Source organism: Seriola dumerili, unplaced genomic scaffold, assembly GCF_002260705.1.
Source record: "Seriola dumerili isolate Sdu_G_001 unplaced genomic scaffold, Sdu_1.0 BDQW01000169.1, whole genome shotgun sequence".
Classification (NCBI taxonomy): Eukaryota; Metazoa; Chordata; class Actinopteri; order Carangiformes; family Carangidae; genus Seriola; species Seriola dumerili.
In genome coordinates, this window is record NW_019174424.1 from 5,552,609 (window position 1) to 5,674,225 (window position 121,617).

Consider the following 121,617-nt stretch of genomic DNA (forward strand, 5'->3'; position numbering starts at 1 on the left):
AACAACTGTGCTGATCTCAGGAGATCAACCTTACATAACCGTTTGCTATTTATCTTTGATATGAACTTACATAAACCTGTTTGATGAACTAGAGCAGATTAAACAAATTGCCCTTCCCCAAAAAATCCAGATCCTTTGCATTGTAAATCAAGTACTGTACCAAGCATTTGAAGAACTATAGAGCTGTTAAAGGGCCTTTTAAATCCAAAATGTCAGTAATTCTGATTTCCTTCCAGAGATATAATAATAACAAATTCTATCACTCCGGTCAGAATGATTCATCAAACACAAGTTAACAAAGACCAAAAACAAAACTAGCCTCTCATCACCAAATAGTGGGACAGCTATTTTCTTCTAAAGGAATAAAAACAGGCTGATGCATACATTTCAGACAAAAAAATGGTGCATGGCAATTTTTGTCATTGCCCAGTGATTTATGGAAGAGGGCCCCTAAAACATGTATTTCTCCTTTACAAATAGCAGCTAATCTGGGACGTTCTAGCCACTTTCCTCTTTGTTGCCAAATAGTTGATAGGTTGAGAGGTTTATGTTTGAGCTTGGATATATGTGTATTTCATACTCAATTAGCCTATTTTTCAAAAGGTCATTTTAAATAGAACAACATGAAGAAATCTATGAAACAGTTGAATTTTTGAATGTTATACTTTTCTTATACTTGTTTTGTTTGCAGCTGTTGCAATTTTTTTTTTTTACCTTTTCGCCCTATGGATGCACTGGAGTAATGGGAATTTGCTTAATGGTAATTATGAAAAAATTTCAACTAGGACACAATGAACTCAAGTAAATGACAAAAACTGACTTAAAAAATTGAAGAAACTCAGACACTCAAAAGAACAGCCACAGTCTTACTAGGACAAGTATATACTATATATAAGTATAACTTGCTTGCCTGTCTATGGAAACAGCTCTCATGTAAGGATCAGTACATAACCTATAATAGATGTACAGATTAGGATGTCTCTTAGGGAAATGCTGGAGCCATGCTGTTGCAGATCGGTAGATGTGTAAAGAGCAAGCCCAGTGACTGAAATGATAGAGATGCAAGAAGAAAGAAAATGAAATGCATCATCATAGATGTGTGTTTCCACTGAAAAGCTTGGTTAAAAAGTATTCGTTAGCAATAATATAGCCTATATCATGTGTTTCCTTCATCTGTGTTTCTGCAAAGCATACACATGAAAGATTTTCCATCAATATTTGAAGAAAACAGTTACTGCTCTGTAAGTAAAACTGAAACATCTTGTATAATAACAACAATATATGATAATGGAAGTTTTAAGTATTCAACAACTATAGCTTCTATAATACTCTTTGCCTTTGCACCTTGTTTGGTTTGCGGTCGTTTTTTCTTGTTATAATCGTACTACATTTCCCATAGTGCTTAGTTCAATTGAGGGGTTTGGTTTGTTGGGCGCGCGCTGTGAAGAAAACTATTTGAAAGAAAAAATGGCGGAAAAACATTTGGAGGCTGAAAAAGACGGGTTTGTATCATTTTTTTTTTAAAACCATTGTAACCGTTGAGTTATTTCATATGTAAAGTTTGCGCTATCTTGATATAAGTGAAGTATTTTCAGCCAGAAAGTTCACTCCGTCTGAGTTTTGCCCAGAGAAAATTATTGTTGTCTGCAGCGCTTACTAACGTAAACGTGTCAGCGAAACACCGTGCTAACTTTCTCAATGTATTTTATTGATGTTCTGCACAATTAACGTTAGCTTGTAAATTCACATGTTCTTGCAGTTGTGGAATTGTCACTGTTGCTGAAAACCAGGATGAGGTAAGGGATTTTTTACTGACATTTCAGGTAGCTAGCTAGCTAACGAACAGCCTACACTAATTCTATGGTCATGAGCTAATCATGCTACAGAGAATCATTGCTATTTTGTTCTTAATTCAGTCTCTGTGTACCAAGGACAACTCAGTGACACAGACATCGAAAAGATACTCCTCCACACACCCCGGCACAGCTCCCCCACTCAAATCTCCCCGCACCGACCCCCTCTCACCCACCATACAGACGCCAGATGCAAGAGAAGGACATTCAGAGACAGACAAACAAGAAATGCAGACAGAAAACATAGAGGTACCTCCAAGTTCCTCTGTCAGCCCCACTGCACGGAGGAAATCCTGGAGAAGAGCTACCATAACCCGACGCTCTCTCCCTGCTCTCCCCAACCCTTATCAGGGTGAGATTTCTGTCTGCCTCTCCCCTTGTAATGAGTAAAGAATAGTCGCAGGGTATTTCTGTTTTTGCGATATATATATGTATATATATTTGTGTTTACTCTAGTTTTGTGCAGGAGCATAAGTAAATCCTTGTCACAGCAAGAGAGGTTGGAGAAATTGATGGAGGCTTCAATGAGGGTGAGTGTGGAAAGTTAATAAGTATAATAGTAAATTAATTTCGACAAACTTAACTGAAAATGTGAAAAAGGGAGGTACAGTAGGTTACTTTTCACCTCACAGGTATTGGATTAATAAAAGGAACAACGTTGGTGTTTAACAAATAAATGGGCATGGACTCTGGCACTGAAACATTAAAAGGGCCCACAGTTATTGAATTGCAAGTAATAGAGATTGTGCATCGTTGTGATCTTATAAGAACAAAGTAGGACGTTTACTGAAATTTAAATTCAGAACATTAGAGACCTCAAATATCATGGTTTTATGGTTTTTACCTGCTGTACATAAGATTTCCTAATGAAGTACTCATGAGGAGAATGCTTTAGCCATAATGAGTGGACTGTAAGGGTTAGAGGTGCACATACAATTCATTTTGATTAGACATAACTGAATCTCCTAATGGTTTAATCACTGTGTTTTGTCTTTAGCTGGCAATTGAACGAACTCAAAATTCGCTCCAGTCAGTGCCGAACTCCTCACTGGACTGTTTTCAAAAACAAGGTTAGTGCTTGCCCTGCTTCATTTTTTATGTCACATATTTAATGGAAGTTTTCATAGAAATATTCAGTTTACATTTTTCTATTGTCTGTGATCTGTGTCTTCCATGGTACAGTTAAACACATGCAGAAAGAGTGGAGTTATCTGGCCAAAAGCATACAAAACGAACCACATAATCAACTTGCTGATAGTGCTGCCAGGTATTGTAGCTGTATTTTATTTATTGACCACTCTTTTCACTCTTATATTGATTTGTGTTTGTTTTGCCAACAGTGCCTTTATGCCTCTGTTATTTGCTTTTAGTTCTTGTGATCCTGCAGTGCAGAGAGCAATGGAAAAAGTCCAGAAAGCCATCAACAGGCATGTTGTTCAATAGCACACACAAAGTATTCATACAAACCATACATTCAGTCTTAAAAAAAAACACAGATGGTGTGACTTATCGCATGCGGTTGTGTTTCTCTTACTGATGTGTTTTAGGCTCCAGGCTGAAAGTGAATCTTGGGAGGCACTGTTGAAGAAACATCGGAGTAAAGCAGAGGAACTGGAAAGGTGAGCGTGTGTACTATCACTGAGGAAAACTAGCTATGCTGTGTTAGTGTGTCAAAATTGTCTTGTCAGTATTGTGTCACTAATGCATTCTCTATTTCTTTCAGAAAAATGGAGCGGGGCCAGGAGAGAGGCTTATCCTTAGACACTGCATGTGTGGCCCAGTCCACCCAGTACCTTGTCATACAGAACAAACCCGACTACCATGGTCTCCTCTGTAGACAACAGCCGATCCTTCACACTATAGCAATGATTGTACGTTTGAAATTTAATTTTACGTCACTACTAAAAAATAGATAAATATAGCTATACGAGGAATGGTTAATTATTGTAGGAAAAGCTTTGAAGATTTGAATTGAATTTATTTTGATCTGCTTTATCGTGTCACGCAAAAGTTATTCCTTTTTCTTTTTTTAAATCTGTAGATGGACACACAATGTAAGATGGTTGGAGAGCTTCTGTCCATCAAGGAGCAGTCACAGTTATTGGTGAAAGAGACCAGTGGTCGATTGGGTAATGATTTTATTTGTCTTTCATCTTTTCTGTAGAATAATTTTGGTACTTTCATTGATGATCATGCAGTTTAGCATTTAATCTGGTTATTTTTTCCTACCTATCCCCTAGCGGCCGAGGCAGGATTCCAGGATCTTTCACCTGACCCAATCAGGAACCTTATGGCAGTACCTTTATCCTCTGCAACCACATAGTCACTTTGGCAGGAGGCAAGCACAAGCTGTCAATCCTCTGTCAGACAATATTTTTTTATGACTTGTATATGATCTTAGATGTGTACTCTCTGGTAATTTTACTGTTAAATGAACATAATTTCTTTGCCCTGTCTTTGCTGTCTTCTTTATAAACATAAACTAAACAAACTAATTTTATGTTTTCTGTGTCAAATTAAAACCATTTCAGTCATTGGCAGGACTGGCAATAGAGCTAGTTCAGTTAGTCCATGTGCTTGACCAGCAGGTGGCAGTGGTTGGCTTTCCAAAATTGTGACAAGCTTGGTGAATGGCTAGAGCAGATTCTTCTGTAAAGCCTGAATTAAGTGCATGCTCACCTGTAAAACCTGAAATTTTTCAAACTAGACTGCCAGCTGTTATAAATTAAGGAATGGCCAAATGCCTGAGAAAACTTTGGCAACTTCCAGCAAAACAAGATTATTGGTTGTTTGTCAACAAATAAATACTGAAAAATTCCCCACCTCTTAGAACTAAAACCTGTTCAATTAAAATAAATATTCAAATATGATGACTGTATCAGAAACCAAAACTGATTTTGTCAATGAAATGGACTTGAAATTTTTAAAATGTGGGGTGCATTTGAAGTGACATTTTTAAGCAGTTTGATTACTACTATTTTTAAAATGTGATCAAAAGTGATTGTGCAAAGAGTATACTTTGTGTTGTTTTCAAAGTTTTATTAAACCTATTAAAAAAAACGGCAATTTTTCCCCTGGAAGTCACGTGTACATCAGGAAAACATCAACTATAAAGATTATGAAGCTGTGAGCAAAACAAGATAGTTTGAATACATAAGGATTCTACTGTGTAGTTTGCATACAGTCTTTATGTGCAGGCCTTTTTACATGCTCATTCCCGGTCACATTTACTCTCTTTTTGTTGCTGCATCTATTTCACTTCATCTGTGTCCCCTGACCATTCAGGAGGAGGCCCCTCCCCCACAGTGACTCACCCCCATCTCTTGCGTTTGGCTGGGTCACTGATGCAGAACGAAGCTTTGACATTGTACCAGTCAGTCAAAGCTTTGTTCACTATCACTTATCTCCTGGACCAATTCACTCATTAATGTTCATACTTAATTTGTTTTTCTGATGACTGCAGTAGAAAGGAAATCCTCTTTCCCTGTGGCTAACAATAAATAAGAGAGAATGGCTTTCCCGTTCTGCAGTTATGATCTTCAACATGGAGTGTGGTAAATTTTCCTTGTATTCAAGGGAGTGACTAGAGAGCACAGGGACAAGCAAAGAGAAGACAAGCGGGGTTGTGGCCGTGAGAGTTGTGAGTAAGGGAGGATGGTGCACAGCAGGAGAGATCGATTCTTATTTAGATGAAAATGAGGCTTGATGCTTGTGGGGTGAGAGGAGGGCAGCTTTAGCATCCAAATGAATAGAGGTTTCACAGAAATGATCCTTAAATGAATCACCAACAATAAAATGAAGAAGTTTACAAAGCCACTGACATAGTCTTTCTACTTTCAAGGAAGGTCTCCTGACAGTGACAGAATTTGGGGTTAGATAGTAACCCCTGCAGCTACTCACTTAAAATTGCATCATAAAGTGTTTAAACAACCTCAATGACCCTAGTCAATGGTGTATTAGAAGTTATTCCATTTAAGTGTTTAATCTGAATGCAACGCATATTTGTGCTTGGGTGTGACCAGGTTCTCTGGGTTCCTTGTTTGTAGATTAGTATTAGAAAGACAGAAAGAGAGGGTTGTTTTTTCCATATAATTTATGTGTGTGTAAATATTTTCTTTTTCTATTTCAACCCTAATGTTTAGGTTTGGTTGTGATGGAGACAACTTTTTAAAAATCCACTGCTTGGTATAACAAGCAAGATACCTGAATTGTGACTTGTACTATATGCACATGCAAAGAACAATTACTGTTTAGGTTTACTGTATTCTCTATTCTTGTTGTCTCTAACTTTAGATTGATTAGCTACAGATTGTAGTAGATGGATGTGTGGAGAGTCAGCATAAACCACTGCCAGTTTGGTCCTACTCCCTCATGCACACCCATCATCTCTTCTCAGTACAGCAAGGCTTGCTGCAGCTCTCCTCCACATCCATTCAGCCAGCCATTCGTCTTGGAAAGCTGTCTCTCTGATCTGAGTGATAAACTACAGCAGAATTGCCCAGTTTGCAAAAAACAAGGACACTTGTTTTCAATCTGTGCTGTCAACATTTTCATACTGAAAACTGATGGGATGTTTCATTCATCAGGGGTTTAGGACAGAATGATTCTCTTAGGTTGGACTGTTCTGCTTTGAGATTGACTATTGCTCTTTATATTGCCACAATGTGCCAACATTGATGGAGATTAGCTCTTTTACTTCAAGGTACAACTTATGAAATACTAAACTAGCAGAGACCAAATTGGTTTAAATACTCTTTTTCTGTTCAACACACTTAGTCATGAGCAGGGACAGGTTGTTGTGGCTTTTTAGAGTTAAGAAGCTTACTGTTTCTAATGTACAACTCAAATAGCTCACCATCCCAGTCCTGTGTGTACTATGTGTACAAACATTCAGTTCAAAGTTTTGTTTATAAAAGCAATCAGGTTAAGCACGTGATCCCACCTTATATTAATGACAATAATAGCTTCACCCAATTATAATAGGACAAGCAATGCTGATGACGTAAGAGGCTATCCATTTGTAAAGGCCATACACGAGGAAAATCTTATCACCTGGAGGAGTGATACAGTTAGTGCTTTGAACAGTGTTTAAGAAAATAATACCTCATACATTGTTTTCACCATTACGCCAGCTAACATGGAAATGTATCTCCATTAGTAGCTGTGTTTTCTATAGGACTGATCAACCCACCCGCAAGCTCGCGCTCTGTGGTGCTATGAGTTCAATGGTCAACGCGACGCACACCGCTCGCGCAGCCCAGAACATCCCACATACTCGCGCGACATCAACAACAATGGCAAACCACCGTAGTCTGTTTTGGTAGGAGATTTCTGATTGGGAGCTAGACGGTCCGAAAGCTTCGTCGCTGTATTCACGTCTTATTTCTTTTTTTGTTAGAATTGGTGAATTTTATTTTAAGATAAGAGTGCTCGTCTGCTGTTATATTTTTCGTTTTTACATTTTTTTTTTCGAAAATGTGCGAGGCGCTGTTGGCAAGCTCACACAGTCTGTGCATGTGTGTCCCTGCTGCTTTTCTGCTGGGCTACAGCTACTAACCTAGCTGCTTTTCACACGGTGGTTAGCTAACGTTAGCCTGGCCGCGTTTATTGACTTGAGGGGGAAAAACACAAGCAAATGTAAAGAGTGTTCGTGCGATTTGTTTTATGACAATAACCCTTAACTATTTGCCAATCGTCGCTGTCGGGCTCGGTAAGAAGTGTTGTATGATTTGTCGTAGAAAATACTTTGCTGGCTAGCTAACAGGCTAGCTATTTGTGTGTATTCTTCGACTGAGGAAAACGGCGAGTTTTCTTTGAAAGTATGGATGACCAGACCAGGATGATGACGGGTCTCACCGGACTCGGTGGACTACCACAAGCCGATGTCGACCCAGACTCGGTCAGGAAACAGCAGTCCCTCGGTCAGCCTCAACAAGACATAGGGGATATTCTACAGCAAATAATGGCCATCACCGACGAAAGCCTGGACGAAGCACAGGCCAGGTAAGACAGGCGAAGAGCCATTTTCCACACATGATAGCTAAGCTAAAGTGCGCTGTATGTGTCTTACTTTTGCTTTAGGGCTCAAGCGTTTCTTTGAAACCTTCACGTAAGGTAATGCGTAATTACAACATTAATGCAACTTCACGTTACGTTGTAATTCGCTGCTAAGCCAATAACGTTACATTTAGTTATAGAATAACTTGAACACCCACATTACAGTGCTGGTGTACTTTGGAGGGAGGTTCTTTGTTAATTCAAACCGTGCTCCATTGTAAACTGTAATTGCAAACATGTTCACTTGGTTGAAATACTACGATAACGTAAATCTTAATTGGTTTATCAATGAGGTGTCATATTAAAAAGTTTAAACTCCCTATTGAGTCTGTGGCAATGGGAGCCGTGTGAAATGCACATAACCACTTTCCCAACACTATAGCGGTAGCTGCTTTTGATTTGACAAAACAGTTTCATTAGCCCCTGCTTTAAGGAAAGAGATCTTATATATTTCAAGACAGTTTTTGATATTTTCTCATTGGACCATAGGACAATATAAAGTTAGGGACTCCATTTTCCCGTTTACACCAATTATTAAGACTATCAAGATGTATGTCAAGAAAATGCAAAATAATCTCTAAAATAGTGCATGTTTTGCAAGTTGCTAGTCACTTAGTTAAATTAGGTTTTCTGGTCATGTTGCCAAACCTTTCACATATTACTAATTAGACTATGCCAAATTAGATTTGCCTAATTATAACAACATGTATCTGATATGCCCCTTTACATCAAACGAGTGTCGGTAACAGTAGTCATTGAAATGTAAATGAGTGGATAAATTAAGGTAAGGGTTAGGATTACTCAATTGTCCCACGTATCAGCCCAGCGCTGTATGTGACGACAACAGTCGTTCATTCATATCACTCATCACTTAATGTTTGTGTTGAGGTGTTTTTACGAATCATTGTTGTAGGTTGTATGCATTACACTGAGCGACTGACTCGCACTCATTTGCCATGTGGCTCAAGGAGCATAAGGTCAGTTTCAGATGAAGCGTCAGTATTTCAACAATAGACAACCGTCCACTGCAAGACTGTGGCCACAGTGTGATGTGTCATTAGCTAGTGATTTTCCACCCAACATTTGACCACCTGGTTCTCTTAATTAATTCACTCCTCTTTCACTCCCTCCCTCCCTGGTGTTCATCCTTTTCATTGTGTGCTGGGTGCAATCAATTCTCCTATAATGTGTACGCGAGTGCAGCTGTCCGCAAATCGAGTTTCTATTAATGAGATGGTGGTGAGGGGGAGGGATGATGCTATACCAGCAGCCTATGAACACTGGGATATTACATTTTCTTCAGTACAAGTTTGAGGACTTAATCAGGACTTAATGGACAAATGCAAATATTTTTGCTTTGGAATATTTCTTGTAGTCCATTATTTATTTTTTTTTCCAGTCTTGTTTTCTTTACCATATGATTTTTGCTGACCATTTACACAATGTTGTACTATTGTTAAATCAAATAATATTAATTACAATTATTTGGATTTAAAGGGCCAATTATAATGCAGGAAGTTGTGTAGCAGTCCTATTATTAGATGATTATTCTGAAAAACTAATTAAAGGTGTGGCTGCTTCGGAAGTGCCAAAGGTGTCCTTGCTGTATGCTTGTATTGATCTAAACTCCCATCTCAGAGCATATCCTCTTCATGCTATATGTGTGCTGGATTAATACTAAAAAGAATGCACCATACTAGATCAGTGGGCTTCATACAAATTGTGTGGCATGCACAGCTTAAGTGCCTGATGCTGTCATGTGCATAATATGTATATAGTCAATAAAAGCAATTTTGATGACAATATTAATTTTCTGAACAGTATGTATTTATCATTAGCTGACAGACTATCTTGCACTACGTGTGCAATTACATGGCTGTTGGCTAATTTGTTTCTCAGGTTTACTTCAGGTAAAAGGCCAAAACGTAACCAGATTCATGACAACATGCAGCCTGTTGTTATAAATAGGTGTGCAACTGTATACAGCTGGTATGACTTAAAATGTACAATCTTTTATCAACATCATACTTAACTCTGATCAGGTATGTCACCCACACATCAATCTTTCTCTCGGTCATGATCTACAAATTAATGTGTGAGGTGGCTCACACGTGAGCATGACGCCCTTGTCGTGCAGGGTGGCAGTGTGTTGGGATGGGGAGTGGTCAGGGCAGCGCAAGAACTCGGTGTTGCAGAGTACACTTCCTGCGCACCATCCGCCCTCATCCTCTCACCCTGTCGCCATATGTTCAGATGCTGGCCAGAGGAATCGCCGGCGCATTGGGGTGGATCAGACGACCCCACAGAGGGAGGGAGAGCAGGGGGGGGCATGGCAGGGGGTGGCCTGCCACTCAACTTCCAGCACAGGTCAGTACAGGACCGCATGAGCACCTCCTTCTCCCCCTCCTGCTCATACCCTCCATGCTGAAGGCAGCCCTCCCCCCAACTCAAATCCAGCAGTGACAGAATTGGTGGACAAAATGACATATTTAATGCTAGACACATAACTCTTTACATCATACTGCCTCAATAATCTCACAGAAAGGCAGTCGTTCGTGGCATATGCAGTAGGTGCCCAATTTGCTAGTTCACCTCAGTCCCCTCATTAATACTGCAATGGACATTCACAACTGGAATTGGTGTTGAGGTCAGGTGTAGCCAAATCATATTCATCTGTGGTTGTTTTTAATGTGTTGTCGGTGATGTTATTTGGAAAAGAAATGATTTAAATCAGGAAGATCTTTGGGTTTTCTTGTTTCATCTTTTCCGATTCATGCTCATCAGAAATGGAGGCATCATGCTGGTTTTGTTTTTGTTTTTCACCTAAACTTTATCTGTGTTGCACTTTTACATATAAAAGTTGTTGCTACTGAAACACGCTTATGTTATAAATGATGTCTGTTGTTGATTTGTAAAAGTATCAATAGAACACACCCAAATGCTTGTTTTTGCTCTATCTGTAGGACTAGTCATTGAAAATAATCTTTTAATTCCAATAATTTTGGACAGTGGGTGAACAAAATTACAGAAACAGATTTACAAGATAATGCAATATTACAACAGCACTGAAAACTATAGCCACACTCTATACTCTAATACTCTAGAGTTTAACAACTCGTCTCTGACGACCTCAACAATAATGGAACATCATGAGCTACAAGGGGTAGTCCAATGTATTGCATGCGTAGTTACACATTTTGTGTGTCTGTCACATTTTGTATGTTGAATGCAAAAAAATACTTTGAAATACCTTATAATGTAGTTCCATATGTGACCAGCTACTAATACACTCCCCTCTCTGATGTAATTAGTGTGTATTGTGTCAAGTCATTTAGGGTCGTATTAGGGTTGGGATTTTGCTACAGTATTACAGTCTTACAAGTTTTAATAAGCTGTAAGTTGTATGGGTGTGTGTGGGTGCATGAATGTGTATTAGCAGGAAATTTTGTTGCCTAGGTGTTCTGATTTGATTATAGTGAATGGTAGAAGTTTTGCCTTTTCTCCTTTAATTGCTATTAGCCTGTTTGGCAATAAAGAGAATGTCTCTGATTAAATTAAAATTGCAACTTAATCCTAATCCTCTCTATCAACTTACCATCTACTTTCATGGAAGGAGTCTTTCTGTAAGAGGTAGAAATTAGATTACTGTGTATTAACTCTGGAATCTGGTGCTCAGTAATGATGACCTTGAGGTTTGGCATCATTACCTGTCCCACAGCGCAAAGCATCCAAATGACAACATTACTCTTGCTGGTTCAGATTGACGCATCAGGGATATTTATGCACTGACAAAGGCATTTGGCTATTGAAAATGCCTTTAAACAACATGGCTCTGTTCTGCTGTGTTGCACTACACTCTTGAAATGCTGTATGCATAATACATACAGCTCCACTACCTGTTTATGGGAGAGGACATGGAATGACTTGAGATGGAGGTCTGTTTATCGTAATCCTCCTCGCTCTCTCCCTCTCTTATTCCCTCTTCTCTCTTACAGGAAGCATGCCCTGAACTGTCACAGAATGAAGCCAGCCCTCTTCAGCGTTCTCTGTGAGATCAAAGAGAAGACGGGTGAGTTTCTACTTCACTCTTTCCCTTTGTGTTCTCCAGTGTGCACAGGTTGTAACCTACTGTTGAGGTATAGTGTGCCTTTGCTCCAGTTTCCCTGGCACCAAGTTACTTTTTTATTGGTCTCTCAGAGAACCCTATTGATAATATTTGTTGTAGAACAGATTTAGCCTTATGTAATGTGTATGATTTGGTTAAAGATTATTCTAAATATGCATTAGCGTTAGTTCTTTTTGCCTAGTAATTATAGAAATTTTACACATTTTTGGCCACTGTCCAGACTTCACACTGACCAGCTGAAACTAATCTTAGTGGAGCGGTGCCTTTGAAACGTGAGTCAGACAGTAGAACTTGCTGTAGAACATCGTGACAACTCTTCACATGAGTTGAGTTCACATCCTTATTTATCAGATTTCGTTTTCCATTTTGACCTGGAGTGCCTGAATGGAGAAATATACTATGTTTTGACATTTTAATTCTTGCCAGTTTTCATCTCAAATGATCAACACTAATGTGACATTGTGTGAATGGTGCAACCAACAGGCTCTTACAGTTGGTTAAATTTTACAGAAATATTTACTATATTAATGCAGGGAAATAAAAGATTAGCTTAAACAATTAAACGTGATCCCGACCAAAAGGCCATGCACAGCTAGTTTACAGTAGGCAGATATGAAAAACTCCACAGGGCTTTACAGTCAAACTGTTATGCTTTTTCTGTAAAAAGAGAGATTCTTCCTTCACTACTGTTAAAACAGCTACACCACATACTTAGCCTATAGGGTAATTGTGCATTGAGAATACATTTCTATGCATATCAACTACCTTCATCCAAACACAACACACAAAGCAACAAGAAACTATTCTGACACTGTTAACAAATAACACTGAATTTCGGGTGCACATGATCTTATAAAAATTATAATTGAGTATGTAAATATCTTCGATGGGCTATTATTCATAAAATTATTCAAAGTAAACACGCTGCTTATTCTCATCTTGTTAGCTATTCGAGTCAGCTATCTGACAGATTCTAGTGGGGTTCAAAGTAGGAAGCCTGGGATGGATGGCAGATTGATGGTTATGGTTGTGTGAATGGGGTGGGTTTTTGAATTCTCTCCCTCTGCCAGTCTCTCTCTCTGTTCTTGTCTTTCTGTGTGATTTTCTTCTTTCATTTTCCTTGTGTATCTTCTAACAGCAAACCTCTCTTGTTCAAATACAATTTGAAAATGCTGCACTGCTGCCTGTTGTGGCCCTCTGTCAATAATGTATTATTGCTCTCCAGTGATGGGAGAAAAGTAAAGGCTAGGCTTGAGTGAGTGGGGCAGGGTACACTGTTTCCCAGGCAACCAGTGGTCTTATTTACCCTAATGCCATTCACTTTGATTTTCACATTTAGTCTCCCAGCAAACTAGAGAGAGGGTACTACTGAGTACTTGTACAGTAAGCTGAGCAGAAAAACAGACAAGCCATGGAGATAGGTTAACAACAGATTTGCAGTTGAAGAGAATATGCCAACCATGAGATATAGAGATGTTTGGCTTTTTCTGTACTCTGCCAGCCATCTGCCACATAGTGCCCTCCTAACTGCACTGTGTACCTGCTTCGGCATTTCTGTGCTACTCCATCAGACCCCCTGCAGGCCCCATTATGTGCCTCTGGAATGTGAATTGACTTCTCTTCAGTGCAGCGTGTGGAAGATCCAATCAGTAGTCCCCTAGTATCTCCACAGATTTTCTGCAGTATTCTTTCACTAACAAACATGCACTTGTGTCGGCACACCCACATGCACACTCTGTCTCTCTTGCACGAATACACACACACCAAACAGGGATAAAAGCAAACTCGGTCTTGGGTCTACTCCTGCTGCCTCGGTCTTGTCCTCTCCCCCTCCCTCCCTATGCCTCGCTCCCATTCTTGAAAGAGAAGTCTTGCTCTGAACTCAGGGCTTTGATATGGTAATGTAATGGTGGTGGTGGAGGAGGGGGGGTGGGTGTGGGGGATGGGAGGTGAATTCCTCTGAGTGCTGCAGTTGGTTAGATTGTTTTCATTGTAAAGGAAAGGTTCTGCGCAAATGCCAGTACCCCTGCTCCCACCACCCCAAAACACCCCCCATTTTACAACAGTACATGCGTTGTCCTGAGCACTCACATTACACATGACCTCCGTCTGTGTGAAATTTGATTCTTATTAATACTTTATTAAAGATACACTCCAAAAAAGAAATTAAAGCACTTGGAGAGGGATGGGGAACGATCAAAGTTGAGAGCCAGTGGCTTTGCTTCAACTCAGTTCTGTTCTCCCTCACTCTCATGGGTATTTGCTGTAAAAATAGCTCTTGGTGCAATGGGACAGCTTATGCCAAAATCTCTCACAAGCCACTGCAGTTACTCTCAGAAGTTTTTCATTTAGTTTGGGCATGTTCGAGGCATTTCTCTTTACTTTTATGCATTCCTTGTGCTTTACACATGACAGTGAATCTGTCACTCACTCTGTTCTGTCACCCTGCTCACATCCCTCTTTTTCAAGCCTGAACATTCCCAGTTGTTTATTTTTGGACGAGTTTTAAATGGAAATAAAAATAGTTTTTCAATTGGAATTAAAGCAACTATATATATATTTTTAGCTTAGAGACAGCAGAGTTTATTAGGAGTCTCTCCCTCCTCTCCCTCACTTGGGCAAGTCCACACCCCAACACTTGCCACTCATCTTGATTAGCTGTCTGATAAACAAGTCTGTGGGATAATGCTGCTAGTTGGCTGTGTAGAAATAGTGCCAAACTGGCTAGCATCCTATCTAAGACTGAATGGCTGGCTCTGTGTCACCTCATATTATTAAAAGTCAATGTGCCAAGCACTGTTCCTATGATATGGATGTGTCTGCACACAAGCATTCATATGGCACATATATCCCATGCAGCAACAGTGAGGGTTTAACAACAAGCACATCCTGATGGCCTGTAGCCAGTGTGATGTTAACATGAGCCAGATGATTTCTATGTTAGGTGCCCAGTTATGCCAGTGTCCTAACAATGTGTCTGGGGCACTGGTTATTTGCCGTCTGCCTTGGCCACAGCCCACTCTCTTCTCTCTCTGCATCTTTTTTATAGAGCTGATGCATTGCCTCATTCTCCAAATCATGAGTTAATTATTTGGTTGAAAATTAAAATCAGTCTTGTAATGTTTGTTTAATTTGACTGCGATATTTACCTATGTAGGAGGCAGGTTGCTTATTTTTCTATCCACGTACAAGCACCAAAATCTCACAGTTGATGCCCGCCAGCAGAGCCAGCAGCACTTACCTAGTATACTGCAAAACTAGCTGACAACCCATCATCACATCCTATTAATCTTTTGACATGATGAATGAATGGTAAGATTTAGTAATCTCAATGAACTCCCTCTTTGGTTTGTTTTTTTCCCCCAGTGCTACTTCTGGCTACATTTGATAAAAATAAACTTATTCCATTTAGTCATGATGACATATCAATGCATACAAAAGGACCAGTTTAGACTGATATTAACATAATTTATTAAATTCATATATATTAAGATTAACATTTTCTTTGTTCTTCAGTGGAATTGTTGATGAATATTTTACATTTTGCCAAAATTAATTATTATGAATGTGACTGTTGTGTTGAATTCCCAGAGTTGTACAATCCTACTTCAAAGGAGAGTAAACCAACATGCAGTATCTTGGCATTTAATAAGCCTTCAAACTGCTTCATATTTTATCAATCTCCGAAGCTGTAGCAACACATCCACACCAGTGCAGACCTTAGTGTTTCATTGTAGAATAACATATATCTGAATGAATCCTCATATTATTATCTGTTAGTCTGTTTGCTCTTTAAGACACTAACCAAACTACTAAACAATGTATGTAAAATCAGCTTATTGGGGTTGTAATGTTTTTTGCAGACCATGCAGGTCCCTTAATCAAATTATTTCCTTACCTCTATTCACACCACTCAAGTTATCTGTATGCATTACAATAACATTTCAGCAACCAAATGGCCCCAATTTCATGTTAATTGAATTACAGCATGATTGTAGTCGTAAAAAAACTAAAACAAAGCAACACTGCTAAAAGTCACACAGTTGCCATGTGTTTATTCATAGCCAGAAAAAACACTTGACTTTTTTTTTTAGTCTTTAGAAAGGTCATTTTAATTTGTATACTTTCTTTATTTGAGAGGTCTTGCATGAAAGTTAACAGCAAAACATCATACACCAGAGGTTATTAGTTGGTGGCATGCAATATTTGTTAGGAAACCCCCTTTCAGCATCACATGATTAATTTAGATGTTTGTTTTCCACCAACTTTGACAAGAGTACAGTACATGAAGTCTAGTGAATCACATGCCTCATTTAAGCAACTTAATTATTATTAGTTTTCAAAGAGCCCAATTTGGAACAGCCATAAAATTTTATGAGTTGTTAGGAACCTGTGGGAAGTCTTTTATTATTTTTTATGAGGGAAAGCATACAGTGCATTTCAAACCAAAAGCAGTAACAAAACGAAAATATTTTTTGGCATAAATGCGACCTGTGTGAAGCTACCAAACATCCATTTTCAGTTTTACTATCACTAGGGTCTAAAATGAGAATATACCATCCACTTGGTTTTATATTTTAAAGGGTCTGTTATATATTTACACTCCCAATGCACTAGTGTGGGATTATCTCATTGGCTTTTCAGAAATCTCTGTTGTGTTTTGTGGTGTCCTGCCACTCAATCGGTTTTTTTCTCTTCCTTGCTCCTTTGCAGAACAGAATGAAAAAAGATAGTGTGTGTTTGGGGGTGGGGGTGGGGGGTCGCAGGAGCAATACAGGGAGATTGATGAGGCAGTAAGAGCAGGAGTAATTACTCGGTGTCCATTCCCCAAGCCAGATTGGCAGACGGCTAATATCACACAGACCCCTGGCCCTGACAGACACCACCCCCCCACCCCCCAACTCAAACTGGGGAGGCAGAGCACCCCAACCTTCAGCCTAGGTCTAATGGTGTGTGGGCCAACTGATTTCCCCATGTGGGATTATTCCTGTAGGAACTGGGTTTCTGTATATTGACAAAGGGAACTGCTGTCTGGAGTGTGCCGTAGGAATGGAAAAGCTCAGTGGAATTCTTCACCTTTAAGACTGCAGCAATATGATTTTGGCCAAGATTCACCAAGGGCAGTGATTTGACTGTGCTGTCACTCAGTATTTCAGGAAGATCAGAGTGGCAGGAAATGTTCAACTGGATATGAGTTTTTACTAGTTGACAAGCATTAACAGCATGGATTGAGTTACTGTATTGCATGGTTAGATTAGAACAAGCGCCCACTCTAGGATTTTTTTTTGTCTGATCCAATTTGGCAGGCGCAGTTTACACTTTTGACGCCAAACCAGTAGATTTAGTGGAAGAGGAGCTGAGAACATGGGATGAAACATTACCAGATGAGGTTTATGTGCACATATGATTCTAAATTGTTTTGTTCTGGTTCAGGTATGATCCCTCTCTCTCTCACACACCTGACGTATTGATCTAGCATTTATGTAATTGCTTCATAGTCGAAACTGGTGCTGGGAGTTTAAGCAAAACTGAAACTAAAAAGAAAATGAAATGAATTTGCAACGCATTTCACTGGATGTACTTAGTAAATTAAAGGGCAGCAAATAAAATTCACAACACTGAGTAAGTGGGCACACGCATACTGGTGACAGACACTATTGAAATTTAATTAGCCAGAGTGACATGATAGGCAAGGCACCATGTTTTGTGTGTTTGGGACTTTACTTCGGATCCCTAAATTCCCAGCCCATGAAAAAGTAACAAGGAAAATAGTGAATGACCCATCGGTATTGGTCGAGGATCACCCACAGGACGGACTCCTATCTTTTAACCCCCCACTCCCCCCTCTCAGCATGTATGCCTCTCACACTGCTTTTAGGCTTTGCTCTTAAAGGAAACTGGCGTCTCTTTAATTAAAGATATGTAAATGTGGTCTCAGCTGGATTGCATTAGTTTGGTGGTGGTGGGGTGGGAGTGTGTCGGAGCCTAGCTCCTAATCCTGACTAATTAAGGATTAATTACAATTGATGGGAGCCTTCCACCCCTCCGCAGTATTGCACATTGCTGTCCTAGACAGTATGTTTGTATATTTCACACCATGTCATAAATGCAGGGGAGAGATAGAAACATGAGGGCTGGTGGAAGGAGGGGGGAATACTACCCACCCTAAGATTAGCCATATGCATTGGGTTATTATAGATACTGGGAAGCCCATGCTCCTTATAAGCTTGTGGTGCTTTTCATCAGTCTAGATCGATGGACTGATGTACCAATACTGTTTACTAATTTAGATCAGTGCCATATTTTGGGAGGTTGCTTGGTTTTTGTTTCATTATCAGTTTTTAACATGTGCAGTCATTTATGTGTGTACATGTTAGCAGAGTCAGTTAAGGATATCCTCCTGTAAAACCACTGGTAAATTGTTATCCTGGCCAACCATACATGTTATAGGCACAGTGATTTTTATTCCTCACTAAACTGGTACATCGGACCTATGCAGACTAACCATGTAGCCTCAGCTCTCTCTGGCACCATCTGACTGTGTCATAATGCTTGTTCACTTGTTATAAATGGGCACTGCTCTTCTGATCTATCGCTTAATTGCCACCTAATTTGCATAACAGTGCAAATTAACGACCTCTCAAATGAGCGTTCATTTTTCACAAAGTCTTTAGGAGCTCCTTAAGAGTCTGTGCTAATGAGCACAGGAGGCAGCTGGCCTGATGAGAGTTGACTGGGGGAAGATCCTAGCAGTGCTATAACAAGCCTCCTGCTTAGGTGCTCTTCATCATCCTCCTCTTCCTCCTGTGACATTTCAAATTCTTTCTTCCATGTCTCTCTCTGTCTTTCTCTGTATGCAGAACTGTACTGGACTAGGGATACCATGTTAGAGATTTAGTCACATGAGCTCAGCAGTGCTTACTGTATGCTTTTAAATGCTTTTATCACTTATCCCTTATTGACACTAAAATATATATTTTTTTAAAGATCTCATGTTGCTCAGTTACTTAAAATGAAATATCTCTGTGGTGTCTGTTACTAGTTAGGCTGGCAGTATACTAGGTTTTCTCAGATGAGCTGTGAGCAAATATGTGTACACTCACTGCATTCAAGGTCTGTTTGTTTAATTCTGTCCATGCTATCTGGATGAGCTTGCACGTCAAAGTGGGGGCCGAGTTAATGTATGAATTCCTCAAAACATGAGAAAAGTAAATAAAAGACATACTATGTTGACATTATGGTAGTAACAAGGCTGATTGAAATTTCAACCACCTCAGCTGGTCAGACTGACCACAGTTGAGCAACTGAAACTAAATATTTCACTTCTTTTTGGTCATCAGCCCAATGTTTTACCCATGCAAAGACCCAAAGTATGACTTTGTTTTGAGTAAACTGTCAGTCTTATTTTTAGGGGATTTTCATTTTGATATGATTAGAGTGACTTGGTTCACACATGATTCCTATTTTCATACTTTATGGGCCCTATCACTGTTTTTTTCTCATTTGTGAAGTATATGAACCTGGAAAATATTCCCTGAGTGTGGCTGTTGGGTCAACTTTTAAAATGTGTTTTGTAGCATGTGCACCCATTTACTCTGTGTGAAGGTAGCCATCCTGTGGTTTTATTTTAATTCTGATACTTTTATTGTAGTGAACTATTTCATGTTTTCCATTTTAGTGTTGTCAGTATTTTTTAAGAGATATAGCTTTGATTCACTGATTGAATCTATTTTCTTTCTTTCTTTACTTTTGACTTGTAAAAAATTATTGAAATGGCGATCAAGGAAATTGGTTTAATAATTTGCAAAATAGTTCATATAAATAATAGGCATAGGGAAAATAAATTGCAGATCCTTTATTTGCCTCTATTTGTGCAGATTATGTGACAACACAAATTGATCTGTCCCTCATTAGTGCCTGTGTGTGTTCTTGTGTGTGTGACAGTGTGTTTGTGTGTGACCATTCAAGGAGGGTACACGTAGTCATCGCTCGAGTGTCCAAGCCTCTCTCTTTAGTTAATTAAGGGCTGATTGATGATGTGTTGGACTGAAGTGTTGTGTTTGCCCAAGGTGTGAGTTCTCCAATTCACACCTTAATCAGACCACACTGTGTTTACTCTTACCTGTGTGTGTGTGTGTGTGTGTGTGTGTGTGTGTGTGTGTGTGTGAGTCAGAGTGGGGGGCTGCGTGCAACAGGACTGTGGTGAACTACCCAAACAGATGCTGATTAGCGTGAGCTGCTTAAAGTAGGAAAGGACATATGGATTGGGCTCATTAAGTTGACTGTACTCCNGGGGGAGGCAACAGTTGCTCGCAGATGTGTGTGTGTGTGTGTGTGTGTGTGTGTGTGTGTGTGTGTGAGTCAGAGTGGGGGGCTGCGTGCAACAGGACTGTGGTGAACTACCCAAACAGATGCTGATTAGCGTGAGCTGCTTAAAGTAGGAAAGGACATATGGATTGGGCTCATTAAGTTGACTGTACTCCACAAAACACACCCTTTAAGAAGAATGAGGTACACTGTTTTTATGTTGCATTTGCAGTAGAAATACACCTTTCCCAATATCCATTTGGCAAAAAGCCCATCAGGGATATTATTCATTTTTAATGCTGGTTCTTCAGTTTTAATGCCATATTCTACAGCTCGCCCAAGGCAACATTTTATTCACCCAAGCACCTTTTGGAGCAACCCATATTCGACCAAAATGACATGGTACTTCAAAATCCTATATTCTCAGAGGAACCCGTTTGTGAAAGTTGATATTAATCAGTTGTTACAAAACATGATTTTGCAAAGAAGGTGCCATTGGCATCAAGGCTCTCACTGAGATTGCTTAAGACCGCTAATCATAATATGGGGATGTGCCTTTGCATTTACAGACTTTAACCGGACATAAAGAAGGTGAAGTTTGTATTTCACTGCATGAATTTAAAGGTCAAGGACTTCAACAAAACTCCTCTGTTCTCTCACGCCACTCATCTCTGTTTCCTGCACAGTGCAAGTCAAACTGATCTGACACAAGAAAATTAGATAAAATGATGGTCAGATTTGGGTTTTCTCAAACTTCTGCATAAGATATATTTTTGTCTAAAATTTGTCTGGCTAGAGCCATTGTTCATGAAAACTGGAAGCCAAAATCAACCTGATGGGTTTTCAGCAACCATTTTCAGTGTAGTACATGGATCAGGAAGAGGTTTGTTTGTCATTTATTATTCAAAGCTTTACTTGTTTTTAAGGGTGAAAATGTCTCAGATAAAATAGTGAAGAGTAGTTTAATATAGGTATTCTGGCCCCAGTTATTATTTTTCCAAGCTGCATTTGTGTTGCCCGGATGCTATTTTATATTTTGCAGTTTTAGTTCTTATACACAGGTTTACCTATCATATCTCCAGAGCTGCAGTTGAGATTTATTTTTGCAGTTTTTGTGAGGTAAATTTGCATATTCATGTAGCATATTTTCATTGTGAAAACCATCCTTCTATGGCCCATTCTCTTTATCTGAATTCTCTGTCTGTAATGAAAGGAAAAACTGATGTTTTCACAGTCTTATCTTTTCTCTCTTTCTGGCTCGCTCGCTCTCTGGCACGTCTGTACTCTGGATTGTGTATATTCCTGTAGCCTCTCTCCCTCTCTCTCTCTTTCTCTCTCTCTCTCTCTGTCTCTTTCGCACACATATCTTCTCCTGTGACTCCTTTTTTCAATTCTCCTTGGTTCTCCTTCTACCCTCTCTCTCTCCCTCTCCCTCTCCTTACCTTTTTTTCCCCCTTTTTTCGTTCTCTATCCTTCTCTCTCTCTCCCAGTGAAAGGCTGAGAATACCCAAGGGAGCTGATGCAATTAAAATGCTAATCCTGTCTGTCTACAGAGAGAGGGAGAGGGGGGGGCTGACAGCATGAGGGATTGCGGCTCATCATGGAGAACTCGACTGAAATGGAGAACAGAGGGAGGGGAGGGGGGGGGCACTGGGGAGGTGGGTGGGGGTTGTGCTGAAAGGGAGAGGGGGGAGGGGATGTGTGTTGGGGGGAGACAGAGGGAAAAGGGGGATGCTAGTGAGGGAAAAGACAGACAAGGATAAAGCTTGTGCTGTGAGCTGAGCAATGATATACTGACTGCGTTTAAGTCTTATCTATTTCTATGTGTGGAAGGCATTACAGTTAATGTACAGCACTACACTAGTGGTTAGGTTGTTCACCCTTACCTGCACCACTTCATATACTGTATGTTGTGTCTGTACGGCACACCGTTTCCACATTGGCTGTGCAGAAATGAGAATGATTATGTATGCAGTGAAAGCCCAGCTGGATACCCTGAATATTTCATAGTATGTGTTGCTCGCTTCGTCTCTCAATGCCACACAGCTCAGCTAGGGTGGTAACGTGTGCATAATGGTGTGATTTCTAAGAGCTTTGCATGCAGGCTGTGGGCCTTAAGATGTCTTCCTATTTAAAAAAGGAATTTAAGTATCATTACTTACAGCACTCTGAGTTTTAGTATCTTGGTAATAGAACCAACCCAACGACGATGTCAGGAGCCAGTTGATCAAAAGAAAACACTGCTTAGATTTTGGAGCAAAACACCCAGCTTGTTCTCAGACCTGTAGGTTTTTTTTTAATATAATTAACTGTATTTTTCAGGGTTCTCATGGCTGGTTTGTGAGTTGAAGACTCCTTTTTACACGTGCCCGTGTCATATGGTCCTTTTCTGTGCAGTATCTTAACTCATCTCAACAGCTGCTATAATACCACTAGGCCACTAGACTGTGCATGAGTGCAATTGTGGGTAATCACAGCTTAATTGGAGTAATTAGGGGAATGTAGGGGCATTAGGCTACAGCTGGGGGCCATAATGAGGAGTGGGGCAAAAGGGAGGGGGAAGAGGTGAGATGCTTCAAGAGCCATAGTTGCCCTGTTCACTGTAGGTCAGTTGTACTTCTCAGTGAATGGACATTGAAGATCACAGCACACATGACTGTATACTATCAGAACAGAACAAATACTTCTGGTCCTTGATCACTAAATTACCTATAGGTTATCTAGCTAAGAAGTGCAGAGATTGTATGTGAATGACTGAAAGCAAAGAAAAAGAGGAGGGAAAGAGATGGGCGAATCAGGGTCATTAGTTCAGACGGCTGGGTCTGCTGCATTCCTGAGCCCTGAGATGGGGGAGCAGCAGAGCAGGAATGTGCCTTGGAGAGAGAAGAGACCTAAGTAGAAGGAAAGAAACAGGCAAGAAGGAACAAGAAAAAAAAGGGGGGGGGGGGGGGGGGGGAGTTGGACACTTTGCTACGAGAGGCCTTAAATGGTGGAACAGACTCATTTATCAAATGAAGTTTGAAAAAGCAAAAACTCGTCTGCTCCATAGCAGTTGGAAACTTAAAGTAAAACTGTTTTTGTCCTCATTTCCTTCACATCTGTTATCCCTACAAATACAGCCCTACTGATTTGTTAGCTTTGACTGCTCCACGGCTGCAAACTTGTTTTTCAACATGACTCTCTACAGGGAAACTTAGACAGCAACATAAAGACTCATAAGATTGTGTAAATTGTGCTAACAAGAGAAGCTCTGAATGAGTGAATTCATGAACCCCCTAACCTTTGATGATGAGCTTTGACTAACTAGCGTAATCCTTAAGGAGGACAAGCGCCTAACGCCACCCAGTTTCCACTGGGATTAATCTTGTCATCCATATTGTTGGCGTCTGTCTCCTTCAGAATCCTGTCTGGTTTCACTGCTGCCTAAATTGGCTTTTACCTCCTTGATTTAGGTCTCCAGCTATAAAGATCAGCATAAATGTGGAGATACTACTGTGTTTATTTGGGACTCTGAATCAGTATTTCACTGTATTAAAACTTCCTTACTTTCATAATGCAGATATATACTAAAATGTATCCATTTTACTATTTTACACAAACTTAAATTTCACAATATAATCCTAGTGACACAAGTGGACATGTGTTTTATTGCTTCGACTAACAATTATCTTAATTATCGATAAATGTGCTGATTATTTACTGATGAATTGCTTATTTGCTTAATGCTAAATTTCAAAAACTGAAAAAAGAAATACCCATCACAATTCCTCAGAGCCCTGAGATGACATCTTGTGATTCAAATTGCTTAATTGGACCAGTCTAAGACCCAAAGAACCCAAACATATTCAGTTTGTAGAGGTTCAACGAGTTGAGAAAATTATGGAATACTTACTTTTGAAGAACCAGTGAATGTTTATTTATTTATTTATTTATCTATTTATTCATTTAATGTTTTTTCTTGAAAAATATAGGGAACAATAATTAAGTTATCAAAATAGCTGCTCTTTAATTTTCTGTCGATTGCTTAATTTGTTAAATAACATTAATAATGACGTTTTTGAATACATGCAATAAAAGTAAAATTTATGCTAAGGCACTTTATAGTGCATCTTTTCTCTGCAATTAGTTTACATTTCAGTGTATTGGTACCATAATAACAATGCTTCATTCGTTATTACCTTTTACAAAATAAATTAACTGTTGGTAAATAATGTGCCCAAGACACTGAATTGTTATACCAAGTTTCTTCTCTTACTTTCTGAAGTTGAATGATTGAGAAGCAAAAGGGGCAAAAGGGAATTTAGTTAAGAGTTAAACGCTTCAGGCTTTGAAGAAAAGATGGTTGTCTGTACTTAAAACTTTTCTGTAACAAAGTGGTGTGTGTGTGCGTGTATGTTTGTGTGTGTGTGTAAAAGAGAGCAAGAGAGAGAGAGATGAGAGCATGGCTGCAGGCTGACAGAGGTCCTGGTATAATACAGTGGTGGAGAGCAGCAACTGATAACTATACTTATGGCCACTGGGGCTCATAGTGACAGCACATGCACTCCCATTACTGGTCCCATGCCTCATGCCCTTATCTCTGGCAGGTTGCCACTGAGGGAACACACTGCCCTCTGCTGTTGATTGAGAGGAAGCTCAGGCTCATTGAAAATTCAGCCAGGCGCTCATAGCAATGACTCAGGGGAGAAACTCAACTGGGTTTTGACAGGGTTGCACTTATTTGAATTTTAGCAGTTGTAAAACTTTTTTCCTATGCACCCCACAACCTACAGTATTAGCATGTAGTGGTAGCCTTTTCCTTAAAAGGGAATGTGTGGTCTGTCAGTTTTCAAAAACTTTCTAACCAACAGGTTTTCTCAGCCTTAGGAGGATGTTCTTGTTTGAGCAGACTGTAACAAAAACAGGGATTTTTTTTCTTAAGCGGGTAAATACTAACTTTCCCCTTTTACTCCTGTGCTTGCTCTCTTCTCCTGTCCAGTGCTGAGTATCTAACTTTCCCCTTTTACTCCTGTGTTTGCTCTCTTCTCCTGTCCAGTGCTGAGTATACGAGGTGTACAGGAGGAGGACCCCCCAGATCCCCAGATCATGCGGTTGGACAACATGCTGCTTGCAGAGGGTGTGTCAGGCCCAGAGAAGGGTGGAGGATCAGCCGCGGCGGCTGCGGCTGCAGCAGCAGCAGGGGGCTCACCCACCGACAGCAGCATCGAACACTCTGACTACAGAGCCAAGCTCGCCCAGATCCGCCAGATATATCATTCTGAGCTGGAGAAGTATGAGCAGGTGAGGGCTAAGCAGACTTAAATGGTTAAACATGTACTGTCATCCACAAATATTAACATGTTATCAAGAAATTAATGAAAGTCAGTTAATTAGTCAGAAACTTTATTCTTCTTTACCTGGGTCTGGCAACAATCATTTTGTGCAAAATAAAAGGAAAACATACAGTAAACACTTTACTGTTAGAATGTGATTTCAGTCTAATCATGCAATACTATAAGATTGATTACTTCTTTTTCGATGTTTTGATGTATTTTAATGAAATGAATGAGTGAAAATTCATTATATCATTGATACATTTTGTTTAACATAACATGAATAGACATTGAGATTAGGTTCTGTCAAAGAACATGGCTTTTGGCATTTAGCTCTGCACATTCTTGGCTGTTTATGATTCCTTTCCTAGTGTTTCACTGATGTAGGTTTGAAATTTGCTACTGAAGATTATTTTATGGTTCATATGCTATTTGTAATCAAATATTCTAATATTAGTCTATTTTTCTTAGAAAAGAGGAAGGCAGCTAAGTCAGAAAGCCAAGGACTACACGTGATCATCACATGTCATTACACTAGATAGAAACTGTGCTCGGACTTTCGTTTACAATAGCATTCAATTCCTTTCTCTTCCTCTGTCTCTCTGTCCTCGGTCCAGGCCTGCAGTGAGTTCACCAACCATGTAATGAACCTGCTGAGAGAGCAGTCTCGCACACGGCCCATCTCTCCCAAGGAGATTGAGCGCATGGTGGCCATCATCCACCGCAAGTTCAGCTCCATTCAGATGCAGCTCAAACAGAGCACCTGCGAGGCTGTCATGATTCTGCGCTCACGCTTCCTTGACGCCAGGTCTGTCTGGCTGGTATTTTGTGTGTGTGTGTGTGTGTGTGTGTGTGTGTGTGTGTGTGTGTGTGTGTGTGTGTGTGTGTGTGTGTGTGTGTGTGTGTGTTAGATGATACTGAAGCACAACTGGCTTTGTTGTGTCAGACATGTACATTCCAAGCATTTGGGTGATTATCTCTGCTCTCTGTGTGTCAGACGTAAGAGGCGCAATTTCAACAAGCAAGCGACAGAAGTGCTGAACGAGTATTTCTACTCCCACCTATCTAACCCTTACCCTAGTGAGGAAGCCAAGGAGGAACTGGCCAAAAAGTGTGGGATCACTGTGTCTCAGGTGAATTGCTAACTCTGCTATTATCCAGGACGGTAAAAGGACACTAAGCTGTTTTTGTGGAAGCTAAGGTGATTTTGGTTTACAGGCTCAACTGTCTCCGTTTCAAGATCAGTTTCATTACATACTTTATAGCAACTTTTCAAAAGGCTTGAATTTGTTTTTGTTTTGTGCCATTGCTATAAGTAAAAAATAACACGAAAAAACAGAGCGGAAAGATAAATGGTTTTCCGTGTTTAATATATTTTTTATCAGAAGAACCACTGCATTTAAATATCTGACATCCATCTGTCCCTTAGGTCTCTAATTGGTTTGGCAACAAGAGAATACGCTACAAGAAGAACATTGGTAAGTTCCAGGAGGAAGCGAACCTGTACGCAGTTAAAACAGCGGTGGATGCTGCCAATGTGTCGGCGCAGGCTAGCCAGGCTAACTCTCCAGCAACGCCCAACTCAGGTACCAAGTGCGCCATCTCATCCTCCCACAAGCCCTGCAACTTCTCATTAACAGGCTTCAGTTCCTCTACATACACTTTCATTTTTACACATAACTTAACCTGACTGAATCACACAATGGCTGTATCATTTGTTGACTTGATTGTCCAAAGGAAAACCCGCACTGCAATACAAATGTGCTTTCATATATCTGTCCGTTCAGAGCCATGTGAAATGATCCTATTTATTCTGCATTAAGTCACATGTAAAACATCATTTTCAGCCAAAGAGGCAGGCTATATATACCTGTATATAACCAGAAACCTAGACACAGTCTTAACTCATCCAGTTCAGCTTCAGCAAGTCAACTGTGTCCAATTTTACTACACTAAGCTCTTTATTAGGAACACCATACTAATAGTGCGTAACCATTTCTTAGCAAAAACCGAGGTTCATCAGACCAGACTGTTGCGGCTTTCTAGTACCTTAGAAAGTCCCTTGTGAGGCAGAATAGGTCCTGCATATTTGTATGACACGCTGCTGCTGTTCCAGAGAAGCACACTGAGTCCAGAGAAGTTTCGGAGGTTTTAATATAACAATCGGATAATACAGCGGCTTTACACACGCCCATTTGTTGTTAAATGTGTACACTTGGCGAACGTGTATCGAAGCAAACAAAAGAACAAAGTGATGATAAAAGCGTTCAACAAAAATTACGGCTACCTAGACTCGCCTCCCTTTCCCAGTGCAGGTGAAGCAGGTTATGATATAACCTACCGGCTGTCAACGACGGTGCTCATGTGACCCCAAACACTGCATATCCCCATGGCAACAAGACAAAACTAATCAAACACAAAATAAACGATCAGAACCAATATATGGCTCCTACACAGACTATGTTTTTACAGTATTCAACTGTCCAGTTTTGGTGAGCTGCAGCCTCAGGTTTCCGTTCTTGGCAGAAGACCACGTCAGGTTTTGCTCCTGTCGGCTGTTTTAGCCCATCTGCCCCAAGGTTGGACGTGTTGTGCATTTTGAAATGCTTTTCTGCTCACCAGTTGTTAAAGGGTGGTTATCTGAGTTACTGTAGCTTTTCTGTCAACTCCAACCAGTTTGGCCATTCTCAGAGCTATTGCTCACTGGATGGTTTTTTTGTTTTGTTTTTCACACTATTCTGAGTAAAAACTCCAGAGACTGTTGTGTGTGAAAATCTCAGATCAGCAGTTTCAGAAATACTCAAACCAGCGCGTCTGGCACCAATAATCATGCCACGGTCAAAGTCACTGAGATCATATTTTTCCCCATCCTGATGTTTGATGTGAACATGAACTGAAGCTCTTACCTGTACGTGCATTATTTTCTACATTTCACTGCTGCCACATCATTTGCTGATTGAATAATTGCATCAATAAGCAGTTGTACTGGTGTTCCTAACAAAGTGCTCGGTGAACAGTTTTCAATCATGACATAAAATATAGTATTCTAAATCTAACAAAGAACCAAATAAAGATTCATAAAATCAATAATAACAATAATACGCAGTATTGTCAACTATTTAGTTATTTTTTCTAGGATAGCGTAGCTAATCTCCATTATTTTTACAAGAAAGCATTTGACTGTATTCTATTTCCCAGGCATATTTTTTCTAAATTTCATACATGAGTAAAAAGTAATTTACAAATTTCTTTTAAATGTGAAACTCTTAAATTTGTTTTGGTTTGTGCAGTGTGGGCAACTTTGGTGTTTGCTTGTCTGACAGCCAAGATTTGCATTCATCTTGTGCTATGTTTTTTGAGCTAGATGCTTTTGTAACATTCCATATTTGCAAAACTCTAATGTAACTTGAGACTGTTGTGATACTCAGGGATTTCAGGTGGAGGGACTGGCTTAATGTAAACTTCAAGTACTTTCTGTCCATCTTTCATATTTTCTTTCTGAAAATCATCCCATTATATATTTATTTGCTTGTTTAATTGCTTTTGTTATTTGTAACCTAGTGTTATTTGAAACAATTAATGCAATACACAGCACATAGTAATAATATATAGTAACCCCAATTTGCTAAGGAAGCTGAGTTGATCAGGTAGGTGTTTATTCAGATGTTTTGATTAATTTAGTCAGTTCCCTTTCTATGGTTTCAGTTTGCTCAAAATAAATGATGACCAGCTGGGCTGGTAGGATCTTTCAAAGTGACAAAAATTAATGATGGGACATGGTGCTATCTGTGAGAGAAGGTTTTTTAAAAAAAAAAAAAAAGTTATCGTAGGCCAAGACACTGGATGGTGTCACAACTGCTCCCTTTTTTATTACCAAATGAAATTCACTGACAAAACAATGGCATTGCTGCAGCAAGTTGCATTGACAGGAGGATAGTAAGAGGGAGTAAGACACAAGTCACTGATTTATTAAACCAGATTTACCTATTTTAAACCCTAATGGTGAAATCGGTGATAAGAATGGAATATGAATGCAGGTAGTATAGGCAGACACCAAATTAATCAGTTCACAGAATATGTATGGGTAAATTTGTACCGTAAGAAATAAAATTCTAGACCACAAACGACCTCTTACCTCTCACACTTGGTATAAGTGTAAACTGTTAATATAGCCAAACTATGTTATCTGAATGTTACACGTTGTCAAAACTGTCAAACACTTGCATATCCTAAAACAATTTCAAAACAAAACGTGTTTTAAGACACGAGTAGTAAATGTTAGTGTGGGAAAGTAGCTTTCCGTCACTGCCAGGTTTTCTAAGCAGCAGTTGTTTTAAGTTTTATAGTTTTTTTTTTTTGTTTGTTTTATAGTATAATCTTTATACATCCTATCCTAAGTGAAATGCCTCATATCTTCCACTGCTGCCAGATCACCCCGCTCCACCAGTGCATTGTAGCCCATGATGACGAACCAACATCACCCACTCTAGGGAATTGGAAGTGTGTTTGTGACATTAAGTTCTCCTAACCTTTACCAAAAGCCCAATCTATGATTCACCGCTCACCCAAAGAGGCCAAAATTACTTTTAACAGTTTTTTGCAGCTGTAAAATGCATGTTTGCAAATATCAGATTTGCATAGACATCCGTTTTGATTTCATTTTCTAACTGCCTCACCATGGTGTGTGCAGCTGTTGTGCATGTATGCTGAGGAGAATCTATGCTTTAATCTTGTAAAATGGCCTATTCAGAATAAGTTGGCTGAGGACAGTGACCCTCATATTGAAGCTGGTTATTAAGTTAGAGCTACTAGTCAATGTCCATGACCAGTGGTGACCTTTTGACCCTGTGGCACTGGCTGATTGGATATTGGCTATATATATTGCCTGCAGGGTCACCAGGGTCATACAGTTTGTCTCACACAGGCGACGCCTACCTCGGCCTGCGTTCTCTCAACGGGGAGGGTCTCAACATCGCCCCCTCTCTACAGCCGCAGGTATGCACTGAGGACAGCTGCAGAGTTGACCTCAATGCGTTAACCCAGCCACCCAGAATCCTTGGATACCCACCCCTTGAATAGCTCCTTTTGCCCCCGACCTCTCCTCAGATCCCATCCTGACTTTACCTTTGACCCCATCAACTCCTTCCCCAACACAAGCACAAACTGACCCATTTTGCACTGTACAGTGAGCCCGAGGAGCTTATGGCTTCACTCAAGAGGAGTAATGTCAGTTTGTTTAAGGGTCTTTAAATTTGAATAATGCATATCCTGCTATAATTATGTATACATATAGTCCTATTCTTAAGGAAGCACAGAATCAGCCCCAGTGTAGAACCCCTAGACCAGGTGAGGGGCATCACAGCCTTCCTTAGCACTCTTGTAGTTGTCAGTATAGAGCTGTGTGGAATATTGCCATAAATCAGGGCTGACGATTGGACCAGCAAACCCTCTGGTTAATGGTCAGTTTCTCACCGGTTGTCGTGCACCTCTAACCCTTCAAACAGCATCCTGCCGTTTTTGTCATTTTTCCTTGCCCTTCCAAACATTCCTCCATCCCATATCTCCGTATATTCACCCCTCCACCTGTGTAGACAGAGAAATTTCCTCAAACTGAACTGTCCTTGTGATTGTTGTCTTAATAGACATATAGTTTTGTTGTTCTTGAGGGATCCACAGATTTCTGCTGTTAAGCATTTATTGCCAAGTAATTTATCAATAAAAAAGTGCTTGCCTTTTGGCTTCACTTGCAGTCTTTCATTTAGAAGAAGTAGTTTAATGTCAAGAAGAAGAATCAAGAAGTTGATGTTGAACTATAATGTTTAGTTGCACTGACTAAATGGAGTAATACACTAGCGTGAAAGCAATCATGAGTAATACAGACTGGTTCTGATGCATGCAGCAGAGGTTTGTGGATGCTATCACTCCTCAGCCTGTGGTTGATCAGATTAAAAAAAACAAAAAAAAACAGGTTTGTTTAGTTTGTTGTGCTGAAGTTTCTGTTGAAATTTGTGGTTGTGTTTTGTCTCTGATAGGTGGATACCCTGCACCGTGCTACACACCTGACGGGCGGCTATGAGGAGCTGTCGGGTAGTGGCCTCTACACCCCTCATCGCCTGGATGTGAGTAGCACCTTAAAGGCCCTCTTGTGGTGTAGCTGATGAATAAGTATGCAGTTACTCAGGAAACCTGCCTAGTATATGCTCTGCAAAGTTTTCTTGAAATTAATTCAGGTAGATGAAATGTTACTATCACTGGAATTTGACATTTTCCCCTCTTGCTAGGTTTGTGGGTGTCTTAAGGAAAAGCTAATCAAGCAAACACTGATTTGGATAAATTTGGTTGGAAGGAGTTTTAAGATATCCATGTTAAACCTAATTAATTTCTAAAATTGTATTTCAATGTGAAGCAGATCTTAACTGCATGTTCAAATGCTGTTGAAACAATAGTTATAGTTGCAACCTAGATGTCAAAAAACTTTACTATTTCTTAAACGCTTAAATACAAATTTAGACCAGTCTGAACATCTCAAGTCTTGCAAATCAACAAATGAATGCTTACTGGTATGTGACAATAAACCAATAGCAGCTTCTTTCTAGGAAATAAGTTAGACATCAACTTCAGGAATTTTTTTCTTCAGGCTAATGATTGGTTTGCTTGAGATGAGCCGGGCTTTGCTCTGACATCACGCAAATATAGTCAGCAATTACCAGACCTAACAATTACGTCTGTGCAGCCGATTCATACACAACAGCAAACGGACATGATCGCTGTCTGGCTTGAGAATTTTAGCCTGTTTTCATGTATGATGTAGTGATATGGAGGTTAAACCATAAATGCTGTCATGATGATCACAGATTGTCTACATAGCATTTTGAAAGGCTGCCCTGTCTCACAGAAGATTATTAAAGCAAAAATGATTGGAGGCTGAATACAAGATGAACAGATTGGTGTCATTACATTTTTATTCATGGGTGTCAGATCAAACGCAATGTTTCTGTGACCGCTTGTACAGGATGTTAAGGCTGTTGCATTTTTTTGCAACCACCATTTAGTATGCGTGTCAGAGTTTATTTCAGTCAGTCAGGAAGCTGCTCTCATGTTGTATGAGATGAGTAGTTCTGAGAATGAATAGTATTGTGTCCACAAATCAGTAAGCTGTATTGAGGTTGCATCATTTGGTTAGAAATCAACTAAAAATGTAGTTGATTTTGACTATTAATTATGAAACTCCCTCTTAATGCTCTATTCTCTTCCCTGACTGTTTGCAGGCTAACAGCTGGCAGGACACCACCAACCCCCCCTCGGTCACCTCCCCTCCCGGTCCTCCTGGCAGCGTCCACTCCGACACCTCCAACTGATCCGGTGGCTCTCTCGCTGCCATCACTTCATTCCCACTGTGGTCTGCTCTGACTACCATCCTCTGTCCCCATTCTTCAATATACCCTTGTCTCTCAACCAGACAGCCACACAAGGCTGTATTTGCATTTCATAAACACACACTGTGCTGGAACACAGGACAGCCGAACACTAGTTAGGAGGAGTTCTCCCTCCACCCCAAAGCTCCACTTCAATGCTCGAAGCTCCATAACTCAGAATGAAAGGAGGATGGAGCTCACTGATACTGAGACAGATAGAAAACATCTTTACTATCAAGGACTTTTTGAAAACCACTGACCCAGCTGTGTAGATGATCATGATGTCTGTACATTATGTGTATATGCACGTTAACTTCACACAGTACTCACACAGCTTGTCCATGTGCTGTTGACCTCTGCACTCAACCCTTTGCTTTGGAAAACTGTGTGTGATTGCCTGTATCTCTTGAAGCCTTGGCATTTGACAGCCAAACTGTTGATACAGATCACCAGGGAGCTCTGCTCACCTTGCTCGTACCAAAGTGCTGCCCCAGTAGTTGTCAACACATCTGTTCCTCCGAGACCACCCTCTGCCAACTCTACACAAGACGTTGTTGTATCTTCCGGTCCTTACAGCTTGATATTTCATTCTGTTGGAGATTTCAAAGTGAATAATTGAGACATGCGCAAAGGTGCATGCAACCCCCTTCCATAAACACACACCCTACAACTTTTCAGTCGTTTTCATAGTGAGCTGACATAAAAGATGTGTCAAGCACAAAAGTTAGCATCCTTGTTATGGGTGTCTCTACCTGTAAAAGGGTAGTTAAGGGGATCACTGTTCTAGACCAGGCAGGACAGGTGATAATAGGGCTGGCGAGGAGAGGATGAAAGGGCAGAGAGAGGAGAATTTCTTTGGTTGAGTGGATGTAACTAATAGCCCTTTTTGTTGCTAACCAATAGAGGGTGCTGGTAGATGGCTTGTAGACTTTACTTCTTGCTTTCTGTCCACTAGTTTATTTGATTGTAGGCTATTTTCTAATGCTGTTTCACCAAGAATGCACCAGCCACCACCAAAAATGAGCTCAATAAAGCATCTAAATGACGTTAGGAGAAGGGTGGAAAGATTGTGGGGCATTGATGTGTTATTGGGACAAACGTGACATGAATTTAGAAACGTGACTGTCTTCCATGCATGTAGGACTTCTAGGCGTGATATTATTGTTTTCATTTAACCTTCCGAGTTTTTAGCTTTGTTTTTATTAACAAAAAAATAAAGGGTATAATTATTACAGTCAGACCAAAAAGGAAAAAGTGCATCATGTATTGCTATGATGTGTGTCTCTGTGTGGGCGTGTGTACAGTCTTCTTGGGATGTCTTAGTCAAACTGGCTGGTGCCCTCTGACCTTTGTAAGCATTATAGAGACTGGGTGCTTCCACCAGCCAATGACAACACCAGGTGGGGTTCCACTGAGATCTCCTCCCCATCTTGAAACGTTTAAGCTCGTGAGCCCAAGGCAACACGCTACAACCTTCTGTTGTACCAAAACCAAAAATACCACGTTCAGCAATGTAATAATGCTACTCTGTGTCTCTCTAAAGTTGGTGCACAGCCACCTTTTCAGTTCGAGGCGAGGAGGGAATTATATTTGTATCTGTGTCTCTCTTGTGTGGTGTTGTCATGCCTCAAGTTGATTTCATTTTTGGGGTTTTTGTTGTGGGGCTTCATGGGAGGGTGGGTGGAGTGAGGACTGTCATATCAGACCTGTAATTTGATTGTGAGCATAGAATTTATGCTCTCCCCTTTACCCATCTTTTAATATCTTCTGGTAAAACCACAACTATTTTTGATTTTATTTCTATGGCCAATTGGGCAAGGGCTTCTCTCTCTCCTCTGTTACCAAAAAAAGAGGCAGCACTGGGTGTAGTAAAACAATTAACTTGTGTTTAAGACAAACCTGCAGCGTTTTTGGGGATTTTCATTCTTTGGAACTATTTTATACATTAACTGTTATGTGAATAACAAAGCATTTTGATAGTAAGGTAAAGCCTTATGAATATTTAAGTGTCAGTCAAGACTTTGTTGAACCATATGTTACAGAACAAAAACTTGAGCTTGTAAGCTGGTCACATGTGATATCCCACATTTAATTACTTGTTTTGTTACTCATCGCAGTTCATACGACTGTATCTTATGAATAACGTTATCGCCACACCAAATTATCATGCCCCCCCCCCCTTTTTCTACCTGTTGTAATGGATGTCACTGTACAGTTTGTGTAATGTTTCAGTATTTTTTTTTTCTTTTATAAACTTCGATGTTTGGTTGAGATGCCAGTTTTATTTGGCCTTTGTGCCACAGAATTCACGATAACTCTGTATCAATTTTGAATATTATTTAGGTCTTTTGTTACATAACCGGGTGGCAATGTATGGTTTAGAGGTGTAACATTTGGTGCTGTGGAAAGAATTGTATCAATTGAGGTTCTGCAATGAACATTATTTGGTATATTTTGCCATGCTAATCCCTGGACACCTTTCTCATCTGATTCTACCACCATTTCCCACACTCCCTCAGTTATACAGTCACTTTTCCAAATATTCACCCACTTTTGTGCCTAATTTAATCCTAAATCTTGTTTTAATGCTGCTCAAATTATTCCATGATATCAGTTATACGGAGTGGCAAAAAGTTTTTAATCTGACTAAATTACATAGATGGCTATTAAATTCAAGCTCTTAGACCTTTAAATTTATCACACCTTGACAGCTAAATGTGATGGTGCAGATGTTGCCCGTTTTGTGTAAAACTAATCTGAAATTAATTTGGCTAACGGCTAAGCTGAAACAGGAAGAGAGCCAGACTTTCATGTTTAAGTGCATGGTGTGTGCTATGCTCCAGTCATTGTGCATGACAACAAAAACACCTATGCCTAAATGCATAGACGTCATTATGTGGTGTGCCACATTATGTGGTGCCCTGTGATGTTGCAACTCCAATTCTAAAATACAGAACTTAATTTTACTTTCTATGGTTGATCATTTAAATCTTGTTTGGATTCTGCAAGTGACTAAATGACTTCCACAGCATCAAATGTCTCCTTAAACCTTTTTGATTTCTTTGTTTTTATTAGTATATTTGTATCTCCCCTCTTTCCCTTGTATTTACCCCTCTCTCTACCTCTGTCTTTCCATTTCTCTTGTATATAACCCCCACTGTTTTCAGACTTGTGAGTCTGTATGAACTCCTTTTATACCTCAACTTTAGAATTGTTCTAGAAAGAGTAAAACAAAAGGAAGAATATGACAAATTGTAGTGTTCTTATTAGAAAATTAATAAAATGATTTAGTGTGATTTTTTTCAGTATTTGATTTCAGATTTTAGGAGTGTTTCATTTTATAATTTGTCACAAATGCTCTTGTGATAGTCAAATGTAATAAAAGGAGAGATTGCACCATCCGATGATTAATATGTGAATCTGTCAGCCTCATGGAAAATATGGAAAACACTATCCTGAGAAATGACAGCATTTGTCCAACATGGATTAAATCCTTTTCAGCTTTTTAATTGATCCATCTTTATATATTTTGTGTTAGTCAGTATTACAAAAGCAAATATGGAAGAGAGGTAGTTTAGCGGAAGTTACTGATGTCCAGCAAAAAATCCCAAAACAAAAGAAAGAATTTTACACAATTTATCCTGGTTAGATGAAAGTAAAATCAGTTTTTTTTTTCTCCATACTGCAGGCCTCCAGCCATCATACCCCAGGCATTGTCCAACTGTCTTCTTTACTGTTGGTGTCCTGAGGCATACACAAGGCCTGATCTTCTGACTTCTGGACACAGCCAAGCGTTTCCTATGAAGAAAACATAATTTATTGAGCATGCAACAAAGAAATATAATTTCAAGAAAGAGTCAGACAATTCATTTACAGCCCCATTTGCTGACTGACTAAAAAAACATCTAACATCTAATAATTCAATGCACTGTGTTCCCCTCAGACACTTTTATAAGAAAAAGTAGTCTTTGGTCCAGGATTAACAAACCGAAACAAAGAAATCTAGGAGGAATCTCCTGGTTCCTTCTTGCCACAGGTATGAGAGAACTTTATATTATACTTACAATCTGATAAGTTACATTAGAAATCAGCATGTGCATCAGTGCGGTAAGTGTAAACCAGCATGACTCACAAAGGAAATGTGAGAAGCCAAAAAAAAAAGGGGCATAATAGAAGACTTTGTTTCATGTTAACCTAGATAACAGGTACTGTTCTAAATAGAATTAATGTTGCTTTGGGAGTGCAATGTTTACATTTCACAGGTTGGATCTCGCCTGACTCTAAAAGCAACCGAGGATACCTCTGATAAAGGTGAGTCAATCTCTACAGGTGGAGGCTCCCTCTGCTGAGCGACACCTCTCCAGCACAGACAGCACAGGATCCGCTTGAATGTCCTCCGCATCTCGTGGTCTCGCAGGGAATAGATGATGGGGTTGACCAGAGAGTTGCACTCAGCTATCACCAAACAGAACTTCTCATAGTCGTTGGCGTGGCTGTCTTTACCCAAAAGCCCGTCCAGTAAGAGAATGATGAGGCCAGGGGTCCAGCAGATTACAAAGGCGCCTGCAGAGATGTGGGTCATCAATGAAGACAGGAATGAATCAACAACAATAAACTCCAATCCGATGTAATATGACACTAGTCTCAAAGGGCAGCTATGTTGGGTAGTGTTTGCAGTTTGACTGCTTGGTATTAAGGTTAAGTGCCTCTCGGAGATGAGTCACCTGAGTAATCAAAGGAGTGGATTATGAAGAGAAATATGATTTCAATTTCACTGTGACACACTGGACATTCCTAGCAACCTCTGAAATTAATCCACCAGCAGCACCCAGACAAGGTCTGAGAGACAAACAAGACCAAAGCTGTAAAACAAGTTTGTTGGGGGAAGTGAGAGGCTACAGGAAGCAAGCAGCCCCAGCTCTCTGAGCCAATGCACATCAAAGCACTTGAAATAAGGACACATTAAAAATGGAACACAATTCAGTTTCACATCATATCACATGAAGTGGAGAGTTGAGTTCAAGTCAAAGCCATTAAATTTGACTTTTTGAGAAAATGTAAAGGAGATACATTTTTTATGATGTGGTAAAAATTAAATGTGAATTGTGCAAAAAAAAAAAAAATGCCTGCAAAACAAGAAAAGGTTGCCCCTAATATTTAGTACATACAATCTAGATGTTTGTGTTTTCAGTGTGTCTGTGCTGGACTTCTTACCCAGAACCATGGAAATAGTTTTCATCAGGTTGATAACAGTCTGCCTCTGCTGCATCTCAGAGGTATGCTGAGACACGTACTGGCTCCTGTATCTTACATAGATAAAGATATGAGTGTACATGGCCACCATTATGAAGAAAGTGAGCAAGTTTAGGACTGCCCAGAAGATGAGGAAGCGGCGGCTGTAGAGAGGAGCGACAGTGGAGCAGTCTTTTAGGCTGCACTCGCAGTTCCAAAACTTGGAGGGCACCAGGCCCATGATGATGCCCACAGCCCAGATGCAAACTATCAGCAGCACCACTCGACGCTTGGGCATCGTGCTGTGCAGCTGCATGGTGAGAATGGTCTGGTGGCGCTCCACGGCGACAGCAAGCAGGTTGGCCACAGAGGCTGTCAGGCTGATGTCAATCAGAGCCCCGCGGATGTACCACTGCTCCTTAGTGAGAGTCCTGGTCCAGGGGCCCGTGTTCAACATCAGGTTCGCGTAGGCAATACCGGCAAACAGGTCCGCTGCAGCCATGTTGCCCAGGAGATAGTAGATGGGAAAGTGGAAGCGGCGATTCATGAAGATGGCCACCATCACCATCAGGTTGGCCAGGACTACGATGAGACACACAGTCAAGCCCAGTCCAATAACCACAAAGTCCCGCGCCGTCCATGTTACACTGACTTTTTTACCCACCCAGTCGTAAAAGTAGGTGACATTATGGTTGTAGTAGCAGGCATTTGACACACTGCTCTCCATGGCCATGACTGTGGACACAAAACAGGAAGTTCAGTATATTTACCTGTCATCAACAAGAGGTGCCACAACAAGCAATGTACAATACTGTATTTGTTCAATAGAAGGATTTCCATTCAGTACATATTAAGTATTCATAGCTCTATTGTTTCATCCATGTCACTCAAATATTATGCTTTTACAAACTGAATGCTATAAAAAAAAACTTAAAAATAGGGATATAAGACATTCCCAGGCTCTCATTTTAGCTATACTGAAAATGCATTTAATTGTGTCCCTACAATATTATATATACTGAACTGTGGAATTTGTGTGTCAGCAGACTTGATGTCTACACAAACTAACTACATTCAACACAGAGGTTGTCAGTGTGATCAGGATATCTGTACAGAAAAATCCTCCAAGGTGGAGAAGAATGTAAATTCAGTTTATTATAGGTGTTTTGTGACAGATGTATTACTGTAAAGGTTACCACTGTGCTAGTGATAATCTGACAATAAAGCAAGTGGGAAAAATAATTTGAATTATTTTTTGCTATAAATAGCCAGAATAAAAAGACAAAGGTGATGTCTTCAAATTGCTCGTTTACCAATAGTCCCAAACTCAAAGGCGCCATGATTACAGTGATATAAAACAGCAGCCCTCTGGAATCATCGATCTACACTATGTATATATCTATATATATCTCAGGCTTACTAATATTTAGGACACAAAAACGACAAAGAAACATTTCAACACGAGCTTCCCCTTCTTTCTGGGACAATATTTAAAAATAAGAGACACACTTGATATAAAGAGCTAAACTTGCAGTGAGATGTGTGCAATTGATAAAAGATAGCTCCCATCTGTTAAACTGAAACTCATGGAGATTTTCATTTCGACTTTATGCAGAGAAAATGTTAATTATATCAAACCTACCACAGTCTCAGGGTCTCCTCCATCCAGACGGGTCTGATATGAAACCGGTGGTCCTGGTTACCATTTGACGAAACACAAAGTCTTCGAGCTGCTGTCACCGGTGTCCCTCCATACAGGGACGCGACTTCAGGAAGACGCCAGTGTGAATCATTTTCACTCAGATCAGCTGCTGCCGACGGACAGGTAGCGGTGTTGGCTCCACCTACAGCCTGAAATATCGGAAAAAACATGCACACGCTCGGTTTCAGTCATTCTGGGCATCTAAGAGGGAGATTTTTCTTTAGAGGACCTCGTACGAATCTTAGCAAAAACTAAGGTGCTGCTCATATAGCTTTCGGCTCAAAGTGTGTTTTTAATACTTTTTTGAAGTTAGCTCTGAAAAGTGAAAAGAAACACCTTGCTCCCAAAAACTCATGCGTAATTTAGGTGGAACCCCTGAAGGCAGCATGACATAAAAAGCAAAATGCGACTTTTGACTAAGAGTGATTCAATTCTACATTTTCAGTCGGAATAAACCACATATTGACACGGATAACTGTAATTATTTTAGAGGTATCATTGAGAATATTTGTAGTCACAGTGGTCTATAGTTAGTAGCCTATCTGAATGACCAAGCATAATAGCGTTAGACAGAATGTTGCATCTTTCGGTTTTGCTATTTTGAAAGTATTTGCCGGAAGTGTTGTTGTAAATTGGTTACAGTTACAGTTACAAGGTGTTCCCTAACCTCCAGTGATCACAATGATGAACTGCAACACTGCACTTGATTTGGTTCTAACAATCAAACTCAGGCGTACTGATGGTTGGTGTTTGTCAAAATAAAATAACTAAACGAAGCAATCAGAAACAAAGTAGCTCCAAACAGCTCCACATTCTTCATCGGGGATGGGACAGAAAATAATACTGATTATTGATATTCTAATTAGGTATTCGAAAGGTTATTGTTCATGTAGCTGTTAACAGTATCTGTATTACAAATGTGTACTTTGTAATCAAAGTTCAAACAGAATTAATGTATGAATGAATGTAATTCCTTCCTATGAACGTTACCTCCGTGAATGTATTGTGTTGTCATCTAGTGGTCACACCGAGGAACTGCAGGGTTAAATTCGTCAAACTCGCGTCAATGCAGCCATAGCACAACACTACCACTTCCGGAGAAGACTCGGAATAAAGTACCGACAGAGGCGAACAGTATGAAATGATTTCCAAACCCGAGTACTAAAGATATTATAACGATTATTATGTATATTTTACCGTTTACGCTTAAATAGTACCGTGTTTATGGTGGCAGCAAGTACTAACCACTAGCAGGAGCCTCGGAGCAGCTTAGCTAGCTTGGAGAGCCGACAAATAACTGGATGGCGATTTCCACATCGTCACTTAACATCAACCACCCAATGGCAGGTATCCACGGCATTACATTCACTATTCTTTTATAAACAGTTTGCCATAATCGTAACCTGTATCAACTTAGTACTGAGGAGAGCTTTGAAGAAAAATAAAGCTACATTTGAACTCAACTCCGATCTATAGAATCACTGCCCTCCAGTGGTCAAAATGGGAAACTACAACACTATATTTAATTCAGGGCGAACACAGTGTTTGAATAACTGTCGAAACTCGTGCTGTTAATGATCACAGTCAGCTACATGCTTATACCATGAACTGAATGTATTATGAATTAATTTAAAGTATTATTTGTAATATTTGCAGTAGGGTTTGTGTCTAGTTATTACTGTTTGAGGACATTATCTTGCAATACCGGAAGTGGTGGTATGCTTCATATCTCTATTGACGCTACCTTGACAAATTTAATGTATCGTAGTTCCTTACTGTGACCACTAGAGGACACTAAACACCTCTGACAGAACTCAGGCCAAAAATTTATTAATTTACACAATGATTTGCAGTTGTTTCGACTTTATCAGTATTTATACAACAGTTAGTTCCGACCAAGTAATTTGATTGGACGAGAGACATTCCTTGAGTGCTGCTATAGAGTACAACAGCAGTGGGACTTTTAACTACTAACTGTATCACTCCGCTTCACAGGTGTTTTATTAACCGTTAATCAGCGTTAAATGAACGTCGTCTTTTATCTAAAATTACAACAAACTTTACAAAGATGAATATCTTTCCAGAAATAAAATGTTAATTAAACGATGTATGGTCGTCAGAAGAGGATGAAGGGAAGAAGCCGGGATGCTTCGGCGCACAACTGAGGTAACGTGTAGAAAAAGTAGCAAGTTAGTGTGCACTGTGCAGGTCAGGAAAATGTTTGTGTTGTTTAGCAACAGTCCAGTTGCGGAACTATTTGTGTTGGCGTTGCCAAACAAATTATGAAATAAACAAACAAATCATAATCTGATTTTGCTTATTGAACTAGTATGGCGCTCGAAGAACTGTTGCATCTGTAACTAATGTGTCGTGATGTTGTACTGAATATCAGCACGGCTTTGATTGTCCTCGGTACTCGGGGGCTAGTCTACCTGCCAGAGATATTCAGACCAGTCTAAGGATGGTATTTATGGTATTCTACGTGCAAATTTTTCTTAGTTGCTGTTGCAATCATATCTGCCTTGACGCTGGTATGAACAACACTGACAGGTTAAACTTCTTTTTTCTTTTTCTTTTTTTTTTTAAATCAACAGCTCTTAACCATTTATTACCAATTATGTTATTTCTAATAATCACACTCATATTGGCATGTTCAATTCGACAGTAACATACTGTAATAACGCTGTGTTATTTAGTGTTGCAGTTTGGGACTTTGCAGTAAAGTGAAACGTAATGCCATACCAACACCTCCGACTAATACCTTCAAAATAAAATAACCCAAAGAGGAGGCAATTTCTCATATTCTTTTCTGCTATGTATATAAAGGTGGACAAAACCTTTAGTCTCGGCTATTTGTTGAAATGTGTTGCATTGAATATGAAGACTATGCTAAACAACAAAATTAATCAATTTTTTGAGTATCTAATATTCACTGAGACTCAGCCTACCATAATGTTGTTCCATTATTATTATTTTGACTAACAGTTCAAGTGTCAAACTTAAAAGCTTAAAAAAGGCCAAAAAAGCACATTAGTTATTGGACTGACTAAAAAGACTAAAAGAGACAAACTTTCGTTTATTTTTTTTTATTTTCTATAAAAGAGATGAGTTTATTCAATGATCATAACAGACTTAATCGGAGACCTCGATAGACCACTCACATACCAAACGATAATCGAGGAAAATGTTTGAACAAAACCTCCAAAACAGAACACATGTAACACAAAATAAAATACCTGAATAAAGCAAACTCTGGGCTGAGCTGCGGGTCAGCACATTCTCTGTAGAACTCATGGCACATTATGTCCGACAATTACTGTGAAAAGAAAAAAAAGGCTAAAAAGGAATGAAGGTTGTTTTTTTTTTTTACCCTTTCAAAACCAGTCTAATAATAAAAATTATATATTCATATATGGTGGACTTCATAGAAATTAAAAAGGTGACTTAAGCACAAAAACAAATTCTCCTGAAGTACTGTTTATGTTTCTTCGCCTCCCTTCAATAGAATGCATATCTACACTGTGGAACATGCCTCCTTGCACCACACACTTAAAAAATTTTTTAACAAAAACAAAAACACACACAGTCACACAGCCGTCCAAATTTACACAGTCACACTCACAGACCAGACTCAAATGCTAGTGTGGCAACGCTGAAACATATCTACCTAAAATCTGCTGATTGAACAAAATGAGAAAGTAGTTGTCAGGTGTGTACACTCATAGAAGTCCAGCTAAAACTAAATTTAAAACCCGAATATTGACAACGGGTAAAATATAAAATGCTGTCTTTTCCTTTTTTTATTTATTTTTTTACTCAAACTCTTTCAAAAATCTCCCTCCCCATTCAAATATTACACCACCCATTCCCGACTCACCCCTTTCTAAACCCCCTCAAAGTGTAATATAATCCAACGAGAATTGCAATACAATACAGGCACTGGAGAAAAACACCATAAGAGACAAGTGGTGAGGACGAGATGCATTCAGATTTCAACCCATCCCCAGTCCAAACAATGTCTCCAAAAACAGAATTATAACTCACATCCACTATTATCGAACAAGAACAAAGATAGAAATCAAAACTGTTTTTTCAGCATTTTCTGATTCGTAATTTTTGTAATTGTTTGTCTTTTTATTTTGTATTGTCGACAGTGTGCCCGTGGTGACTATTTGACGCAAAAATTTACTAGGAGCTCCTGCAGATCCCTTCGACTATTTTTACTAACCTCAGGGACAGAAAGGTGGTAAGTGTTTGTCTTATTCCCCTGACTGTCCTCTCCCTGCTTTGAACACTCTGCTTGTTGATATTTGATCAAAACCTTTTGGTAAGACCAGAGCACACACAGGGGGAACAGCAAGGGTCTCCTCATCTTCTCACTTCTTAACTGATTCAGTAGTGTGACTGTTGTGAACAGGCCAATGATATGAACATTTCCAACATTATGTCTAAAAGTGTAAAAATACAAAGAATGGTGCAACACTTGTAGTGAAATTATATTCCAACTAAAGCTCAGAGACGGCTGGACCTTTCCACTCTTCTGCTAACGATTTCCTGTTGTGGCTTTAAATTAAAAATACAAGGCAGGATGAAAACTTCAACTGATTCAGTCTTTGATAAAATACTTGCTGGAACTATGATAATGCATATATTCAGGGTTTTTTCACTAGCTACCTATCATATTTTAGGACAAGTAATTGAGCATAAAAGTTAATGGGTTGTTTGGCATAGACATAAGTGGCGGAGTGTGTCGGTGTGAAGATTCAAAGAGAGGAAAAAAAGATCCAAAATAAACAGTTATTGTAGTATAAGAAAATACTTCTTTACAGTAGATACTAGATGATGAAAAAGATCTGCGCTGCTCCTACTCCTGGTTGTAAATGTTATTGGTTTGTCCATGTGTGCAGGCCACAGAACATAATGGTCTGTTTAGGAAAGAGGTGTAAGGCAAAGTGTACCTTCTCTGCTGAGAAATATACATGATTTACAGTATGGAAGTTGCCCGCCCCCCCAACCATTTCATGTGTTCACTTACAACAAACAAAAACAAAACAGAACATAAAAGACCAGTCCTCTTCATCACCTCAGACATCTGGCAGTTTCAAAACGCCTCTGCGCAGTGTGTCAGTACATTATCAGAGCATTTTCATAGTTATTGGGATGTCTTTACTCTTGCAATTATTGTTGCGCCCATGCACACCGTTAGAAACAAGTGTGAAAAAGGCAACTGTGCCAACAGGGGTCCTTTTGCTCATGTTGCGAGATATCAGGCAGACGATGCCAAATTCCCAGGAAATTACATCCAAAACAATGAGACTATCCCCATGTGTTGTGTGTGTTCCGTCCACAGGGGCAAAGTGAGCTGTGTCCTCCTCGTCCAGCGTTTGTACTCAAGTCTCCGAGCGCCTCTCATATCTACATACAGTCCATGTCCCTCTGTGGTGCGTGGTCACCAAATCTCACTTTAGAGGAAGTGTACATCATCCAAGTTTTTTTTTTTCTTTTTTTTCATGTGTTTTTTTTTTTTTTGTTTGTTTTTGCAGTTACGTTTCAGTTGCTCCTCTCCTCAAAACAGGTTCTCTTCAAAGATAGCCATTAAGTCACTTTGGAAATTCATGTCAATAGTTGCTGCCATCTGGAGAGAGAAAAGAACAACTTAGCATTTCCTTTGCATTCATTTCTCCTGAGAGTGTGCTTTTAATTTCTTGAAAATCGCTCCTACACCTACAAATATAATTACAATTATTACTGCTACTGTCTTCAAATTGAGCTCTTAATCTATGGTGCACATCTTTCATAATTCTATTCCTTTATAATATTCTATTAAATAGAAATTAGCATCATATTAAACTAAATGCTAAACAGTCATCTCACCGCCTCTCGCCTCCTCCTCTCCTGCTCTCGGCGGCGTGCTAGCTCCCTCTGTTGGTCTAGTGGGTTCTGTGTGGTGGGCTGCGGCGGTGTGGGGGGTTGAGGAGGCTGCTGAATGGTAGTCGGCTGGGGCTCCTGCTGCTGCTGCTGCTGCTGCTGCTGCTGCTGCTGCTGCTGCTGTTGTTGCTGCTGCTGCTGCTGCTGTTGCTGCTGTTGCTGCTGTTGTTGTGAAGGGACTTGGATGTGCTGCTGTTCCAGACGCCTGCGTGGCTCCTCGTGCACCCTTCTGCTTGGCTCCATGACGTCCTCTTCATCCCGACCTCTGGAAAACATTCAGGCCAATAATTCACACCAGGTGAAATCAAATACTTTTCACATAGCCGTGGGGTTTCATGTCTGAGTAAGAGATATCCTTGAAGCTACATCTGGTGCCATCCTGGGTGTCTCACAGGAAAAATGGCTGAGCTAAATATAAACTACGAGCCAACAACAAGGTCAAGTGTAAGGCTATACAACAAGCCTAAAGATCTGTACAGACGTGTTTTAGCTAAAGGTAACTGGCTGCTACAGCTAACTGGTTTCTAAATTTGGGATATGTTAAAAGCAAAAGATCCAACACTGATGAGCTAAACTTTATCTCTCACTATTCTCACTATTGTTTATTGAATCATAGAACTGAGTTTTGTTTTATCCAGCTAAAGTAAGCCTATGATGTGTCAGTTACAACACATGGAAACACTTACACTAGCCTAACACAGGTAAAATATCTGGTGGCCAACACTCCTTTAACTTTAAAATGTATGTTTTAATTTCTGAAATAAAAGGATTGAAAGCTTTGTAATCTGTACATGAGGTTCATTATTAAGACGTGTAGTGATTATAGTGTCTTGAACATCTGTAGCCTACTGAACGAGTTGTTAAATAACAAGGACTTGTTAGTTTCAGACATTATTAAAACTCCTCTGTAAATATGCAATGGCTTAAGGAAGAGTAGACACCCATATGTACTGATTTATAGGCCTGACATTAACACTCCACCAACCGATGCATATAATCTATTATAATCTTTCCAGGTTTGAATTTTGACATGTGAAACAACCCCTCCTGTTGTCATTAGTTACAAACGATTCTCAGTGGCTGTTGTGATCCTATGATATGGCCACTAGGGGGCATATGACATCACCTTATGGTCCAAGGCTTCCCATGTCTTATTTAACATCAGGCATCCTGCCCAAACACAAATGTATTACTATACTTTATACATTACTTAAAGCTCTACATTGTTGATTTCTTTGGGCAGTTGAGACTCTTTGAAGCTGTGCTCAATCTGTAAATATATGACTGCAACAGAGAGGCATTAAAGTCTGTAAACCTATGATTTAATATTTCTAATGACCAACAATGGTGAGTATCAATTTCTATCAGTTCAAATGACAGGTAAGCCAATAGTCAATAGTTTCACATTTTCAAAACTGCACAGCGAGTCAGCTTGCTCTTTTATACATTTTCTCTTATTTTCATATTGTAGTTGTGTGAATCAAATATAAAACAAATTAATGATAGGTATATCTGCTCAAAACACAACAGTCCCTCATGAGATAAAAATTGCAGACATCTGTGTATTCCTTCTTGACAACCTTACCGTAGTTTGTCCTGCTCTCTGCGTAGCCGGTCTTTTTCTGCCTGCTCAGCTTGGGCCTTCAGGGCTTTCTCCCTCTCCTCTTTCTCCCGGGCAGCACGGCGGAACTGCTCAAAACTGTCACTCGATGATTTCACTGCAGATAAGGGTGTAGATGTGGACTTCTGTGCCAGGCTGGCCCATGAGCCCATATTCTTTAGTTTCACATCCTGACAAAACACAGACAGGAAGTTCACACACAAGGAACTGAATGAGGTGAATGAAATAATTTTGTAGTGTCTCTTACACACACCTGTACTTTTTTGGGGGCAATGGGCACCTTGGACTCCTGCTTGAACTTATCTTTCTCTTGCAGAGAGGAAGGCGGCACACTGGGCTCAGAAGAGCGAATGACCGGTCGCGAGCTGTCCATGGACTTCACATCTGCTTAATACAAGTACACACACAAGTACACACAAGAATGGTGTCAGTATCTTGTGCAGCTTCTTCTTCATTCATGTTTTAAATGCAGAAAGTGAGAGGAAACACATGAAGTCTTGGTACGCACTCTGTTGGCTGTGGCCTGGTTGAGAAGGCTTGTTGTCAGGATGTTTGTGATGGTCTGGTCTCATTGCAGGATTAAATGGCTCTCCTCTCATCACTGGTGATGGAGGAAGTTTCTCTTCCTTTAACCCACCTTGGCTCACAGGGGCCCTCTGCTGCTTGGCAAGACAATGGAAAACCCAATATTAGTTCTGCACTAAACCCACCAAAAATACTTTGTCCGACCAGTGAAGGTTCCTCACCTTTTTGGGCTGCATGTTGTGAGGTGGAGACTGGTGAGACACAGGTGGATACTGGGGAAGTTGTGGGGAATGCATCATGAGAGGGGATGGGTTGTCCCTCATGTGACCTGTCAGCAGAAGGGAGGGGCATTAAACTTCAGTCAATGTCATTCATTTGTACCGCAACAGTTTTTGCTTCTATCACCAGTTACAAATTAAATGTTTGTGACTCACCTGTGTTGTAAGGGTCAGCCTTGGTCGGGCGAGGGGAGGGCTGTTCTTGCTGCTGCTGGATGATCTGTTGTGCTTTGTTGGTGGGCATGGATACTTTGTGTTGTGATCCCTGGGACTGACCAGCTAGTCCAGGACCCTGCTGGTAGTTCAGTTGCTGCTGTTGTGCCTGCTGTTGCTGCTGCTGATTATGCTGCATGTGGCGGGCCTGGTGTAGAGGCATCTGTTGGGATGGGGCCTGAAGTGATGGGGCTGGCTGAGCCTGGGACTGAACAGGCAGCTGGGGAGTAGGCAGCGTGGTCTGAGACGAGAGTTGGGCTTGTCCCTGGACAGACTGCAGAAGAGAAGGCGGTCCTTGTTGTTGTTGTTGTTGCTGCTGCTGCTGCTGCTGCTGCTGCTGCTGCTGCTGACGAGCCTGCGCCTGGAGCGACTGCATGGACTGCTGGGGCTGACGGGCTTGCTGGAACTGCTGTAGGTATAACTGTACTTGGTTCATAGGTGTTGTCGACCCTGGCTCTTCATCATCCTCCAGCAGCATCTGGGGAGGTTGGGAAGACAGCAAGCCCTGGGGTGTGAGCGTTGGGGGGGACATGGGCCGCTGATGGAGAGGCTGAGGAGGGTGGAGGATCTGAGAAGGGAGCTGATGCTGTGGTGGTGCTGCTGACTGAGGCTGCAGTTGCTGCTGCTGTTGATGCTGTTGCTGCTGCTGCTGCTGCTGCTGCTGCAGGGTTGGCTGCTGCTGAGGAGGGGCTGGTTGCTGTTGAGGGGGTTTAGGATGAAGAGGTGCTGCCTTATGACTGGGTCGAGAAGGCTGCTGAGGCATGGAACTGTGCAAGGCTAAGGTTGCACATTACAAACAAAGGAGGAAGAAACAAAATGCATCATTAATATATTGTGATCCTTGACAGAGTTTACTCCAAAAAACAATAATAATAATAATTTGTAAGTGTACTTTGCAGTTATTTGTGGGATCTGGTGAAACCCAATTTTATTTTTGTTCTTTTAAATCCTACCTTTTCTTTCTGGTTTTACTCACTTCAACACATCTCATCCTTTTTAGTATTTTGTTATTTTATCTTTATCTTTGTTTTTCTGCCTTTTGCAGATTTACAATAGCATGTCTTCTGTTACCGTATTATTTAATTTACTCACTTAAACTTTTATTTATAATAGTCATTTATTGCTCATTGCGTGGATGGAGGTATTCTTTTTATTGCTTTTATTCTGTAGAGCACTTAAATTGTTACATTGTTTGTATGAAAAGTGCTTTACAAATAAAGCCTAATTGATTGATTGATTAATTTAAGGAACATGACCCCAATTGGAACACAATCTCATCTGGCAATGAGTACACGCCCATGGTGTATTACAGATAAATACTGCAGGAGACATTACTGCTTATTCATATATTTTCTGAACAGCAAAGAATGGCAAGTTAAAATAAAACATTAAAATAAAATTGAATGGCTGTGCTCAACAGACCAGTCTGATTAAATGTTTAATGGTGTATGTATGTAATAAGTGTTTAGTTTATTATAAGGACAGGTTAAAGGAAACTAGCTTATTGTAGGTTAAATGAAAACTAAAATGTACTGCAGTATTAATGCAGGAAAAAGCATGCGCCAATTTTGACAACAGCATTGTTGACTTTGTGGGAGCCATTATTGTTCGAAGGACTACAGTTACACTTGCAGAAACAATGAATTTCTAAGTAGCCATTACTTCTGTACCTGTCAAAAGTGCAGCAGACTGCATACAGCCTTACCTGGAGATGGGAGGACGGGATGCTGGTTGAGGAAGGGGTGGGTCTCTGGTGACGCCGGCCCAGAATGAGCATTGAGGTGTGGAGGTGGCGGTGAGGAGGAGTTGCCTGTGTGGTGGGACAGATGCATGAGGGGTTGACCGAAAGGCGGCAGGGACTCAAAGCTAGTCTCCAGTAACTGGGAAGACTCGAGAGCAGCTACAGGAGGAGCCATGAAGCCTGCAGGAGATGGCTGATGCTGCTGCTGCTGCTGATGGTGCTTCATCTGACTGCTGGACTGAAGGCCTGCAGGTTGGGAATTAAGTCCAGGCTGAGCAGGGCCGCTCTGAGTGTGAGGATGTGTCTTCTTCCCCTCCTTCACAGACTGGCCCTTCTTCTTCTGCTGTTTTATAATTCCTGACAAAAGTGAAATAAAGATTAGACACTTCATTTGGTGTTTTTGACTGGGGCATTTGAGTGGTAAATACACTAAGTTACCTGTCGCCTCAGTTTCACTGTCTGAGCTGGAGCCACTGCTCTCTGAAGAAGATCCAGTCTTTTTGGAGGTAGCCAAGGACTCCACAGTCTTCTCAACTACAAAAAGACAACCACGTGTTCATGCTTTTCCAGAATAAAGCAGCAAATGTGAAATTAATTACCCATAGTAATTTCATACTTCAAAGTAAACAAGACAATCACACACAGAGAGTGACCAGTTCCCAAACTATTTTCCTACAGTGGCTCACCTGGAACCTTTTTCTTCTTGCGGAGGCAGGAAGACACATATCTTTCCAGCTCGCGTAGAGTAGAAGGCTTTAGTGTCTCAAAGTCAATCTCAATCTCATCAGGGTTTGAGTTTTTGAGTGAGGGCTCTCTGGACTGGATAATATGCACTACACGACCAAGCTTGTCACCAGGAAGCTTGTTGATGTCCAAGCTTAACTGCCTCTTCTCCTCGTATGTCATAGGCTTGCACTTTTCCCCTGTAGCTGATGACCCAGCTGCCCCCAGGTCATCTTCCAGGCTGGGAACTGGCTGCATGTTGGAGGGATGGTTGCTTTTCATCCCCTCCTTTTTACTACAGAGGCAAAACACACGTATAGTTTACCAATATGTAATACTGAGAAGTCTTTCTAGAAATGCAGCTCAAGCTGTGATTTACGACTACAAACAGGCTAATTTAAACAATAACACACACAAAGAAGACATGATAAAGATTACCTAAAAGATACCAGTCAGTTTCTTAACAATGATCAATCTTTTAACAGTCATACTTATTTACAAGAAAAAAAAACACATTTAAAACATGTCCTCAGATGATCCTCTCAATTGTGACCAGTTACACAGTAAGAGCATAACAATATGGGGCATATAGAACTGAGCAAGTCTAATACCACATTGTGCAATGACAAGCTGGTAGCTAAAAAAAACAAACATCTAATATCAAGGAGCTGCTCTAACCAGCAGCTTGACATGGACAAAGTTTAATACCCACCTGGGTTTCTTCTTGGGAATAAGCTCTTTGTTACTATTGTTACTGGTCTTGGTCTTCTTGGAGAGCTGTGGAACAGGTGTAGCATCCTGGATTTCATCTACTAGGCCAGCCATGCTTCCTTTCTTCTTATGCTTATCTTTTTTCTTCTCTTTCTTTTCCTTCTCTTTTCTCTTTGGTTTGCTGGCTTGTGGTTGAGACAGGGCAGCCAGCTGCTCATGAACAGCCTTCAACTGTATCAAGAGAAGAGACCAGTCCTCAACAAAGGGTAACAAGGGCTGAACAACTAATTTGCAGCCATTCTGAACCTTCTCTGATCACTGACCTGTTCCTGGAGCTCTGCCAACCTCTGGGCTCTCTCCTCTTCAGAGTCATCTGTGGAAGACTCAGACTCAGAGGATGAGTCACTGGAACTGTCTGAAGATGAGGCGACATGGGCCAAAGGAGGCTGGGGCTTAACAGGGGCAGGATGGTGAAGTGTAGGGGCTGGGGCAGAAACCAGAGGCTTGCTCTCAGGTTCATCTGGCATCTTGGCAAATCGCATCTCAAAGACATCCTACAAAATGAAAAGACACAAACAAATTAACCTAAATGTATGTGTATGTTTGGAGGTATAGACTCAAAACACCACAACTTTTGACTTGAATGCTTTTTTTTTTTTGACCCAGTGTGTGCCTTTCTGTATTGGACTTTCTTGGTCAGATTTGTACTGGCCACTATTATCGAGCCTTGTGTATTTTAACTCTTTTTAATAACTCTGATTGTTTTGTTTGTAGGTGAGTTGTCTATGTGTGCTTTGTTAGACTTTGCCGACTCGCTGCCTTGAATCGGCCCTTGAGGGACAAATATAATAGAATTGAACAGTAAACATTAAGACAGAAATTTGAAGGATATGATAGACTAGTGCGGTGAAAACAAATAGAACAAACCTCTGGTTGAGTAGTTTTATTGTTCAACAAAAACACACAAAAAAATCAAATACATGTTGTTCAGGGTCTGAGTAAATTAAGCTAGACTGAGCATTGAGGCAGCATCCTGGCTCAGTGTTTTTTGTGTGGTACTGTGAATAATCTGTGGAAAATACTAATGCTTTTGCCAACACACAATCTAAAATTGATTTTTCTTTCAAATGTAAACTAAAACAGCACCGGTAATTGGCCAATCTTTTCTTAAAGTGAAGATCAGCTAGTTGCTTTAAGATTAATAAAACTCTAAACGAATTTAATTTTACCAAAGTAACATTGTTTACATGTTAGACTATATTTACCTGTAATTTTCGTGCCATAGCTACCACTTCATGGTCTGGTGGATTATATTTGTAGCAGTTGGAAAACATTAATCGTACATCAGCAGCAAACTCCTGGGGTTCACGGTATTGCCTGTTCTCCAGCTTGGCCTATTAAACACATCAAGGATATTAATTACTTGCCATGCCACAAGTCCACTCTCTTAAATAACTTATGGTACCCTTGATCAACTATGCCTTGTGTCTTCAACACACCTTGATGGTGCTGAGGTCCATGGGATGTTTGATGATATCGTGATAATCGTGTAGTCCCAGTGCATCCACATCGACAGGTTTGTGGAAGGGCCAGGCGTAAGCAGCATGCTTCTTAGACAGCATCTCCCTAACCAGACTAGCACAATATCCCAGCTGATCTTGTGGTTTGGGGCTATGACCTCCACTTGGTGCGCTGAGTCCAATCCCCATGCCTATGTGATGCTGAGAGTCTGGGGCTTCCTTCTTCATCTGTTTCGTAGGTCTGGTACTCTCTCGTCTGGGTAGTGTCTTCCCAGATTTGGACTCTGCTGGCGAAGATTCACTGAGTTGGTCATTTGCTGTGGGCGTTGTAGTGTCTGCTTTCCTTTTCTGGCTCTTTCTTTGCTAGATAGCAGTGAACATAAAGAAAGCACAGACATGGGGCAAAAGGAAAAGGAAATAAACGATTAGAGTGATGCCAGAACATAACCACACCTGTCCCAAAGCATTGTCAAAAATGAGACCACTTGCCCAAGCATATTTCCCTGTGTCAGTCACACTCACTTTGGTCATGGTTATAGGATTCTGCAGCATGGGGGCAGTGCTCTGGATGGATGTTGGGGGAAGGGGTGTCTGAGCAGGGGGAGGCACAGAAGTCATGATGGGAACTTGAGGAGCGCAGTCTGATTGGCCCAGGGAGTAGGGAGCTCCAAGCTGTGGCGCATGGCTAGGTAACGTTGGGGGCACGTGGGCCTGCATCAAAGGCTGGGGAGGTAGTGAAGGCGGGCCCTGCACTGGTCCTCTGGTCTGCGGCGCTGCTGAGAGGTTGGACAGACCGCGAGTTTGAGGAGTCGTGGACGAAGAATCAATGATGGGCCCTGGTTTCAAGTTCAGACCTTGATGAGAGAATATAAATAATTATCCTATCTGACAAAGGACAGCTACAAGAATGTGTGTTGACTAAATATAACAGCATTTAAGGGAAAAAAAAAAAAAAAAAAAAAAAAATCACATACCTCCCTCTCTCCTGCCCCGTCCACGTCCTTTCCCTGTCATGACAACAATCTCAGTTTCATCCTGAGGCATTTCTGTGACCTTTTGGAGGAAAACCTTCTCCAGAGCCTCAGCCATTAAGACTATGTCATCTCCAGGCTGCAGGGGGAGACAAACACTCTTAGTAAAAGTGGAGGCATATCAGAATGTTTGACACTTTATGGTAGTAATGGCTCCAGTGTACAACTATGTTACCTTGTTGTATATGTAGCAGTTGGTAAACATCGTGTTGAAGTCTTGAATACATTCTTGGGCATTCCAGTAGTAACTGTTCTCAAGCCTTTTCTTGATTGTTCCCATGTCCATAGGAATTTTGATTATTGTGTAGTAGTCCTGAAAAGGTTGCATACAAGTATGTCAACAATGCATGTTACACAACAATACAATACATTCTCTACTGGCTTGATTAAGCTAATTTGAAGCTAGCTTTGAAAAAACATTAGAAGTCAAAACATTCCCCATTCTCTTATTGCTTAATTTCTGAAGAAATTGCAATAATTTATTTTATAATTAACCAAGGTAAGTGACTTATTTTGGATTTGAAAACATTCTATAATTCATACTATCTGTAAACATTTCTATCAAAATAAATCTTAATGGTGTCAGTGATATCTTGAAATCAACTGATGTCCTTGCCAACAAAGACATCTCAAATATAAAGATGTATGACAAAGGTGTTTTAAGGGATTCTTTTTCCCCCAATTTACAGTTTTTTGGGGGATCTGAGGATAGAGGGTGTTGTATGCTGTACAAAATGTTGTGTCTGAGTGATGTGATATTGAGTTATATAAATGAAATTGACTCGACTGACTAAGCAGAGCACAACATAATTACAAAGCAAGTTTTTCACACTCTCTCCGCTTAAATTTTTTTTTTTTTTTTTTTTAAATCAATAAGCTTCAAATATTTTCTGGTACAAACAGAGGCATATCAATGAGCAAGCTGAAATTAAAACACTCAACTCAGCCTCAATGAAATAAAAGATACATTCAAATGAATTAATGCTACACTTACGAACAAAAAGGAGCCCTGACATCTTAAACACTGTATGTGCACGTACAGTAAAGGAGAGAGTTGGATGGCAAACAGCAGTAAATGTAAATCAACATACAACAACCATCACAGATGTACAGCTGGAATGTGTAGATGCAGAGAACAATTTGTATGCGATGTCCACTGCGTTTTGAGGCGTGAGGCATCATGCACACAGGGACAAAGCTAGTACTCACAGGCAGGTTAAGTTTGACTGCATCCACTGGTGCATGAAAGGGCCAGGCAAACTGGTGTTTCCACAGGGCCTTCACCACCACCTTGAGCAGATACTGCAGCTGATTGGTCTGGCGCTTCGGCCTGTCGGGATTGATGCACTCTGGGGGTACGGGGTTGCCCGACGACTGGGCCTGCCCCTGGCTGCTGCTGCTGCTGCCCGACATCTGCGCAGTGTCCAGGCCGTCACCCATTCTTACAGGGTTGGGCATGGGCTCGGGCCCCGGAGCGGGAGCTGGAGCTGGAGCAGGGGCAGGGGTAGTGGTGTTGGCAGGACACCAGTTCAGTCTTGGCCCCGGCACAGACTCCACTGACAGAGCACCGCTGATCCCATTGCACTCCTCGCTGGACTCTCTGGAGAGAGAAAAGAGGATACCGTCATTAGCAGGTCTCTAAACAGTCATCCATAAGATTTCACATCATTTTGACAGTAACAAAATCATTAACAATATTTTATTGTAATCATCAACAGTTGCATTGTAGACCTATGATACCTTGCTTGTTGCAAATGCACAGCAAAAGGTAGCACCATAATAGTCATTTACCACTGTTTCCCTGTAGAATGTAGTGCTTTTCTCTTACAGTAGAGCATCAATTGGAGGATATTGTCTATGTTGCTCTAGTGGGTGGACAGTATGGTTAAATATACTCAATTGTCCCAAGTTGAGGAGGAGACCACTGTGTCTACAAACTACATGATAACATTGTGATACCAAGATATTCAGCATATCCTTACACCTCCAAACACAGTCTCAGTTATGTTTAATGGTTCCTGTTTACATTATATCTCCGAGTTCAGTACAAGGCTTCTCAGTAAGAAAAATTTCACACTAGGTCATGACAATGATAGGCTTAATCTTGCATCAATTATCAAACCTAAGAACACAAGACATGTTGAAAATTACAGTTTATGCCATTGCCATAATTTCTGATAGGCTGGCTATCATTTAAATTCTTATTAACGTAAAACTCAAATGCAGTTTTGATCAATTTACCACCATTGTAAATCAGTTAACAAGGTATATCAACTGTAATTAACCATAGTGAAAGTACTTCTGCTTCATGCTACATTACTAACCGACATCTGAGCAGTTTCTCATTTTGGTGGCCATGTAATAAGGGCGCAGATATTTTCCAACTGAAGAGCTTGTTGGATCATGGTCAAACAAGATTTGAAACCTCCTCACCCCATACCTTTCCGACACTGGATTTGGGAGACCCAGAATTCGACAATTTATTTAACAATCCGACCTTAACACCCACTTCGCACACCAAATGGTCAGGTGTGAATTGGTGAAAAAGTAAGCAAACTACTCTCTCAAGCTCTTTTTTATCATTCTTTCACAAAGCTACTTCTGGCTCGTTTCGTCTACAACCGAGAGCAACACTATGAATGCCTTCCAGAGGAGACTGTCTAAAAGTGTGCACCGTTATTTAAATGATTCATCGTGTCTCACCTCTTTCTGTAAGGGTCAGTTTTTACCCTGCTTTTGAGTGTGGCTGTTCAGAGCAGCCATCCTATAAAGGAGTTTTGCTTTCCGACGTGGTCAGACAACACATGATATGAACTACATCTTTTCAAACATTCCCCTTTCCATAAGTGTGGTAATATAGAATGAAGCATCCTGATAAAGAAAATAATGAACCTGGCAGAGTTATCACCTCTCCCTTGTCTGTTTTTTGCCCAGCAAGGAATCAAGGATCTAATGCACATAAGGAGAAAAAATGTTCCTGACTCAATACAATCATGGTAGCAATAGTTGTCATGTAAACAACAACTAGCACTGCAAATGATTATTTAAATTATTAATTATTTACTGTTCATTTAGCTGACTGTTTGGTCAAAATGTTGACCGCATTTGCCCAAAGTCGAGGTGGCATCAGTAAATATCTTGTTTTGTCCGCACCAACAGTCACACCTCAAAATGAAGACAGATAGATACAAGATTTCATTCACTGTACAGCTTTACTTTAAGGCTTAGTTAAGATACAACAGTCTTAGATTATGTTAGTGTCCCCAATTCCCAAAACTTCCTCTCAACTTGATGCACGTTTTAATTAAAAAAAAGAAGAGCTGACAGTATGTGGAACTTTGTGTGCTACTGGGTGCTAGAATGAGAAATTACACTTAAAAGTATAAGGGAGACAACAGAAGACCGGACATGTTTTTCCCTTAATTTTACAGTTTAATCTCTATTTTGAATAAAAACGTAAAAAAATGTACAAGGGTAGCCAAAATATATAAAAAATCATATGTAATTAATTATAACTTCAGATATAAAAGTTGACATCATCTTACTACTGATAATTCATTCAAAAGCTATAAATGTTAAATGACATCCTAAGAGATCTGCATTGTAGTCAGAAGTGCTCAGAGGTTGTTTAGGTTAAGGTTTGGCTCTAGCATGTGTGTGCTTTTCCTGGATCTTTGTCTTCCTATTTTGTCTCAGGACCTGGGAGTGTTTAGGGACGTGGGCGGACAAGGGTGAGGGGTAGGGGGGTTAGCGTCATCTGGCAGCTGAGGGACTGTGTGTTCCACTACGCAGTGCTCAGTCCTACATAATGTCCTCTCCCAGGCAGTCAGGGACATCATATTCAAGATACACACAAAGGCTGTTAAGACAACAATAAGGCCAAATAATAATCTAGAAATAACTGACTAAAAATAGACTAAGGAACAACAAGAATGTTCTGGAAAAAAAAAACTGATCATAAGGTTGTGTATTCAAGTCTCTATTAGACACAAGTTAGTCTTCCAGTCTCACACACTGAAATCCACCCCCACAAAAGGCAGATAAACACACACCACTGTATAGATCTGTGACTAATCACATTCCTGTTGAGTCACTTTCTGAGAGGAGAGAAGCGGTTTGTACACCACATGATCGCTGCCTTGGCCTGCCCAAGGCACTCAAATGCAGTGGAGAATCTGACTAACTGACCAATATGTTAAATGACAACACATGAAAAGAAACAGTACCAGTGTAACACAGATGTTACTTGAAGTGTAGCTTGAGGCAAAAAGACTTGACAAATAAGAGCAAAATAAACAAGCACAAACTGTCTAGGCCCAAGACAATGAGTGTGCACATGGCTAATTTTGCTCAATACAGCAAAACATCAAAGCTGGGTAAGATTGCTGAAAATATACTTTTAATATTTCAAAGACAAAACAAATGTAGGGCTGCAACTACCGATTACTTTCATTATCAAATAGAAAATGAGCTCAGTAGCGCATATACCCCTGCCAAGGTCAGTGTCAAACAAGATACACCAGACTTCAGAGGAAAAAAACTCAAATTCATAGTAAATGATGTGGATCTGCCCTGAAATTTGGCCCACGCCCCATCCCTCCACCAAGTTCTGTGAAAATTGGTTCAGTATTTTTAATATTGCTGACAAACCAACCAACTAACACTAGTGAAAACATAGATTCCTTGGCCGAGGTAACTAATCTGATAATTATTTTCTCACTGATGCTTCAGTATGTGAAATGTTAAAAAGACAGAGAAAATTTTCACAGGCCACAGTAAGATATTCAATTTGCTTGTCTTGTCTGGTTAACAGTCTAAAACCTTAAGATATTTAATTTAGTCATACTGTCATGATGAGGGAATAAAAGCAAATTGTCACACTTGAGAACAGAACATTGGCCAAGAACAGAATGACTGAAACAATTAATCGATTATCAAAGTAGTTTATTCATTTTCTGTCAATCACCTAAAATCAATTGACTAATCACTGCACTCTAAACAACTGACAATAAGTTTGACTAATCTGTTAAGAAAGGTTCTTTGGTCTAAATTGTCTGTTTTTCTTTTTCCAATTTAAGATCGTGATAAAATTGAAATCGTGATTTTATTTTTAAAAAATCGTGATATGATATTTTTGCCATATCGCCCACCCCTAAACCCACATGACCACTGTCATCCATAAGGAAAAAATAAAGTGACTATCTGTACGACAGGTTCAAGAGCAATGCACACAACTTCAGCAAGATTTGCTTAAATGTGGTTAGCTCTAGCTACTGAAGTGTGCCACTGCGATTGATTCCGTTATTTTTGTAAAAATTGTGTTCACTGAGTTATGAACTAATTAAGTAGTGTTTTAATACGCACCATAGAAATTACACATAAAAATTTACTTGAATGTTGCAGGTTCCCTATTTTCGCACTCACTGTAAGTAATTTATTGTGTCAAAACAAGCTGTCATGGGGAAAAGTTACCTCTCTGTCAACTTTAACAGATGCTGTTGCACTAAATTGCACTATACTGTACAGGTGTGCATAAGAGATTGCAATAGACAGCTTCAACAGCTGCTGTTCCCACCAGCCTTCATTGTCAGATTTTTGACAACTGATCACTGGCTGTCAAAGATATGAAAACCCAAAAGCTCTTGCCAACTCACCACACATCACTTGCAGGAATATTTGGCTCCTCATAGCAATTGTAAGTGAACCATGGGATCTAAAGGGACAGTACAGGCACCTAGACTAAGCAGAGCTCAAGAAACACATGGCCTTTAAAACATTGGAAAGCTTCTTGAGTCATCTTCCTTCCTTGAGATGGGTTTGTAGGCATTCTGTAGTAACTGTTTTTGATTTTTTTTTTTTTTTTAAATAATAATGTGACCCAAAGAAAACCTGCATTTCAAAAAAGTGACCTTAACTAACATAATGGAGATAGAGATATTTTGTATAGTGTAAGGCAACACAAAAATAGATGACCTAGTCAAACTAGTATAACAAAGTGTAGTTATCAGGAAGTCTGACAGAAAATAAATTTACATAATCTGCCATCATAGCCAATATGACAGGCTTGCAATCACAGATAAACACTAACATGGTTACCCAGGCGAATACGAGGAAGTTGTGTTTTGGCAAAACTGTTCAGGCTAAGGCTGTGATTGCATAATTCAATGATGATGGTGACAATGCACATCTGCATGTCTTGACCCCTTCACAGCATATAAACATATACCCATGCACAAAATTATTATGACCACTCACAGATTAAGCAAACCAAACCTATTTTTTCTCATAACAATGGAGTATGTCATGGTCTGGGATACATTAGACAATAAATGAACAGTCAGTTCTTGCAATCAACGCACTGGATGCAGGAGAAATAGGCAGGTGTAAAGACCTGAGAAACTCTGACAATGGTCAAATCATTATGGGCAGAGGACTGGGTGGGAGCATCTTTGAAACCGCAAGACTTATATGGTGCTCTGAGACAGCAGGGGTTACATACAAATAGTAGTCTGAGGACAGACAAACCATAAATCGACCCATCACTGATGCAAGAGGGCAAGATAGCCCACTACAAATCATTTCCACAGAAGGGCTACTGTGGAACAAGTTGCAGAAAATTTGAATGTATTTTTATGGTTATTGGAGGATTGTGTCACAAAACAGAGTGGATCACATGTTGTTGCGTATGGGGCTCGGTTTTACTCAGAATTTTTGTATGTTCATTCTAATATTTTGTTCTTCCATGTGTTAAATGTAATTAAATATTACAAAAACCCTTAACGATATAATGCTTTACAGCCTCATATTGTACCATAGAACTATGGTACCATACTGTACTGCAGTTTCTATTTTTCTGGTTACTCAGAATAGACTACCATAGTAAGAGTGTGCCAGTTTCATTTATAAAAATATATGTCAACTACAAAGAGCCTTTTGTTAAAATTAAAATGTGAATGAGAGAGATACTGCTGGGTGTCAAGATAATAATCATATACAAACTTGTAATGCCCAGACATTGCAGAATATAAATTAAAGGACCTCAAAGTCCTCTATTCAGTATCACTACTGAGCTGTCTTGGAATCTTATATGATGTCTCCAGTGGGAAATTGTAATCTTCCAGTTGCAATCCATTATCATTGTATAGCTGTGTACAAAGTCTTAAAGGATGCTGACTTAATGACTCAAGCTGGAGGGAAGATGTTGACTCAAAGCCTAGAGGGGACACAGAAGAACAAGCCTATCTGAGGTAAGACAGCATTTTACCGGCAGGCATAGTCCAGGGGGCACGAGACAGTAACATCTATAGTATTAACAAGGACAAAGTCAAAAAATGGTAGCCACAGTATGATCCTATTCCAGCTGGCCTTCAGTGCTGAGCGGAGCAAATCCCCATCATAAGCACACACACAAATACTGCCAGATTGTCTTCAACAGCTCATTAACATCAGTGACAAGCACACTTACGTTGACAGTCACTGACATTTCAGCACTGCAACAACGACGTGTAAACAAACCTCTGGGAATACAGTGACAGACACAATAAATGAAGCAGCATCAAAGACACCTCTTGTAGGTTTCAGGCTGTAGTAGTAGTATTAGTAGCAGGCATATATCTACAACTTACTCACTGACTTCCCTGCAGTCTATTTTGTGGTGCTACTGATAGTAGTTTGGCCTGCTGCCTTGTGCTCTTCGGTATTCTCTTTCTCATGCATGCACAAAAACACATGACAGCTCAGGTCCAACTCAAAGTTTGAGATCTGCATGTTTATGTTACACATGAAATGATAAGCAAAAAGTTTTCATTAATTTTTCCTACTAAGACAGAGTGACTACCTACCGTCTCAATCCTAATGAAAACAAGTATTGTTATACCTCACTGAAACACAATACAAGTCATCAACAGAGTGAGACGCAACAGGCAGTTGACTTCTTACCATTGCCCTATTTTTGTATGACCACACAACTGTACATTGCATTACTTTGCTAGTGATTTATAAAAGCTGGAGTAAAAAAAACTTTTTCACTAAAACAGTACCCTGCTTGCTTTATTGTTTTCTGTCCAATCTAGTTAATGCAGTTTGCCACAGGCTGTAGGCGCATTATGTTGCAATTTTAATGCACAGATGTCATAAATGTCATTTAGGTCCTTGCATCCAAACACATTCAAGAGCTAAAAGCTCCTTCAGTGCATTTTTGTTTGCATTTTCATGGCATCTCAACAACTATTAAGGATAAAGGAGATTTTAGTCTGACTGATGATTACAATACAGTGGTTTGGTTTGTGATGTCTTGGTCTTTTGCACCTGACTAGACAGAAAAACAACATGAACAAAGTTGAAGTAATGTTTGTTGTTCTTTGTAATTCAACTGACAAAGTAATATTTGGAAAGAGAACCAACATTTTCAGTTTGTCTCTTTTTTTAAGATCATAATTGATTATATAACTGTTATTAAACCAGACATTTATACTAACATGGATTTTTATTACTCATTTCTTCAATTGATTCATCATGTAGTAATGTCAGAAACAGTAATTGCTTCAACAACAGATACACTGTGTAGATAAATCCAAGACAAAAACCAGGCATGATGCCTTTTAGCCAATTAGTGATAATTAGTACTATAAACTTTAAATCCCAGTAGATTACACCCATGGTCCCATTCAAGCTAAAAAAAAAAAAAAAAAAATCACATACATAGATCCCTAATTCCATTAACATTACATTACAATGAAAATAGCAATGCAGGTTTGGATTTGAGAGGGTTTTTGTTTTTTATTTAAAGCTTGAGTAAGCCTGGATGTTGACATCACTTGTGACATCATATTCAACTGGTCTATATGATAAATAAGTATAACCCGGTCTGAATGACCTACTGTTCTGGTGTAAGAGCAATGTTGGCATGTGAGACTAATCAAGTCTGCAGAAGCCCCCTACAGAGGTCAATCAAGAGGTCCACTTCCTGCTGCTGCATGTCCTACATCACTCTCAGATCTGGAATAACAGTTGACCTTTGACCTGGACATACATCACTGCAGACTGCTGTGGAATGTTTTCTGGGGAGGAAGCAGCTCTGGTTACTGGGGTGGGGGATGCACATCTCACACCAGGAAATTTGGTCCTGTGTGCAGCCTCACAGTGAACATCCTACATGGAAGAGGGATACATAATAGCAAAATGTCTGTGTCCCTCATGAAAGCAAACTATTAATCATTCATGTATGTTGGGGGACTGAGGGGGGGGGGTCAATTTCAGGCAAAAATGTAGTCCTGCAGATTCCACTTGAGGCCCTAACTAAGTGTTAAAATGATGGCCTGTTATTGCCTGAAAGCAAAGAAATAAATAATTAATTGGACCACAGTGACAAAGCCAAGAACACTACCCTCTGCCTATTCACCACCTATTCACGCTTTCATAAAACCACCTTCAACCCTACTCCAGGGAGCAGCTCCACCCCAAAGGCTGTCTGCCAATACACCGCAATGTATTGATTACACTGATGCTCTACCTCATTTGTCTCTGTGCATGCATGTTTCTATTTCAGGTTTTTCCGTGAGATTGGTTAGTTGATGAGGAACGTGAGTGTGTTTTTGCTTTAATTCAACTGGGTTCTGGGCTCATTCAGTTGAGATTTAAGAACAGGTCTGACTGTAAAAAAACACTATAAAAAGGAGGACAAAAATAAAAGATAAGCCCTAGAAATGGTTAAAAGATGATTGATTGATCACCATTAGGAACTTGAGCGATCAAGGAAACACAAACTGTCATTGTACAAAGTAGATGCAACTTGATGTGCATCCCTGGGACATCAATTACCAATGTGTTTTCAGATAGCTGCACTAAGACTACATCCAGACTGATACATTTGAGTTTTAAAACGTATCACTTTTGCTATGTTTACGCCTGGTATCCATAGTAGTCAAGAGTTTTCAAGCACCTAAAATGGAGGCTTTTGGAAACGCTGCTGACCGTGTTTTAGTTTGAAAACTCTAGGGTTGCATTTCAGTCTGGACAGGGAGAAACTGAGACCCCTGCAAATGATTCTGTCTGCTGTGTCTGCCTTATACTGGTGTGTTACTTTCGGTAACAGTTTAACCTTGTTATCGATCCAAGCAAAGAAATCTCTTGTCGGACATTAGTAGTATTTACTGTTATTAAGCAACCAGCTGCACAGTAGACAATCTACTTCCTGTTCACACCGGCCCATGCATGCCCAGTGCACCTTAATGGTCGTGTGATATGCCTTTTTCAGGCATGCTAGTGTGAATGGAGATTAATTCTGCTACGGAGCTAAAACGCTTATCTAGAAGGGGTCGTTTTCATTTTCAAATGTATTGTGATGAGGATGCACCACAACAGGAACACTGATGTATAAAGTTGTGTTTTGCTTTGGAGTTGTTGTTAGCCAGTGGCCCTCTAACTTATCGGAGAAGAAAAAAATGGTACAGGTGAAAAATAACGAGAAACTGCACTAAATTAATGAAATCATTCATTTTCTAGGCCGCTGCTGATTCAACATGCCAACTGTTCAAACGATGTAGAATAACTAGTGCTAACGGTGCCAGCTCCAAAAATGATGGGCAATGATCAGAGACACACCCTCAACTATGATCCAGTGGCGTGTGAAGGCCATCTGTTGACTCAAGTGTGTTAAAGTCCTGGGTCTTATGCTCTTCAATAACGCTGGTAAGCTGTCTAGAAATATAATTTATCATATGAAAATGTTCTATCCATTTTGTGAACAATGACAAATCAAGCAGGAGCAGGACTTTTGTGACAGCATTATTTGATACATCTCATAACTAAAATAATAGTTGTAATAAGTAACTGTGTCAATAAAGCTTTAATGACAACAATATATGTATGTATTTTATGAGCTTTCAATGATGTATTATTCATCACTATTGTGTCTGATAATCAGTTATGGTTAAGCTTAAAATGAGCATTTCTTCTACTGAAGTGTTTGCTGACGCCAAGTCCCTTCAAAATCGATTATGTGTCTGCTGACACTAAGTCCCATTCAACTTATAGTGTAATTTTTAACTGTGAAAGAGTCATTAATTTTATCAGTATTAGTATAACAGTATTAAGGTGAGGTACACACTCAGCATAATAAGCTCTCCACATTTCTCAAAATTGTAAAGTGTGGGGCTAAGTATTAAAAAAGTTTTACACCAATACTATTACAAGACACATTGTGTGTAGCAGAGTTAACTATTCTAACTTTGGCTACCTTGTATCATGTGTGATTGGTCAATTGCTACCTTATTCGACTACCTCTGAAACTTTGCTTCAAGAAAAAAAATGTTGCCATGGTTTCTACGGTAACACTCCAACACTTCTTGGCCAGTGCACTGTATTTTTATTCTCGATGGTTCCAAATCCTAGTTTTGGATTCTTACCACGCATGACCTATGCTACTTTAGTGTGTCTCTCGACAAATGTAAGAGAAGTACAAGTAGGTTTTTTGTTTACTTCTGTGTCATGGGTATTTAAACCAGAAATTATAAATCTCACAGGATTCCTTATTAACAATAATTCATTGCAAGGTTACAAACTTAAAGAAGTTTCCCTAGTGCTGATTACAAGCACTTACTGTATGACTCAGTGCGTGAGCACACAAACTGACTCAAAAAGACTAACCATGAGTCAGGCACATTGTAACAGGAAAAGACAAGAATCATGTCAGCTCTTTCAGGTTAATTTCCCAGCTGGTAAGGATAAGGAAGCCAAACCCTACCAGGAATCAGAAGACATTTCTACTACTGCCACACACACAACCCCCTTCTTCCTCTTTAGTCCCCCTTCCCCCACACCCCCTCTCTCACCAGGAGGTAGGTTCATGGCTTCTGGCTGAAATCTGGATAACAATACTATTCTCAACACAACACAGAATACGTACTTCTAAACTGGACTGTTGTGCTGGGCCATGTAAAACTAGGGATAGAGCTAACCACATGATAGTCCTAAGAACCATAACTCCAGGCTGTCTTTAATTTAGTCTTGTACTCAGCTTTTTAACCATGTATTTCAATTGATAATATTTTGTATACATATGATATATACTTTGTAGGAGAGTCTATCTCACCAGATAACATTACCTTTTCACAGAGACTGAATGTGCAATTTTTTCCAGAAGGGCATCCAGTTTTTGAAAATCCAGCAAATCGTTTGACTTGGCGTGCATCTTGTAATCCATTTATGAACTCCACTAAACAGAAACAGAAACCAAAAGACAAAAAAAGGCTCGAAAGAATTACACAGAAGTTTGTTTTTCCTTTTCTCTCATCCAAAACACACGAGAGATTTATTCTTCAGGCTCCAGTATGTGTACTAAAATCCCACAGAACACGGTGAGTAATCCTTAGTGTAGTCCAAGCGGCATTTGAGGGTGGTTGTTCCAGGAAAAAGGCCCCAGCTTGGAAACAGTGGGTCCAGGCGGGGAGAGGAGGCTGTAGAAGCCTTCAGCCAGCAGGCTGTGTTAGCTGTGTGAACCGGTCCTCTCTCTACCCCATCCCCCTCTCAGCAGTACAACGGCCCAGTTGCCACAGGCTCTTCGCTCCATTGTGTGTCCTCTCCAGGGCCTCCCCAACTTAAATAGACACAAGCAGGAAGCAAGCGGTGTACAAGGAAGAGAGAAGAAGGTGAGAGAGAGGAGAAAGCTTCGATAAGATCCAGGAGGAGCACTTTATTCCTGTAGCTCGCTCTCTCACCCTCTCTCTAGGACAGGCAGACCAGCATGCAGTTACTCAACAGTAAAAATGGCTATGCTGCTTCCTCATTCAGCGGCGCCTCAGCCCACACACACCCCTCCCTCTCTCCTACGCGCTTGCTCGTTCCACCCCTCCCCTCTTTCCCCATCAATAGCTTGAGGTTCTTGCTCTCTCCTCTCTCTCTCTGTTACACCTTTAACACCCCACCCCCTTCTTGTCTTTTCCTCAGTCCATTTCATCATGCCCCACCCCCACTCACTCGTTTCCCTTAGAGTGATCTTGTATAAGCCTTCCCCCACAAATTTAAGGGCTCCCTTATCTGCACTCCAACTCTACTCATATACCATTCACATTTCATATTGTGGCAGAATTACTCCAATACAAAATATGCTTTTTATTCTACAAAGTATTGAAGAGAAAACATCTAATATTAGACTAGATCTATAAAACTAACCAGAAACACCAGCAGCTCTAACTCACATCTGAGTTACCAAAGTGACCACTTCATCAAAAAGGGCAAATCTACTGGAAAACCAGACTGTAGCAGCACTGTGATTCAACAAATTCTAAATACTTTTTTTTTCTAAATTCTAAATATTTTTGAAATCTTTTTTGAAACAACTCCTTTTCGTGAAACCCACACCAGGTAAAATAAAATTGGCAGTATGTGGCTATGTGACCCCTAAAACAATTAATCTTGTATATTGTAATCATGAAGTCATGTAAAAATATTAGTCTCTGTAAATTCTTCTAATTAATAAGTGTACTGTGCCACCAACAATTTGCATGAAGGCAGAGACTAGACACTGAAGAGCTCAAGAAAGCAGGTAAATTATAATCTGGATATAATGCAGGGCAGTGTATCGGTCAACAGCTGGGAACATAAGGGAAAACTGAAATGATCACAGAGAGTAACAGAGAGTGTGACAGAAAGAGTTCAAAACAGTGAGACCACCCACTGTGCCTTCCTGTAGCAGAGCAGTCTCCAGTAATTATGTTCATGGCCGTACAGTGACTGCACTGGTGGCAGGAAGTACCAAACTCTTTAAATGAGATGAACTGGGTTATTTCCAACATTAATCTGTGATGCATTACTGGCTAGACAAATTTAACTTTGTATATGACTGTGGCCATATATGTTTAGTTCAGTCAAATCTTATTCAAGAGATATGACTGATACAAAAATTCACCAAAGTAAAAATCAAGTTCTTAGTTGAAGAGGTGAAAACATGTCTGTACCATAATTACCAAATTTCAGAAGTGCTAGTAAATGCTACCTCATAATACATGCCTAATGCATATAAAAAGGGCCAAAAGATGAGAGATCTCTCTGTGTGGTGATGGTAGAATCAAGGAACATATGCAAGTATGGCTGCTAGGCAGAAATCATAATTCCAGATACAATCTCCAGAGACATATGTGACATATAGAGAGTTTCTTTATACATCGGTTATACAACCTACCTGACAATGCTTAACCCTGTTAAAGTAACACTAGACTTTCAACCTCTTGTTCAATACTCAGGAAGAGAGAATATGAGCAAATTATAGGGCAAGTGAGAAGCAACTGTTTAATGGTGAGTGGATTTTACTGACATTTTATGACTTCATATAACTCCTCAAACCATAGAATATTGTTTTTGAGCCTCCACCAGTCTATTAAGCCAATCAACATTATGTGTACTACCAGAGACAAGACAACCACTGACCTCTCACCTCTCAATTAATTTTAAATGTCACATACATGCTAGCAAGCACACACCAATGCAGTTTCAAAATTAGTCAGGTGTCAAAACCCCAAGAGATCAGGAATGTAAAGCACCCATCATGTGCAATGTACACTTGTCAGGTGAGTGGTAATAGACATGCACAATGTCTGTATTCCCAAATGAAACAAACAGCAGCTACTCTGTGCTGCAGCCAGACACTGACGGTGTCCTCACAGACCCTCTTCCCGTCCACGTGCCATATGCACCATTCCCAGAGACAATACAGCAGCTGCCAGAGTGACAAAGCTCCAACCTACAGCAATTCAGAGTCGGCCAAACCGATGGCCCTGTCATTGGAAGGGTGGGGGGAGATCGTATTCAGACACAGAGAAGGAAGGAGGGAGGGAGGGAGGGAGGGAGGGATGATAGTGTAAGGAAGGGGGAAAGCGAAGGAGAGAGTTGCATTTAGACTGGGGGTTGGGTCAGAGGAAGAGGCAGCAGTGCACACAGAGATGAGACTGCGAGAAAGTCTGAGGGCGCTTCCATTAATCATCAGAGCACCAGAGCAGCCAGGATCTACAGGGACTCGGAGTGGAGAAAATAGGGAACAGGCAATTTGCCAACTTGACATGGTGTATCGTGCACTTATGTACATTCAGTTATGCACCCGGAAAAACAACAGAAAGAAGAAGGGTGGTGAAAGAGCTACTTAGTAGAAATAATGACCAAAGCCTTTTTGTTATCTGAGCATTAACTGAATCTAACAAAGAATGCTTCTGTAGTTATTAAATATTGCTTTTTACACCCAGAAAATCATTCTGTCCCTGTAACCGTAACTTTTTCATTTCTCACGCCCTCCCTTCACTATTGCAATACACTGCATAGATTAACAAATTGTCTCGATCCAGGATGAGGGAATATATATTGAACCAAATTTTAAGCAGATTCACTGAATTTTCGCATCAAGATTGGTTTGCACTACTCAGCCTCTGAAATCAGTTGTATAATATCCTCTGTAGCTCCAGAGGGAACTTTCTTACGTATGGGGAAAAAAAAAAAAAAAAAAAAAAAAAAGATCTGTTTGGGCTTGAGCGGAATTTCGATCAGAAAGCTTACATTTGAAATAAGTGTGTATTTTGGACAAGGGATTCTAATGAATAAAAGTTTGACCCATAATACAGACCAAAAGTTCAGGTTTCTATTGCTTCGATTTTTTATCATTGACTTTTAATCTGTCTCTTATAAGTCCTCCAATTTTATGGAAGTGCAGTACTGTAATAAATCACTGGGGTTTCCCTTTAAGTATCTTCACACTTATTATCTATGCATTTTTGAAGTGATAAAGGATTTTACTTTCAAAGCAAATCTGGGCTTTGTCCTTGTATAGTGAATTTAAAATATTGTTTAAAATATTGTGCAAAACATCTGAAACTATATCCAATGTTTCAGATAGTACTGTATATGAGGTAAGTTTTGAAATATTAAAGTATTTAAATTACCAGTATGCTTAAATCCATCAGAATGTCCAGAACTGCCCGAAAGTCATAATAGTCCTTAAAGCAACTATAGTAAATAATTTTTTATAACAACAATGTATCAAATAACAATGTGAAAACAATGCAACACTGGTAATGGTGAACATATAAAGTTATCACCCAAATCTGCAGCTTCACTCAGCTTTATGGAGCTTTATAGTGGTTTCAGCTCAATGTTCAGTTGTCTGGCCCACATCATTACTGCTTTAGTCACTCTCACTACTCTCATAGCATAGAAAAACCTCTAAAAACCCACTGTAGACAACCTGCTCAGCACCAAATGGCAGATAGCAAAAGCGACAAATATTTCCAGAAGTTGGCAGAGACCAAAAACAGAGCTAAAGGGGAGTGAATACTGAACTTACATTCACCTCCTAGCCAGAACATGGACTCCAAATGATTGATTATGTTGCTGTTTCAATACTGGATGTGTACAACTTTTTGTTAACACGTTTGCCATATCAGCTTAAAAGGCGATGCTATGCCAATGTTGTTTGCAATCAATCATCTCCAATACACAGGCATTCACACAGGACATTTATGTCCCTGGGCCTATCTCACGGGTGGGTTTGCTAGATAATTAAATTAAACCCAGAAACCTTTCAACCTTGACTACACTACTTGAAGTATCTCCAGATATTACTCAGCACAATCATCCAATTAGTTCAATTCAATTAATGTCCAAACCTTGCTTCACAAAATGTGCCGTCTTATCCCATGCAGGCTGGGCCTGTTGACCACACTGCCAGTCAAGATGCAGTAAGGTCCTGACCAAATTAACTGGCAACTGAGTGTATACACTCACCAAACAATTTATTAGAAACACTACACTAATAATGCGTAGGGCCTCCCTTTGTTCTCAAAACAGCCTCAATTCTTCATGGCATGGATTCCACATGATGTTGGAAATATTTCCTTTAAGATTCTGGTTCATATTGACATGATTGCATCACATGATTTCTGCAAATTTGTCAGCTGCACATTCATGCTGCAAATCTCTTGTTCTACCACAGCCCAAAGGTGTTCTATTGGATTCAGATGTGATGATTTGAGAGGCTACTGAAAAACACTGAACTCATTGTCATGGTCGTTTGAGAAAACTTTTGCTTTGTGAAATGATGCATTATTTGTAAAGAGTAGTTTCAGAGTTACCATAGCCTTTCTATCAGCTTGAACCAGTCTGCCCATTTTCTCTTCTGACCTATCTCACCTACGTGTTTCCGTCCACAGAGCTGCCAAGCAGTGGATGTTTTTTGATTTTCATACCAAACAAGTCAAACTCACTGAGATCAAATTTTCCCTATTCTGATGTTTGATGTGAACACCTACATGATTTTATGCATCGCACTGCTGCCACAAGATTGGCTGAGTGGGTAACTGCAAGTCTACTCAAGGTTACAGGCGTTCCTAATAAAGTGCCCTGTGAGCAGAAGGTAATGGAAATGTTTGTGTGCAGGATTGTATTGGGACCTGTAGAAACAAATCGTATATCAAACTGCTACCATAACAACTTTTATGTCCAGGTAAAAGGGATTGGCATTAGATTGGCTGATTCTAACAACATCTTAAAATGAAATCCAAATATAGTTATTAGCTGGTAAAGTAATAGAAACGATAACGAGCAAATAATACAAAAAATTGTCAGTATCGTCTAATACATCTCAACATGTCAATGAATGACAACGATGCACTGTCTCAATGTGGATGAAGAGAAACCAAAAATTCCATGCACTATAAATGTTTTTGCAGTAGCCACAGGACCAGAGTTGTAGTCAGTCTTATGACACTCCTGCCAATGATTCAAGTGATAAATGAAGCACATACACACTATAATAGATTTTGTTTGCTCGCTCATTTGTTCCCAGACCACACTCTCCTTTTCATTCAGAGGTCATTCACAACTAGGCCAAGGATGGTGTTACCATGGCAACTAAACCAGAGAGAACAGAACCAAAAAAAAAAAGGAATTTTGAAACTAAGAAAAAACAACAGGGGCGAGAAAAGTATGTTCTTTTGCACAGGACATGATAATGACCAAAATCACAGCCAGACCTAATCTAGTTCAAAATCTGTAGATTAAGCAGCACACTTGCACATTTTCCTGGCTGGCAAGTTTTAGACATTTGGTAGTTGAGCAGTTACAAACAGAACACAAAAATCATTACATAGTATTATTTTTAGGTATTTACTTAATAGTTCAGCTGTCAACATCACTGATTTACTGCTTACCTGATATCTGTAAGCACTCTGACCCTATCGTTATTTACAAACTTATGGAACAATTTTTAGATTTCAACTTGGAAAATTCATTTGGAGCAATGAGCTTAATAGCTTGGTCTACTGAGTTTATTTAATTTACCCCTTATCTGATAACTGCATGTCCTTTGACCTAATCTATCCACTTTATTTACACACTTAACTCGTTTTATACCCAACCTGTGAAAAGTTAATCACAAAACTGACCCATTACTTTAATTCATCACCAATATAGATCTGGGTAATACAGATCTAGAAGGCAAAAGTAACCAGTAATTGTACCTCTAGCACCTTTATTCAAAGAAGCCTATGCAAACAAGCATGTGACTGCAGGTAGGCTAATATTTGTCATTAGATAGACGTATATGTTGTTACACATTAGGCTTCCAACTACTATACCAATGGTCAACCGTTATAATAAAAAACACGTTTCACGCCTGTGAAATTGAGGATTTCTCTTACAAGAAAACAGCAGGGACAGTATGCTAAGTAACGGGCCTCTGCATGAGTAATCTCTTTGAACACACCAGTCGGCTGAATGCCACTGCTTTGTGTCTGTAATACCCAGCCATATTAGTCACATAAACATTACAGACCCAAACACATCTATCTGGGATAGGGATCATTACCAGATGTGGTGGATAAAACGATAAATTGCAAAGTAATGACCGCTGGCGAGCGATCATCGTCGAGGAGCCAAGATCCTAACGTTAGGCCACAGGGCATAGATTATTGCCTGGGTTTCGTAATGGACGTCCGTGCAAAGCATAGTAGACCTGAAAGCCTACGAGGGTAAAGATGCTGTGTTTCCAAGATCGTGGCAGCAAGCCTTGGAAAATGAACATTGGTCTTCTATTTTTGTTATCTGCTCCATTGACTGCATTCTCAGAAAATAGCCCCAGTCTGAGTGTGCGCCATCATCACCGTGACGGCGTCACCGTCTCCCACAACACAAGACAGTCGACGAGCAAACTAGCCATTGATGGCCAAGACGGTGGTCGTAGCAGCATTTGTTGGGCTACTTGTAGCGTAATTGTGGCCAACGGTAGGTGAGACAAACAAGGGATGTCAGATAGACACTCAATGTAGGTGCAGTTATTGTGTCTTTTGATAGACAACTGCCAACTAGCTGTAGCTAGCAAGCTAGCTAGCCAGAACAGGCCGCCGTGCAAGTGAACGGTCTCAGTGGGCGCCGGACATCAGCGCTTTCTCTTTAGCCTCTATGCCACTGTTACCGTGTTTCTTGCTGTCTACTCATCCGGTTTACTGAGACAACATGACAGGCAGAATAATGTTTGAAACAACGGCGTTTACCTGGGTATATCAGGTTGCCAGGGCGCGCGGGATCTTTCTCTCCGAGGATCCTGAACACCTCTCGTTGTCGATGACGTCACGCGTAGGTCTTTCGTGTCGGACGCAAAGAGCGCGTCACGTCTACTGCAACTTTAGCGGCAACTGAGAGGAGAAATTATATCTGTGCAGGTGCACCAGGACAACGGGCAAAACCTTGAGTAGATACAACAGGACATTTACGTACACAGCAACTACAGAAGATGTATTTAAAAGTAAAAAAAAAAATGCACCGTGCAAAAGTAAGACTAAACTTTCAAATCAGCTTCTGTTTTGTTGCTCTATCCTGAAGTTAACAAACAAATTACAACTACTACAATTGTCCCCAAAGGTATTGGTGCCACTGTTAGATCCTTTTGCCTTTAAAAGTTGATAATCACTGCATCTGTCTAATCCTATGATTTTTTAATTCCTTAAAGCACATTAGCGTTCAGGCTGTGTGCCTATCACTTTTTCTTCTTAAGTTTGTGTAGTAAGTCCTCTTTCCAAGTCGTCATGGTGGATAAGAGGTCATGTGGCACAGATAGGACTGTTGGCGACAGCTGAAAGTTGCTCGATCGTATTTTGTGGCTCTATTCTGAATACATGACGATCTAAGGACAGAGGTTGTCGTAATGGTGAATTGTTATGCCCCTTGAGGCAAATTTGTGATTTGTGATACTGGGCTGAATAAATAAATTAGACTTCACTTGGAATGTGACACATTGAGCTAAGTGACACGAAATAATACATATCTGATTAGATTACATACAATTTAACTTCCTGGGAGTAAAAAGAAAAACAAACAAAAGCAGGAGTATCCACGGATGGGATTCAAGAGTAACAACCAATGAAAGTTTTTTTTGCAGTTAATTATTGCAAATCTTACCAGAAGTACAGAGAATGACATATAGACAAAACCAGTGGTTTGCGGCGCCCCTTGGTGGACAAACGCGGCTCCAAATGTCATTAAACCGAAAGTCAGCTGTGATCCAAAGGCAAATTGTATGTTGTCCAAGTGACAAAAAAATGTAAAGTATCAAAATATTACTGTCAAATTCCAGCTTTGTTAAAAACACAGATGCACGATCCCATGGTTAAAAATATTTATTACTGACAGCCCTGACGCTTGCGTCCTAGCGTTCATGTGATTGGACCTTCTGGAAACCCGGAAGTAGTGTGAAGGTCTTTAGTGATGGCCGAGGTTTAGGTAACATTTCCCCGTGGAACGTCCGGAGCCGGAGTCAAAATGGGTGTTAAAATAGAGATGTTTAGGGTAAGTTGCAAACATATTTAAACAACATTCGTGGATAGTTAATGTGCATTGGTTTTAAGGTTAAAAATCGTACGAATCGATCTAGATTTTGTGGTTCGATCTAGTTAGCCATTATCATGAAGCTAACTAACAATTTCCCACTGTAACTCACTGGCTAGTTCATTTGTTTTTGTTTTGAGCAGATGATGCTGTATCTATCCTTTCCCGTGGCCATGTTCTGGGTCTCTAATCAAGCAGAGTACTTCGAAGAATACGTAGTAAAGAGAAAGGTCAGTAATGCTGTTTTTAGTTTCCATCATAGATGTACCTAGATCAGTCCATTCTGTGGGGCTTGATATGTTTTCTTGTAATAACAGATGTGTCTTTCTCTTTACTCTTATGGCATCTTGTATGGTATCCAGAGGGAAATCTTCCCCCCTAACGAGGCACAGCATGTAAGTGTAATACACAGAAATACACAGAGCTTATCTGTTTTTAAGGCCATACTGTCCATAAAGAAGAAACAATTGTTTGTGGTAGTGATTGCATATTCATAGCTCACCACCATTAACACTTGTGATTTTTTTTTTTCTTCTTCTTTTTTTTTTGTCTTTATCACTATACACTCCATATGGTGTTTACTTATTATATCACTCTAAAACAATCAGATAAATGGCACAGTGAAACCACATGGAGATTATCAGAGCACTCTATTGTGATGCTACATTTTAATATTTCTAATCATACTGACAGACCACATATTTTTCAAGTCAGATGGGTTTCTTTTCAAAATTCAGATAATAACTGTACAGCGTCTTTTTTCACTTTCTATCATGACTCCACCAGAAACCACAAATTATTGTTGTATTTAGAGTAATTTGTCTGTCTTCATGTTTCCTTAGCTTTTTTTTTACAAACCTCTTCATAAGTTACAGTGTTTTCAATGCCATGTATTTGATTTACTGCTGCACAGCACAGCATATGATGATAATCATGACTGTGCTATATTTGTTTTCAGAGGAAAGAGTTGGAGGACTTCAAAGAGCGAATGCGTGTTCGTAGGGAACAGCGAATATTAAAAGATATTTCTGTTGAATCTGAGAACTGAGGATTATGTGTCGAAGAAGTGCATGAGTTCTCAGCACCACTGACGGAGGATTATTCAGGAGTGTTTTATTGGCAAAAGAAAACTGAGTGGACTGGAGTATGACATCACATTGGAAACCACTGCAAAGTTAACACATCCCAAAGGTGTGCTGGGTTATTTCCAGGGATTAATTATGCCTAATAAGCCTAATATTATATTTGATTTTCATGTTCAAATGCCAGAATTCTTTGCTTGTGTTTAAATGTCTGATACGTTGAGTTGCTGTGACTGTGCTGTCGTAAAATAAATAATAATTTGATTTATTTTGAATTATTTAATTATATATCCAGTTGGATATAATGTAATTATCATGATTTTTTAGTGCTGTACAGTGCCTTTAAAATGTATTCACCCCCTTGGATTTTTTTTCTGTTTAGAGTTTTACAACACTGTATCATAGTGGATGTAATTAGGCATTTTGAAACTGATCAACAGGGACACATTTCATTACCAAAGCGTAAAACAAATCTCCATAAACTGTGAATTCGTCACAAACACAAAACACAAAGTAAGTGGTTGCATAAGAATTAAGCCCTTTTAAATCTGAATTTAATACAGGCACCCATGGCAGCAATTACTTCTTCCAGTCTTCGTTAAAATTCTGGGTACCTTTTTGGGAAAATAACTGTTTCCACAAGTCCCAGTTAACTTTAACACTGCAGCAGGTTGTTGTCTGTGATTTACATGTATTTTGCTGCATTCATTGTAGCTTCTACATCCACAAGCCTCGCAGGTCCTGCAGATAAATGTCCCCACACCATGATGCAACCAACACCAGGCTAGAGTAAAAAGTAGAGTTGCACATTACATTGTAGAGGCACTGAATGTTTCTTTGTCTTCATGATTGTTGCATGAATGTTTCTTTATCTGCATCATTTTTTTCACCTTGCAGATAAAGGTAGATTTAATCTAAAATAATAGACCATCTTGAAAAGGGATAACATCAGCCACAACGCCTGTTAACATGTTGACGTTCCGACTAATGAATACTGAGTACTCATGTTATCATGTAGTAATGACTTCTGACTACAGCCTTCATTTTCATCTGAATTACAAACCTGGTAAGTTTTGTGACTGTATCTTGCACAGTTGTGACGCTATCACTATGACAAAATCTGTCCACATACAGACAGACAGAAATATAAAGACCTGCAAAAGTACTCTGGTTGTTCAGCAGGTGCCTAAGTCTCCAAGGCCACATTTGGCCATGATGGCGCACACAGACTCACAAGATGAAAACAATACCAGCCAAACTGTCGCAGCTGGTAATTGCTTGTATCACTTGTCATACCTTAACTGCACACAGGTTATCAACTTGTGATTTCCTAAAACAATTGAATTTATCAGTGAGAATTTAGTTGTGACCGTTTACAGTGATAGTTTACCACTGTTGTATAAACTTTTCATTCACTGTGGTTGCATAAATTAGTTGACCAGGGGTTAACAGTGTAGTTAATGATTATCTGTATATTTCATGTAAATGTCATTCTAATGCTTTTTTCATTTTTACATCATGGTTTGTTGGTTTGGTTGTTCCTAACAGAAGCAGTTATTTGCTCATTAGATGTGGCTGTGTTTGTTTATGAAGGTATACCTCATGTTCTGCACATTCTATGGCCACATCTTTAACCTCAGGATGAAGATGTCACTTTGTGGCCAGAGGTTTGATCCCCTGGACCAGCAGGAAACGGTTTTAACGTTTTTATGTGAATAACTAACAACAAGTTTAACAAACCAGTTTCTGATTGGATGGTTGTCATACTATGTATCTCCAAGATCAGAAGGTCAGTGCCCCGCAAATAAAGTATTTGTTAAAAAAATTTCCTTGAATTTACTCCTTTGTTGACTCCAGTTACAACTACCCTGACCCTGTTTATTTTTCAACACTACACAAAATTAAAGGCTAAATGTCACCTCACTATATCATCTAAAATAATAAAATTAGTACGTTAGGGTTAGGTTAGGGTTACCCAATTCCTGGGTATGGTATTCATTTGAAAAATATGTATTACCAGCAATTGCATGATAATACCCTATTTGGAGGTGGAATGATGTTACTATGGTATACTGTGATGCTACAGCACTGTTGATTATCTGGCTCCACTATATTTGCGAGTTTAGTCCTGAGTGTCACAGAGATTGTGTGTTGATAGAGATACAAACTTAACGGTTGCCGAGTAATGCTTGTTTTAAGAGCTAACACTTGCTCTCACATGCTTCAGAATCACAATTTATAAATCATTTTGAATATGGCATGAGCCTCATCAGACCACCTCCCAAGTATGAATTAGAGAACTGTGCTTGGCTTGTCCAGACAATCTGAAGTCTTTGATGCATCCTCACAACAATCATGCCTAACAAAGTGCTGAACTTCTCATCCATCATGATGAGGTGATGACATGGTTTTCCCAAGGCCCATCAAATGATACCCTCAAATATATTTGGCAATGAAAAGTGGCCAGTTGGATCTCTCACAGTGTGTCTCCTGAGACACTGGCAAGAAAGAGTGCGTATTTCTTTCTTGCAGCTGCTTCTTTTTCATAGCTGCCACTCATTTTGAAAGTCCGATTCAAAATATGGTTTAATTATATTTTATGATGTGATGGACTGATAAGTACTACTTCTGCTGTGTTGAAAGCCAAGAGATTATGTTTCATTGTACTCATGAATGGATGGATTTCTGAATGGGCCAACAGGGCCAAGGGCCAGAGGCCAAGGGATCAGGATGCCTCTTGACTAGAACCTCTGTATGAAATGACAGTTCTTGCTGGAAAGTCAACCAAGCCACTACAGAGGGACACAAAATCACCACAAAAAGGCACAAAACAAGTATAATTTGGCACAAAATGACACAGAGGAGATGCAAACAACCACAAACAGACAGAGAATGAGTAAATACAAATGGAAAACAACTAAATAGCGACACAAAATGTCTTAACAGACACAAAAAGAGTAGAATATATGCAAAATGAGCACACAGAGATGCAAAACAGCCAAAGAGAGTTTGAGTCGACAAAAAATGACAACAAAAAGAAAATACAATATGACTAGAAATAGGCACAAAATGAGAATGAGTAGAAGAAAATGACAACAAAGATTCTACAAATGACTTATGCTCTATTAAAACATCCATGGTCCATGCCCAGGTGCCCATTGTCTCATCCATGACTGTACTTGATCCAGGCCAGACAAGTTGCTGTGAATCTTTAGAAACAACCAGAAATTGTAAAGGCTTTGTTTCAGATTGGAATAATTCAGAATGAATGTAGCTAAACAGATATATTATTTATTACAGCCATAGACTGTGAATGAGATGTGTTCTTAAAACAACGGTGTCAGACAGTAGGGGGCAACATTTCACTGTCAAAACCTCTATGCCTTAACCATACAGGCTTTGACAAGGAAGTGACCGACGAGGCGGCAGACTGTTGTCAAGATGGCACCGACTGGGCTAAAGGCGGTAGTTGGAGAAAGTAAGTGACACATTCGTTGTAACATATCTGCTTTCATAAGTTTATTACAACAAAAAGACACAGGTCAATTAATCGAATTAATTGCGTAGCAGCTTCATAAACTGACGCTCTACGTATAACACAAAACACTGCAGGAGATGTCGGTCCGATAAATGTTTCTTCCTGCTCGAGTCCAAATTAAAATACTAACAATACCGAACTAAATAGTGTTAGTCGTGGATAAAAAAAAGCATTGTTGTTGCTTTGCATGACTTGGTAACAATATTGTCTGAGGGGAAGCGGTGGCTTGTTGTGATATTTGGCTGGCGTAAAAAGAGAAAACATCGCGGCGTTAGCAGGTGTAATTGTGACAGTCCAAGTTTTATGCTAACGTTAGCTAGCTAACCTAGAAGGAAGTTCAGAAACTTCGCTTGTGCTGGACTAAATTAACTGGCACATTTATGCGGTAAACTATTAAACATCAACAGAATCACAACTTTTGTTACAAAACGTCATTAATACTTCATAAAATCAATAAGGCTTTAAAAGTAGTAGTACTAGTAATAAATATTAAGTCATACGTTGTGGTTGTGTGTTACAAGTCTCTACAACGACAAAAAGCTTTGTATAGTTATATAATGATAATGTTTATTATACATGTTTTTTTTCATATAATATTTTAAGAATTGAAATTAAATTATTGTTGTTTTAACCTACTTATAATGTTAGCACAATCTTTTCTCTATGCCAAGGGTTAGGAGATGTCACTGCAACTCTAGATTGTCTTCCTGTATAAAGGAGTGTAGTGTAGTGTAGGAGTGTGGTGTGAACACACCCTCACTCAAATGTGCTGTAATCTTATGGTATGTACAGGTAATACATGTAACCCTGAGCTTGCTCAGGATTCAGAGACCAGACCAGCAACTAACTTGCTCTTCTTGTAGGCCTATAACCTAATTATTTCTATAAGGTCTGGAATATACACCTTCATTTCTTTGAACTTGCTACCAATTTAAATATAAAGCATTTGCATTTGCATTTGCAGGGCTGGACTTTGGAAATCTATAAATGATGTTAGAATGGTGGCATGTGGCCAGGTCTTATGAGCTTGATCTGATGCTCAAAAATATTGTTGTCCATATAACTTGAGTAAAAGCATGGGAGAGCGCAATCGCAATTGTCATAGCTGACAATGCCAAATAAACTATAATCATTATTAATAAACTCAGAGAATAGACATAATAAAGTCAGGTAAGACCTAATGCAGCATTCGGTTACAAGCAAATCAGACTTGTGTCATTTTCATTTAGATATTTTTCTACATTTTAAAAAAGAACAAATACATGGACTGAGATGGCTTGATGGCTGTCTACTTTGATGTAGGAAACCCCAGTTACAAGTAGTCATATTTTCCAGTTCCCTGTATGGAAATAGGTTGGACAATGCAAGAAAAATCATGAATGTGATTCATTTTTTATGGAAAAAGCATAAAAATGATTTGTAATCTTTCTTGTAAGTAGTAGTACATGTACATCATTTGTTGTAAACTCATATTATGTGATTCTGGCAGAGTGTGTTAAGTTTTTGAATGTATGTTAGTACTGGATAGATCAAAGTTCTGTCATCTTATTTTGATAGTCCCGACCCAGAAACAAATAAACAATATCCACCCCATAAACACCAATTATTGTTTCTTAAGCAATTCATCATGTAGTGATTACTATGAGTGAATTAAACAATTGTGATGTCAATTAGTAACTGATATGGTAAGAAAACCTAAAACAATGAATCATACGCATTAGGGAATTACTGCTGTGTAAACAAGGAAGTTGAGTGAAAAACATATCACATCAGTGTAGTTCTTCATTTTTATCTCTCTTTCCACAGTCCTTTCTTCTGTGCACTATTAAAACACTGGCAGTTAAGTGTTAAGGGATTGAGGACATAGTTTCAGGGGTGGTTTCCCTAAGGAAACTATTTAGCAGAGGTGGTAACTCTCTCAGATCCTGGTGAGAAGATGATGGCCTAAACAATAGCTACACTAAATATAATGGCTTTTGCTGTGTGAAATAGTGCCACTGCTGTATTACCCTGAAAGTTAATGTTTGATCTGAGGGCCTTTTGGTCAAGTTGGCCCACCTGCACTGTAAAACACTGTAGGAGACCCTCAGTTTTGCAGTTTGTTTCATCAGTAGTACCATACCTATACATAGTCGGTGTAACAACTATGCTGTTGTCTGATCTTCATTCTCTAATCTCAAGAGTATACAACAAGGAAGTTTCACCCAACTGACTGAGTTGGTAAATACAAGTGCTAAATATGGGTTTGTTTTTAAAAAAAAAAAAAAAAAAAAAAAAGTTCCTGGTTCCTGACTTGTAGAGTTTTAAACCATATCTGACTTAACCTTTTAATTTAACTGTGTTTACACATGGAAATTCCCATTTAAATTTTTTTGTGCCGAGATTGGAATTTTCCTCAGATGTTATTGATAGTTCTGTAATAATATATTAATCTTTTTCTTCCCTCCTACAGAAATCCTCAATGGGGTCATTAAGAGTGTGAAGAAGGATGGAGAATGGAAGGTAATAGTTTCCCGATGAGAATTAAGAAACCCCCTGATTTTATCATACGGAATTTAACCCTGTTTATCTTTTTCAGGTTCTTATTGTGGACCACATGAGCATGCGAATTCTGTCCTCTTGCTGTAAGATGTCTGACATTTTGGCAGAGGGGGTGACCAGTAAGTATGCAGATAATTAATGGTTGCATACAGAAGAGATCTAACTTTAAAAACCAACAGATACACTTGTTCAAGTGTTGCTTTACTTATGCTAGCCTCTTCAAACTGCCTTTACAGAGCAATGTTTAGAGTAGGATTTTGGTAGTTCATGTGAGATGTGTTGTCCTGGCTACATACAAAATGCTCATCCTGTTCCGTACATTACACCTGGGTATATGTAATCTTTCTCAAGTTGAAAACGCCCACTGTCCCCATGGCATAAGTGATCACCTACTGATTTGATGAAAATGAAGATACGGTTCGCATCAGTGCCACTTCACTCACCAAATCACAATCAAAGAAAATCTGGATTTGTATTTGTGAACAGTTTTACCAGCCTTTTTAAAGTAAGAACCAGTTGGTTGAGTTTCCCATGGGCGATTGATGTTGTAACCTTCTAGGAGTTCCACACACAAATGAAATTAATCCCAGCATTTACTATATTTTATATTACTGTGTTTCACTTCACATAAAAGTAATGATGTTGATGTTTTATTTGCAGTTGTATGTGGTATTTGTAAAGTCAGATTGTTAAGATTTAAGCACAATTCCTGCTTTTTCTGCTTTTCAGTTGTGGAAGACATCAACAAACGCAGGGAGCCCATCTCTAGTTTGGAGGCCATTTATTTGATTTCACCAGTGGAGAAGGTTAGCTGTTGCCCTTTTCCCTAGAGTTGCCTCTATAATGTGATTTTTCTCATATTCTTAATCTTTAAAAAATTTTTTTTCAATTACAGTCTGTACGTGCTCTCATTAATGACTTCAAAGATGCTGCTTTTACTTACAAAGCAGTACACATCTTCTTCACTGACAGTAAGATTGTCTTTGTGTGTGTCTGTGCACTGTATTCTGTGCAAATTTGTACCATTAATTTCATCTAGAAATTCCATGAAAAACATACAGTGCTCAAACCTATATCAATCAGTTATTTTAAAATTTTCTATGCAAAACATTGACAGTTTCACAATATATTTTTCCACAGCTTGCCCAGATGGTCTCTTTGCTGAGATTGGGAGATCCAGAGTTGCCAAGGTTGTCAAGACTTTAAAAGAGATCAACGTTGCTTTTCTGCCGTATGAGTCCCAGGTAGGGATTTATCTCCTCTTTGCTCTTAATTTTTTGGCCACATTGTTCTTATTCACTTTCATTTAACTCTAAACAACAGCAGCTGAGAAAATAATCTCTTACCTCTAGCTACAAAATGCTCTATGTTCTTCAATAGCTACTCATTAATTTTGTCTGTGTGGTGTTTGGTGTGGGGCAGGCAGTGTTCAGTGGGTTTATCAGAGCCTTTTCACTTAAATTCCTGGCTGCTGAAGCTGAAAATTAGGCTGATGAGAACAATAAGAGTGCAACAAAAGTTGCAATCCATGAAAACCAAAACATTGAGCTGAAAGACGAGCTTGAGAAGTGCTAAAATGCTCCATAGAGTTCAGGGGAACTGTAGAGCGGGGTCACACGTCTCTGTGGGTTCATCAATATGAACACAATTTCACATTACACACAGTAAGTTTTTCCATTGTTAATGTAAAAATATTGAATAGTGTAGATTGACTGTTGCGAATATATCAATTCCTCTCCCTGCAGGTATTCTCCGTGGATGACCCGACATCCTTGTACTCTTTCTATAGCTCCAAGCCGAATGAAGAAAAAGCCAAAATGATGGAGAATCTGGCAGAGCAGATTGCAACTCTGTGTGACACGCTTAAGGAGTACCCTGCAGTCCGTTATCGCAAGTATGGAAGGCTTGCATACACTGGAAATAGTTTGCTACTGAATTTATTTGGTAATTCTCTACTCCATCACTCTGTTTTTCAGGGGACCAGAGGAGAATGCTAGACTGGCTGAGGAGGTCCACCAGCGCCTTATTGCTCACAAAGCTGACAACCCAAGCATGGGAGAGGTGAGGAACTTCTTAGACCCGCCATCCACAACAAACCTTGTCTGTTTTACTCTATCAACACAATTCTTCCTCGAAAAATGATGAGCTGAATTCTTAAACTGCTTTATCTGCTAAACTTTTCTAGTACGTGAGAATACACATCCTTTGGGATTCTGCTGCTCTTTACCTTCACAGGTTGTGGATGTCTCTGTGGTTTCTGGGTTTAATTTCCTGTTGATTATTTTTCTCACGCTTTGCTGGATCTTCCCATTTTTTCCCTACTTCTTTTCTGTCTTTCTTAGCTGACATTTCCTTGCTCCCGAGATGAGTCTTAACAGGCATGTATTACTGTTCTCTTTTTGCTCCCATACATCTGAAGTGCATTCATATGCAGCGCTGTCTGAGCATTCTCTGTATATATATTTTTTTACTATACTGTATTGTGCTGTACTTGAAACTGCAATTTTGCTGAAGTGCTACCTAATGCTGCATCAGATGGTGATATTGAACTTGGATAGATAAAAGCTGACAAGACTTTCACTGCATGACAAGTTCACAAACATATCAAAGGACCTTATATGCGAACTGTAGAATAGATCCTTATTTGTTGTGCACACGTGATATAAACCTTATCTATCAGTAGTATTACGTGACATCCTTTATGTTGATTGGTTTTAGGGTGCTGATAAGGCGCGATCGCAGCTACTGATTGTTGATCGTGGGTTTGATCCTATCTCACCTATTCTGCACGAGTTGACCTTCCAGGCAATGGTCTACGACTTGCTAGATATCAAACAGGACATCTATACGTGAGTGAACATCTGTATGATACTATATATGGGATGCTGTTCCTTTTTTTTTTTTTTGCCAGGACAGTGTGAATACTATTTCTCCATACTCATTTGTGTTGAATGGATGTGCTTGTTTTATTTGTTTAAGGTATCAGACAACCGGCATTGGAAATTCAAAAGAGAGAGAAGTGCTATTGGATGAAGATGATGATCTCTGGCTACAGCTCAGACATATGCACATCGCAGATGTCACCAAGTAAGTCCGTCACAACTCGGTGAGGATATCTGTGATATTGTCATATGATTTGGTGTCACCGTCCTCCTTCCCAACATGTTGTGGTCATTGCTTTCACTTGGTTTTATGTTACAAATTGAAAACAATCACTTCACCTTGTGAGTTTTCTCCTCGGCAGAAATTGTATATTGTACCTTGCCAATAAATTAAATACTTAAATAATTAAAAGTATTAAATTACATTGTTGTGCCATATTTGGCGGAGAGCAACGAAAATAATTAATTCATCTAAGATTGCAGTAAGAAAGTTGTCCCAAAGGCAATGTAAAATGCCCTCTGCTTGTCCATGTAAAAATCTGGTTTCCTAATTTTAAATTTCCACAAAGCACTGAGTTGGTAAATTTATGTCTGCCATCTTCTTTATTATAAGTTAAAACACAAAAGTTAGTGGAATGACTTTGAGAGGATGTATGATAACTGATAAGTATGTTAATAGTAAGGTAATAGTAAGGTAAATTTTGATTGTATTGACCTTTTTAAAAACATCAAACTAGATTATAATTTGATTTCTCAGTAATATTATTATAACTGATTAAATGTGATCCTACAGGAGGTGACTAACTATTTCCCAAACCCACTGTTGCAGGAAAGTGACAGAGCTGCTTCGTACCTTTTGTGAAAGCAAGAGAATGTGCACCGACAATGTGAGTGTTCATGGGCAATTATTACAGATGTCTATGACATAACATGAAAATTATTTTTATTTGAACATGCAATTTTTGATAAAAATGTTTTGCGTTTCAGGCCAACATAAAAGATCTCTCTCAGATGTTAAAGAAGATGCCTCAGTATCAGAAAGAGCTGAGCATGGTGAGTGGGGTGAAGAAGAGCCAACTTTTCACCTCTCATTATAATTTTTCTGTTGTAGTGGGGAGTACCCTCTCAATTTGTTCATGATAAGGACTAACAAATCATCTTGATTGAGAGAAAATCATCTTATTCCCTCAAACATATCTTAGATCAGAGTTGTCACTCTTGCTTGTAGCTTTGAAAAATCATTTATTGGTTTTCATTGTCATATTGTGATTTTGTACTTAAACTTAATTCATAAATAATAACAATTAATCTCAATGTATTGTCATTCTCAGTATTCTACTCACTTGCATCTGGCTGAAGCTTGTATGAAGAAGTACAAGACCTCTCTTGATAAGCTTTGTGAAGTGGAACAGGTCAGTTCTCTCTTGGGGTGTGCAATTAAAAATAGTCATGTTTTGACAGTATGACCAACATATTGACAAAGAGCAAGAAGGACACAAACAGCATTGTCATCGAAGCAACAAACAGTTGTGATAGAACAAAAACATTTTTGTTGTGTCTTCAATTATACTGTTTAAGTCCATTTTATTTCATGTACAGTTTCATGGCAATGAGATGAGTGAAGCTATGGTTGTCCTGTACATACATAATTGAAGGTATATATAGAAGCGTGATAATGTTCCCTGCAGAGGAAGGTGCCTGTAGGCTGGGCCAGTACACGTAATATTCTTGGAATTTGTCTGCTCATGCATTGTTGGCAAAACAACCTGTCAGTCTGTAGCTTTTATATCACAAGGGATCAACTAGAATCCCCCACTGTGTTAGTCACTGACAGTAAGTGTCTTGGAGAGAATGTCTGACATGGAATTATTCCATTCTGCTCAGTCCACACACTAAGTGACCTCAATGTGATAGTGTCTTTATTTATAGCTCCTCTGGGGTATGTTCAAATGCCACTGGCATGGCCTGGTAATATTTAATGGAGAATCATAATCGTAATATTGCATAAGAAGCTTGGGACCATACATCAACATCCATATAGCCACACACATGCAGAAGAAACTGTTATGTCATTACTGAGTGTAAAGGCGTTTAATAACACATACATTTACTACGTGGTAATGTAGAAATCCCTCCATCAACAGGAGCCTGGGATAAAGCCCTGGTTTAGAACAGTGCCAAGCCTCAGTGTGTTGTTTGTATGTGCCAGACATGCTTTGTCTCCCCGTTGGTATGTATTCTCTCACATTTAGTCCTGTATCCGAGGAGCCACAAGCACACAGGAAATGATAAGCTATGCATGGTTGTGGCATTATAAAATACAAGTGTTAATGGGGCTCTTTTGTACGAGTGAATCACTTGGCTTCACTAATGGATTGTCAGGATGTCTGAAAGCTGCCTCTTTAATCCAGTGGCCATATTTTGGCTCTAAGATGGACAGTGGGATCCAAACAGCAGCAGCTCTCTGTCAGTTTCCATTTGTTTAAGTGTTTTACATTGTTTCTGGCAACCCAATACAAATGTATGTGTGTAGCTTTACAAACAATGTGATGTGCTATGTTTTTATGTGCTTCTCTAGCCATTCTCTAGATTCAGTTGACCACAAAATGTTTTGTTGTTGATTGGCCCTAACAAGGCTTAGTGCAAATTCATTATAAAGCTTAGCAAAAGTTTTTAGGGAGGTCACACAGGGCCCAGGATTGCATTAAAGGGAAATCCCAAAGCTAGATGTAAGTATAAAAGCCCAACTTATGGGCCACTATTTGTCATTATTTTTGACACAGTTAATGGATTATACACGCAACTCTGGAAGTTTTCTGTGCAATTTAGGACACTTTCTTTTATTAAAAATAGTTTTTTGTCTCTAAATATTTTGATTATAAAGATTATTTTACAGTGTATGTAGTACCAGTATTAACCTTTAAGAAGTTTAGTTAAAGAGTAATAGTGCTACTCTTACAGGCATAGCGTGGTAATGAATGAGGAAGTGGTAAAAAATAGAATGAAGTTGAGAAGAAAATAATCACGTGTCAGACCCTGTGAGTTGTCGGTCAGCTGACTTGAGTTGTAATTGGTAAATCAGATTCCAGTAACAGTTAATAATTAACCATGGGTGTCTTCCACAGGACCTGGCAATGGGAGAAAATGCAGAGGGGGAAGCCCTGAAAGATGCCATGAAGAGCATTGTTCCTGTGCTCCTCAACAAAGAAATTGAGGCCTATGACAAAATCCGCATCATACTGCTGTTCATATTCCACAAGAAAAAAGGTGTGCCCTTGTTACAGCTCTTACTGTCTTAACTAATACAACATTTTAAAAGCAAATTGTTTTGAACAACGAAGCATACTTGTATGTGTTTGTGGCTGCTAATTTGAAAGGTTAACATAAGAAAATAATGATATTGAGTGAATAGCAGAGAATCAAGTGTTACCATCACCTTAAGCATTTATAAATTAGAGTCTGGTTATCCATATAGGCATCGGGGAGGAGAACCTTGCCAAGCTCATCCAGCATGCAAACATACAGGCTGACAGCAACATCATTACCAACCTGCAGAACCTGGGCTGTAACATTATAGCTGGGGTAAATGTTTTGAATACAGTTTGGCTACAGTCTCAATTTTGTGTACTACTGGGATTTTTTACACAAGTTGTATTGTTTGTTAGGGCTGCAATGCTGGGAAAACGCTGCCAGAACGGAAGGAGCGCACGGAGAGCACATATGAGCTCTCTAGATGGACACCCATCATCAAAGATGTCATGGAGGTATAAAAGCCAAAATCAGGTTTCAGGTGTTGGTGGTACACCTGCTAAGTCTTGCTTTCAGCTTTTGACAACATCTGTGTTTCTGTATTGCAGAATGCCATAGAGGACAAACTGGACAGAAAGCAATGGCCCTTCATCTCTGATCCTGCTCCAATCAATACAACTCAGACTACAGTCAGGTGCGTGCGTGATATATAAAGAAATATATTTTTTTAAAGGAAGAACATGATAGCTAAGAAAAAAATACTTTTCTCATGTTCCAAAAATAAAAATTTCCATTGTTTTGACTTTATTTTAACCAACAAAAATATTAACTGGGAGAGCAGACAGATTGTTGTTGTCAAATAAAAGCTTTTATCCCTGTAACTTAGCTGGAGCTCCAACTCACTTCTGACGAAGTGGGTTGGAGTTGAAAAGGTGAAATTAAGCCAGTTTTGCTTTGAATAGTCTGTAATCCCCCAGGGAATACCCACCATGATGATGGTGCTTATACAAACCACCCTGATGAACCTGGGTTCAGTCTTAATCTGTATAATGCACAATGCTTGTCTCCTTCCTTTTTAGCAAAGTGCAGAATTAAAGCTGAGTACTCATTAATATTAACACTAGAAGATAACCTAGCTATATACGGCTGGCTATATAAAAGTGGACATGGCAGTAGGAAAAGAGGTAAATTTGGCCTCTTCTGCAACATTTTGACACTAAGTATCATAGATTGTAAGCAAAGCATTACAATGAAATATAAATATAAGTGCAGCTGACTGTTTGCCTCCAGACTGCTGATACCTTTTTCTGTCTTGGACACACTGTCAACAGATTCAGATTACAGATATATTAACAGATATCACATTTTATTAATCAGGGTCAGTTTCTTCACAATACTGTATCAAAGAGGAGCACATCATTACATTGCAGTATAGGCTGTCACTACTCTTCCAGCAATCAAATGTTACATTTTTAACGGCTGTTGGCTGTATTAACTCATCGTTTTTTTTCTTTCTGCCTGTCACTTCTACCTTGCTCTCAATAAAACAACGTTTTAAAAAAATTAGCCACACTTTTCATTTTAGTGAAACTCAAAGTCTCAAAGTGCTACAGTAACATATAACACACAGTACGCCAGAAAACAGGAGGGAGCTCCGACACCTTTGAACTAAAAATGTAGCAAGGTAAAACATGGAACCGAAAGTCAAGCCAAACGGCCCGACCTAATTTTTCATATTATTTGCCAGAAACACAAGTCTATTAACATGATCCTGATCAAGTTTGGCTATCTTTTTATTAACAATATTACCTGCTGATGGTCTGATGCGATTATAGAGACTGTAGCCTACATTTCAAACAGGCCATTACGTTCGGTCCCACGTTCGAACGAATATTCGAATTTCAAATGAAAAGTGACAGCCCTCTTGCAGTAGTTGCTGTTATTGGATGTGATCAATAATGGATCATCATTAAAAACTGAAACTGGCTGCTCACAAACAGGCCTTAGTTTTAGTAATAGTTACTTGTTGCTCAATTATTGTTGTAATTCTTTTACAGCAGTGCACGTTTTGGACACTGGCACAAAAATAAATCTCCAACAGAGTATCGCTCCGGCCCTCGACTTATTATATTTGTGATTGGTGGTGTTTCACACTCGGAGATGCGTTCTGCTTATGAAGTCACTCGAGCCACTGAGGGGAAATGGGAAGTGCTGATTGGTAAGCAATCACTGCATCACACAAAGGCCACAATTCTTGTATCTGCTTCCTCCAGATTTGCAGCATTTACAATGTTTTGCTTTAAATATAAATATAATTATCTCTTTGACAGGGTCATCTCACATCCTGACTCCAACCAACTTTCTTAATGACCTGAAGAGTCTGGACCAAGTTCCTAATCCTGATTGTTAGATAATTTGATCCCGAACAGGGAGGAGCACACTGGAATAAGGGTTTAGTCTTTCGTTCGAGATGATCAGTTGCTGGTCTTCTGTCACAGCATCTCTTGACAGCTGAAGTGAAACATGAAGAGAAATTTTAGATGTAGCCATGAAAGGAAAGATTTGTGATTCTTTATTTTATTTTAGAACATTATTTTTATTGTTTGTTGTGAATTGGGATTTGTATACTGCTGTGATTAAGATTGTGTTAAAATATTTAATTAGACATTAATAATATTTTGATTATTGTACTATTTTCATTCAAATTCTTATTTTTGTTATTGTATTTTTGATTTACCAAATTTTGTACTCAAAAACGACGTAATTTCCACAAAACTGGATCATCTTACACCAAAAATCTTCAAGTATAATGTAGATGTACATAAGTCAATAGAAGTATGTATCGTGTTCAGTCACATTAAGTGTGTGATATCTTTTTTCCCCTCCTCTTGAAAATGTAATCTTAGATAAAATGTCTCAACTGCTGTCTTATGATATCTTGCACATTTACCATATACCTTAATATATTGCTGGGAGCAAGTGTGGTGAGTGATTGTGTCTTTGTTGTTAAAAATGAGTAATAAAAGAAACATAAGATTCACTTTAAATTGTGTCTTGTGAGTAGTATTCCAGAGGATTTGACATAAAAAGTTACTTTAAATGGGTAACACACACAAACTGATCCCAAAGTCTGGTTTGAACTTCAATGCTCTGGATTATTTTGAATCATTGTGGAGATCTTTTGACTTTGGTATCTTATGTAACCACCTTTAATATGCTCTCCTAAAATCCTTGCTTTTAAGAGAACATGCGTTTATTGTATGTCTTTATTCAATATTCACAACTATGCTCAACAGACCTAAACCAGCCTATTATTGGTTCATCAATATGCAAATGTTTATATCCTCATGACTTTAAATGTTTAAAACTGTAATCTGTTAGTATTTGATGTTTTTATTTTTATTAATTTTTATTATGTTTTTGGGTTGTCTGTCTGTCTGTCCCATTGTCATGAACATGATACCTCAGTAACACCTCGAGGGAACTTCTTCAAATTTAGCACAAACATTCATTCGTACTCAAGGATGAACTGATTGAATTTTGGTGGTCAAAGATCAATGTCGCAGTGACCTCACCAAACAGTTTTGGCCTTGTGAACGCAATATCTCAGTAACAACATGAGGGAACTTCTTCAAATTTGGCACAAATGTCCACTTGGAGGCAAAGATGAACTGATTAGATTTTCATGGGCAGCGATCGAGGTCACTGTGACCTCACAAAACATGTTTTTCGGGTATAAATCATGAATTCATACGCTAATTATGACAATTTAACTCATACAGTTTGTCTTTATTATAGTTCATTTAATTACTATCATGCTTTCAGTACCATTTTCACCAGTTAATATCATCTGACTTTATATTTAAGTATGTTTGTATATATTGTTTTTCTTTACGTTGTTTTCATAGTTTTTTGTTTGACCTCAATTCCTTATTCATTAATTATAACCAGCCAAAATGAACCCTCAGTACAAATGTAAAAAATCTTTTGTATCCTGTTGATAGTATGAGTTTATCACAACAGTGGCAGTTTTGTTTATCTCAGGCATATGCCTGCTTGCACCACGTAATGACAATGTAGGGGGTTTAAAATGCAAACGTGAACTTTAAGTAAAGTGTTAGATCATAAGGTTGAACATGTACACCTACCCGTGAAAAAGATCATCCCTCTCCATGTTGAGGATTATGTTTTCATCTGGGATTACAGATGGTAATATTAAAAACGGGCCACTGGTTGGGGTCTTAATGGCAATGGGTTAATACTCAGGACTTAACTCTATTTAAAAGCCTTCCACCAAGCCGTATCCAGTACACATTTGGACTGGCATCAGTCATCATCATTTCCATTGCTATACAGTAGTTATGTTCAAGAAGTATTGAATGGATTCTCTGTTGTTTACAGGAAGTACTTTTATGTAACGTTTTGTACTAGTTCACAGTTGATCTAGCTTTCAGTTGGGGATCTTTTCTCTTTTTTGTATTATTTTTTATAATAGCAGCTGCCGAAATGGAATCAAAATCGGACACTACCAACACTGTGGAGGTAAGTCCTTTGTAGCATAAGATTCATTTTTACCTTTGATGTTTGGTTCTTATTTTTGATTCTTATTGTATATAATTAAGTAAGGGTTAGTTCTAGAAAGTAATCAAGTCAAGAGAAGTAAATATTCTGTTGTATTGTCTGTTGTATTTATTCTTTTGCATAGTATATATTTTATCACAATGTTTTGATAATGTAATATATTGTAATTGACATTTTGATGTTACATTTATATCTGACATTGATCCCAATCATGGGCTCCACAAATTTTGCTGTGATATGGAAAGTGTGAAAAGGAATAATTATTATTCTGTTAAGATTTACATAAGGTGATAAGCCACAATGGTCTGGGATAACTGATTTAGTGCCAAGGCCAACAACATTGCCTATAACCTGTCATAGTTCATATATATATTATTTCAGTATTTGCTCATTCTTTTGTCCAATGGTCAACAGGGATCTCCAGAACAGGAGCAGATCCTCAACATAATGAGTTTCTCACAGCGGGGACGAATGGATGAACAGCGCTGCACCTTGAGTCCTGTTAAAACAGCACAAATCAAAACTACAGGTTGGGACAGTAGACACACAGATCCCATTGGCATTGTATGTGTCCTTTTGTAGATTGATTTTTGATGGTTTCACCCCTGTCCCCCACAGGTTCAAACCATGAGTTGTCGTCCCATACCTCAGACAACAAGCAGGGACAGCGCCTTGATGACCTCAAGGTGTCATTGCCAGGGTTTAACAGCAAGGTACTTTGCTTTAGGTTGTAAAGGGCTGAGTGCAAGTCCCTTCACAGTTGGTGTAATGAATAAGTGACTGAAGTCTACTCCAAAATGTGACTTGTTTTCTAAGGGACCTCAGAGTGATAACCATCACGGCTCTGCACCTCAGATCTCTGTGACCGAGAGTACTCCAGATAGAAACAGGAAAGTTCTTTTACCAGCCAACCAATTACAGGTTCCCTCTCAGAATGACTGCTCCAATTCCATAAAGGTCTGTTCTGTTCCATTATGTCATTCCGATTGCTATAATCATTAAAGATTTCTCATACTGGCTTGTGTTATTAAATGTTATTCATCCTCATTTGGTCAAATCTCACTGTATTTGTCTAATAGGAAGAATCACCTGATGAACAACAAAAGTTCATGAACATGATCAGCCATGGACAGCGTGGACGCATGGATGACCAGCGCTGTTCCTTAAATCCTAGCAAGAGTGCTCCTTGCACACCTAAACAAACAGACAGAAAGGTTGCTGCAGGTACATTAAAACTCATTGTATTCAAAATCTCTTTCTCTGTAGACATTTCCAGATGTGTGTTGCAGTTTTTGCAATTGTGATTTCTAGATTCAGGTTCAGACAAGTTGCATTTTCAGTTTTAAAGTTCATTGTCCACACAGTTCCTTAACAATTTCACTGGTTTTCATATTTCATCTTCCCTAGGTCAAGATACTGAAATGTTATTCAACCTCTTGGCCAACACTCAGAGCCAACGGCTCGACGACCAGAGAGTTTCTCTTCCGTCATTACCAGGATTACAGAAAGACAGAAATGACACATCTACTGCAGGAGGAGATTCAAACTACTTGTGTTACATGGTCTCTAAAGTCCAGGTTGGAGCTTCTCATTTCAAAGAACAACATATTTTACATTTTTAACAGCAATTGATGAAAGTACTAAAATACTGTAGTACTGTTGGCTTTGACTTTAAATGTTGCACAAATATGAAACTAGAATATGAACAAAATATTACACAAATAAAACATAATTTGTAGGATGCCACACAAAGCCAAACAGCCATAACTTTACAGACTCTTGTAGTTAAGATGTACAATGCTTCAAAATCTTTTTTTCATGGAAACATCATGTCAAAGCTTATTATTATCTTGAGCATTTACTCAATGCTCTTTGGAAGTTTTGGTGTTAAAAAAGACTACCTCTTGACCAAAAAGGCTAAGGAATCCTGACCTAATGCCTTCTCAGGGTTCCAGAATGGATGACCAAAGGTGCTCGCTACCTCAAATCCGAACCCCGGACAGCCAGTCTTCACCTAAAAAGGATGTGTCTGGTTTAAGCCCTCCACGCTCAGCCTCCTTCAGTCCCAGTTCAGACATAGAACGACCAAAGAGCAAAGATAAAGCATCTCAAAAACAGGTATATTCTCAAGACTCTGCTATCATTTCTAAATCCAGGAGATAAATTACAATAAATTACAACATCTACATATTAAAACAGTAAAGTCTAAAGTTCTGCAATCTGAATATTGATTTCTGTTTGCATATAATTTATTTTTCACATTTTTACTTTGCTGACTTACAGAGGTACTTTACACTTTTTAGGTCTTGGCTGCAACTGATCAGGAAGATTTTTTTAACCTAATGAGTCATTCCCAGCGTGGGCGAATGGATGAACAACGATGTGTCTTAAATGTTACTCCCCAGTCCACGCCGAAACACAAGCCCAGTCAGAGCACCATGCCCAAAGGTTGAATCCAAACAAGTTTGCCTTTTTTTCTTGCATTTAATGTTCTTAAAATTACAATTTCATTGCATTTTCATGTGTCTCTTCCTAGGTCCAGATTCTGAAAAGTTCCTCAACCTGTTGGCCAACTCTCAAGGCCGACGGCTTGATGACCAGCGAGTGTCTCTTCCTTCATTGCCAGGGATACAGAATGGTGGTACCACATCAACATCAACTGCGGCAGAGATGGATGCAAGCTACCTGTGTTACATGGTCTCCAAAGTCCAGGTTTGCCCCATAAATAGCATGTTGTAAAAACCATTGTGTCTTTTTCATTATGTTCCACAATGTCTTTACATGTTTTTTTTTTATAGTTATAGATTATTTTTAACAATGCATCCAGGTGCTTTTATCCAACATTTCAACAGTGAATCACATTTTACTCCTACAGGGATCTAGGATGGATGAACAAAGATGTTGTGCACCCCAAATCCTCCAGAATCCCAAATCAGACACATCTGATGAAACTCCCCAGAGGTCTGCCTCTTTAAACCGTGACAAAACCGACCAACATCAGCAGGTGAGATGTCATGCTGCTCAATACACAGCTTATAGTTTTGCCAGTGTGTCTACTGTCATGATCCCTTAAAAAATTTTAGTTCTTTCATTTTGTCCTCTTTACTTTTTTCAGTGGCTGCCTCCAATGGCCAAGTTGTTTGTCCCACTTCTCATTGCTTTTCTTTCTTTAAATCTTTTTCAGGACTCAACTCCAGCTGAGCAGGAGAAGTTTTTCAAAATAATAAGTAAGGCACAGGGTGGACGTATGGATGAGCAACGTTGCTCTTTACAACCGAGCAAAAGTAACCCTGCCACCCCCACACACAATGGAAGTGCTTTGAATAACGTACCCACAGGTCAGAAAAACACACAAGGCACGAAAAGGTCAAGTATGTGTTTTCTGCCACTGAAATGTCACGGAGATAACTCTTGGCTCTTCGTAACAGGTGCAGAGGCTGATGCATTCTTCAAAATCCTTGCCTCCAGTCAGGCACGACGGCTAGACGATCAGCGTGTTTCACTTCCTACTCTGCCAGGCATAAGTGGGAATTCTGAACGAAAAGAAAATACGAAGTCTGGGAATCCAGTGAGTAACACAACTTATTGGTAGTGTGGAAATAAATGAATATTGTCAAATGTTGCTAAATGTTATTTGTCACATGCCCACGAAGTGAATGGTATGCAGATCATGATTTGTTTTGTGTCAGTGTGCAGGCACATTCTTGTGACTACAGTACTATAACTCATGGCAGAAACATACTGCATACCACAAGTCCCCCCTATAGAATAGCTCAGCTGAATAGAATTTTTAGGAGTACCTTTACATCTCGAAATTAAGTTAAGTTATTATGTTAAGTAGAAAAGTATGTTAACATCAAAATGTTTCCCTTATAAACAGCTTTATGTCCATTTAATAAATCACAGCTATTATGGTGGAATATTTGACAACTCGACTGCCTTTTGTTTTCATTTTTCTTCTGCAAGGCTCGTCCACCACACATCACTGTTGCTGAGAGTACACCAACAACACCAAGGAAGGACTATTCCAGACCTACCTCTCAACCCCAAATGGCTAATGCAGCATATGGCTCCCCCAGTGTCCTGCCAAAATCTGCTTCGTTTACACCTGAAACAGAATATCAGAAGAATCTAAATTCCCCAGCACAGGTAATTTTCTTTTTCATTAGAAGTGTGACTTCTGGGAGAGAGAAAAAAAAACTTTTTTATAGTTTTAATAGTTTAAAATGTATTGTTCTGTAACGATTTTCACTGAAGGACATCAAACAGATAAAAGTGAAAATGCTTGACACTTAAGTAAGCAAAGAACTTGGGTCCAGCTTGTAATGATTTGAAAAATAACTGCATGTAGTTTGCCACTAATAAATTAAAAAGGCTAAACAAGATTTACTGAAACACTTTGTATTGAAAAATGATTTGTTTTTGTTTTTTTGTTTTTTTTACAGGTGACAGTGAGGGTGTCCATGAGTTTCACACCACAGCAGGTAAGACAGACAGACAGACAGACTGACTGACTGACTTTCTTTATTTCTTTATTTCTTTATTTCTTTATTTCACTTGATCCAGTGAGGGAAATTGTTACAGCAGACTGGGGTTAAAAATGAAAAGCCACAGCTGTTGAATTGCAAGTGTGTAGAGCCAGATATTCATACGCAAAATATATAAAATATTCAATATAAATATCAAAAACAGCAATAAATGCAGTAAAAGTATAATATAGACAGATGGTAGTGCAGCAGTGTGTTCACCTGTCATACCGAGTTATTGTAGTGTTATGGGGAAAGGTAGGAATGATTTCTGGAAATGTTCTTTGTGACAGGTTATTGTCTTAATAAAAGATGTGTGGCTTCATCAATGCTTATTTGACTCTTTTATCTCTCAAAGGGACGGGAGAATGATGATCAGCCATGTACATTCCCAGAGGTCTTTCTCACTCTAGGAGCCCCAGGAGATAACCTTGTGATTCCTCTGAGTCCAGGACCTGGCAGACCCCTGTCCTTCAACTTAAACCTTGTCCCAAAAGAAGATGTTAAGTCCAGGCACTGCTCTCCAAGCCGTGCAAGTCCCAGGAAAGCCCGCTCAAGATCATCATCTCCCAACCCAGGTGCAACCTGTAAAGCATATCCTGTAACTTCATGCCCACATGAACAGGGGGAGCTTGTGACCAGCCCCATCAGTCCAGATGAAGACTGCTTCTCCCTGATTGAGAAGATTCATACAGCCCAGATGCAGAAAGGAGGGCAGAAATATAAAGGGGATCCTGGAAAGGGGAGGGAAAAGGCAGACCAAGGAAAGGGAAAGGGGGGTGGAAAGAAAGATAGAAAGGATGGTGGCAATAAACAATAGTATGCAACATTGTAAATCATCTATTGAGGAGAACAATAGAGGTCAAATGTGAGCTGCCAGTAATTGGCTTGGACAGTAACTAATGCAACAATGTTTATAAAATAGTATTTTTGGTTTTCATATGCCCACACTGATATATATATATATTTATATATATATATATATATTTATATATATATAAATATATATATGTGTGTGTGTGTGTGTATATATTGTGTAAACAGCTGTGGTGTAGGTGAGAAGTAATTGCTTTGCTTTTACAAATGTAAATGCAGTGTATGCACTTAAAGATATTACTACTTTAGCTGCTTATCCAAAGAGAGAAACTCTAGGTAGGCTGCAATTAAACCCGCAACTCTGGCAAACTGTGTGAAACTGAAAAAGCAGTATAACAATAAAAATAAAAATACCTTAATTAAACCTGATTGCCAATTCATGTTTGCTCTTGATTAGTTGACCCCCATGATTGACAAATGAGCTTAGAGCCTACCTGTAACATTTTACTACAACACCTGTTTTCTATAAATCGCTGGTGCATCTCAACTACAGCACATGATGGAAAAGATGTGTAACATTTGATCTTAACTGAACTTGCAGCTATATGATTAGCAACAATTTGTCAGTTTGGTCGTCATAATTGACACATATTGTTCTAATAGTGTCATCCAACTGTTACCTAAATTAACTTGGTTATGTAAGTTAAGTATGACAGACAAGTAAAAAAGAAAAAGGAACACGGGACATTTTTAACATTTATTGAAGATTTACACAAGAAAATTCTCAGAGGCTCATATTGTATGAACTTGATTGAAATGCCTCAGCTGGAAACTTGTATCTCATTCAGCAGAGTCACTTCCCTGAAAGTAAAACAGATAATTAGTACTTGTAGATAGTGTTTGCGGGGATGTACTATCATAGCAATATGGTAACATTTACTATATACTGATGAAAAAAGCATTTTATGGAATGAGAAAACTAGAAATAAAGCTTAGGTATTTATACAGAGTGATGTTGATCTGTTATCAGCAAAATAGCTTGTGGAAAAGCATACTGCAACTAGTCATTTGTTTCAGAGGTCATTATGTAGTACTCATATGGTTAATACATGACACTGTCAAAGAGAATGAAAAGATACCTTTCCAACATCACGGCTCTTGGCTCTCATCTTGTTGACCTGGGACTCAGCAATGTCAGCGCGCTCCTGAGCTTCCTCTAGCTCATGCTGGACCTTCCTGAGTTTGGACATGTGAGTGTTGGCCTGCTCCTCCTGTGAAGTTATATTAATTAAGTTGTTAATGGTGATATAATTTTTAATTCAACTGTAAATGATTGGTCATATGAATGTAGTTGACTCACAGCCTCCTCAGCCTGTCTCTTGTAAGCCTTGACTTTGAGCTGCAGCTTGTCCACCAGATCCTGGAGTCTGTGCACATTCTTCTTGTCCTCCTCAGTCTGTACAAATTAAGAATTGTCACTTAAGAAATGTTGAAGCAGAATCAAGCAGTTATTATGGTAATTTTTTTGTGAAATTGAGTTTACCTGGTAGGTCAGCTCCTTCACTCTCCTCTCATATTTGCGAACTCCTTTAACAGCATCAGCTCCACGTCTCTGTTCAGCTTCAATTTCAGCCTCCAGTTCACGCACCTGTAATGTGTTTATTAAAAAAATCTACGTTTTCTGAAAGTATTCGAGTGCAGAGAAAGTAAGGCAGTTTTTTTATGAATTTTAAAGTGTATTTTTCATTCTTACACTAAACTGTGAGCATTATATACAGATCATACCCTGGACTCCAGTTTCTGGAGCTGCTTCTTGCCACCCTCCATGGCGAGGTTCTCAGCCTCATCCAGACGATGCTGCAGGTCCTTGACTGTGACCTCCAGGTTCTTCTTCATCCTCTCCAGGTGAGCACTGGTGTCCTGCTCCTTCTTCAGCTCCTCAGCCATCATGGCAGCCTGAAATTATAAAATGTTTTCCAATTCATTCATAATCAATAGGAAAGTAAGTAAACTTAACATCATCAGTGCATGTAGTAGACCAAAAAGATAACATAAGAGAGTTGTAGATGTAAACTCACATCAGTGATGGCCTTTTTGGCCTTCTCCTCAGCATTTCTTGCTTCCTGAACAGCATCATCCACTTCACCCTGAATCTGCACAAGGTCAGACTCCAGCTTCTTCTTGGTGTTCAGAAGACTGGTATTCTGAATGTTTAAGACAAGTCATGTTTAATATAATGTATATAATGTATTTTCAGGAACACTAGTTTATTCTGAATGAATGGAAACAAACCTGAGAGTGAAGCAGTCCGACACGCTCACTAGCATCAACCAACTCCTGCTCAGCCACTTTGCGTCCTCTCTCTGTCTGCTCCAGAGCGACTCTCAGCTCCTCAATCTCAGCCACCATCAGGCCATTTCTGCGCTCCACCATGACAACCTGCTCCTTCATGTCTTCCTGTCCTCTGACAGCATCATCAAGGTGCAGTTGGGCATCCTGACAACATAAAAAGTGTTGATATTAACTTTCTTTACTTTCCAACAGTTTATTTAATTCAGCAATTGCACAAAACTCACCTTGAGCTGTCCCTGGACAGTCCTAAGTTGTTTCTGTGCTTCAGCAGCCTGCCTGTTGGCATGACTCAGCTGAATCTCCATCTCATTCAGGTCTCCCTCCATCTTCTTCTTGACTCTCAGGGCATCATTTCTGCTCCTGACCTCAGCATCAAGAGTGCTCTGCATGGAGTCCATCACCCTCTGGCTGTTCCTCTTGATCTGCTCCATCTCCTCATCCTTCTCTGCCAGCTTCCTGTCAACCTCACCCTTGACCTGGTTGAGCTCAAGCTGAATACGGAGAATCTTGGACTCCTCATGCTCCAGTGTGCCCTGCAAGAAAAGTCAGCTAAGTATAACTACATACCAAAATGTCTACTTTGTCAGTATGACAAAACAAATTTGAAATTAGTTTCTTAATTTCTTAAAAGACTAATGCCATAGAGCACCATTAGAGCAACAGTACATCAATTGTTGCAATGACAAACAAATGAAAAGTAAGAGGTAATACCTCTGCTTCCTCCAGGGCAGTCTGAATTTCAGCCTTCTCACTTTCTACTGTCTTCTTGGCTTTCTCCAGCTCATGGATGCTCTTTCCAGTCTCACCAATCTGTTCAGTCAAGTCTGAGATCTCCTCTACAGAGAAATTATAAAGTTCACCATTGTTAGACACCTCACAGCTGGTAATAAATCATTATTTGCCTTTAACATAGATAACAGTTGACATACGCTGCAGGTTCTTGTTCTCTCTCTTCATGGTCTCCAGGTGATCCAGAGCCTCCTCATAAGAGTTCTTCATCTTGAACAGTTCAGTGCTGAGAGAGCGAGCCTCCTTCTGGGCTCCTTCCAGCTCTGCCTGGCCCTCCTCATACTTCTGTTTCCATTCTGCAAGGACCTAGATTTGTATAGGTTAATTAAATGATTGGTTACTACTTCAGGTATGTTTTCTTCAGATAAAATTGGTTTTGATTTCCAGTTGAAATATTTACCTTATCAAAGTTCCTCTGCTTCTTGTCAAGGTTGGCTGCCAGACTATTAGCTCTCTCCACATCAATCATGAGGTCCTCCACCTCACCCTGCAGCCTCTGCTTGGTCTTCTCCAAAGAGGCACACTTAGAGTTGACAGCCTCAATGGATTCCTCAGCATCCTGCAGGCGCTGGGCAAGCTTTTTCCTGTAATGAAGAATAATTAATTTGTTAATTTCTATTGTTAATTTGAACAAATAAATTTAAGGAAAACGAATTAAAACAATGAACAGGTAGTTACATACTTAGCCTCCTCCAGTTCCTCAGTGCGCTGGATAGCATCAGTCTCATATTTGGTTCTCCACTGAGCCACCTCACTGTTGGCCTTGGACATTCCTCGCTGCAGCTCAGCCTTGGCCTCCTGCTCCTCCTCAAACTGCTCTCTGAGCAGGTCACAGTCATGGCGGGCTGACTGAACAGCGTGGGCCAGGGCATTCTTGGCCTTTGAATTTATCATAAAAAGCATGAAAGTATTAATTAATTCTGTTAACATACTATAGTACATACCCAAAACACAGAACATAAAAAACAAATTAATGTTTTTTAATCAGTGTCTAATGTATAAAATTCAGTTTACAAAGTAAGGGGCTTCACTTATGCAGTCAATTTTTAACAGTGGTTTACAGTGTATAGATCTGTCTTTCACCCAGGTTTTGTTCAAATCTAACCAGCCATGCCTGAGATGTCACTGGAGATATCATACTTGATGAATAGATAGACACCCTTTGCACATCTTGCATTACAAAGTGGATAATACAAATGTAAGCTCTTCGTACCTTCACTTCTTCCTCAATGTGTCTCTTAAGCTCTTCAATCTGCTGAGTGTACGCCTGTTTGCCTCTGGTGAGCTGGGAAATGAGAGCTTCCTTCTCCTCAAGCTGGCGAGCAAATTCACCTGAATGAACAAGAGTAAGAATAGGATTTGAGTGGCTTTCTTCATACCTAAAATATGGTTGAAAGTGCTTTCCATTATACCACAACATTGTCAGTTTTCTTTAAATAGTACTACATACAATACATAACAACAGGTAACAAAACATTATAACCTGTAACATGGGATTTCAATAACCATGCTTTTCATTACCTACAACAGTTAAATATCAGTTATTTGAATAATTACTATACCTGTACAAATCAAAGTACACCAGTTTAAACATTGCAATACTTTGTATCTGAACTAATTAATCTAGTATTACACATTTTGCATGTTAGGATACACACCGTTCTCTGTTTGCAGTCTTGCCCTCTGTGCACTCATGTCATTGAGCTGGCGAACGTTTTCGTCATTTTTGGATTTAATTTCACTCAGTTGATCTTCAAGAGTACGGCACATTTTCTCCAGATTACCCTGTAATTAACATTTAATTGACGTGATCATTATTTGGATATTCTGAAAACTGAAATTGTAAGTGGTTGTAGTTTTTCTTCCTTTATTTATTTAAACTATTTAAAAATATAGCATACCTTTGCTTTGGCAACAGCCTCCATGTTGCTGGAGAGGTCGTCAATCTCCATCTTGTACTCGCTCTTCTCCTTCTCCAGCTTCTGCTTGACACGCTGGAGGTTGTCGATCTGCTCTCCCAGCTCTGCAACACTATCAGCCTGCTTCTTGCGAAGAGCTGATGCGGTAGATTCATGCTGCAGGGTTGACTCTTCAAGGTCTCGACGCAGCTTCTGGAACTCAGCCTCACGCTTCTTGTTCATCTCAATCTGAGCGGCTGTTGCTCCACCAGCTTCCTCAAGCCTTTCACTGATCTCCTCCAGCTCCCTGGAGAGGTCAGCCCTCTGCTTCTCAACCTTAGCCCGAGCAGCCCTCTCAGCTTCAATCTCTTCCTCCAGCTCCTCAATGCGAGCCTACATTTGATAGTAGCAATATTAAGAAGACTCATTAACCAGAATGTAATTTGTTCTTTATGATTTCACTGGTTCTGATATGTAAATCAACTATGTTACCTGGAGTTCTTTGATCTTCTTCTGTAGCTGAGCACCCAGGGACTGTTCATCTTCAATCTTGCTGAGGAGCTGGCTTATCTCAAAGTCTTTCCTTGATGGGGAGACCAAGAAAGCTTTCACTGTCATAGTTTATACTGTTGTTGTAGTGTAATGTGTCAGATGCTTAAAAGAGAATTCATCAGCTACAACAAAGAAAAACCTACTTCTTGATTTTCTCCTCAGATTGCTGCTTGTCATTCTCTAGATCCATGATGGATTCCTGGGCCAGTTTCAGATCTCCCTCAAGCTTCCTCTTGGCTCTCTCAAGGTCCATGCGGAGCTTCTTCTCTTGCTCCAGTGATCCCTCAAGCTATGAAATAATGACTTTTAATGATTGTTGATTTGAGGCATTTTGGCTATATAACACCAATACCAAGAATCATTTGTGTCATTATTTGGCAAAACCACAAAGAAAAAGCAATTGTTTACTTACATCGTCCACTTGCTGTTCCAGCTTTGTCTTGGCCTTGGTCAGAGTGTTGACTTTGTCTTCCTCTGCCTGGAGATCATCCAGTGTTTGCTGGTGGGCCTCTTGGAGTGCTTTCTTCTCCTTGGTTAACTTGGCAATAGACTCATCTTGAGATGCCATCTCCTCTGTGAGGTTTTTCACCTGAAAATTGTATGAAAGGCACATTTGAATGTCAACCATATATCTAAAAAATGAATGTACATGTATTTAAGTTTCGACTTAAATGAACTGAACCTTGTTTTCAGTGGCATGTTTCTCTTTCTCCACTTTAGCCAAGGTGAGCTCCAAGTCATCAATGTCCTTCTTCAGCTCAGAGCATTCATCCTCCAGCTTCCTCTTCTTGGCAGTCAGCTCAGCATTGATTTCCTCTTCATCCTCCAGTCTCTCAGTTGTCTCTTTGAGTTTGGCCTCAAGCTGGATTTTGCTCTTAATGAGCCCTTCACACCTTTCCTCAGCATCAGACAGATTCTCACCTTCCTATAGTTTGAGGATGTATGTGGTATTATTTTAACTGAACCTTTTTTTTCAATAGATCGAACATCATGTCTGTTTCTATGATCTACTCACAGCTGCTACTTGCAGTTGCAAGTCATTCTTCTCCTGCAGCAGGGAAACCATTTTCTCCTCCAGTTCCTTCTTCTTGGCCAGGGCAGTAGCCAGATCTGATTGCATCTTCCCATAGTTCTCCTTCATTTGAGCCAACTCCTTCTCAGTCTCAGCGCTCTTCAAAAGAGGCTTGATCTTGAAGTACAGATGCATCCATGGCCAGTTTTTCACATTCATGAATGAACGGATGTTGTACTGAACGGTGAAGATAGCATCTCTAAAAAAATGACATTTATTAGTGTATAACTATTGTTTTGTTTTACATCACAGACTGGAATATGAGGAGCAATTCAGTATAGTGTACAATAATCCTACCTCCTCTCCATCATCTTAACAAACTCCTTTCTCATGAGGAATCCTCTACAGAGAGCCTGAGTCATGGTCACCAGCGCAGCCAGTTTCTCATCCCTCATCTCCTCCAGGGTACCCAGCAGACCAGCTTTGAAGAACACCTATGGAAATCAATTGTCAGTACACATGGATATTACAGGATGTACACACTTAATAGCTTCTTTTATTGTCCGTAGACTTGTACCTTTGTGTGCCCAAACTTGTACTGAGTGTGGTCCACATCAATAGAGCCCAGCAGCTTCTCTGAAGCTTTCTTGTTGTCAATGAACTGTCCCTCAGGGATGACACTGGCATTCAATACTTTGTATCTACAAAAGAAGATTATTTTTATATTCATATTTACCTCACATTTTGGCCTGGTGTTTCTACATCATAATAACTTATACTGAACTTATAAAAATTGCTTGTACTGATAAGTCACCTCTGCTTGAAGTCACCATAGAGGATTCTGCTGGGGAAGCCCTTTCTGCAGATTCTGATGCCTTCCAGCACACCGTTACACCTCAGTTGGTGGATGACCAAAAAGTTCTCCATAAGACCTGAGAGTTTCAAATTCATATAGTTTAAAATTTTTCTTTGTAACACAGTGTAACATAAAATTCAAAAAGCAGGACTGTGGGTTTCTTACCTGGGGTCTTTGTTTCATTGGGAATCAGGCAACGCACAAAGTGAGGATGAGTGCTCCTCAAGTTGGTCATCAGCTTGCCCAAGTTCTCCTGTGGATCACAATTATAAGATAATAGGTCAAACATGATATTAATATGAGGTTTTGAACTGTTACCCAAAATATGTGAAATGATACATACCCTGAAAAGAGCAGACACAGTCTGGAAGGAACCACCCTTCTTCTTTCCACCACCCTTCTTGCCACCAGAAGCATCTGCTTTTTAGAACAAAATACCACCAAATATTTAAGTCTTTATTCATTTTCCTGGCTTATTCCCTGGAAACCAGATACTTAAATTACCAACTGAATTAGCACATTGTCCCACTGTAGTTACAGTATTAGTTTCTTACCATCACCTGAAGAATGAGATGCATACAGGTAGCAAAGCAGTTTGTTTGAAGACTTCTGGTAGAGCTGAACAACTGAGTCGTTCAGGGGGTCCTTGTTCTTGTCCAGCCAGCCACTGATATTGTAGTCCACTGTACCAGCATAGTGCACCAGGGAGAAGTGAGCCTCAGCCTTGCCCTTTGCAGGTTTTGGCTTCTCAAAGGCCTTGGTTTTGCCAAGATGCTGATCATGCAGCTTGTTCTTGAAAGAGGTGTCTGTAGCCTTGGGGAACATGCACTCCTCTTCAAGGATGGAGAAGATGCCCATTGGCTGAAAGGAAATAATATTAAAAAGAATTAACAATTTAGCATGCACTCAGTAAACAGGATTTTAGCTCAACCTGAAAGAACTGACAGTCTTACCTTCTCAATAAGCTCAATGCAGGCGGCCAAGTCCATACCGAAGTCAATAAATTCCCAATGAATGCCTTCTTTCTTGTACTCCTCTTGCTCCAGTACAAACATGTGGTGGTTGAAAAACTGTTGCAGTTTCTCATTGGTGAAGTTGATGCAGAGTTGCTCCAAGCTGTTGAACTGTAATTGTGGAGATATAATCAGTCCCATGGGAAAACATTTTTGACATGTGATGCAACTCAACTGTTCCTCAAATTACTCACATCAAAGATCTCAAATCCAGCGATATCCAACACCCCAATGAAGTACTGTCTTGGCTGCTTTGTGTCCAGCATCTCATTGATACGGACGACCATCCACAAGAACATTTTCTCGTAAACAGACTTGCAAAGAGCCATCACAGAATTGTTGACCTAGACAAGGGGGGTAAAAACTATGTTTTTTTTTCTTGATGAACATTGCTTCATTTTCCAACATTTTGTATTTGTGCATCACTTTACCTGTGGAACGGTCTGACCTTTGGTCACAAACTCGTTTCCGACCTTGACTCTTGGGTAGCACAGGGCTTTTAGCATATCAGCTGAATTCAGGCCCATGAGGTAGGCGATTTTATCAGCCTCTGATTGAGAGAAAAAAATGTTTCCATAGTTAGTTAGTTACAGTTTGTAACTGCTATTTCTTTTCATTCGTGCAGTTTTTCTGTTAGGAATATATTGTTGATATTTTATATCACCAGACATTCTTTGTCTCTGCTAGATGTTAATTGACATTCAACCAATATCACCCCTTGTTGCAGCAGAGTCATTAAGTTGTGATTACATTCTCGCTGTATAAGTTGTGCAAAAATGTACTTTTTCTTGGTGTATGCTATAATGTGATTTGTTGTAATATGATGTAATATGATGATGTAATATCACACTATTACAATAATACAATTAATACAAGTAATACAATTACCCTCAGTGCCATCTGGTTCAGCCTGCTCCTCACGCTGCTTCTGCTTAAATTTCATGTTACCATGATGTATCACAGCTCCAGTGAGCTTGTAGATGCCAACCTTCTCCTCAGCACTGAAGCCCAAGATGTCAATAGCGGTCTGCAATTCATGCACAGCAAATCCTTTTAGAAAATCACTTATTCTGACATTTATCTGTTATTATTCCAAACACTATCAACTTACATCTGTTGCAATGAACTCCTCCACATCATTGATGCTTTTGACAGTGATTTCACCCTGACTGATCATTGGGTAGTCATAAGGGTTGGTAGTGATTAGAAGGGCCTCTGGAAGAAAGTAGAAGAAATGCATAAGTTGGTACTTACTCTTATTTTACTTTTTGTTATTTGTTTGAGTGTCATAACATACCCAGGAGCTCAGGCTTGTGGCCTGTCATCAGCTGATAGAAGATATGGTAGCTCCTCTCAGCAGACAACTGGAAGGTGACACGTGACTTCTCGAGCAGATCTGTGAGTCATTGTTAGATATAAAGATTTGCTGATGAATGTGCATCAAATAATGCAAGACCCTACACTAACTAATGTTGTCAACTACAAAAGGAAATAAACTAGAACTTACATGTTTCAATATCAGCTGAGGCCAGCTTTCCACTAGAGCCAAAGTGAATTCTGATGAATTTACCCTGAATATATACCAGAAAATGTCAGTTTGACTCGCAGTATTTTTAAGAAATTATGTGAAGGTTCATAAAATGATTACTTACGAAACGAGAGGAGTTGTCATTCCTCACAGTCTTAGCATTACCGTACGCCTCCAGGAGAGGGTTGGCAGCAATGATTTGATCTTCCAGCGAACCCTACAAAGAGTAATTGTGAGGCTGTATAAAACAGTTCATCAAATAGCAATCCACTGTGGCAAAGATTTTTGGCACCAATTTTACCTGTATTTTGCCAGAGCCTGCCTCTGCTTTCTTAGCCCCAGCCACTGCAATTGTTGCAAAGTACTGGATGACACGCTTGGTGTTGACAGTCTTCCCTGCACCAGATTCTCCACTGGGGAATAAAAGGATGATCCTTACTTAGCAATATAGTCACGAAGTTTATAAAAAAAAATTGTCTTTACAAGTTGTGTTATACTCACGTGATAAGGACAGACTGGTTCTCGCGATCTGGAATTCAAGCATATACTCTCAAGTTAAACCTTTAGTTGAGATTCTTCTTTGTCTCATTCACTTAAATTCTGTGGTAAACTTCATCTTACCAGTGAGCATGAACTGGTAGGCATTATCAGAGATGGAGAAGATGTGGGGTGGAGCCTCAATCCTCTTCTTGCCTCTGTATGCCCCAACAACCTGAGAGTCATACACAGGAAGCCACTTGTAGGGGTTCACGACGACACAGAACAGGCCGGAGTAGGTCTGTTTGGACCAAAGAGAGAAACATTATCAGTCTGATGCACAGGCTTTAAAAAATACAACCACACTACATTGTAAGATTGAAGGCTTACGTAGATCATCCATGATGCAAAACGCTCTTTGAGGTTATACAACACAGCAGGCTCGTTGAGGTGGGTCATCATGGCCATGTCCTCAATTTTATCAAACTTGGGAGGGTTCATGGGATGGATGTCATTCTCTTTTACAGTTACTGTCTGAATAGGAAGTACAATAAAGCACAAGAAGAAAATCAATTCATTATTTACTGAGATATCATATATAATAGTTCCATGAAATGAATCTCAAAAGCAAATATTGTCCAGATGTGTTGGACAACTGTTATGTATTTGACTGTCCTTCCTAGATTTATTTGTAGAGTTTCATTTTGGGCATTATTACACTTACCTTTCCTGTAAGTGTCTCAACTGTGGCTTTGCCACCCTCTTTTTTGGTGAGTTTACCCTTGAGGTACATCTCATCAGCATCAACCACAAAGTAGGCTGTTTTGGCATCAAATGGAGTGTTCTGAGCCTCAATCCTCTCTTTCTCAGGCTTGCGGAGGTAAATGGCCGCAGGGCCATACTGCTCCATTTCTGCGTCTGTGCTCATGATGGCACCTTAAGCGACTGAAAATAAAGAGAGGTCATACATGATGTATTTCTCCTGTATTTGTTTTAATAAATATTAACATGCTCTTAGTAGACTTTTCACAGGAGATTTGTTGTGAATTATGTTTTGGATATCATCAAAGGAAAACTATAATTTACCTCCTTTGGCCCCAACAGAAGATTGAATATTGTCAGGTCTGTTCTTTTCACCCTGTTGATAAATTGTCAACCATATTTTAATCAATAGATATTTATCTTGATTTTGAAATACGTATATCAAATACATATACAATTTTTTAAAAACTACAAGCTGGCATGACATTTATATATATATTTCCCTTTGTAACATGAATAAATTATTGCAAGTATCATAAAAAAATTATGATAATAAACAGTCTTGTAAGTATGTTTATCAACGAGAAATTTGTTTTTCACAATATTACTGTACTCACCTGAGTTGGAAGCCTACCAGTTATCGACAGAGTCCTAAGCAGCCTCTTTTATAGAGGGAGGACTGTCTTCTCAGTAGGTGTGCCTTTCTCAATTTGGTCATGTATTCTTGTCATGTTGCCGCTAATCCTGTGACATTGACATTTACAGTGATTATATTGCCTTGTATGCGCATTTGTAGCTGTAGGTATTTTTCCCTGCGCCCAAACTAAGAGGTTAGTAAAGACTTAGTAAAATTCTTTTAAAAATGAATTGTGTAATAACATAAACAGTTACTTTTAAACTTAATGTTATATGCATCAATTGTTATATATGATAATATAATCTATATATATAATTATATATATATAATATAATATATTTAATATATAATCTAATATATGTATATGTTGATATATAGTATACATATAGATATATATAGATATATTACATTTTCTAACATGGCATACAAGCTATTGCATTATATATCTGTTAACATGAATACATTTATACATGAATTCATAAGAGTAGGATAAATCTTGTTGGTGTTGTTAAATTTGAACTTGAACATGAAAATTGAACTCCTATATAATATCTTATAATATTAATAAAGATTGATGTTTCAGACTGAAAAGGAACACTGGTTTAAAAATGATGAAACTTACAATAAAAATTATATTTTTTAAACAGTAAAAATGTTGACTTCATGATTACAATCTCAGTTTGTTAATTGATGTAAAATATGGAGATATTGTTTGTGTGTTTATTTTTTATTTTTTTATTTATTTAAATAAACTGGTGGAAAAATACATTTATTTATTATAAATAAATGTATTTTTCCACCACTTCTGGAGAAGCACCCAAATGTCACTGGTGTACAGTTGCAGGACATTCACAGGTGTCAGATTTGGTAGTCCAATAAAAAAAGGTCAAATATTCCATAAAATAGGGTCAGAGCTATTCCATTCATGGCCACAGATATAAAAAGAATTTGATTTCTTATGATCATATTTGGCTCATATTTTTCTCTTTTCTAAAATGTATGATAACCTTATTATCACTAATTATTTATAGTTATTATTTTATCATTTCACAGTACAAATCATTACACATCACTCGGTAATTAGTAGAACATTTGTTGGGGATGTAAGAGCTTGGGTTTCAAGGCTTTTTAAACCAGACAATATATTCTTTCCATTAACAGACAGATCAGTCACCAACTCGTTTCAATAATAAAATGATCTTCAGTGTTGGTAATAATACTCTTATTCGAGTATGTCATAGCAGGCACAGGCTGTGGTTTTGGAGAAGCATGTAAATGTCACTGGTATACAGTTGCAGGACAACTACACATCTCAGATGTCTGAAATAAAATTGAGGCTGAGCGCCATTCCATAAAAGCTGAGGTGGGATTACATATCGCCTTGGAATGGAGTGGATGAACAGTTGCCATCAAGGCTGGGATAAGACCCAAAATAAATCCTGCGCCAATAAACAAGATGTTAGAGATGCCAGAACTGTAATAGTACCATGAATGAAAAGCGTATCCAGGATTAGTGTATGTTAAAATTTCAATGTATAATAAATGCAGGAAAATAAATTTCTACTTTTTTCCCAATCCCCTTCATATATTTTTAAATGAGGATTGTTGAGTGAAGTTGTCATATTGCCTTTTATATTTACCTAACCTTCATTCTTAAAAAAAAGGAGATGACCTTGAGGAATGTCACCCATGTGACCTCAGTAGGTAAGTGGACTATTGTGCAAACATGTGTTGCACACATGCTATTCATTTTTTTCAGCCAACCTGAATAGCATGTGTCCAATGTGCTATTCAAGTAAGGGCAAAGGTCTTCAGTCATTTTTTTTGTCAACTTGTTTGAAGGAAGCCTTGGTGGGCTTAGATTTAAATTAGATGCTATTTTTGCACAACAGAGGGAGAGGATTAGATGTTTAGTTATGGTTTAGTGCTATATCTTAGTCTGCATGTATCATACAAATATGAGTCTATGTTTCGATTACATTCATGTAGTTGAACATTTTAATTTTCTAATGCATGTCTATGTACTGTGTCACCTTGAATACAAAGCATTTTGAACACACAAGGCCCATTATTAGACAAAATGCACCAGCTGATTTGAATTGTAAGTCTACCATTACAGACTTGAAGGAAAAATGTATTATTTTTTATGTTTTATGTTTTTATATTTTATGCTTGACAGTTGTAACATTCTTGAAGTATAGGGGAGAGAATTATATCATTGCAAATAAAAAGAAATTCACTATTTAGAATCGTTTCAGTTACACCAGTGTGACGGCCACCAATGCTGCAGAAAAGCTCTGACCTGCTTGTAATTGAAGCATCATGGCGCTTACCTTACATTTTGCTTTTACATTTTAATTTCAGGGTGAGCTTCACTTTGTGGTTTACTTGCTATTAACTTTCTGGTGATATACTCAACGTGCACATTTTGTGTTGCAAATGACATGTTATACACAACTCACAGCGTTTTCTTTCCCATCTGAGAATCAGAATGCCATTTCTGAGAGTGTAAATCAGTCAGTTTCATAATTTGGCTATAATGCAAGTGAAAAGACCACGACTTGATCAGAAGGTGAAAATGGATATACAGTAAGTGGGGAGGGATATAAGTGGGGACAGACAGTCCTGACTAACCTTCTCGTTTGTATGTCCTTGAGTCTGTAGATGCTTATAGAAGAGCTGCTGCACTAAGCCTGTGAACTGAAATAAAACATGCCTAATGCGTCGGGCGAGGAGGAGCCTGGTGAGATTTAAAAGAGTGTCAGACTCTTCCTTGACAGAGTAGTAACACTGAGAGAACCAAAGGTGGTGTTGGTTAAACTCTCTATTTTCCTTTGTTTGATTTAGTTTTCCTTGTTTTATTCATTTTATCAGAATAAAGGTCGCAGACAGAACAGGGGAAGATCTGCAGTGTGCTTAATTTTTAAGGTTGAGATTTCAGTAGCAATGTAGTTGACAACCTAACAACAACAGTCAACAGTCTAAACATGAACTGCAGTAATTTGTGAAGCGATAAGGAAACACAAGGAGGAAAAAGAAAGTTGGATGAGGTGAGCCAAACAGTAAAGCTTATTGTATGTGCTTCAGCAAAATATATTGCACAAGACCATCAATAACTCAGCACAAATCATCATGTTGTAACCAAAGCTTATTTCACATTCAAATAATCTTGATTGCTGTGTTATGATTTACTATCTTTTTATATCTTATCTATGAAAGAAAGCACGTTTAACTTTTATATTCTTGTGAACCAAACAATTGTGTTCGCCTCCAAGTAGACACTTTAATCAGGAGAATTTTTATCATTAATTGAAGCAGCTCTAACCAAACCTCATGAACAACTGTGTCATGAGTGAGACATGAGACAATATTTGACTGTAGTTATTTTCTTTACAGTTTAAGCATATCATTTTAGCATGCCAAAGCAATCAGTCATTCCTTAACGACATACTGACAGCTGTGTTTAAAAGGAACACCATGGCTTCAGTCTGTCATATGATATTATCTTTGTCATTCTAAACAAAGGAAATTGTCTTTACATCAATTGCCTTGGTAGCCACTCCCATGCAGTTGTCTACAAGCACAACAAAGCCCGAGTCAACTCCTAAAATATCTTGGCACACAAATGCACAACCAGTTAGTGTGCATTGTCCACATAAATAGTATCTGCCCCGGGGTCCAACAACAACTGTGCATCTGTGAGAGGTTGGTGCCACAAAGGCGAGACCACCTTTGAATGCTGTTAATTAATACTTCCTGGCTGTAACATCATCTAACCTTTTATATTTAGTATATAGTTAGATCCATGTCCTTCAAATTGTGATGTTCTATGGGTCACCTTAGTTGTGCCAGATAAATAAACAATAAATTCCATACATGATACACTCTTAAAAAGACTGCATTAAGGGGAGATTAATAAATCAAAAGTTGTACTTGTTCACATATTGCTGTGCATTAAAGGCACATATTTCAATAACTTGTTTTTTGTTTGAATGAACATTTTTAACTTAAATTTTTTCATAGAAATCCTTTATTATGGTAAGAACCCTTGAACCTGGGCCTAATGTAATTCCAGTTAGTTATTAACTGTGTTGCCTTGATGCACTGGATTTTTGGAAGAAAAGAAAAACAGTATCATCAAAAACATCTTTATTACATTTGTACATATCACAGCAGGTTGTTCATATTTTATGAACTCTGAACATTGTCCAGCAGATGTAGTCTCTTACCCAGCATTCTCAGACTGAAAAACAAGAAACGAGAAAGAAAATTATTTACACTGTTGGTCAATGATAGTTTTCAGATGACTCTGCAACACTTGAGTTACTGCTGCTGGCTGATATGACCTTTATTGTGAGCCTAGGTTCATTTCAAATACACCAGAGTCAGCACTGTTTTTATGAATGGGCTGTGTTGGCAATCTGTATTGGTAATAAATTTAGAGTGCTATTAGGATTCCCATTAATTTATACTGACTGTCACCTCTCTGAACACTCAAAGAACTGGGCACACTAGCCCATGGGAGAGTAGCCTACTTGAATTCCTGCGATGGTTTTGAGCTTATATTAAGCCAATTGTCATTCCCTAACAGTGAGTGCCTACTGTTACAAGTGTCATTGACTCACTGTTAAGTCCTAACATAATCTCAGACAGCAGTTTGTCAGTGGTTTCAGTTTTACAGCCTCTCAAGTGATTTGTGTTAGTTTAATTTACAGCCTGTTTCATACTGGCCTATTCTTACTTTAAGAGTAAAGTAGCATACTGCTACTGCTGCAGTGGCATATTAAATCGGCCATTTAAAAAAAAAAAAGTACACCTGATGCCCAGAGCACACAATCTGGATGCTTTGTAGTCCACTTTAATATTTACTTGTATTTAGCTACTATAATTATTTTTAAAGAGTTCTGATATTACCCATCAAGCATGCAACTGGCCACCTATGTCGTTGGACATTGATATTTGGTTGAATAATCTCGATAACAGTTGGCCATCATTTCATTTCTAATTGAAGTTAAACGCTGTTCCACGCATACTCTAACTTTTGTTGTTGTTGTTGTTGTTGTTGTTGTTGTTGTTGTTGTTGTTGTTGTTGTTGTTTGAGACTACATCTAAGTCCGGTGCCAGCTGGGAAAATTCAAACAGAAAACTATTCTTTGTGGTCATTAATAGTCAGAACGCTGTCTCAATTTCAGATAAAAACCACTTTAGCTTTATTGCAGAAACATTGTGTAACGGAATTCTGTTACGTTAGCTTACACTTGAATTTTTTGAAAGAAGGTATTCATCTTTGTGGGCCATTACTGGTGGATAAAAAAGCTTGGACTGAGCAGGGTGAGCCAAGTGATTGTTATCTGCCTTAACACCAGAACTTTTATGGAAAAAAAACATGACAATCGTTTTAGATAGCTACACCTCAGCTAACATTAGCTAAGTAGTGCTCATGTTTAGGTGATAAATGAGCAAGCAAAATCACTAGCTGCACAATACAAATGGACACATACAAAATATAGTCTTTGACATGTTGGATAACAATTAGTGCTAAGGAGAGATTAGCAGGGAAGTGTAGGCCTACGGCAAGTTTAAACTTTTTTTGTGCTTGAAAATATGAATGTTACACTAACTCCTCATGCAAGCTGCCTTGGATATGCTATTCTAGCAAATTGAAATTTGCTGAAAGTCAGTTTTCATTGAGATTTTCAAATGCCAATAGTGAATCATATCATTATTATTCTAATGTACTGTTATCCAACAGAATGAAAAGATACCTTTCCACCATCACAGCTCTTGGCTCTCATCTTGTTGACCTGTGACTCAGCAATGTCAGCGCGCTCCTGAGCTTCCTCTAGCTCATGCTGGACCTTCCTGACCCTGGACGTGTGAGTGTTGGCCTGCTCCTCCTGTGAAGTGTTTGGTGTTATACTGACTTAGTTAGAGGAAAGTGAATGGTGACATTATGATTACAACTGATCCGTCACTAATGTAGTTGACCTACTCCTCAGCCTGTCTCTTGTAAGCCTTGACTTTGAGCTGCAGCTTGTCCACCAGATCCTAGAGTCTGGTAACATTCTTCTTGTCCTCCTCAGTCTGTACAGATCAAGTATTGTTATTGAAGGACAGTAGAAAATTAAAGAGAAATTAAGGTGGATTTTAGTTAGATAACACGTTACCTTGTAGGTCAGTTCCTTGACTCTCCTATCATATTTGCGGACTCCTTTCACAGCATCACTTCCACGTCTCTGCTCAGCTTCAACTTCAGCCTCCAGGTCACACACCTGTGAAATAAAACATGGGGTAATGATCAATACTCTCAATAATCTCAACTGTGACACGACATACATATACAGATCATATACTCTGGACTCCAGTTTCTGGAGCTGCTTCTTGCCACCCTTCATAGCGAGGTTCTCAGCCTCATCCAGACGATGCTGCAGGTCCTTGACTGTGACCTCCAGGTTCTTCTTCATCCTCTCCAGGTGAGCACTGGTGTCCTGCTCCTTCTTCAGCTCCTCAGCCATCATGGCAGCCTGAAATGATAAAATTTTTCCTAATTCCAAATTAATTTTTCGATATCTAATAAATTATACACATGGAGGTCTGCAGCATATTTAAATGTTAAAAACAGAATAAAAACGGAAACAAAGTACGAGAGTTGAAGATGTTAACTCACATCAGTGATGGCCTTTTTGGCCTTCTCCTCAGCATTTCTTGCTTCCTGAACAGCATCATCCACTTCACCCTGAACTTGCACAAGGTCAGACTCCAGCTTCTTCTTGGTGTTCAGAAGACTGGTTTTCTGAATGTTTAAGACAAGTCACGTTTAATATAATTTATATAATGTATTTTCAAGAACACTAGTTTATTCTGAATGAATGGAAACAAACCTGAGAGTGAAGCAGTCCGACACGCTCACTAGCATCAACCAACTCCTGCTCAGCCACTTTGCGTCCTCTCTCTGTCTGCTCCAGAGCGACTCTCAGCTCCTCAATCTCAGCCACCATCAGGCCATTTCTGCGCTCCACCATGACAACCTGCTCCTTCATGTCTTCCTGTCCTCTGACAGCATCATCAAGGTGCAGCTGGGCATCCTGATAAGGATGAAAAAGGAAGGGAGTTAACTGTCTTTCCTCTTCAGCATTTTTTTCAGTCACCTTGAGCTGTCCCTGGGCAGTCCTGAATAGTCCTGCAGGTGCTTGGCAAGCTTTTTCCTGCAGTGAAGAACAATATGTTTGTATTTAATTTTACAAAAATAATATTGAATGGTAAAATATTTTAACAAACAAATTAAAACAATGAATAGGTAGTTACATACTTAGCCTCCTCCAGTTCCTCAGTGCGCTGGATAGCATTAGTCTCATATTTGGTTCTCCACTGAGCCACCTCACTGTTGGCCTTGGACATTCCTCGCTGCAGCTCAGCCTTGGCCTCCTGCTCCTCCTCAAACTGCTCTCTGAGCAGATCGCAGTCATGGCGGGCTGACTGAACAGCATGGGCCAGGGCATTCTTGGCCTATAAAAACAAGGCATTATTTTAAATAAAGATATGGTGCATTGGTGTTAATCAGGATGACAAAAACTAAAGCCTGCAAATTAAACAAATTTTCACTTACCTTTCCTCCATCTGTCTTGTAGGAGAATTATAAGGCTAGAGACGTATGATCTGATATCAACCGGTTGGACGCCAATAGGAGTTTAAGAGCCAGTGTGGGAACAATAACAAAAGAAATGGTCAGGAAGTCAACCGAGCAGGCTAAGATACTTAGGATTGGTGAGAAACATCTGGTAATAAGAGATTGGGTAAATAGGAATAGATATAATGCCAAGGCACACTGCCAATAAGAGAACGATGACCTGGGAGGGCGTCATGGTGTTCTGCCAGAAAAGAACACCATGACCTGGGTGTAAGCCAGGAAAAACAAAAGTGCAGGAGTTGGTCAACAGTTAGGCAAGAGTTATACCACGTAGCCAAAAAGATTGGGAAAAACAGGATGCACATACACACACATAGCCACTCGAGGTATAAAAAGGATATGTCATGACCTGTGTTGTTGGTTGCTGTCTCCGTCTATGTCTGCAAGTGGGCCGCATTGAATAAAGAGAGACTCCCCGCCTTGATACCTGTGTCTCGACTGTTTGATTCCTTTTTGATCCACCACTTCTCGCCACAACAGTCTCAACCATGGCTTTGCCACCCTCTTTCTTGATGAATTTACCATTGACATTGACAGTTCCTCAGGATCAGTCACAAAGTAGGCTGTTTTGGCATCAAATGGAGTGTTCTGAGCCTCAATTCTCTCCTTCTCTGGCTTCCGGTGGTAGGTGGCTGCCGGGCCATACTGCTCCATCTCCGCATCTGTGCTCATGATGGCACTTAAGTGGAGACTGAAAATACATTTGAAATCAGTTCACATATTAAAATAATTTGCTCACTTATGACTCACTCAAGTGTTTTAAGCAGACGTTTTGTCAGAAGATGTCTGTAGTAAACGATTTACCTCACTAGATCCCAAATGAAAATGACTGTGTAAACCCAAGATGCTACAAAAGAGAGTTTGGCTATTTTCTGTCTAATTAAAAAAAAAACGTAGTACGTAAAATTAGTTCATTTTATTTAATGGTAAAATGCATTTATAATCATTAATTACCCCAGCAAGAACGTAATTAATTGAAATCTAGAAACTGCAATGGATACAATTACCATTAAATACTTGACTAAACTCACCTATATCAGATGCCCGTCAGTTCGTGCAGTGTCTAGAGCTGCTTCTTTTATATACTCGATTGTGCCTACTCGGCACAAGTGTCTTACTCAGTTTGGTCAAGTACAGGGTGCTTGTCACCTTGTTGCTTGATAGTGATATGTTCATCACTTATACAATGATAAGCATGATTCTTTTCGTATCTATATAATATTTCCAGAGTCCAATAGTAAAAATGCAACCTTTTGGATTTAATATGCTGGAAAAAATGCAGTCCAAAATTTAGAGAGATGATTTTATAGGCAGTCCAGCAGGATGAATATGAAAGTTATTACAATACCTTTTTTGTTACATAAATGCTTGTGAATCAAGTTATAAAGGTTTTGAATGCACATTTATTTTACAGATGCTTGAAAATGAAAATAGTATCATATTAGTAACATATTTCCTAATATTGTTTAGTTGTAAATGCTGGACTTTTAATTGACTCATAAATATTTACTATGACCTATGTTCACAGTTTACTTGATAATAAATAGCAAGAGTACACAGCATGGTTTGTGAAGCATTTGTTCCCAAAAATACAGCAATTTATTTAAAGATCAGATTTCAGTTGACACTCCCTATGATAGGCAGTTGTGTCCATTTAATTTTGATATCACAGCCAGTACTGAGTCTAAGTGTTGGAGAAGCGTCAGAATGTCACTGGTGTATAGTTGCAGGATGCACATGTCCCAGATATCTGATACAAATCACGTTGCTGCCCTTTCCATTAATGTTAGAGGAGTGCCATATGCCTCTTGGGAATGTAATATAAGGAGAGTTGCCAATGTTAATAAAACCAAAAATAACAACCAGACCAAAATTTAAGGTTCAGGTGCTTTGTTTTTTATTTATTCACTTAATTTTTGCAATGCAGAATGTTAAAACGGCAGATTTTAAGGGCAGAGGATGATATGGTGACTCATGATCAAAGCAAATGTTAAAGTTTGGGATCATTGCCAGAATCCCCTTTGATGACAGTTGTTGACAGAAGTGGCTTATTATTTACCATCTTACCAACAGATCACAAGGTATTACTGTGGTCAAAAATAAAAACAGCTAAGTGAGGGAGTAGTGATTCCTGTTTGGCAGAGAGAGAGAGGCATATATTTATCAGACAGATATGTTGGCAACAGCAAAATGGTGTGTTTATTTTAGAAATGTATTCTTAATCAAAATGAAAATTTCTTGCCACCCTCCATAGCGAGGTTCTCAGCCTCATCCAGACGATGCTGCAGGTCCTTGACTGTGACCTCCAGGTTCTTCTTCATCCTCTCCAGGTGAGCACTGGTGTCCTGCTCCTTCTTCAGCTCCTCAGCCATCATGGCAGCCTGAAATGATAAATGGTCTGTAATTATACTTTCATCTGAAAAATCCTTCACAGCACCTGTTGAACACATAAATGAAGACCACATTAAGCATTTCTTGAGATGTAAACTCACATCAGTGATGGCCTTTTTGGCCTTCTCCTCAGCATTTCTTGCTTCCTGAATAGAATCATCCACTTCACTCTGAACTTGCACAAGGTCAGACTCCAGCTTCTTCTTGGTGTTCAGAAGACTGGTATTCTGAATGTTTAAGACAAGTCATGTTTAATATAATGTATATAATGTATTTTCAAGAACACTCATTTTCCATTTTCATTGAATGAATGGAAACAAACCTGAGAGTGAAGCAGTCCGACACGCTCACTAGCATCAACCAACTCCTGCTCAGCCACTTTGCGTCCTCTCTCTGTCTGCTCCAGAGCGACTCTCAGCTCCTCAATCTCAGCCACCATCAGGCCATTTCTGCGCTCCACCATGACAACCTGCTCCTTCATGTCTTCCTGTCCTCTGACAGCATCATCAAGGTGCAGTAGGGCATCCTGATAACAAGAGAAAAAAACAATGAGATTTCTGTAGTTTTTGTAGTTGTTTGTTTTAATAAGATGATCATATAATCCTTACCTTAAGCTGTCCCTGGACATTCCTCAGTTGTTTCTGTGCTTCAGCAGCCTGCCTGTTGGCATGACTCAGCTGAATCTCCATCTCATTCAGGTCTCCCTCCATCTTCTTCTTGACTCTCAGGGCATCATTTCTGCTCCTGACCTCAGCATCAAGAGTGCTCTGCATGGAGTCCATCACCCTCTGGCTGTTCCTCTTGATCTGCTCCATCTCCTCATCCTTCTCTGCCAGCTTCCTGTCAACCTCACCCTTGACCTGGTTGAGCTCAAGCTGAACACGGAGAATCTTGGCCTCCTCATGCTCCAGTGTGCCCTGAGATTATTTTAAACATACATGTTAATAAAACTTGCTTGAAAGGATAGTTAAATACATGAAGTGGACATGAACTAAATTGATTTAACAGAAAATACACTTCAATGATTTCTGTCTTTTTCATCTGTATTACTTCAGCTTCCTCCAGCGCTGACTGAATTTCAGTCTTCTCAGTCTCCACTGTCTTCTTGGCTTTCTCCAGCTCATGGATGCTCTTTCCAGTCTCACCAATCTGTTCAGTCAGGTCTGAGATCTCCTCTATTGAGCAACCAAAACAAAAAGTTAGAGTAACTCAGACTTAATACTGTATGCAGTATACATTAGATCTACACACATACCATTTATGTGTCAAGGTTTTTACCCTGAGAAAAACTCAT

At 39.3% G+C, this 121,617-nt stretch overlaps 8 protein-coding genes and 1 pseudogene across 13 annotated transcripts; 5 read left to right on the forward strand and 4 right to left on the reverse strand.

The window, feature by feature from the left end:
* Positions 1–1,477: 1,477 nt before the first annotated feature.
* Positions 1,478–4,827, forward strand: LOC111227209. The gene is made up of 11 exons (XM_022752641.1): positions 1,478–1,502; positions 1,760–1,796; positions 1,932–2,205; positions 2,310–2,383; positions 2,851–2,923; positions 3,036–3,120; positions 3,224–3,280; positions 3,401–3,472; positions 3,577–3,724; positions 3,895–3,982; positions 4,094–4,827. Exons 3-11 carry the CDS (start codon positions 2,082–2,084, stop codon positions 4,174–4,176), a joined length of 804 nt encoding a protein of 267 aa, XP_022608362.1. The 5' UTR covers positions 1,478–1,502; positions 1,760–1,796; positions 1,932–2,081; the 3' UTR covers positions 4,177–4,827.
* A 2,310-nt stretch (positions 4,828–7,137) lies between these two features.
* On the forward strand, positions 7,138–36,366 carry LOC111226989 (pre-B-cell leukemia transcription factor 1-like). Of its 3 annotated transcripts, XM_022752325.1 has the most exons (10): positions 7,138–7,856; positions 11,906–11,979; positions 25,379–25,623; positions 26,273–26,463; positions 26,653–26,788; positions 27,085–27,241; positions 27,977–27,979; positions 30,547–30,650; positions 31,688–31,774; positions 32,924–36,366. In XM_022752325.1, exons 1-10 carry the CDS (start codon positions 7,675–7,677, stop codon positions 33,011–33,013), a joined length of 1,269 nt encoding a protein of 422 aa, XP_022608046.1. In that variant the 5' UTR covers positions 7,138–7,674; the 3' UTR covers positions 33,014–36,366. The 3 variants fall into 3 exon arrangements, with proteins under 3 accessions (XP_022608046.1, XP_022608044.1, XP_022608045.1); XM_022752323.1 differs by lacking the exons at positions 27,977–27,979; positions 30,547–30,650 and adding an exon at positions 10,164–10,277; XM_022752324.1 differs by lacking the exons at positions 27,977–27,979; positions 30,547–30,650.
* Positions 36,367–36,531: 165 nt separating this feature from the next.
* On the reverse strand, positions 36,532–41,050 carry LOC111226990 (lysophosphatidic acid receptor 1-A-like). The gene is made up of 5 exons (XM_022752326.1): positions 40,995–41,050; positions 39,945–40,153; positions 38,285–39,037; positions 37,371–37,633; positions 36,532–36,868 (listed from the first exon to the last, which is right to left on the reverse strand). The coding sequence occupies exons 3-5, from the start codon at positions 39,033–39,035 to the stop codon at positions 36,770–36,772; spliced, it is 1,113 nt and encodes a 370-aa protein (XP_022608047.1). The 5' UTR covers positions 39,036–39,037; positions 39,945–40,153; positions 40,995–41,050; the 3' UTR covers positions 36,532–36,769.
* A 2,042-nt stretch (positions 41,051–43,092) lies between these two features.
* On the reverse strand, positions 43,093–73,888 carry LOC111226986 (bromodomain-containing protein 4-like). 2 transcript variants are annotated; one of them, XM_022752320.1, is made up of 19 exons: positions 73,825–73,888; positions 55,505–55,895; positions 54,471–54,608; positions 54,239–54,374; positions 53,787–54,118; positions 53,244–53,627; positions 53,010–53,138; positions 52,068–52,298; positions 51,746–51,975; positions 50,997–51,328; positions 50,749–50,844; positions 50,275–50,667; positions 48,513–49,346; positions 48,300–48,406; positions 48,062–48,212; positions 47,807–47,937; positions 47,518–47,723; positions 45,879–46,197; positions 43,093–45,639 (listed from the first exon to the last, which is right to left on the reverse strand). In XM_022752320.1, exons 2-19 carry the CDS (start codon positions 55,751–55,753, stop codon positions 45,571–45,573), a joined length of 4,467 nt encoding a protein of 1,488 aa, XP_022608041.1. In that variant the 5' UTR covers positions 55,754–55,895; positions 73,825–73,888; the 3' UTR covers positions 43,093–45,570. The 2 variants fall into 2 exon arrangements, with proteins under 2 accessions (XP_022608041.1, XP_022608039.1); XM_022752318.1 differs by lacking the exon at positions 73,825–73,888 and adding an exon at positions 66,400–67,030.
* Positions 73,889–75,027: 1,139 nt separating this feature from the next.
* Positions 75,028–76,504, forward strand: pet100 (PET100 homolog). The gene is made up of 4 exons (XM_022752525.1): positions 75,028–75,115; positions 75,298–75,384; positions 75,517–75,549; positions 76,113–76,504. Exons 1-4 carry the CDS (start codon positions 75,089–75,091, stop codon positions 76,200–76,202), a joined length of 237 nt encoding a protein of 78 aa, XP_022608246.1. The 5' UTR covers positions 75,028–75,088; the 3' UTR covers positions 76,203–76,504.
* A 3,133-nt stretch (positions 76,505–79,637) lies between these two features.
* stxbp2 (syntaxin binding protein 2) lies at positions 79,638–91,486 on the forward strand. Of its 2 annotated transcripts, none has more exons than XM_022752670.1 (19): positions 79,638–79,714; positions 82,227–82,276; positions 82,353–82,434; positions 83,045–83,121; positions 83,211–83,286; positions 83,456–83,559; positions 84,061–84,209; positions 84,292–84,376; positions 85,034–85,164; positions 85,295–85,402; positions 86,027–86,084; positions 86,185–86,250; positions 86,529–86,609; positions 88,323–88,464; positions 88,673–88,779; positions 88,863–88,961; positions 89,055–89,140; positions 90,504–90,664; positions 90,777–91,486. In XM_022752670.1, the coding sequence occupies exons 1-19, from the start codon at positions 79,678–79,680 to the stop codon at positions 90,854–90,856; spliced, it is 1,779 nt and encodes a 592-aa protein (XP_022608391.1). In that variant the 5' UTR covers positions 79,638–79,677; the 3' UTR covers positions 90,857–91,486. The 2 variants fall into 2 exon arrangements, with proteins under 2 accessions (XP_022608391.1, XP_022608392.1); XM_022752671.1 differs by having other exon boundaries at positions 90,507–90,664.
* A 2,134-nt stretch (positions 91,487–93,620) lies between these two features.
* On the forward strand, positions 93,621–98,490 carry pcp2 (Purkinje cell protein 2). Its single transcript, XM_022752717.1, has 13 exons — positions 93,621–93,740; positions 93,844–93,984; positions 94,107–94,251; positions 94,435–94,604; positions 94,975–95,145; positions 95,331–95,475; positions 95,564–95,739; positions 95,903–96,031; positions 96,212–96,365; positions 96,456–96,595; positions 96,994–97,176; positions 97,473–97,511; positions 97,912–98,490. Exons 1-13 carry the CDS (start codon positions 93,621–93,623, stop codon positions 98,371–98,373), a joined length of 2,175 nt encoding a protein of 724 aa, XP_022608438.1. The 3' UTR covers positions 98,374–98,490.
* Positions 98,491–99,209: 719 nt separating this feature from the next.
* Positions 99,210–109,774, reverse strand: LOC111227311 (myosin heavy chain, fast skeletal muscle-like). Of its 2 annotated transcripts, none has more exons than XM_022752745.1 (39): positions 109,571–109,774; positions 109,237–109,380; positions 108,991–109,147; positions 108,871–108,898; positions 108,671–108,782; positions 108,494–108,586; positions 108,349–108,412; positions 108,139–108,237; positions 107,953–108,056; positions 107,730–107,868; positions 107,273–107,391; positions 107,036–107,185; positions 106,782–106,952; positions 106,383–106,689; positions 106,172–106,245; positions 105,994–106,081; positions 105,787–105,904; positions 105,550–105,673; positions 105,330–105,466; positions 104,976–105,231; positions 104,643–104,885; positions 104,373–104,549; positions 104,104–104,249; positions 103,901–103,991; positions 103,412–103,801; positions 103,169–103,295; positions 102,724–102,842; positions 102,193–102,389; positions 101,911–102,094; positions 101,651–101,816; positions 101,433–101,557; positions 100,946–101,254; positions 100,662–100,865; positions 100,448–100,573; positions 100,155–100,325; positions 99,913–100,017; positions 99,730–99,825; positions 99,509–99,640; positions 99,210–99,230 (listed from the first exon to the last, which is right to left on the reverse strand). In XM_022752745.1, the coding sequence occupies exons 1-39, from the start codon at positions 109,772–109,774 to the stop codon at positions 99,210–99,212; spliced, it is 5,817 nt and encodes a 1,938-aa protein (XP_022608466.1). The 2 variants fall into 2 exon arrangements, with proteins under 2 accessions (XP_022608466.1, XP_022608465.1); XM_022752744.1 differs by having other exon boundaries at positions 106,172–106,248.
* Positions 109,775–114,470: 4,696 nt separating this feature from the next.
* LOC111227289 overlaps positions 114,471–121,617 on the reverse strand; it is an 18,116-nt pseudogene continuing 10,969 nt past the window's right edge.

Bases quoted from the DNA above. Each gene is read 5' to 3' on its own strand.
- LOC111227209 (XM_022752641.1), top strand. From the start codon at position 2,082: ATGCAGACAGAAAACATAGAGGTACCTCCAAGTTCCTCTGTCAGCCCC. The intron at 2,384-2,850 runs GTGAGTGTGGAA...TTTTGTCTTTAG, and splicing joins TGATGGAGGCTTCAATGAGG to CTGGCAATTGAACGAACTCA. The intron at 3,473-3,576 runs GTGAGCGTGTGT...TATTTCTTTCAG, and splicing joins AAAGCAGAGGAACTGGAAAG to AAAAATGGAGCGGGGCCAGG.
- LOC111226989 (XM_022752325.1), top strand. From the start codon at position 7,675: ATGGATGACCAGACCAGGATGATGACGGGTCTCACCGGACTCGGTGGA. The intron at 7,857-11,905 runs GTAAGACAGGCG...TCTCTCTTACAG, and splicing joins CTGGACGAAGCACAGGCCAG to GAAGCATGCCCTGAACTGTC. The intron at 11,980-25,378 runs GTGAGTTTCTAC...TCTCCTGTCCAG, and splicing joins TGAGATCAAAGAGAAGACGG to TGCTGAGTATACGAGGTGTA.
- LOC111226990 (XM_022752326.1), bottom strand. From the start codon at position 39,035: ATGGCCATGGAGAGCAGTGTGTCAAATGCCTGCTACTACAACCATAAT. The intron at 37,634-38,284 runs GTAAGAAGTCCA...ACATCTCTGCAG, and splicing joins AACTATTTCCATGGTTCTGG to GCGCCTTTGTAATCTGCTGG. The intron at 36,869-37,370 runs GTATCCTCGGTT...TTTTCTTCATAG, and splicing joins TTGACTCACCTTTATCAGAG to GAAACGCTTGGCTGTGTCCA.
- LOC111226986 (XM_022752318.1), bottom strand. From the start codon at position 66,497: ATGGATTACAAGATGCACGCCAAGTCAAACGATTTGCTGGATTTTCAA. The intron at 54,609-55,504 runs GTGAGTACTAGC...CAACCTTTTCAG, and splicing joins CAGTCAAACTTAACCTGCCT to GACTACTACACAATAATCAA. The intron at 51,976-52,067 runs GTCAGTGATCAG...CTCTTGATACAG, and splicing joins TGGCAGAGCTCCAGGAACAG to TTGAAGGCTGTTCATGAGCA.
- pet100 (XM_022752525.1), top strand. From the start codon at position 75,089: ATGGGTGTTAAAATAGAGATGTTTAGG. The intron at 75,385-75,516 runs GTCAGTAATGCT...TATGGTATCCAG, and splicing joins AATACGTAGTAAAGAGAAAG to AGGGAAATCTTCCCCCCTAA. The intron at 75,550-76,112 runs GTAAGTGTAATA...ATTTGTTTTCAG, and splicing joins CCCCTAACGAGGCACAGCAT to AGGAAAGAGTTGGAGGACTT.
- stxbp2 (XM_022752670.1), top strand. From the start codon at position 79,678: ATGGCACCGACTGGGCTAAAGGCGGTAGTTGGAGAAA. The intron at 82,277-82,352 runs GTAATAGTTTCC...TATCTTTTTCAG, and splicing joins AGAAGGATGGAGAATGGAAG to GTTCTTATTGTGGACCACAT. The intron at 83,287-83,455 runs GTAAGATTGTCT...ATTTTTCCACAG, and splicing joins ACACATCTTCTTCACTGACA to CTTGCCCAGATGGTCTCTTT.
- pcp2 (XM_022752717.1), top strand. From the start codon at position 93,621: ATGGTTTCACCCCTGTCCCCCACAGGTTCAAACCATGAGTTGTCGTCC. The intron at 96,596-96,993 runs GTGAGTAACACA...TTCTTCTGCAAG, and splicing joins ATACGAAGTCTGGGAATCCA to GCTCGTCCACCACACATCAC. The intron at 97,177-97,472 runs GTAATTTTCTTT...TTTTTTTTACAG, and splicing joins ATCTAAATTCCCCAGCACAG to GTGACAGTGAGGGTGTCCAT.
- LOC111227311 (XM_022752744.1), bottom strand. From the start codon at position 109,774: ATGAGCACAGACGCAGAAATGGAGCAGTATGGCCCTGCGGCCATTTAC. The intron at 108,899-108,990 runs GTAAGATGAAGT...CTTGAATTCCAG, and splicing joins CTACCAGTTCATGCTCACTG to ATCGCGAGAACCAGTCTGTC. The intron at 101,817-101,910 runs GTAAATATTTCA...ATACAAATCTAG, and splicing joins AGCAGAGGAACTTTGATAAG to GTCCTTGCAGAATGGAAACA.